We start from the raw sequence: 144,179 nt of genomic DNA, 5'->3' as shown, positions 1-144,179 counted from the left end.
TTTTTCGGTTTGTTTGTTCCATAATTTTTTTTTTAAAAACATTCACCTAAGCTAAAAGCATATTATTTTACAATTATATTTCTAAATCAAAATTAATTATTATTTCTTTTATACTAAAGTAATATTATATGTAATTTAAATTTTTGATAAATGTATTAATTTTTTTTATCTAAATAATTTTGATTTTTTATAAATCTATCAAAAATTTTTTATATCTTATTTAACTAAAAATAATAATTTTTTTGCTATTTATATTATTTAACAATTTTATGTTTAAACTAAAACTAATGAAATCAATTATTATTTCTTATAAGACTAAAATGATGTTATATATGAAATTAAATTTATAAATATTAAATAAGATTATTTTGTTTCTATTTTATTATGCAAATTGAACTTTTATTTATAAAGTTCATTTATTTTATTATTTGAAAAATAGGAAAAAAACTATAAAAATCGACAATCATAAATTATTAATAACCATTAAATATATAAAATTACATTTAAATCTTCACTCAATCCTTCGAAGCGTTGTTGTATTATGTTAAGAAAGTTTTGACTTGATATTACTATGCAGGTGACACTCTTATTTAAGATGCCTAAAGTATTCACAACAATTATTTGATTTAATTTAATTATTTTATTTACATAATTTGATAAAACTATTTTATCTTTTTATATTTAATTTAAATGAATTCAGAAACAGCACATTTCTTTGTTTAATTAAAATGAGCATTTATTGTTTGAAATTAAAATAATTTTTATTTGAGTGAATATATTTAATGTTTATGCTATCTTTTATTATTTTATCAATTCTATTATTTTCTAGATTATCTTTATAAATTATTCAACAAAGATGATTTTACTATTTTAATGTATTTTAGACATATATTGTATATTAATAATCTTGTAATAGTCTTCTTTTAAAGGAATTCAAAAACAACACATTTCTTTGTTTAATTAAAATGAGCATTTATTGTTTGAAATTAAAATAATTTTTATTTGAGTGAATTTATTTAATGTTTCTGCTATCTTTTATTATTTTATCAATTCTATTATTTTCCAAATTATCTTTATAAATTATTCAACAAAGAAGGTTTTACTAATTTAATGTATTTCAGACATATATTGTATAGTAATAATTTTGTAATAGTCTTCTTTTTCTTCACTCTTCACACTTCTTCTTGTTAAGTTTAAAAATTATATTAGAACTTAATTCTAATTCATCGAGAGAGACTAAAAATCAAAATTGTAACAATTATAGAAAATAAATCTAATTATAGAAATCCCGCTTATAAAAATTATAAAATAGATAGATATAAAATTATATAAATTAATTTTCTCTCTTTTTTAATATTTATATAAGTTAAAATTATAGAAATTATTTAATCTTATTTACAATGTATATATTAAAAATAAATTAATTAATTAAAAGAACATCTCACAAATTAAATAGAAGAATCCTCCACAATATTTTTTACCTTTTAAAAAAAAAAAGTTTATAATTATAATTATTTATACAAATAAGAGAAGAGAAAAAAAGTTTAAATAAATGTACTTCTATAAAAATTTGATTTTACTTGATAATTTTTTTAATGAGTATTGTATTTTCTATGTACAAATATTACTTTATAATGTTCTGTTTTTCTATTTTATTTTTGTTTCACATGATAGATGTTAATAAACTATGATGTTTTTCTCTGAAATTTAATGTTTTCTTCATTTCTTTAATGCAGAAATACCCTTTTTTCCAATTTCCTAAACAACATTCAGCACAATACAAGGTAACAGTATATGATAAATGATTCACAGGCCCTTTTACTTTTTATCTATAAAATAATGAAATCCAAAGTCTCAAAACATATATGTATATAATAATATTAACAATTTATATGAATTAGAAAACTTTCAACTAAAATTGTAGTCACAAAAATTCGAGTCGTAACACTTGGTAACAAGGAAAACTTTGAAATTTCTTTCACCTTTCACACTAGATGTAGAACTTCCATGTACCAAATTCAGACGAACAAAGGCGAATGAAAATTCAAATGAACAAAGACTTACCTATGAATGCAAGGAACCCAACAGCAAGCGAGAAAATGTACTTAGCGGCGAGAATGATAACCCCAAAACTCAGCAACAGGGAGACATATGACCCAAAAAATATGATATGAAAATGAATCTGGCTCCATTGATACAGAATCCACGAGAAAAATGGCGGGACAAGCATTTATGGGTTTGGTTGATATTAATTGCAAAAAGTTGGCGGGAAATATTGCTTGTTGGGCAAGCTAGATGACGGAGGGCAGCGCAGTCAGAATGAACAGACGTCTGTACTTGTGCCTGCTAACTGCATTTGTACTTGCATTGCAGAGTCAGGATGGAGTGGGAGGATGGAGGAGGGGCCCGGTCGGTGCAAATATGTTGCACCATAGGCATCCAGCATCCAGCCATGTCGAATGGTGATTTTATAATTAATTTAAAAATTGTGATACTATGTTTTTTCTTTCTTTTATTTAATTAAAAAAATTCTAATATAAGTAATTGAGTCGGCCAGTTAGCCACTAGCGGGCTGGATAGCCGGCGCCTAGCCTTGTCCCCTAGGTGTTGACTTGGCATAGAGGTGGAGAGAATTTAAAAAGTTGCAAGTTGGGACATTTAAACTTATACTATTCTTTTACTTGTGTTCTTTCCCAAAATAATGTGTGTACTTGGGCCCCCTTGTGGCTGGGAGCTATCTATCTAGCAGAGGATTTGCACCAGAAGTGACAGTTTTTCAAATTACTTAATTAATTTATAAATCACATAACAATTAGTTTTTCAAATTACTTAATTAATTTATAAATCACATAACAATTGTTATGTGATTTATAAATTAATTAAGTAATTTGAAAAACTGTCACTTCTGGTGCAAATCCTCTGTTGTTTATCCGCAGGCTTGTGGCTAACCAGATATACTGGTACGTCTCCCAAGTCAAACCGAACACTTCCTTTTTTGTGGATGATCATGTGTTATGCATTGGGTGGGTTGACACATTTAAGGGCCTTCTTTTTAAAAAAAATTCAAACTACTTTAGGAAAATCCACTATTAATTATTTGCCCTCCACCCATGTAAGCGTACCTTGAACACGATATTTTCTTGGGAACTCTTGCCAAGGGTTGGGTAGCATGTAGATGGTTTGGGTAGTGTGCCCCCACTTGGAGAACCACTCAAAGCCTTAGGAATTAGAAGGGGGTAAGGGGTAGGGTTAATGGGTATGTTAGGAAGGGCTTAGGGATAATAAAGTTACTTAGAAATATATTAGGATTCATGTTATTGTTAAGTTATCATAATTTAGTGAGTTAGACTTCAGTATTTATGAGTTAATAATCTGATTTAATCATGTGTAATAGAGGTAAGTTGTTAGGGTCTCTTTAGTATATTTTTTAGTTAGAAATTAGTAGGTGTATAAAGGTAGTTTAGGATTTATTAATTTATGTTTAGATTATTAATGTGAATGATTAGATAGTAATATGAGAAAATGAATTTGTACCTTATAATCGTAATTTTATGAAGGTTTTCTTTTAAGGTCATTGATTATGGTTTCTTCAGCTGTAGTGTTAGAATAGGATAGTAATAAATCATGTCAATGAGATTGCGGATTAAGCCTGTGTAGTGGTGAATTATAATTCAGTGACCTGATTTAAACATGCTCATAATTTTGGAGTGGCTTGTAATAAATATATAAATAAATTATGTAAGGCTTAAGTTAGTAACTTGATTCTTAGGGGTGTTATGGTTAGAGAGTGTTATAAATAAAAGTCGCTTAGATAAGTTGTTAAGATAAGACAAATTAAGTTAGATGATCAATAGTAAGTTGTACTCAAATTTATGATAAGTATTTAATGTCTTAAGTTATTCTAGTTAGTTATGTATAATCAAGATTAAGGGTTAATGTATTGCTAGGTCAATCTATAAATGTAGATTAGTATGCCTACGGGTTACAACTAGTAAAATGAATCAGTGCAATTGTATAAAATCAATCTAACCTAACTTATGATCACATCAAGATTTCTCTGACCATCACATTACTTCAAAATATGAAAGTATAATTTAATCAACTAATTTATTCAACCCGACCTAGGTGTTCATGTAGTACTAGAACCTAGGGTTTTGAACCCATGTAGTAGGATGGAATATCGACTATGTATCCTCATCTGATACAATCTGAAACTCAACTATGTACCTTCACCCTATAACTCAAAAAATAATTGTACCATGTTATCACCCTTCAATAATGTACTTAATGATGTTATACTTTTTGTGTCAAAATATGTGCTAACATAGTTGTTGGAACCTTTTTATTAAAAATTGTTGTTGTGTTTTTGCCCTAGTTTTGCGCATGATAGATGGCATCAAATTACAAAACTAAATAAATTTTTCCTCCATGAAAAATACAATAAATAAGTTCTTACAATGAAATTAGTCTTGAAGAAGTATAAATAAGATTGTTCCATTGGTTGGAAAAAGGATCAAAGTCCTCCCATGTTGGTGGAGTACTTTACCATTTGGACTTGACTGACTTTAGCATTTGTACTAAACACCCAACAAGTTTACGAAAGTGTCTATGTAACAACTTATTTGCACCTTAGTAAAAAAAACATATTGCTAATAAATGATAGTATGTTAGCATATATGTTGGTTAATTGTATTAATATTTGTTAGTAATTTGCAAACACTTGCAATTAGCTAACATATATGCTAACATATTATTGTTTGTTAGCAATATATTTTTTACCAAGGTGCAAATAAGTTGTTGTGTAGACAATGTCCAAGTTCACAAAATAAAAATCAGCCCCATTTTAAAGAAATAATTAGAATGATAACAAAAGAGGAAGTTTTAGTAGATATTAACCATCAAGTGTGTTTGTTAGTGAAGGTGAGGAAGTTTTAGTAGATATTAACCATCGAGTGTGTTTGTTAGTGAAGGTGCTTTAGGGAAAAGAAAAATAAGCATGTACAATTAATTTAGTTCTAGCATTATAGTCCAGTGCATTGGACTCAATCTATTATCGTTCAAAGGGTTGGTACGTGTGTTCCACCATAGTTGATGTAGAATTAATACATAGAGAAAGAACAAGAGAAAATCCTTTAAATATCTTCTAATCTTAAGATCGAGATAATTGGTTCTACTTAATGTTATGTTAAAAGTTTAGTTATATTGCACCAATATTCTGTCTGCTATTAGTAAGCTCTTGATTTAGCAGCTTGTTTATAAATTGTACTACTAGGATTCCTAATCAATATTTACCTTTATAATGGCCAAACCTTTTGATGAATACTGCATTATTTTCAATAATATAAAAGGCTAGTCTTGGAGAGAAAATGAGCCCAAAGAACAAAAAATACATATGGATAGAGCTCAAAGCCAAAAACATGGATAGAATCCAGAAAGGGTTTTAATAATTAAATTCACATTAATTTCTTTTGACTTAAGAGCTACCTTATTGTTGGTAGAAGAGATTACAGAACTGTTGTCACTAAACGAGTAGCTCATTGTCAGTTTTGTTTAAAATTGATGAACACATATTCAATATTCCTCGTTGAGCATTAGCTTGAAATAAATTGAATTAAAAACACTATCTTACATGAAGAATATATGATAATTTAGAATAATTTCTTTATGAGCTCCAAATTCAATTTTCATTGACTCCTTAAGATAAGCATTTGAGAAAAGAACTAAACTTGAAGCAAACAATAGTAATTTGTCTAGAAAAATGAACCCGAAAGAATTTGTTAGGATCAAAAGAAACTTTTTTTTCTTGGGTTCTTTTTGACAATGACATTTGCAATTTTTTCCCAAAGGTTATGTGACCATACATAGTTACAATATTATGGTGTGTAGTGACATAATTATGGTGCATAATGAGGATATTGTGGTGTGTAGGTAAAAAATCATGGTTTGTGGTAAGAGAATTAAGATTACAATTATGCTTTGTAGCAAGGAAATCATGGCTTGTAGTGGTTGTGAGGGTTGTATGTTATGTCACTTCTATCTGAATCCCAAGTTCAACCTTTTCAGTGTGAGCCCTTTGTCTAGCTTTACTTTCTCTTGCTTTTGTCTTTGGGTGATCTATCTCCTTTTCAATCCTATCATGCATATAACCCTTCTCAATTTGCAAAACACAACCATCATTAACCGAATTAAAATTAAAAAAAACTTTAGAATTTATCCAACAAAAAACAACATTAGATAAATTTTCTATATATCTAGAAATTTGGCATGAACACTTTTTAGTGAATTTCAATGGAGTATTCATGTTGAATTTGTTACTATAAGCTCATTTCATAAACCAACAAGGCTTTCATTGTATAACTGTTAGTCTCAGATTGGTTTTGACAATTGAGTGTCAACACACTTAACCAATTCTCAAGATGATGTTGAGTATAATACAGAAGCTGAGCTACAATGTGTGTCGAGCAAGAGAATTCAATAGGTGTCGAGTGAACTTTAGGTCTCGAGTGATCTTCAAGTGCTGAGCAAAGTTCAAGTGCTGAGTCACTATAGATGCCAAGTAGAGTATAGATGCCAAGTGATACAAAATTTCTATATGTGTCAAGCATTAGAAACTAGTAAGAATCGAGTAACACAAAATCAACATATGAGTTTGTGTCTTCACAAACTCAGATGTAAGCTATTTTTGAAGCTGACATGGGATGAATCTTGAAGGATCTTGAAGATAAGAATGAATCTTTTGCATTACCTATGTAATTAGCATGCAGTTAATAAGAAAAATGGAGAAGGCATGCAACCAATAGGAAAAGTGCAAGAAATGATCAGGAAATGAAGATTTAATATTGATTGTAGAATCATACCTAACCCTAAGTCTTTGAAATCTTTAAAAGGAGGACAAAGCTCCATTATACAAAAAAAAAAAAAGAGGATGCACGAGAGAGAAGTTATGGGTGAATTATAGCGAAGTGCAGAAGGGTGAAAAGACTTAGAGAAGAGCAGAGCGGCATTGCAGAATCTAATTGATCAAGAATAGAGTAGACTTAGTGAAGAACATAGTAGCATTGCAGAATCCAGTTGATCAGGAATAGAGCATCAGAACTTTAAAGAGTGACATATCAGATCAAGCAAGGATCAGAGAAAACAAAGCAAAATAAGGATCTGTAATTAGCAATAGAGGATTGCAAGTTATTAGGTCAAGACTTTCTAATACTTTCTAGCAGTTGTATTAAATATGGAAATCCTATGGACTTAGGTTGGCCTAGCAGCCATTTGTAAATCCTTTAATAGGGTGGCACTCCAAGTGAATGTACAAAAGTCCTTTAACTAGGCCTACTTTTAGTAGGGTAGTTAAATCCTTTAACCAGGTCACTTTTAACAGGGTGTAAAGTCTTTAATAGGACAGGCCTTTCACAGGGTAGACCATTGGAAGTGGTCAAACTTTGTAACCTTGAACAATTACATATTACTATGCAATGATACTTTTTGGGTGTTATCCCCACCCCAGTTTTACCTTCTCATTTTGGAGGGTTTTTGGGTTACCAAATTTGTGTGTTATCTATTTTCATGCATGTCTTTTACTTTTATGCTTATTAGATAAATTGGATGCATGTGAATGTTTTCAATTACAAGGTATTGAAAAAAGTTAAAGTTAAGTTACTTCTGATTCACACCCCCCCCCCCCCCCTCCCTCTCTCAGAAGTAAAACTATCCACTTGTAAATTCCAACAATTGGTATTAGAGCCTAGTTCTCACAATAAGGAGCCTTACAGCTTGGAGACAAGATCTTGAAATGGAAGTTTACAAACTTGGGAAGATTATAGAGAATCAAAAAATTGATATACAACTTACTTTACATGCTTTGGAAGAAGCTAGAGAAGAACTAAGAAAATCCTTAAAGAGGAGAAGAGAGATTGCCATAGCTAAGAATGATACATAGTACAAGGATATTGACACTTCAAATCTATTTTCAAATGGAGATTCCAAAGAGTTCGATGCAACAATAGCAGACCTGATGGAGAAGGATAAAGCTCAAGCAGAAGAAATCAAAACACTCAAGCTTGAACAAGAATTACAAGCCATGATGCTTTGTGAAGTGACTGAATAGAAGAAAAGAACCATTGAAGACAAGGCTATGTTACAAGAAGACAAGAGAAACCTTGCCAATAGACTAGAAGAAAAGTCAATTGAGCTTGCAAGAATCTCAAACATGCAGCTAGACACCCTATGTAATGATCCCATCTTTTAGCTCTCACATTCTCCAAAGTCTAAGTGGAGGATAAGAAAAATTAAAGTCATTCAATTAAAATTAAAAGGTGACTTTGTATTAATAGCTTCTAGGGTATGTATTAATTATTGGAAGGACGGAAGCTTCTTGTGATTTAATTAATTATTGCCAGGGAGGAATTTCTAGGGTATGCATTAATTATTGGAAGGAGGAAGCTTCTAGCTCTTGCAATTAATTAATGTTTAGTTCCTTCCAGAAGGATGAAGAAAAGGATAAATAGGGTTGAAAGTCTCATTGCTGATCATTGGATGATTATGACTTGCATTTGATAAGAGCTTGGATGTGTGAATCACACTCTTTTTTGGGAAATAGAGGACGTTCATTCTCTGTTGTAACATTCTAGACGTCATTCCCTTAGGGTTTGGCCTTTGGAATATATCTCTTTCTAATTGATTGCAACATTCTCAGCATTAATATAATTTCAGCCTTGGTTCAGTTTTTGGGCATTCCTAGGTGTCCATTACAGTGGTATCAGAGCTATTAGTCATGCCATCCTGTGGAGTTCTTATAGGGAATTTGGAAAAATGAGATAAAGGGAAAAGAGGTTGACAAAATGTATACCAGTCCATATCAAGAAAGTGTAATGTTTAGGATACTTAATACATTACAGGAGGGGCAGCGGATGGCGGATGCAACAAGAGCATAACAGGCGAATGGATATGATGTTGCAGCTTATGGCTAGATAGATGGGCATCAATATTGACAATCTGTATGTTGTTCCAGTGTAGAAAGAAGTTGTTTCCTTAGGTGGGATCGAGACACATATAGAGCCACCTAGCTATGTTTTTGGTGATATGGAGTCCATCGATGTGTGATTAGAAGAATGCAAGGATACTATCATATCAGCAGCCACTTCTGTGTCAGTTGAACCATCCAACGAGGAGTTTGGTAGTATGCATGCGGTTGTAGATGTGTGCTCTGATGATAGTACACTTTTTATTGCTGATGAGGTGAGCATTATAGTGACAGAGTCATATTATACTATCGATCAACAAAGTGTTAATGTTCACTCTTGGGATAGTACTATGTTCAACATGGATGCAACATTGTCTTATGACAATCTGATGTTTGAGGCTAATGTTAATCATTCACCTGAGTAGAGTTGGGCTCAGTTTTCACCATCTACAAAGATTCAGTTTTGTGTTGCGATAGTTGGGAGGAAGAGGTTTCATAGATCTTCTATGGAGCCGCCTTCTGGTGACATCCAGACTTATATTTCATCAACACAAGTTTTGGGAGCTAACTTGCAGGACATGTGGTTGGTCTTGATGATGTTCATTTGTAGTTTGTTTAATGTCCATATGGATATCACATATTACTTCAATTGGGATCCATGTGGAGGTTGAAGTTCATTATGTTATTTTATTGCTTGAGGACAAGCAATTTCAAGGAGGGTGGATTTGTAATGATCCCATCTTTTAGCTCTCACGTTCTCCAAAGTCTAAGTGGAGGATAAGAAAAATTAAAGTCATTCAATTAAAATTAAAAGGTGACTTTGTATTAATAGCTTCTAGGGTATGTATTAATTATTGGAAGGACGGAAGCTTCTCGTGATTTAATTAATTATTGCCAGGGAGGAATTTCTAGGGTATGCATTAATTATTGGAAGGAGGAAGCTTCTAGCTCTTGCAATTAATTAATGTTTAGTTCCTTCCAGAAGGATGAAGAAAAGGATAAATAGGGTTGAAAGTCTCATTGCTGATCATCGGATGATTATGACTTGCATTTGATAAGAGCTTGGATGTGTGAATCACACTCTTTTTTGGGCAATAGAGGACGTTCATTCTCTGTTGTAACATTCTAGACATCATTCCCTTAGGGTTTGGCCTTTGGAATATATCTCTTTCTAATTGATTGCAACATTCTCAACATTAATATAATTTCAGCCTTGGTTCAGTTTTTGGGCATTCATGGGTGTCCATTACACCCTAAGTCAGATGATGAATGCACATCATGAACTAAATGTCAAGGACATTGAGATCTCTACACTGAAGATGCAAAATGAACAACTGCAAAATGATTGAAAAGAGAAAAGAAGATTACAAAGAGCTTCAACAAACCCAATGAGGCCATCAAGTACTTTAAGCAGCTATTAAAATCACCAAGGACTAGCAATGATACTTTAGGACTAGGATACATCAGCACTGAACAAGGAGAGTCATCTAAGACTACAAAAGAAAGGAGTAACAAAGGTAAGAACACTAAACCTAGGGACATACTTCTAATGTGTGTAGGAGCAAGAATATCCATCAACATGACAAACCTAAGAATGCAAGTCACTGTCATAAGTGCAAAAAGCAAGGTCATCAAGAACACAACTGTAGGACTAGGACTATCAGAACAACAAAATTTGAAGGTCAATACTACAATTGCAAAAAGTATGGACATAGAGCTTTTGAGTGCAGATCAAAACCTATGTGGACACCAAACCAACCACCTAGAGGAAATAATGCACATCACTACAATTGGGACTACAACACTAGGTATAGTTGTCATTACTGTCAGGAATATGGACACATTCTTGAAAACTGCATAAGGACACATTTCAAAGGGAACTACAGCAGATGGTTGAGCCAAACCACATGTTTCAGTTGCTTAAAGACTGGTCATATCAGCAAAAATTGCCCAACAAAGTCAAAGGCACCCAACTCAAAGAATGACAAAGGTAAAGAGAAGGTAGATGTTGAACACATCAAAGGAGAAATGAATAAGACATGGAAGAAGAAAGATGGGTGTAGCACATCAAATGAAGGGATCACTTCACCTAATAGGTCAAGTGATCACACTTCATCAAACTAAGCAAGACAAGGCATGAGGGACTGATTTACAAAGTTTTATCATACATCAGTTCCTAGACAAGTAAGTACTAAAAAGAAGAGATCAGCATGAACAAAGATGCAAAGTTAAAATTTTAAGATTTTACAAGTGTTACCAAGTTGCCCTCAGAAGCCAAGTAAAAATCTAGTACAAGACAAGTTGATTGTCAAAAAAATAGAAGTAGAATGATTGATTGGAGTTGAGCCAATAGTAGAAGCCGAGTGAAGAAGAAATTTTCAGTTGAAGCCGAGTAAAGAGTACTCCTGTGGAAGCCAAGTGGTGAAAAGGCAATGGAAGCCGAGTAATGTAGAATCCTTCAGAAGTCAAGTGGACAGCTATAACCATACTAAGCATTAAATGTAATGAAAATAGGGTATATTATCACATTTTCAATCATTTCTCTTCATTGCGAACAAAGAGCAAAGATGAAAAAGAGTGCAAAATGAGTTCAAAGTAGAGAATTCAGTGATTAAGCAAATTTCAACAGCATTTCAACATGATTTCATCGATCTTGAGGTATTTACATCTGTGTCGAGCTACATAGTTTCGTATATTCTTTGCATACAAACTCTAGATTGCAAAAATGGCTTCTAGCTCTAGGAAAACTCAAGAGAAGGAACCTTTTGAAGTCCAACTAGTGTCAAATGAGGTCAAACAACCTAATTTCTGCTCAATCCCAGAGGTATCATATAAGAACGACCCAGTTGGAGCCCTATTCATCATGCCCCCTAAGGTTGTAATCGTTTAGGATGTAAGGAGATGCTATAATTGCAAGATTGGAGCCATAGGTGACATGGAAATGAGGGAAGCCTATGAAAAACTGTATGATAATGGAGTGTTGAAAGAAGAGTTTCAGATTGTCGAAAGGAAGGGTTTGATGCGAGCCTTAGAATTCCCCACAATTTTCAAAACTGAATGGATCATACTAGTGCTAAGCTGAATACATGATGGAAGCTTATGGTTGGAGGATGGCCCAATAAAAATTACGAAGAGAATTGTTCATAGAGTGATAGGATACCCAACCCTAGATCGGTCGAAGACCCTTAGGAGTGATTCTAAGGAAGCAATTGAGAAAAACACAAGTGCTAAGTGGAACAAGAGAGGGATGACAATTAATACCATTCAAGACCCTCTTGCTGATTTTGTTGTCAGATTCATTACACAAATGTTCTACCAATCCAACAGACTCAATAGTATGCCCTGCATTGCAATAGATGTTGGTTATAAATTGGTGAAAAAGGATCATACCTATGATCTTGTAGAACTGCAACTACAACAAATTAATGAGAATCTAGTAGCTATCACAAGAACCAAGGGATCCCAAAGCAAATTTGGTGCCATTTTGATTTGTATATTATTTTATGTGCAGAATGAATTTCCTTCATTTGGTAAAGTAGCCTGGAAGATTAATAGGTCAATAATAGCTCAAGTTAATGAATACATAGAATAGATGGGAGCTAATTTTGAGACCTTAATGATTAGTTATTTTGAAGACTTCAAGAAGTCAATAAAGCAAAGGCTAAGAATTGGAGTTTCCTTAGTGGAGAAGCATGTAAATGATGTGTGTTTTCTTGTAGATATAGATTATACATACATTCAAGCTAGCATACCAAGAGTGAGATGGTTAAGACCTCTTGGTTATGAAATAAACATAGATGAAGCATCAACAACAATAACTGCATTATTAGTAGAGGAAATAGACAAGGATGCACCACATTTTGGAAACTATGATGTGGTGAGATCAAAAGCGGATATTGAGTTAAAGATTGCCTCCACTTTGAAAAAGAAGGATAAACTTGTGAAGAAGTTAAAAGCCAAATTTGGGGAAGGCACTGCAGAAGCAGCAGAGGAAGAAGTTGAAGATATCGAGGATGATGAAGAGGAGCAAGGTCAAGGACCACTTGCTATAACCCAAGGTATGGGGGAGGATGTAGATGAGGAGGAAGGTGCTGAGTAGGAAGCACCCAAGATTGAGACAAAGAAAAGAAAAGCTCAAAAACAGCCAGTTGCACAGCCCAAGTGAAAGAAGAAGGCTATAAAGCCAAGTCCAGCCAAGCCAACTACAGAGGCCGATACCAGGGCTACAACTCAAGTGGAAAAAGTAAAAGAGAAATAAAAGGCAACAGAACAAGGAGGACCTATAGAGTAGAAGAAAAGAAGAAGGTATGTTGCACCTCCTAAATTTGATGAAGAAAGAACAAAGTCTGATGAAGAGCAATTTAGATTGGTAAGACATTCTAACACATCTAAATTGGAAAGCATTTGCAATAATATTAGAGACAATGCTGATTTAACTAGTCTAAAGACCATTAATTTTAATAGGTTGTCAAAGGAACAATAGAACATAGTGGAAGAGTCCATCTACACTATGATGGCTAAGTTCAAGACCACCACACTTGAACTAGATAATTCAATGCCTAAGGAGCTAAGCTCATTAGTTGAGAATAAATGGCATTACTGTCTCAAAATGCAAAAAGGAAATAAGGGAGTCAACATTGGCTCGAGTAATGTTAGACCTTACTAAAGACCAAATAACAAAGGCTAGCAAAAAGCATGGGAGCAAATTTGCACCCAAATATAGAGCCTTTAGAATTTTACAAAACCAAATCGAAGATGTTGTGAAAAAGTCCACAAAAATGTGGAAACTAATTTATGAATTGAAAATAGTAAAGGAAGGGCAGGAAGACCCATTTAAAGGAAGAAATGATGAAGAATAAGAAGAAGAAAATGGGAAAGATTAAGAAGGAGAGAAAGAAAAAGAAGAAGAAACAGTGGAGAAGACACATAGTGAAGAGGCAATAGCTGAAGAGCAGCAACCAAAACAAAGTGTCCAAGACACCCAACTGCCACCACCAAGTCCTCCACATACAACACCTATAGGGACAATAATTTTCAAGGATGTTCCTAACACTTCAACTCAGATTATCAACTGATTAACTGCAGAGGATCTCAAAAAGATCCTTCACCAAACTATACTGCAATCATAGCTATGTACAAATCCAATTTTGGTGAGTGTTGATGAATTTGCAAAAGGTTGTAGTAGAGATAACAAGGGAGAAGGAAAACACTCAAGAACCACCTACAAAACCTCCCACAGCTACAACAGATCAACCCAAAGAGCAAGAAACACAAGATAAAATTGCTAAGGTTAATAATACAGTTACAGTCACAACAACTGTTGAGGAGCCAACAAAGGAACAAACATGGAAAGATGTTCCTATTGCACAAAGACAAGGTGTACCTCCTTAGATCATCATTATTGATCAAGGCAGTAGAGAAGAGGAGAAAGAAGAGGAGAGAACCTCTAAAGAAAAGGAGAAGGAGGCAATACAAAAATTAGCAAACTTGCCTACCTCGGGGACTCCTAATAAGAAGTTGAGCATTGATGAAGTACCATTGCAAATTTCAGCACCAGGCTCGAGCACCATCAAGGTTGCAAGGGTACTTCACTATGAAGACCTTGCACTTGATGAAGAAATAGTCATACCCAGTTATGACTTAAGAACTATAAACCTACAATAGATAAATGAAGTGCAAGAGGCACTTGAGAGAAGAAAGAGACGAGATACTCAGAAATGAGTATAGATAAGCAAGCACTTGTAGAAATAAAAGACATATTTCTTCATGCATTCATCTTACAAGTATCTGATGAAATCCAGCCCATCATGGAGCAATTTTCCAATATTGTGGACCAGGTACAGAATGAAGACCTTGACACTAATGTTAAATTATTAGAATGGTCAGAAAAGAAGTTTTAGATGAAAGTGAATGAGAAAATATCAAGTGAAATAGTACTTTCACAAGTTGAATTGGCTAAGAAGGTTGAAAAGGAAAAAAAAATACTTGGGAATGTATTCTCAGTGTACTCCAAGTTGTGTGATTCATCATATTTCACACAGGAAACTAGCCAAAGGATACTGAGCTTGGAATGAAATCTAAAGATTTCCAACACATAGCTACCCAAAGATCCAGCTCAGAGTGAGAAGCATTTTGAAACTACACTTCACACACATAAAGAGTTAGTTGTATTGACAACAAAAGAGGCAAATATCAAGGCCAAATTGATGCAGATTCAATCTTCCATCAGCCCACATCTAGAAGTACTCCATAGGAAACAGGGCTATGCAGAAAATGTTCTAAAGATAGATCCTAATCTTTCTACTTTAGAAGGCCTTGTACATCTTGCAGTAGAGATGGCCATCTAGCACAAGTCATTGGAAATTGCTTTAGATAATTGGGATGCTTCTCTCAAGATGATTATGGAGGTAAATAAAACATTTTTGGTGAAGTATTCTATTCATTCTTAGGACTCTTTGACATAAGTATCAAAAGGGGGAGATAATTTATTGTTGCATCTAATAAGAATGGGGAGATATAATGTTTTGGGGGAGATCTGAATAAGAATGGTTACATAATACATTCTTTGATCAAAGTAATAAAGAATATCCAAAGGGGGAGATATTCAAATTCACATTTTGAGGATGTAATAAAGCCAAAAGGATACAAAATTGCAAGAGAATGTGAAAAAGGGGAATAGATACAGAGTATAGGAAGCAGAAACAGGGCACACAAATACAGAAACAAAGGTAGATAAGTCAAAGAGTATCAGATACATTAGTATGAGACACATTCAGCACAATAATTTTGGTTACAAGAATGGAAATGACACATCAACTCAAGGGGAGTTATAAGATTTTGAGGTATACACAATTAAGTTTTTGAAGTCTTGTACATATGCCGAACAAAATATGTAGTATACTTATAGGGATCAGATTCATAATGCTTAAGTAAAGTGTTTTTGCCACTCATGTCAAAGGGGAGATTGTTAGTCTCATATTGGTTTTGACAATTGAGTGTCAACACACTTGACCAATTCTCAAGATGATGCCAAGTATAATACAGAAGCTGAGCTATAGTGTGTGCTGAGCAAGAGAATTCAATAGGTGTTGAGTAAACTTCAGGTGCCATGTGATCTTCGGGTACTGAGTGAAGTTCAAGTGTCGAGTCACTATAGATGCCAAGCAGATTATAGATGTCAAGTGATATAGAATTTCTATACGTGCTGAGCATCAGCAACTAGTAAGTGCCAAGTAACACAGAACCAACATATGAGTTTGTCCCTTCACAAACTCAGCACAAACTCATATGTAAACCATTTTTGAAGCTAACATGCGATGAATCTCAAAGGATCTTGAAGATAAGAATGAATCTTTTGCATTACCTATGTAATCAACATGCAACCAATAAGAAAAATGGAGAAGACATGCAACCAATAGGAAAAGTGCAAGAAATGAGCGAGAAATGAAGATTTAATATTGATCGTAGATTCATACATAACCCTAAGTCTTTGAAATCTTTAAAAGGAGAAAAAAACCCCATTATGAAAAAGAAAAAAAGAGGATGTGTGAGAGAGAGGTGTATGGGTGAATTATAGCGAAGTGCAGAAGGGTGAAAAGACTTAGAGAAGAGCAGAGCAACATTGCAGAATCTAGTTGATCAAGAAAAGAGTAAACTTCATAAAGAATAGAGCAACATTGTAGAATTCAGTTGATCAAGAACAAAGCATTAGAACTTTGAAGAGTGACATATCAAATCAAGCAAGGATCAAAGCAGACAAAGCAGAACGAGGATCTGTAATCAATAATAGAGGATTGCAAGTTATTAGGTCAAGACTTTCTAATACTTTCTAGCAATTGTATTAGATATGGAAATCCTATGGACTTAGGTTGGCCTAGTAGCCATTTGTAAATCCTTTAATAGGGTGGCATTCCAAGTGAATGTACAAAAATCCTTTAACCAGGCCTACTTTTAGCAAGGTAGTTAAATCCTTTAACCATGTCACTTTTAACAGGGTGTAAAATCTTTAACAGGATAGGCCTTTCATAGGGCAGACCATTGGTAACCTTGAATAGTTACATATTGCTACAGTGATACTTTGTGCGTATCATCCCCACCCCAATTTTACCTTCACATTTTGGAGGGTTTTTGGGTTACCAAATTTGTGTGTTATCTATTTTCATGCACGTCTTTTACTTTTATGCTTATTAGATGAATCAGATGCATGTGAATTGAAAAGGTTAAAGTTAAGTTACTTCTAATTCACCCCCCCCCCCCCCCCCCCCCCCCCCCCTCTCAGAAGTAAATCTTCCCACTTGTAAATTCCAAAAATAACTCCCACCTCAAACCTCAAAGACATCCAATCAAGTAAAAATATTTACTTGCTATCAACACCAAACTTTGACAAAAGTGATGTGCTTTAACCTAAGCATCTAAGTTGAAATTTAAAGAATGATGAGGGTTAACGAAGTCTAAAATATTCTTGGAAAAATAGAGAATTTCCTCAAAGAAAATTGGAAAATTTTCCATGGAGTGAGTTTGGAGAGTTTACCTTGTTGGGACTAATCCACATTCAATTTTCAAAAGACATTGAATGTCCTAATCTATTACTATAGCATCTTCGATGATAAAGTAGAATTTGATCAAGGATTTTCTCCCAAGATATGTGATTGCATCCTTTACCTACCATTTATGTATCATAGTAGACAAAGAAAACCCAAATATACTATTCATGACAAAGACATGATGAAATTGTGAGATTGATGCTTTTTCATATTTGTGAAGCATCAACTTATCATGGGATATTAAACCCCATTCCAACATTTGAAACCAACCAAGTAGATAATCATGAGATTATTGTAGAATGTGGACTATGAGTGGAGATGCACAAAAATGATCCAAGTCATGATCATGGGAATCTCAGTAATTATCATAGATTCTATAGTACAAATTACTTTAAAGAAGGCAATTTTTTTATAAGTTTGTGATACCCAAAAAACTGTTGATGCACTTTAATCCTCACAACCCCTATTTGGCTAGAATATCTAACAAAAAATCAGAGCACGAAGTGAGGATTTCAACAAGTAGAAAATAGTTAGTTGCCCTCATGCACTCTTCTTTGATCACTCATTTGTAAAGTTTCTGCAAATTCTATTATAAAATCAGACTTTTCAAATTCCCTTGAGTTGTTATAGATAATCTTCTTTAACTTTTGAATATAGAAGTTATCAAAATATTGAATGTTGTTTTGAATTTAATTATCTCTGCAATAAATTTGCATGGGGTAGTATTGCTTGAAGGAGTAGACTTATGCTATTTTTGTGTGTCCTCAAACTACAATAACACCCACCCCTTATACCAAAACCAAAGGGCATGTCCCTTAAAGGGACATGACCCTCTCTAGGTTGGCCCATATAATACTTCTATAAATCGGTGCCTATGAAGGAGATAACAAGAAGTTTAACAAACATAAAAAACATGTTTATTCCAAGGATTTCCGCCCTATTTATTTGTCAAATATAGTATATATAAATGCCTTTATATGGTATAAGTGGAGAAGATTAAGGTGTGGTCTACACTTCTCAGACCAGTGTGAATATCAATGTTAAATATTTAACACTCCCTCTTAACTTGATAATCATACTGAGAGATAACATATCTAGCATCATCAATTACGATGAATAAGCATGGATTGATACTCTATATCTATCTAAATCTTCTGAGCAAATGGTATCATGGAACACATGATACCGAGTCATATAACCACCTTGTGATATGACTTATCACTTATACTAGTGGTATCAGTATTGCATGTAATGCAATATACATAGGATAAAATCTGAAGAATGATTAAATTCTTCATTTATGCAGGTTTTGACTCATAGGAACTGGCAATCCTATATCACAACTTGATCTTGAGTAAGATCTACTAGAACATAGGATAAAGTCTGAAGAATAAATTCTTCCTTTATCTAAGTTGTGATTCATAGACATGAAAATGCTTATGTCACAAATGATCTTGAACTCATCTAGATCTAATAATAGTTCTATATTGTTCAATACATTATTTGAGAAATCATCATTTCCCATAATGTCTTTTATACAAGTATTCATTGCTTTAGAGATCATCACCTCTTAAATAATGAATAGAAATGGTTGAGTCCATAATAGTCAATAGCCTGACAATAAAATTATTTTATTAATAATATAAAGAATACAAATGAATTACAATTCAACCATACCAAGTCTTTTCCTGAAGTGATCTAGCTTCACTCTAGAGAGAGGTTTGGTGAGAATATATGGTGTTTAATCTGTAGTGCAAATGTATTATAATTTTACAGTATTCCTATCTACCATATCTCTTACATAATGGTAAGGAATTTCAATATGCTTGGACCTGCCATGAAAAACTGGATTCACTAAAATCTTGATGGAGCTTCGATTATCACAATGAATAATCATAGGATTCATGGCTTACCCAAATAATACCATAAGTAACTTTCCAAGCCAAACTACTTCCCAAGAGGTTATCGCTACTGTAATGTATTTGACTTCTATGGAACTCTGTGCTACTGAAGACTATTTTTTGCATATCCAAGATATCATTGCTGATCCTAAACTGAAACAACATCCTGAAGTACTTTTTCTATCTTTAACACTTCTACCCCAATCCAAGTTAGTGAATCCATGTAAATCTAAATAAACTTTCTCATATTTGAGCCCAAGATTAAGAGTGCCTTGTAAGTATCTCATAATGTGTTTGACAACAACTAGGTGAATCTCCTTTGGCTCACACATAAATTGACTTAAGGAATTAATAAAATAGCTAATATTAGGTCTTGTATTTACCAAGTACATCAGGGACCCAATCATTGTTTGTAGAGAGTAGAATCCATGGAAGGTGATTCGGCTGTTGTTTCTTTAAGTCTATGTAGATTAGTTTCCATTGGAGAAGACATAGACTTGCAATTCCACATTCCAAATCTCTTCAAAATATTTAATGTATACTTCCCTTGATGAAGGATAATGCTATCAGAATTATGTCATACTTCCAGTCCTAGGAAGTAATGAAGGAGTCTGAAATCTTTCATCTTGAATTCTATAATTAGATCTTTCTTGCATTGATCTATAAGATTATCATCACCTGTTATTAGTAAATTACAACATAGAGTATCAAAATTACCATATCATCTTTATCCCTTTTATAATATAGATTTGGATCATATTCATTTTTGGAGAATCCTAGGCTGGTGAGATACTTATCAATTCTTTCATACCAAGCCCTTGGAGCCTATTTAAGCCCATAGAGAGATTTCTTGAGCTCGCAAACAAAATCATTAGGATTATTAGTTTCAAATCCTTTAGGTTGCTCCAAATATACTTCTTCTATGATCTTTCCATTTAGGAATGTTGTTTTTACATCCATCTGATGTACTTTCCATCCCTTTGATGATGTAATGGCTAGGACTGCTCTTACAGAGGTGTATCTGGCAACAGGAGCAAAAGTTTCTTCATAATCAATCCCCTCTTTCTAAGAGAATCCCCTGGCTACAAATTTGGCTTTATGTTTTTCAATGCTACTGTCTGTAGCATGCTTTAGTTTAAAAGTCCACTTGGAAGAAACAACTATTTTTCATTCAAGTCTTGGAACAATTTCCCAAACATCATTTTTCATAATAGATTGGTATTCTTCTATCATAAACATCTTTCCAGGTTATATGTTTAATAACCTTTGAAACATTGGTAGGTTCTAATTTAGACAAATCATTCATGTTTGGTGTGTAACTAGAAAATCTTTTAGGTCTTTACTTTCTTTGATTATTTTGAATCATGCAACAAAGTCTTGTGCTCCCTCTACTGTCTTAATGGCCCAAAGTGGTCTTTTCTTAGAATTTTGAGTTTCTTCAAGATTAAGATTTTGAATTTCATCTTCAATTTCTTGAATGTTCTCCCTCTGAGACTCAATTTCAGTATTTCTTTCAGAATTAGGTAAATGAGAGGGTTCTTTAGAACTTAGGGCATTTTTGAATGCTAAGTCTTCTTCAAAAATTATATTCCTACTAAGTTCAATATTTTTATGTCCACGTATGAAAATCCTATATGCTTTAGATGTTTCACTATACCCTACAAAAATACCTTTCCTCCCAAAGGGTTCCAACTTAGTTCTCTTTTCTTTTGGAACACAGATATATACAGGGCACCAAAAAATCCTAAGATAACATATATTGGATTTAACCTTAGTAAAGACTTCTTCAAGAGTTTTATCTCTATAGGAGTGATGGCTTCTATTTTGAATATAGACATTAGTACAAGAGGCTTATGCCCAAAGATAATATTCTAGATATTGATCAAATATCCTAGCTCTAATAGCTTCTGTAATTGTCTGATTCTTCCTTTCTACTACCCCATTTTGTTGTGGGTTACAAGGAACAATATACTCCCTCTTAATTCATGTTTCTTTACAAAACCTTTTAAACAAATCTTAGGTGTATTCCCCTCCTTTTTCAGTTCTAAGAGTTTTAATTTTATGTCCTAATAAGTTTTCAGTTAATGTTTTAAATTCTTTAAATCTCTTTAGGATTTCTTTTGATTCTTTGCATTTTAAGAAGTAAATCTAAGTTTTCCTAGAGAAGTCATCTATGAATAGAATATAGTACCATAATCCTCCAAGAGAAGGAACTAACTTAGGTCCACATAAATCTAAGTGGATTAATTCCAAAATATTGTTGGTTTTTCTAGTGCTATCATGAAATGGACTTTTGGTGTTCTTACCCAGAGCGCGCCCTTTGCATGTGCTTCGGTGGTCTTTATTTAGTTTAGGTAAACCGATAACCATCTTCTCCATAGTTGATAATATTTTGAAATTTAGATGTCCTAGCCTTTTGTGCCAAATTTCATTTATGTCCACAGCTTCATGAATTAAGGCTTGAATAGGTCGACTAGGTTCTGAATTTAATTCATATAAATACCCTTTTCTTTGGCTAATCAATGTTTCTTTCTTAATTAAGGAGTTCTTAGCCTAGGTTATTACTTTATTGTCCATGAATGAAACATTATGTTCACCATCTTCAAGTGTTGTAAATAAGATTAGATTTCTTTTTATTCTTGGTACATAGAGTACTCCATTGAGAAGAAGATAATTTCCTGATTTTAGTTTCAAGGTGCAATTTCCAATTCCTTTGACAGAATGTGCTGAATTATCACCAATGGTGACTTTGCAGTTAACTTTTTCTGATATAGAGTGTAGTGCTTCTTTGTATCCTATAACATGTCTAGATGATCCACTATTAATCACCCATGCTTTATTTGAGACTTCATTTGATAGTGACAAATACAATACATGATTCTCAGGATCATAGTTATCTTCATCCCTAGTAACGTTTGTACAATTCACTTGTTGTTTAGAATTCTCAGGGCAATTAAATCTATAGTGTCCAAACCTCTTGCATCTAAAGAATTTTATTTTGGATAGATCTTTCTTAGGTTTTTCATTCTTTTGATTACCCCTTTTCTTCTTGAAATGCTTCTTTTACCTTTATAGGAATTTGTATTAAGAACATGAAGTTCTTCATCTTCTGTTTTTAGCTTTCCTCCTTTCTTAAGTTTTCTAGATTCTTCTTGAAGGCAATCTTCTTTAAGTTTATTGAAGTTAGGAAGTTTGTCTCTAGCACTTACTCCTTGTGCGAATGTTTTCCATGAATCTGGTAATTTGTCTATAACCATTAGTGTTAATTTCGTGTCACTAATGATAGTTCTTATACTTGCAAGTTCATCTCTTAGACTGGCAACACTTAGGAAGAAAGAATTCATTGATTCTCCTTTCTTTATTTGTATGCGATTTAGTTGTCTTTTTAGTGCAAGAACTCTAGTTGCATTGTTGACCTCATATGCATTTAGTAATGCATTCATCATAGAAAATGTTGTTTGATGTTTTGTTAGCATAGGTACAATATCATTTTTCACTCCATCTAATATGATCTAAATGGCTTATCTATTTCCTTTAATCTAGATAGATTTATGAGGTTCAACTGTAGGTTGTTCGGATGCTGATTCAACAAATTATCTTACATCATTTTCTTCAAGAATCATCATGATTTTGAATTTCCAAGCATCAAAGTGTTCTTTCTCATCAAACCTATCTCGAGTCTAATTGTGTATGCCATTGAAGATAGTTGAATGATGCTAGATATATATAAGGTCTGATTACTTAATTTGCAAAGCCTAGGTTTGACTACTAGAGCTCTGATACCATTTAAAGTTTCTGCAAATTCTATTATAAAATAAGACTTTTCAAATACCCTTGAGTTGTTGTAGATAATCTTCTTTAACTTCTGAATATAGGAGTTATCAAAATATTGAATGTTGTTCTAAATTTAATTGTCTATACAATAAATTTGTATGGGGCAGTATTGCTTGAAGGAGCTGACTTATGTTATTTCTATGTGTCCTCAAACTACAATAACACCCACCCCTTACACCAAAACCAAAGGGCATGTCCCTTAAAGGACATGATCCTCTCTAGGTTGGCCCATATAACACTTCTATAAATCAGCACCTATGAAGGAGATAATAAGAAGTTTAACTAACATAACAATTAGTTATGGTTATTACAAAATACGTTTACTCCAAGGATCGCCGCCCTATTTATTTGTCAAGTATAGTATATATAAATGATTTTGTATGGTATAAGTGGAGAAGACTAAGGTGTGGTCTACACTTCTCAAACCAATATGAATATCACTATTAAATATTTAACATCATTCTCCAAATATGTGTGAGAAATTCCACTCCAAGGAAGCACCTCCTTGTTGGCCCAGAGATAACATAGTGGAGATTAGCTTCAACGAAAATACCTAGTTAGATGATTCATTGTGAATATAAATTATTATCTACAATTTCATTAGAAGAAACATAGCCCTAAAAAGGGTCAATAATGCACTCCTCTTGGTTTCTCCAACAAACATATGACTCAAAAATGTGAAACATAACTTTTCTACAAAGTTGGGTAGTTTGAACTGTTGTGATCAATTGTATTTGCAAAACTGCTTGACTAGCTGCCATTGTTCATGCTCTTCCCTTGGCACTGAATGAACTCAAAAATACATGCCAAAAGACTATTATATAGATCATAAAAATAAATGCAAAATAGCTCACAATAGCTAAGGCATGTGGGCTTACAGCATGCCACGTATTCAAACCATCTGTCAGTGTTCTCAATTTTCATTAATTTTTCAATGGGAAAGAGGAAAGGACCACTAGCAAAAATGGGCCCAACCAATGAAAATAGAGCAATAAAAAATAAAAAACTTATTTTATTAAGAAAATACAAAAGAAGTTAGATTAAACTATTTTTGCACAATTTTCACAATTTGGACTAATAGGATTATTGTAGTTGAAAGCATAAGTCTCTGACCTTAAGGACAATAAAAGGGTCAAAGGACTCCAAGAGGGCGATGTCTATAAAGACATAAAATAGTCTATGATAAGAAAATTTTGTTTATTCTTAATAATAATTATAAAAAAATTAATAATATAATAGTGTTTTGAAATTCAATTTAACTATTAAATTTAAACAAATTGTCTTGTCACATGCTTTTTGATATCTGTATATCATTTCACTCCAAGAGCTAGCAAGTACTTGATAGAAAATTAAACTATGTAAAAATAAATAAATTTTTAGAAAAATAATTATATAAATTAATAAGTACTATGTATTGACATTCATGCCCTTTTAATAAGTAATATTTCAAAGTAAATAGTGATGATGTAAGAAGGTATAAGGAATACATTTGGACGACCAATTTTCTATTAATATTTAATTCATTTTAAATTTTAAATTTAAATCAATTCTTAAAACTCTACAATCTTTATTAGAATATAATAAATTAATATTTTTTACTTTTATTAGTCCATGTCGTAAGGCAGGAGACTAAAGTTTTGAAGTGCTTATTTCTATTAGCTTTGTTTTTGAACACTATGTATAATATGTTATATCTTATAGTTTGGACAATATATTTATTAAAATGAAGTTTTCCTTATTTAATTCTTCATTTTTCATTGGCTAAGAGGATTTTTGTTGGTAGTCTTTTTTATTTTGGGTAGGAGAAATTATCATAATTTCTAGACATAAGCTTTGATGTGTCCACTGCATATACAAGAAACACCAAAAGAGGACAGAAGTCTGCATTGAGGACAGATGTCTGCACTACTTTGTCATTTCTTACTTGGTGGCATTATTATCTACATAGATGGCATCCATTTCTCTTGGCATCCATTTCCCTTTGTAGATTTCAGAGTCTTTTCTACTTCTCACATATTATTTTTCAACTCCTAAAGTTGTATCTACTACAGATTTGTGTAGAATGTGATTTGGTAAGGTCTCAATTTGCTCTGTCTCTATTGTTGAACTAGTTTGTTGAATTATTTTTTAAAAATTAAGTTCAGGCTGATTACATAATAGCAATAGAAACTATTAGGATAAGGAAGGTTTTAAAGGAATGAAAAGGAGAATTACAAATATTTCATCCAAAAAATTGATGAAAAATCTTATTTTTCATAGAAGAAGTGCAAGCTATTATGTTATAAATAAAAAATTGATTGGGAATGATGAAATCTAAATAGAGTTTTCTAATCTGAGCGACAACACAAAAATATTTGTTACTAAGCCATTGAAGAAAGATAACTTTCAATGCTTAAAAAAATTGGGAATATGAAAAATGATTTCCAAAATCCACCATTATTTTTTAAAAATTTGATTGTTGTAAGCCTCCATCATCTGTCACCTGCTTGTCAGGAGTAGCATTCTAAAGATGTACATTAAGATTTCATCTCTCCCAATTGACCTTGATGTGTAGTTGCAATTCCCAGTAAATTTAATGCTTGTATAAGGATAATAGTTTTGAATTTGTGAAAAGGAATATTTGAACAATCTTGAACAAACAAAATGCACATAATTATAAGTAATTTTTGTGCAACAACATAATTTTTTTAATGAAACTCCCAATTTTCATATGTTTTTTTAATTGCAAAGCAATTGAAGCAACTGATGCATGCTAACAGGTTTAGGTTCGTCACCTCATTCCCAACATAAATACTCAACAATAATATTCTAGCAGGGTTTGAATTTTGGTGTCAAACACTACACACAACTATATGTTAAAATTGTTGCATCATCTATGTCTTAATCATTTGTTTATTCTTTGTAAACTGTATAGTAAATTTTTAGCATTAGTCCTAGATCTTACTTCTCTACTTTTGATTTTCTAATTTTTGATGTCATAGGTTTTTGCTTTAAGTGCATACGATAAAATAAAAATGGCTACATTGTTCATGTTTCAACAATTTCATTATTTTAGGTCCCAATATTTAGTGAATGTTAGAATTGAGCAATACATTTCTTATTTCTCTTTCTATGGTGTGTAGTGAACTTTTAGTATCAATGATATGTCATAGGTTTCTGTCTTTAACAGATGCTAAAATTTTGTATTTTATTTTAACATTTTGACTATTCATTATTTTTTATGTGCAGTCTAATGCAAAAGCTCTAGAGACACGTGAAGAGAAAGGTTACTACAAAAGGCCGCTTAAAGCTACACTTATTGACTTAAACTAGAGGAGGTAGAGGTCATAGGACAACTATCAAATTAAGAGATATTTATGTATCTATCAACTTCTTCCACTTTCAGAGAGGGTTTGAATTGGTTATTTTTCCAACACATCAATGGCTTCTTTGTCGTCAATAAGATGCCCTCGATTAGGATGGTTTCTACTACAATTGAGTTCAAATGCCTCACACAAAAAAATCCGTCCACCATTTTTGCTAATGCCTTTGAATGTGTCATCATCTTGTCCTCTTGAGGTAAGAACTATTCCATTTCTTTATTTGTGTTGAATGAAGAATTGTTTTGTATCTCATTCTTTATTTGTTTAGCTTTGATAGCACAATACAAGTTTCAATTGTCGTCAATTCATTTTGATAAATTTTAATGCTGGAAACAAGGATAGATGTTTTTTTTTTGAAGTTTTGGTTGTTTTATTTCTTTTTTGATTGACATATCCTTAGGGATATTTTTGGGTTGCCTAGATCATGGTGTGGGCTACGCTCTTATTAAATTTTAAAGATATATATAGTCTCATTGCATCTAGTTCTCATAATGTTCCTCATTATCTTCATGCCACTAGCTTACTTGTTGGTTGCACGAGGGTTACTACTTTTCTTGTTAGTCCATCTTGGTTCTATATGTATTTTGAGTAGATCCATGTTGGTTATATATGTCTTTTGAGTAGTTAGACATATGAAGAGGGAGCTAAAATTATTCGCTAGTTTCTATTGCTTTTAAAAATCTTTTCACTAAAAATTATATATTCTCATTCCATTTTTTTGTAATTTCTAGTACTAGATTTTATCTATAGTTTTTTATTCTATATTTATAGGGGCAATGTCAAATGAGTTGTAATATGCAGCCTAAGAGAAAATATAGGGAACCAATTTTATGGGGCCTTGGCATTGTAGAACATTCATATTTGTGCACAAAGGTAATATTTAGATTACTTAAATTTATTTTAACTATATGGGTTTCTTGGCCTAGTACACACATTAATTCATTCTTTTTATAATTAGAAAGGAGAGTAGGTTGCTTGTAGAAATATGAAGAAGAGGTTTGTGAAAGCATTTTTTATTTTTTTTATGGCTAAGGTTATCTATATGCGGCATTGGTTCTAACTGGGCTTGATCAAGGAATGGAATCAATAATATGCACTGGCATCTCTACTTCTATATTTTACTATGCCATTCTGTACAATCCCCTTCTATCCAGCATGGTTGTATTGGAATAATGATGGTCTTGTCCTTAGGCAGTGGAGGTTTTTTATGTGGCACTAGTTCTGTTCTTTCACCTATAATAAAATCTTGAGACTTGTATAGGCTAGGTGGTGGTATTGGAACCTTTGGGGACTTGCTTTCAGGAGGTAAAATATAACTTTTTCAATGACAATCAAATCCCATCAAAGATTTGAATTTGTACTTGAAATTGCACAAAGTGCCCTTGTGACTAGGTCTTAGTATTTGTGTGAGTGTGTGAATACAACTAGGGAGATACACTAATGAAGTTATAAGTAAATTTTAGGCTTAAGACTCCTAATGTGTTGTTGTCTATATTTTTCTTTTGTCTATTATGAATGCATACTTGTCTAGTTAAAAAAAGAGTTATTTTTTATAGTGTGGATGCACAAGGGAAAAGATAAGGATAAAAGCTATTTAAGCAAACTCTGAGAATGTAAATAAAAAATTTCAAAGTTTCATGGATACATTTGTGTACACTAGTACTCTAGACGTGCAAATGAGTGAGGTGAAATTTATAGTACAACCATGCATTAAAGCAATGAGCTCTTTATGTCGTCCTGATTTATGTCATCCTAACATGTATTACATTTGACTATACCTCAGACATCTTCACCATATGAAACTACAAAAATGTGGTAATTAATGTAGCCCGTTTACAATGGAAAGCATTTCTTTGGACATTTGGATGAAGGATTTGGCCCAATAGCACTTGGGATGCCTTTCAAAATTGCATTTGCTCAATCTCGTGATGGATTACACTACTTTTCACTTTCCAATATTAGTATTTATAATATCTGAAGTGCATTGGTATTATCAAATTCACTTTATTGGTTTCACATTTGAAAAAACTTCCATTTAGTTCTCATTTTTTCCTTTATCAAATTCAATCTTGTGTAAGAGAGCTTGCTGCACAACATTTTGTAATCCCTAAGGTAGCTCATTTTCAATGATTACATGCCTCTTAGTAGTCATGACTCATTACGACTTAGTTATTCTTGAAATAATATCGACCAAAGGTGTCTAATTTTAACTCAAAAAGCAAACTGTCAAGAACATACATTTGACTCATGGGATATTTTGAATAGCACATGATCTATCAAGGGTATAGGTCTAGAGAGAAGTCACATTCAGTACCAAATTTTGCCTCATTAACTCAATTGGTTTTTGAAGAATTTTGTCAAGGAGTTGTTAGCAAGGACTATCCTATAAGTTCTGATATTTCAAATGCTAAATTGCTTCATTAAACACAAATATTTGCATAAAAATTCCAAAAAACAAATATTTATGGAAACTAATAAATTTGAGATAGTGTTCATGAAACTTTGAAGCTTATTCTTCATCATTCTTCTTTGTCTTAGCTTGATCTTAATGTGCTTGATTTTGGCCCTCCTACCATAGCTAGGAAGATTATTGCAGGATGGGTTCATGCTAGAACAATTTGAGATTATTATCATGGATGCTTTGAATCCAACAAATGATGAACTTATAGTGGAATATTATTTGACAAATAAGGTTTAAAATAATAGTTTCACTGCTAGAACAAGTGTTAAGGTTGATTTTAGCAAACAAAAATTAGACCAAGTGCTAAAGTTGATTTTAGTAAGGGCGAGACTTAGAATATTATGTGCAAAAAATAGATTCACTTCACTACTGTTAATTCAACCCCATTTCTTTGATGCATCCCTTGTACTTCACAACTTCAATTAGATGGGTTTCCCCCAACTTTTTCACTACATTTGGACATTCAAATTATCAACATTTTTTTTATTGTGAAATTCGTGCCAAGTGTTGGCAGTACATTTCCATTCAAATTATCAAGATTTTTTTATTGTGAATTTTTGCAAGTCCTAGTAGTAGGTAGTACTTTTGTTATGTTTTCCTTTGTAAAATTTAATTTGCTTTCATCGTGGATACTTAGACAACATAGGATCCTAATTTATTTCCATAAAATCTTGATTTTGTAGACAAAATAAATATTTTAAGAAAAGAAAAATCATATGACATTCAATAACTATACTAATTCAACTTTGTAATAGTTTCATACATATTTGTAGTTATATGACATAAACATACAAACAATCAACAATGTTGCGCTTGCACAAAGAAAAAATCAAATTAGAAAGTGTACGCACAATAGTACTTTTAGCCTATTATAGACTCCTTTAATAAGTAGATTTTCATTTTGCTTGAGATGACTTCAAATAGCTATACAATATTGCAGTGCTTGACCAATCTCATAAATAAAATTTATCATTTGATTTTCTCTATTACACTCAATTTAGCAGCAAAATTTACTTATGCCCAGATGTCTATTTTACTTTTGCTTATATGTTCTCAAGCCATCTATACTTCGAAGTGATTTTGAAACCACTAGACCCAGATCAGTCATTTGTAACTACACCAAAGCTTGATATGTTCCACAAGGCAGATACACCAGTAGTTGAATTTAGATTCCACAATCTTCTTAAGTTAGACACTTCACGCTTCCACATTTCTTTCCCTCTCCTTGTTGTAGGCAAGGACTAGAGTTGCTCATGCAACCCTTGTTATTTATTCAATTGAAGTTTTCTAAATATAAATAATATATTTTAAAAAAATATTAATTTAATTTTTAAATTTACTTAATTTGACATTAAGACATCTACTTTCATAAGATGAGGTTTTTAAAAAAAATTTAAAAAATCATTATTATTATTAGTAGAAGATAAGTTAGGTTTTGGTTATTATTATTACTATTACTATGTTACAATGATCCTCTGTTTATGCAATAAATAAAAAAATCAATATAAAGTTATTGTAATTTTTACGCTAGTACTATTGCATTCACTTTGAATTAATTTATAATCTATTGAATAATCATAATGAATTATTTTTTATTAATCAAATATTTGTAAAGTTTGTATATTAATTTATTAATCTAATTTATTATTGAATCTAATATCATTTGATTTTTAGAGCTCTCCATATTGATTTATTTTTGGCTGTATTTTAGATTATTATGTTTTATTAATATTTAATGTTGCTATGTTTTTAATGAAGTTATTATAAATTTACTTGTAATATTTTTAATCTTTTACTATTGAAATAATTGTTTATTTTATATATATATATATATATATATATATATATATATATATATATATATATATATATATATATTTTCTTTAATATTTTATTATATTGCATTTACTTTTAACAATCGATGAATTAATTTATAAATCATTGACCAATTATAATGATTTTTTTATTAATCACAATATTTTAATATAAATAATACATAGTAAAAAATAAAAATATTTAGTTTACAAAATACACATTTATTAGTATTTAATATTTCTATGTTTCTAATGAAGTGATTACTTCTAATTACTTTTATCTTTTACTATTAAAATTTATATTTTAATTAACTCTTAATACATATAATATTAAATGTTTTACTATAAATAATGTAAGGTAAAAAAAAATATTTATTTCACAAAATACATATCAAACTAATATATTTCTAAGTTATATTATATTATTTTATAAAATGTTTTATAATACTTAGATTATATAATACATAAAAAATATTATACATCTATTTTTATAGCTATTTCTATCACAATATATTTTACCACAAGTACATGGCACTATGTGACACTATGTGTACATATTTATTATTGCTAATTAATTATTTTATGGCAATAGTAGTATTTTATTAATATTAAAGGTATAGTTTTTTAATTATAATTAATAATTATTTATCAATACATTATTTTTAAAATTTAAAATTATAAATAATTCTTTCGAATAATATTACATATATATTAATAATACATGGTTAAAAATGATCCTATATTTTATGATTGTATTATATTTTATTATTTTTCTTCTTCTAGTTATTCATTTTACTATGAAGTAGGCAATTTTTATTTTATTTTCTATTACAAATTTTTATTGTTAAAAAAATTGATGGGTTGAAAATATTATTATCAATTCATAAGAACCCTCTCTCACCATAAGGTCTTCCATATTTGCTTCAATTCAAGTACATTCAACCAAAATAACTTTCCTACCAACAAACTTGCTTCTCTTTATAGGAAATTGTACAATTCTATGATACTTCATAAATATTTTTATTATTATTGTTGTTCAAATTATAATAATTGTATAAAACAACAAGGGCTTTGCAGAGCTCGAGTCCTTGCCTTGTGCAAGGAAGGAGAGTAATAAATATTGAAAGAGGACATGCAAACATGTTTATTTAATGAGAACAAAATTTGATAAAAACAACAGTCCACGAAATATTATTACATGTGATGATTACAAAATTAAATAAATATTTCATAATATCTTAGTTTGTCATGAATAAGCCTTTAGACATTATCTATGAGGAGTATACTAAATCTAAGTATTTTTAGCTGGCCAAATGTAACCTCTGTATATAACATAATTTAATTATTAGTCTTGTTAATTAGTCACATGTAACCTTCATATATAACATAATAGTAAATCTAAGTGTTTTTAGATACTTGTTAGAGAGAGTGGCCAAATGCCTCCATATATAACACAATTTAAATATTAGTCTTGTCAATTGGTCAAATGTAACATCCATATACAACATAGTTTAAATATTAGTCTTGTCCATTAAATGAGAAATGAAATATATGGACAAGAAAACAAGTTATAGAACACCCACTTAAATTAAAGATCATGAAATCAACCTTTAAACCCAATGTCAGTTAAATGAGGTATTTTTGGCGAATTCATATATTTCCTACAACTTGAAACTCAACACAAATATGTAGCTAATGAATCGACAAAATAACTCTAATAAAACAACAATATAACCATCCACTACAAATTATATTTGACATTGACAAGGAAGGGATAATTTAATTTTAAGGTAGAATAAGTATCCAACTTCAAAAATGATATCAAGATTAACACTTGTTTATTTATTTAGAAGACATTCAACTCTTCCATAAGCCACTAGTATTTGTGAGTAGGGTTGTTCATATGAGGTACACATTTTAGTTTCGACAAGGGATACCATACAAAAATTTCGCTACCTATATAAGAAAGAGCACAAGTCTATACACTAAAATAATTATATATCAAAGGATCACATTGCCTGTAGATATTCTACTTAATATCTTATACATCCTTTCTACATGTCCACATTTTGCATACATTGAAGATATGCTAGATGTGTTGGAGAGTTGGATGTTCTTAAACAATTTTTTAATTTTTCTTCTCTATGCTTTGTAACCACTGCTATTTATACAGTGAAGAAATGTGTTTTAGCATTTTTTTTTCTTGTTTTACTATAGTTTGAAAACAATATTTTTGCTATTTTTTAGCTTATAAAGATTTTCTTTATTAGTTTTATTTTGGGAATCAAATCTTGATATATTGGAGACTCTGTAATTATTCTTTAAAAAGTGTTTCTATCAAGATTGTAGTTTTGAAGTCTTCTTGCAATTTTATGTTTTTCATTATATAATATTTCATTTGGTATTAGAGCAAGTTGCAAGATATTTTTTTGATTGTGGAGACAACAATTGTCTATAGATGGCTAATGGAAATGATTTAGCATTCCATTATTTAATGGAGAAAACTATGATTACTGGAGTATCAAAATGAAGACCCTACTTTTATCCCAAGATCTTTGGGAATTTGTAGGAGGATGTATATAGAACCTACATATCAGAATGTATTCAATACATGGACACCACAACAGAGTTGAAAGAAGATAGAAAGAAGGATCACAAAACTCTTTTCACCATTCAATCTACCTGGGATGTTTCATTTTTTCCCCTAATTGTTAGTTTAACAAAATCAAAAGATAAATTGGAGACTCTACAAACTGCATACCACAGAACAAACAAAGTCAAATCTTGGAGATCTAAATCTCCTCTAGAGCCAAATCTGCTCCAGAGCCAAGTCTTCTCTAGAGCTTATGCATTCTCACATTTGTGGTGACATGGAAGAGTCATGATTAGGTAAGAAGCTTTATTTTTTGACCTTCATTGATGATTACTCACGCTGCACATGGGTTTATTTTTTGATGCAAAAATCTGAAGCCTTTGCATGCTTCAAGAATTTTATGGCAATGACAGGAAAACAAGCGGGTACTCTATCAAGATACTCATAGCTGATAGAGGGGGAGAGTTTACTTCTATTGAGTTTTATTTTTTTGTCTTCAATGTGGCATACAAAGACAACTCACTATTGCATATACACCTCACCAAAATGGTATTTTTGAAAGAAAGAATCGTACCATTATGGAAATGGCCCAAAGCATGTTGGAGACCAAAAATATTCCAAATAGATTTTGGGTATCTAAGTAGTTGCTAATACAATATGGTCTAGGTCGGTCACAACTACAAACAAAAATTAAACTATCCTTAACTCTTTTATGTACAAGGCTCATGTTTTGGTACAAGGCTCTTAAAACATTGGAAAATTTGGTTTTATGCCTACTAATTTCGTTTGCCTAAAATTTAATAAAGCCCTATGCTTAAATTTTATTTTTTGGAATATTTGACTCCAAAAAAATTTCAACAAATTCTTTTTTCATAATACACAAAACAATGAATAAATATTGATTTTGAGCCAAAGGTCCATGTTCAAAAGGAATGCAATCTCATCTCAATAGAGCTAATTGCATTAATTATATGCATGTCCCATAAGTTGCTTTTAATTATTTTGTCATATATTTATTTTACCTACATGAAAGCTTCTGGCAACTTTAGTTCAATCGGGTTTCAATGAATTAATAATAATAATTATATTTGTGGATGTTGAGTTATATATGTATACCTCGCTTGAGATTGGATTTTTCTAAATTAGAAAAAAGTAAATATAATGTTTTTTTATCTTAGTTAACAAATTAAATCTAAACATATTGAAGTACACAAAAATATTATAAATGTCAAATAAATTTTCTCTTATTAAAAACAATCAATCTGATCTAAAATCGATGTGAAAAATATTTTATGAATTAATTCAATTATTTTTTAAATGTTTCATTTTCATTAGTAAATTTAAAATTTAACCTCAAATAGAACTAAGAAATAATATTATTAATTTTTTTAATAAAATCTCACATTTATAAAACATAAATTATAATAAATAAATAATATTAACTGTTTAAGATGTTAATTTTAATTCCTAGATTCTAATGCATCAAAGGTGCTTGCAAATCAAGTCCTTTCCATTCTTGAACAGTTCTTTACTACATTTTAATCTACCCTAAGCTTTGAATATTTAGAAATGGCAAAGTTTGAAAGCAAATTTAAAACTAAAATCTTTAAACTATTCTATTCTCGTCACTCTATCTTTTACACCGTCCTTGGGCAATTAGGACACTTGTATTCATGACATTCTATTATCTAGTTATTAACATCTCTCAGACCTAGAAATCACATTTTAATTGAATGTTGAAACCTTCCATATACTAGTTGCAGGTAGATGTATTTCTTTACAAGTTCCTCAAATAAACTCGTATTGACATCAAGGCTTAAGCTTATTTCACTTTTTATCATTTGTAAAACACTGAGTAAAATCTTCCACACAAGCAATTAAAACACCTTCTTTGGAAAGATTATCTCTCTATTTGCCCAAATTATCCTTCCACAATTTCAACATAATTTCTTCTCCCTCCAATTCCCTCAACCTCAACAAATTATTCTCTCTTTTAGGCGGCAACAATATGCTCACATCAAATTCATTAAAAAAAACAATCAACCAAAAAAACTTCATTTCCAAAGCTCACATGTAATTCATTAAAAAAAGTCAACCAAAATAACTACATTTCCAAAGCTATGTTAAGAGAAAGTCTTACACTCAATATATAACGTATATATCTATATCGGTCGCAACAACCAAATAACATCTAGCTTAAATAATCTTTGTTTTCACCACCCTTGTATATTGTTGTGGAACGAGTCTTGAGATCTCGACTTGACTTTCCTATTATCTATTAACTCCTCCATTACACCCAATAACACTTGTAGTATACCATGAATCTCTCAAAATATTGAATTACAAAAAGATGGAGAAAATATCTTACCAATTCAATACAACAAGTTCTGTGTCCGTAAATTTGTTCTAAATAAGAAAATTGGTCTAGAATCTTTATTCCAGGCTCTGAAGTAATACACAAATATTAAAAATCTCTCTGCTCTAAGAGAAGTGGCTAACTGTAATATTAACAAATGGAAAAGATCTAGAAACCCTAAATTTGAAGAGATTACATATAAAAAAGAAAATATGCAATAGGATGATCTTGAATATAATTTCTAATTGTATTTTTCTTCTGCATTGCCACATTCGAAATCTATGCAACATGTGGAAGGATAGCAAAGACAAGTGGACTGCAAAGGACTGCTACATTATGTAGTGGAATATTTGTAGACTGCCAATTGTCAATATTTGCAACAATTCTTTTTTTTTTTTCCTATTTTTTCTCACTTAAAAAGAATAAGACCACCGAAAAAAAAGCCTACAACCAAAGGAAAAAAAAGAAACAAAAAAAAGAAATCTAGTTTAATAGGAAAATCTATAGGATATGTATTGTTGTTGTGATTCCCTAGAACTGGATTAATATGAAAAAGACATAGGAAAACTATAGTCTCCTGCCTTAAAGGCAGGGACTAATAATGCACAATGCATAGAGTATTTATGTAAATCCCTATTTTATATTATGATGACAAACATTTTTCAACATTTATTTATTAAAACTATATCATATACATTCACCTTCAATTTTCCTTCCTTTACATCCTTAGCCCTTTACCTTTAATTTTCCTTTATTCCCCCTTCACTTGTCTACCTATAGGGTTCCTTTTTCATCCTCCTATATTAAGAAATAGCTTGCTATAGGGCCAAATGCCAACAAAAACATCAAATGCTAATTATAAACATTTAAAAAAAAAATTCTCCCCAAAAAAATATTTCATAAAAATATAATAATCTTTTAAAATTTAAATATTTAATATTTAAAAAAAATTATATTATTTTATAAAATAAAATAATATAAAATTTTAGAAAACAATTATAAATGAATAATAAATGTGAACTTAAAGAAAATTTCTAATTTATATTTCGCGTACAAATTTTCAACCGCATACAAATTTTCAACGCTTGCCCACAAATATTTGTCCGTGGTTATACAGCCACGAAAATGCACTTCCTTTACATTGCTTTTTCTAACTTTTTAAAAAATTAAGTCCTCTCCTTCGTATGGAAGTGCATTTTCGTGGCTGTATAGACGTTGCCCAATTATTTCAACCACTCGTAAAAAAGCATAACATCCCAACGCAGGAAACAAGTAAAAAAGCAGAACTCTGAAACGCAACAAACGGGAAAAAAATACAAAATATCTCTACACAGAAAAGGACAAGACGAGAGAGAGCAGAATCATTCAAGGAGCAATAGCAACGACGAATTTTTACACACATTCCTCTCTCTTTAGTAACTTACAGTAGGTGGAAAATCTGTTGTCATTTTATTCAACTAGGGTTGCTAATGAATTTTTTCCAGCAATTTTTCGTTCCTGCCTCTCCTGTTTTGATATCAATGAGCTTAAATTGTTTATGAAGATGCAGAAACTGTTTGCTCTGTTCATATACTTCTCCCGTCATTTGATTTGGGGTTTCTGCATCATTGCAATCTGAGTTGTACCCCTTTACAATACTTAAGACACAAATTTGATCTTTCCAATTCTTTTAAAACGAATAAGCCAGTTTACCATCCAAGTCCATTATTTGCCAAACTGCGAAATATATATCCAGGTTTTTCACCCAAATCATTGCTCATAAGCTGGTTCCAGGTTAGGTTCTCTACGAGTTATAATCTGGGAAAATAGAGCAATTGTTCATTTTCCCAATATATTCCTGAGTTAAATATTTTTATATGCTTTATCTAATCGAATTTTATGATTTCTCCCACAATGTGCCTGCTCATTGTTGGGATTTAAGGGTCTGAGGGAAGTTTTGGCGAGAAGAATCAGTGAAGACGAAAGAAAATAATTTATTAATCATTTTCTGATATTACCTGCGGTATAGCACAATTTATCTAAATTTTAAATTATATTTGTGTGTAATTTGTTTTTCTGTAGAGACTCGATGCAGGGCTAGTCGTAAATTGTTTTAAGCTTTAATTTATGTAATATTGATTAATTTAAGTTTTACAGAGAGATTTTATTATGAAATTCGAATAGGGTAGCGCAGTTGTTTTTGAAGTGATTATATAAATATTTTCATATTGTTTTTGCACGTACACATAGAGATTTCTATATTTCTGAAATAAATCCTGGCTATGTACATACGCGTATGATGAAATAATATTTATAATTTTTGCAGGTTCTCTATTCATCTGTAATTATTTAGAAGGGTTGTCCTGGTTGGAATAAAGCTGCATTCTGTCTTAAGGTATATTATTTTGATATATGGATTTATGTTCTTGTTTGTTCTGAAATGATGTAATTTCTTAGGAATGGTGTGTTGGCATTTGTTAATTCGTTTTCTTATCTTGTTATTCTTTGTGTTCGCAGCTACAACAGGTAGAATTGTTTTCATTGCCCGCTTGCAGAAAAGGGTCTTGTGATCAGGTAACTACAGTATTAGGATACTTTTTCATGTGTGGATAAATATCAATTTACCAATAATATGATCAACCTGCCTGCGTGACAAATTCGTGTAGGATTACTGATCTACAATATGCAATATCATTTCTTTCTTGAATGTTATCATCTAAATTATGATGCAGAAGTGAGTCGTCGAGTATAGTGTTGCCTACTAATCAATCTGCCTGTTACATGAAACTCATATGCAATATCTACACAAGTTTGCAAGATTCTGAATCAGGGGATCTCATATACCGATTCAGCAACGGATATCAGGGGTTTTTCATCCTCCACTTCGAGAACTAGAGGAGTTTCATTCACGGAAGTTCCATGCTTTATAAGGAGTAGAAGTCAGAGAATAAATACTTTTCAATGATCTCCCCTTTTCCTTGCTTGATCTCTTTTGAATAGATTATTTCTCCAAAGAGTTGTAACTCCTCAAATGCCTCTTGATTAATATCTGAAATAAATTTAATTATAATCTCATTTAACATATTACTTTTCTATTATGGAAGAGGTTTTGAGTCCTTTAACTTCTGTGATTTCATTCACTTTTCAATATCTTTTTTGTCCTCTTGCACTTTAGATAAAAGGCTGCAACTACCTTTTTATTTTTGACTGTCTTGTTCGGACCCTCTCAACTTATCAGCACCTCTTATCCTGTTTAGCAGCTGTTCGAGTCGGCAGCATCTAAAGTATAAGGTTTCCGTTGTCCTGTTGCTGCATCCTTTTCAAACCGTCTTTATAAAATATTCAATATTCTGAATAAACTCAAACTAAATTCAACGAAACGCACTTGTAACCTCCGAACAGGATTACCAAATGATGTGGAGGGTTTAGTCAGTGCTATTTTTTAAAGAGGGACGTTACAGTTGTAGTAGTATGAAAATAAACAGAGTTTTTTTTCTTATTGCTGCTATGGCATTGGAGCCAAAGCATATAAGATAGAGGAATCACTTTTCTGGGGCATATGCTATTAAGAAGATATATCTTTGTTTTGGGTTTCCCTTTAAATCTGTAAGAGCAAGTATTTGCAGTATACTCTACAAGAGGGCTGGCCACATGTACAAATCTCCAAAGACAGATCAAACAAGTTCGATAATCTATTTTGGATTTGTATGTACAGTAATTTTTTATTTTCTGAAGTTTTATTAAGGGCAGCAACAAAGACATTCAAAAGCAGTGCAGAGTAAGTTCAGTTTAATTGATGAAACTGAATGTGCAAGGGCTAGCATACTTTAAAAGTTCACTGTAGAAGAGTTTAGTTTTCAAGCATATTTTGTGTGTGTATGCGATGCTAGGTATGGTGAGTATTTTTAGATTATTCATTCTATTTTCAATGGAAATGATTTTGTCTACTGGAGTTCTAGAATGCATTTATTTTTTTTGATGGTAACTTGTATATTTTATTAACAATATAATATGATTTTACATAGTATCAATAGTTTTTGAAATTCAGCCATCCCAGTCTGCCATGAAACCTGCAACAAAAATCTTACAACTTCCGAAAACTGCTATAGTCCCTGCTTCCCCATTCTAGAAACAATCTAATAGCTGATCACGAACAACAGAAAATTGACAGAGTGTTGGTTGACATTTTGTCCCTCTTATGGTTTGGCTTATACCTTGACTCTTGAGTGCCCAATGTGGTGGAGGAACAGGCTGTAATCAACAGATGGGTCAGTGTGTAGGTGATATCACTGCCCCCTGAATTGAAAGGTACAATTCCCTTACAAGTGCAAGATATGCAATGAATAATGTTTGGAAGTGATCTTCCTAGTACTACTACTACTTTGGGTATGCTCTTAACCAGAGAGCAGAAGAGGAAACAACCAAGTTACCCATAGCCACAAGCAACCCAGACAAAAAGAAAGATTTGGACAGCCCACAACACCCACAGCTATGGCTATTATAAGCTGTCTTTCAGCTCTTCTATACTAACTCAACTCTAAGTACTCCTACGGCTACAATTACTGAATGAGAAGATGGCGCACTTGAGGATGAACATTCATGGGCCCAAATGGCTCTCTGACCAGACAAGATCACCCAACAGTAATCTCCCAGCTCGCTTATATCTAAATTCCAAAATACACCAATGCAAGCCTACACTAAAAGATGCAACCAGTAACAAGAAATAGAGGTACATTCAAGGAAAATAACACTCAGATTACCCTGCCAAACCACAATAACACTCAGATCACTATAGCTTGATCAGTTTACCATTAAACATATCCCACTTCTCATTACCGAAATGAACATGCAAGCTACTTTAACTATACATTGAAACAGTGGAAGTGAACCAAAACTGAATATGAAAAGCAATACTTAGATTGTTTATACTGCTAACATACAACACTAACACTTTGATCAGTGTGATATTAACAACTTCAAATTCAATTGTCTTTTACTTCCATGCAAATCTAAACTATGAATAACAAACATTCAAAGTAAACCCAGTTTCTCATTCAGTAGTCTCAGCTACACGGGTGAATTACACTAACACTTTGATCAATGTGACATTAACAACTTCAAATTTAATTGTCTTTTATTTCCATGCAAATCTAAACCATGAACAACGAACATTCAAAGTAAACCCAAATTCTCATTCAGTAGTCTCAGCTACACGGGTGAATTCACCAAGAAGTTTGCTTATCTGGTATTCATCTTTCAAAATTACATTTATAGGCCCTCTTTTGAGTTTGTCCAGTTACATTCATCATTATATTTCAGAGCAGTTGCAGAGGCATAGCCAAAACTAGGTAGGACAACACTCATCAGTTACAAAAGTATGTATGTGAGAAGAATTGCCAAAAATGTCTACAGTAGAGAGAGAGAGATAAAGGGAGTGACACTTGTCAAACTTCAGACTTTAGAATTATCATGGGAAGGCTTCATAATGCTTATGGTTCTGTGAGTCAATTCTTCTTCTTAGGAGTTATAGACTTGGCCTTGTGCGCCTTCATAGCATCAACAACTATCCTCAGCTCCTTGACACATGGGATGAACACATTGTCAGTTGTGACTACCCAATAGTCGTGGTCTTCTGTTAATCCTTCTACCATGGAGACCTTGGATTGGAGCTTGTCTGATGCTTTTTTCAGAGTACCATTGATTATTGACAGCTCCAGAATCCTTGAATCTTGGAAGTTGGCGGGACTGGTTGTTTCCTCAATGAATTCTAGGAACTTTGATTTCATCCGCTCAATGTCTATGAGCTGTTTGTTAGGAGCCACATTTGATTCTGTGTGCAGATCTTTGAGGTACACGTAGACCTTTTCGATCACCTTCTTCACTGATTCATACGCACACCTCAATTCTTGTTCGGACTTGACCAAGCTTTCCTTCTTTAACTCTATCGATTGCTTTTAATGAAGCAATGATTCTTTGCTAGTTCTGAGAATTCCATGACTAATGGCAACATCAGTCTTCATGTCTGTAATATTTTGTAACAAGGACAAATCCTTTGTTAGCTTCTCAGCCTCTGATTGCATAGAGACTTGGTGAGTAGCCACCGTCTCTCTCAATTTTGCCCCATCCAACATCAAATTGCCGAGATTCTCAATTAAGGGAGGGCCTTGGGTCTTCAAATTTGCTATCCATCCACGACCTATTTGCCCAAAGTGTCTTTCCTGCTGTAGCTTCACCAACAAATTCTTATTCTCCTTTGCCAAAGGTCAAACCTACTCAGGGTAGCACTATCTGCTAGAACAATGGCGAGGGGCCTGACCATAGCTCTGATATAATTTGTCAATCCTTTGTTAGAGGCCTTCAATGTCGCCTTAGTCAGCATCAACTCATCCAGCCTATCCTCGATTTTAACATTGTTGTATTTCCACACATTCAACATAGTATCATGCATTGGAGGATCCATATCATATGTCTTTATTTGGAAATTACCTAGGGCTAGATCTTTGATTCGCCCTTCCTTTTGTGGCTCTGCTATCTCCATGACCATATGCCTTGTATTCATATCTGTAGCAAGGGCTGCCAAAGTTCTCAGCTTCTTCACCTTCTGTGATGATGGTTGTTGCGGTTGCATTGCGTGGGCAATCGAGTTCTTTGGAGGTGCACGCTCCTTTGTCTTTCTTTTCCTCTCAATTGTATCCTCCAACCAAGAGTTGGTTGTGAGGACATTTAGTGCGGATTGTAGTGCTAAGGGGTCAAACAACTTCCTCACAACTAGAGGAGTCTCCTTTTTCCTGCTAGTGAAAGGAAAGGTTACAGTCTTAGTAATTGAATGTGTAGGAGGATTACCTTGATCAGTGCCTCCTTGTTGTTGTTGTAGAGGAGTCACTTGTGCTTGTCCATCTCCATCGGAGTCGCCATCTAGTGGGTTGTCCTCTGGTTGATTGCTATCTCCATCAAGATTTATCACTGACACGAAGAGGAACCTTCTCTTTCTAGCTGCTTGCTCCTTCTCTTTCTCTTTTTCCTTCTCCGCCTCTGTGTCACCTACATTTCTAGTGTCAGGCAGAGAGCCTCCTCCACAAGTAGGAGTTATTTGAACATTTTTCTGTGGAGGCTGATCTCCTCCAATTGATTGGGATGGATCCATGGAAGTGGATGTGGTTGCTGCAGTAGTGGAAGTGGCCGTAAATGTTGTCTGAGGTCCTTTAGATACGCCTTCAGATGAACTAGTAGCACTCGTTCTCTTTCTTCTAGCTCTCATCCACCCTACCCACTTGTCAGTCCTCTTGATGATGCTATCCATCAGAATCTCCATTTCATCAATTGTAGGATCCCTCGGTGGAGTAGACACAATGGGTGTGTCTTTGATCTCTTTTTCATATGTTGAGGACCTCATATAGTATCAATCGTCTTCAATATCCTCAACATTGATATTTACTTTGTATAATTTGACTTGCTCAACAGTGAGCCTGGACAAAAATTTTCTCAGGTCTGAACTTCAGTGTACAATCTGCCTAGTAGTCCTCTATATTTGGCACATGCTTGTAACTGGAACCAAGTTGAAGATTGTCTTTTACATAATCAACAGGATCAAACTGAGGCCTTATCACTTCATAGTCCTTCAATTTATAGTTGCCCTCAAAGGCCTTGATCGTGTTCTTTGCATTTGACCTAGATGCATGTTGTCTTGCATTTTGTCACCACAAAATGTAGGTAACAATACGAAACTTTTTCAAATTAGTTTCGCATTTCTTTGAGTTTATTTCATTATTTAATTGGTTAGTATTGATCAACCAATTGGCACCAATTGATACAATGAATCTTTTTATTGAAGGCCTTCGTCAAGTTGTTTTATTTTGCTTTCTGTCGAGCCTTTGCTTGATTTTTGAAGCCTTCAAAGTCCGTTTTTTGCTTTTGAGTTTGCGTTTGTTTGTTTTTAGTGCTTTGGTTTTGCTCATGTCATGCCTTTCATTTTCCCCTTCGATTCGGTCTAACCTAGAGGTCAATCGGAGTTGTCAGTCAAGAGATATGGTCATTTTAGTGCCTCAAAAGTGGACATTTTAGGTGCAACAACACGAATTAAAAATATGATGTTATATTTTTATTTTGACATCCACTTTTTGAAAATATAACATTTTACTCAGTTTTTGTTATGTTTTGAAATTACTTTTTATTTAAATTTATAACTTAAAGTGACTATAGTGCACTTTATGTTATAATTTTAGGTTGTACTTTTTAATTTTTCACTTAAAGTGACTATAGAACTATATAGTTACTTTTTAAATTTTTGATTTTTAAATCAATTACTTATATAAATGTCACTTTAATATAATGTTTATGTATTATATTGATTAATATGATGCATAAATGTTATTTTTGACCCATATTGATGACATTTTTATAAAATTAAGTGAAATACATAATTTAAATGCCTCAAAGTGGACTTTTTATGTGCAAATGCATATAAAAATGTATAAAAAGTGGAAACTTTTCATGCTATTGCACCTAAAAATTCACTTTGAGGATACTTTTCATGCCGTTATATCAAAAACTTGTAAAAGTGGACCTTTTTGATGCAATGAGATGAAAATTTGAGTTTTTATGCTTGTGCATCAAAAAGGTGAGACATTTTAAAATATGTAAGTGACTCCAAAAAGTGAGCTTTTAGAGTCTTACACATTTTAAAATATGCAATGAGTCTCAAAAAGTGAGATTTTGGAGTCTTACACATTTTAAAATATGCAATGAGTCTCAAAAAGTGAGATTATGTCTCAAAACATATTTTAAAACATGTAATGGACTCTAAAAGGTCCTCTTTTGCCTTCCAACATGTTTTAAAATATGTAATGAACATAAAAATGTCCTATTATGTGAAGAAAACATGTTCTTGCTCCAAAAACCTCCTATTTTGATCATAACTTTTAATTTTCTCCATGGATTTGGATGAAATCAGTTGCATTCAAAACGTTTTGGAGAGGTGATCATTTTGCCCTCATCAAAAATCAGTTTATTGCACCCAAAAATGTGTTCAAAACTCCCAAGCTAGGGCACAATTTTGCAAAAAACTCCATAAATCTTTAAATTTGGAACATGTTTTTGTTTGGAATCAAATCGTTTTGACCTTATTTGCTGATTCCATTACATTGTGATCATTATTTTGGTGTTAAAACACCAAATCGTATTTGCTTGGAGAAACACGTTTTTGCTTAGAATGCCCGAAAAATTGGGGTTTTAATCCACTTTTATGTGTTCTAAAGCAATTTTTTTGCATTTGGATCCATGCATATCCATTTGGGGAAGTCGTTTTTGCATTCACAAGTCAAAAATGACTTAAAAACATGCAGTTTTTGGCCACGTTTTTGCAAAAATGGCCTAGATTTTTTAATAAAAAAGTCATGTTTTTGTTCAAAAAACTCAAAAAATTGCATTTTCAACCCATACATTTGATCAAAAGGGATTGTTTTTGAGTTTTAAATGCATGATATTGTTTTTGGAGACCATTTATTTGGCACTTTCATGTCAAATCCGACCATTAAATGCTCATTGCATGCAAGTGTGGAAAAAGTCAAAAAATTGTTTGAAAATCCGGATTTAAGGGAGAATTTGTCTTAAGTCTATAAAACTTGCTATTTTGGCTCTTTCTCCTTCATTTTTGGCACTTAATCTTTGTGTAAGTGGACCTCTTCTTTCATGCATTTTAATTCATGCTTATCTTTGCTGATTTTATGCATGAAATCATTGAATAGATGCCATTTGTAAGAATCTTTGCCTTAGAATGTGCATTTTTCCTTTAAATATAGATTTCTCCTTCATTTTGATGTTTTTGGTTCTAACTCAAGTTCCAAATTCGAATTTCATCTTTGGATTGCATTGCATCTTGGCATGTTTTGAGTTTTTTTCAAAGGTATGTTGTTTTTCTTTTGTTTTGGTTTTGTGTGTTTGTTTGCCAGTTTTTCTCCATTTGGAGAAGTTGAAAGTTTTTTCCCAATAACTTGTTTTTTCCTTCATTACATGCGAAAGCGTTATCATTTTTCACATTCCATTTTCATGTCATTACGTCTCACATTTCATTCGACAAATGCGATTACATGTTTATCATCTCATTCGCCATCCGCACATGCATGTAATCCCATTTTTCATTTCCGTTTTCATCCATCTCATTTTTCGATTTCATTCGCATGACACGATTACATGAAATGTCGTAAGTGTAATTGCATCTAAAAGGTTCAGTTTTGACTAAAAGTCACTTTTTGAAAAGTAAAAAAGATGTCATTTTCTCCTCTCCATGTGCATTCACACTTCCATGAGCAAATACATGTTTCCGTATCTTTCCATGCTTTCCATCTTAGCCTTCATCCGCATATGCATGTAAAGCGTATCTTTCACTCACACTTGCATCTCATTTCACCCTCCACCTTCCGTTACATGTTGCATTTACATGTAATCCATTTTCCGTGCAGTGACATCTTGAAAGCCCAAGTCACTTTTTGAAAATCGACAATCTCCATTTACACGCATTCCCATGCGCCGAGCACTTTACTTCAAAAAAAAAAAAAAAAAAGGGAGTTAAAGGTGCTGATGGAAAGTTGTTTCGAGTGTACATTCGAACATCGTCAAGAAGGTTTTCAAAGTGTCAAAGACTCCAGTTTGTGCTAATCTACAAAGGAGAATTCACGACAACTTGAGCAAGAAAAGATGGATCACATCAAGTTTCCACATGATAATGGACAATTCATCAAAGAGAGCTAGAGGTTATCAAAAGACGCAACACTATGGTTATCAACGTGAATGCAGCAGTACAAGGTACAGGAACTCCCAATCCTGTTATCATCTGGGATTGCATCGTCAAGTACAAGGCCTTTCAGAATTGTTCTTTTCTCTTCGTCTTCTTTCTTCTTCTTTCATGTTTGTAGTTGGAGAAGATGCATTACATGAAAAAGTGTAATTACATGTAATGCGAGTTACATGTGTATGTAAAAGATGTAATGCGAGTTGCATGTAACCTTTTAGTTTCTGTAGTTAGACTTGGTCAAAGTTGGTTGAGTTGCTCCCACTTTTTCCTCCCCCTTTTTCTCAACTTCTTTGCTTATATAAAGGAGTGCGCCCTCATTGTAAAAGGATCATTATCTTTATGCAATAGAGCCTCGGAGAAATTGTGCCAGCAGAACTTTGTTTGTGTAGCACTATTTTGAGAGAAAGTGAATACAAAGGAGCATTGGAGACTTAACTTCGATTAAGTGAGATTGTTATTTGTGTGAATTGTAAGCTTTGTCTATAATTCATTCAAGTTACCTTTGATTCGTACTATCTTTTGTCATTGATATTGTATCTTGTGATTGATAGAAAAGAGTTAAGAAACAATTGAAGCCCGAGCTTTGACCAAGAGCAATTGTGAAAATCCATAGCTAGAAGCTTTGTCTGTAGCTTGTATTTTCATCTTGATTCGCAAAATAGTTAGATTGTTCTTATTTTTAGGAGTCTTTGTGCCCTAATTGTAGAGATTTTACTATGTAGAAGTACAACAGGACTTAGAGCCAAACTGGTACGTTTTGGCTAGCCTTTGAGTTAGTTCAAATTTATTGGTATCACTGTTTCCAGCTCATGATAGAAGTGTAATTAGAGATTCACCTTGCCCATTATTCGCCTTACAAATAAGTGGATCCTTTCTTGAAAGTTAAGAAGAAAGGATAATAGTAACACCCTCTTTATAAAACTCTCAATTTCTTGCTTACCTTGAGCTGATCCAAGGAACAGTGAGAAGGGGGAGCCTTCCCTTTAAGGTAGGAGAGACTCTGTTTCACATGCTGTGGCTGGTCATCCTATTTTGCGATTGAATTTTTACCCAAAACTGTTGGTTGCAAAATATCCACCCAACAATGCACATGATTATTGTAACATCCGGTTTTCCAGGGACTCGAGGAATACAATTACTTCTTCGTTTCAAAAGAAGGCAGTTACATCATTCAAGTTCATGTGAAGAAGACTTTACCGTTAAAATTAGTTAACAAAATTTCTTAACTAAATACTTGAAATTTCATTAAATGAAATTACTTTTGAAATTGAAAATCACATACCTCGGAAAAACTGAGACTGAAAATCAATAAAGGATGCTTTTGCAACCACCCGGATTAGGCCACAAATACACTATAACAATTTCACAAGTCGGCTATCATCTAAAAACTGCTAACTCAAAATCATTTGATGATTACAACTAAATACCACTATAATTTAAATTAGGTCATCACATATCATTTTACCAATTAGGGCATCAATTACCATCGATTCATTTAGGGCTTTTGATACCACTTTACCACTTAGGGCTTTCGTCACCACGGATTCAGCTAGGGCTTTCGGTACCATGGATTCAATTAGGGCTTCCAATATTCCAATACCACTGTATCATTTAGGGTTACAATTGTCACACAATCAATTAGGGCTTTGGATTTCTTTTCCTTTCGATTGCTTATCTGTGACAGTTTCTCAAGATTAGATAAATACTTATATTCAATATTCATTTATATGAAAGTAAAATGATGGTAACAATGAAATACTTCAATTTAATCTTACCTTCTCATAAACAAAAATGATAATACCTGTTTCTGATAAACAATTGAATGCATGGCTTATCTCTATCTGATGCATATCCGACTTCTTGAGAGAGGTGAAACATTGTCAGGGGCTTAACCACCCAACCTCGGACCACAATATATATCCCCACACGATCTCTAACGAGAAAGGCCCTCTCTACTCGAAATTGACAGGGAACATCTTACCATCCACTGGACTTCAAGATAAAAACATGCCATACGACTTGGCAACAGGAGATCACCATAACAGAATTATGCTTGAGTTATTAATTTGTTTAAATGGTAAATATTGTATTGTCATAACTGATATTAATTCATACTATTGAGGATTCATCACCCGTCTTCTTGGCTTCACAGCCAGGTGAGTCCCAGGTATTCGGGATTCTCAGAGTAGACGGCTCCTTCATTTATTCATCCATCATTTCATATTCTATGGTTATGTTCTTAAGAGTTCTCAAGATGTCAACATTCTTGTAATTCTTTTTAATAGGTTCATCTACACCTTCTCACCATAATTAGGCCATCAGGCCGATGACTCCTTGGTGCCTGAACAATTATCCATACTGTTATGTCTTGTACCTTATTCACCTTATTCTGGCTCTCAGCCTGGTGAATTTCCTTGGTACTCCATTTTCGATATTCAGTTCAGATTTAAACAATATTCCACACTGTATTATAACTTTTATCATAGAAAAAGGTCATTCAAAGACTTACTGATTATTACATAATTATTTTCTCTAAAGGTCTCTAAATTGAATGACTAATTAGTTAACTCCACCATATTGCCCTATGAGTTCCATGGTGTTAGGATTTACGATAACATTTTCCGTTTTGTAAGGTTTGACTAAATGTATAACATTCTAAGCCAAATTTAATTGCTCTCAGCTTTCATTGCATTTCTATCTCTTATATGCACGATTGATACTCTTATGAATAAAGAATCATCTATGGTTTAAGGATAGTTTCCGAGAATTAGAGATCTATTACCGCCCATCATGATTCAGTCTGTGGTTATATTAGTACCAGAACATTGGATTGCTTTACATTTCTTCACCTTATCATGCATCATTGCTGATGAAATAGTGTTCGGATTTTTCAAGATCTTTATTGCAAATATATAACTGGATGTACTTGGTTCTAAACTGAGATGGTTAATTTTTACATATATCATGAATTACATCAAGCTACAAAATGAATCGATTACTATCCCATGTATGAAAACACATATATCATGATATGGGTTCATTATCTCAATTTCAGTTTCTCAATTTATAATAGAATACATTTGATTTTACTAGAGAAGATAGCATTCTTAAAAAAAAGAAAAACAAATAATTATACCCTCGAACAATATAGGAGAATGTCTGAATTATCATCTGTTAATGGTAATGATAATAAAGTAAATAGACGGCAGGCTGGGAAACATAAGCTTACTTCAAGACAAAGATATATGGAGAATGTTTCACTGGTATAAAAATGCAGTGATTTATATTCTGTACGGGCTAGACTGCTGACCCAATTTAGCAAACGTGATAACAAGGAAAGTATAATTAAAGAAAACGATTGTAAGAAATGGGTAATTTTACTCAACTCTCTCTCAATTCCAAACCTGGAAAGAGTCTGCACTTGTTTCAACCCGTCAGAGGCTTGCGAAACTGATATTGATTTGTCTCAAGGCGGATATATGATCAGAACTAGATTCAGTCTTTCCACACAGCTACAAAGAAACTCGGATTGATGACACACACTGTTCTGCAGTGAATAATGCTTCCTCTTAATTCGAATGGTCTCCTACTGGTTTTTCCACGGAATTGCACTTGTTTTTGGGATGCAAGAATAAATATAGTCGGGGCTATTGACATTGTAGCCGGGCAGGGAAGTATTCGAAAAGAAATTGTAAAGAAAAGAAGCTGGAAACTAGCATGGTTGCTGGTATACGACAAGACTAACATATATATTTCTGAGTCGACCTTACGGCTTCCCTGCCGTTACAAGATTCATACTCAATTTCTTTTATTCAGTCGGTTTGAAAAGAAGAATAAAGAAAAGAGGGAAAAATAAAATGAAAAGGAAAGATGAAGAGTTTATTTATTAATATTACTTTATATCATCTTATCCTCTTGGTTAAGTTTATAAATACGAACGTTTTTAAATATTAATTAAAATATTATGATAAAAGATATATTAAAATCCTTAGAGGTATGTTTATATATTTTAACCCAATTATTAAATTATTTATTTAAATAACTCATGCAGTTCCACATATGAATCCTGTTTCAAATTGCTAGGTCCTTTATCCGTCTGCTAGTGATGGTGATGCCCTGCCTAATTCTTTTCTGACAATGCTTCCACCCCTTCGACAAGCTCCTGCAAGGAATTTCTCTGTAATTATCATATCAGTTAACCTTTCATCTTAATTCCATGAATTCGCGATTAACGAAAAACTAACATGCCATCTTCACTTGAAATCATAATGACTAACTATCTTACCATTTCACCAGATTATATCAAATTAAACTGCCAACTGACTTCATGTAAAACCTCAACGTCCATATTTCAAGCTAGGTCAAAAATTGGGATGTAACAAGCATGCTCCTATAACAACTAGGAAGGGGATTCCCGTTTTCTTAATAGCTGTGCACAAGGTATTCACTTATAGAATTTGTCTACACAGTTTAATTAAGATAATTTTATCCTTTGGATACCTTGGCAATCTCCATGGGAAGCCGTTGAATCCGCCAATTCTAATTTTGGAGAAGGTCGAGAATTGAATAAAAAAACACCCAAATAGAGTGACCATAGAAATTGCCTCTGGTGAGAATCTCCTCTCAAGATATCCTTGTAGCTTTCTGCATAATCTCATAGTAAAGGCATCGTTCACCTTTACGAGCTCCTCATGACTCCTTTCCAGTTGTAGGCATGGATACGTCATAGACTTTTGTTGTTTCATCATAATCTTCCATGCACGACAGGCTTGATCACTAGTGGTGGGTCGCCAAAGCATATATAAGATAGGAAGTCATATAAAACTGCTTGAATTCCTTGGCCTGATTCATCCAATTGGTAAGCCCATCACATAGAATTTGAGCCTGGTCAATACATTGTCCACCAACAGAAACTACGTGCACCAAAAAGAAATGGTGCTCAATAAAATTGAGGACTTCCTTATATCCTTTTAGTCTCAACAGTAGGGCCAGAATGTCCACGATTTTTCTCTTTAGAATAGTTCCAAATAGAGGCTTAGGAAGTTTACTCTTGTTGCTCTTAGGCAGCTGGAACTAGGTCGCCAATATATCTCCTCGCCTCAAGGTCTTTATCTCGTTGAACATCGAGGTGCATGACCCAAAATCAATATCACATTACTCGTCTCTGTCTAGGATCTCGAAAGCACTTTGCATTAGGCCTCTGGTGAATGTGAGGAAGACAGAGTCATCAGGCATCTTAATTTGCTTAGCCCTTGCATCATATCTTGCAATACATTCTCCAACCAGTTTTGGAGCTTGGACGGCCATTGGGAATCCAACAGCTTCAACTAACCCACTCTCCTTGAGTTTCTAAGTGATGGGATGAATAGGCTGGGTATTCAATCCTTTATCCAAGTCTCTAAGATTGTAGGATCTAAAAGATGTATCTATATAATTATTTCACTCACTCTCAAGACTAGGCAAACAACCACTACTACCAAGTCCCCCCTGCCATTAGCTATATATAATTACACAGAGTAAGAGAAATCACACTAAGCATGAAATTGTGTCCATTGCAAGATGAAGAACTGAAACAAGCAAGAATCCGTTCTTAATAAATTTTAATCCGATCGTTGGGCTTCAAATTTCCCGTGTCACACAAGTGAAGAGTGGAGGTTTAAGTCGGACATGACCTTTAGGGGAATAACGATCATATTTGCATTAAATTCGGTGAGTTAATGGCTCTATTAGACATCATTTGTATCAAAACTGACTTTAATAGGAGGTCATACAATAGATTTATAAGATTTGCCCCTTAAGCACTGGAGTAGTGGAGAAGGCACTTATCCGATTCTCCATTATGCATAAGCCTTCGGAGGGGAAGCTCTCAGTAGGAGAAACTGACTCACGAAAAGATACGCTTTATTTGGCTAAGTCAGGGAGAAGCCCTACCTCCCTCTTTTCGGAAAACACTCTTTTTTTCTATTTGAGGAAGCAACTCTTTTGTTGCTTTCTCGACAAGCTTAAAACCTAACATTTTTCCTTTATTGGGATCACAATAGTTGGGCTTCTACTCTAGCAATGGAGTGCTTTATTTTCCTCTTTCCTGAAATCCTTCATACTTAGACTTTTTACTCTATCTCGGGCAGCTTGGTAAGCAAAATGTTGGCATCTCCGCACAAATATTCCATTTCATAACAGAGCCGCTACCAAAAATTGCACTTTAACATGGCTTGTTAGAGAAATGGCCCACGAGGTGCTCTTCCGAATTTGAAGAAGTCGATTTCCTGCTTTTTCAAACCTCTTCATAATTGGTTACTTTTCAATTCGAGATGCATCAAACAAGTATCTCCAAAGAATATTTGCTTCTTATAATTAACCACTACCCAAATGTATGCTTCAACTTTGCTTTTTAGAAAATAGGCACTTGGGGTGCGCTTCTTTGGAGTAGTCACCGTGGTGAAAACCTGATAAGAGTGATACTTTCATAAAATTTGCTTATCTGAATGACCTTTCGGCATAGGACTTTGCTAAATATCCTCAAAAAACGAAATCTTCCTATATATACCTCAAGCACTAGATTGAATCCATTGTTTTGGAAAACTGGGGTAGCAGGTACTCCAAGAGCCGCGACGCACTAGATTTGGCCTTTTTCTGACACGGCCACACTTGCCTTCGAGACACTCCAAAGATGGTTCCTTATTGCTCAACATTCCTTTAAACATTCTTAGAATGCACAATTTCATATGCATACTTCATAAATAAGTCATGTCTGTACTTTCGAAAAAGTGCCTGCCGGGGTGCTCCATTGGTAGGAGTCGCACTTGCAGAGGTGGATCACAAAGAAAGACTTTGTCATTTTTAGCTTCAAGGTACTTTACAAATGGTTCGTTTTGGTTCAAGATCCCTCTAAGCACCTTCAGAATGTGAATTCAGACCATTTGCTTCATAGGCTAGGCCCAACTCCGTATTTTCAGAAAATGGTGGATCGGCTTCGCAACGCACCTAAAGTAGCTTGTGCCCGACGACTTCATCTACTTAGTATCTCTTTACTTAGGAACTCTTTCTCTAAGTATGTTCTTTATTCACATCACCAAAATGGAGTAACATTTCCTCTGTCGGAAAGATGGGTTCCAAGCTACTCCTCTTGCGGGGGCGTAGTCACAGAGGTGGATTTCCAACTTAGTGTAAGAACTCAGTCCTTTATTATTGGGCAATGTTAGGGATCTCTTTGCTTCATAATTACGCTCTTCTAATATTGCTTCATAATCTCTTTATGTTTTGGAAACTCACTTAAAGAGCTTCACTTCCAGCAGAGGAGCAACTGAATAGGTGATTTTTTGGTTTGAGCATACTTGGGTACAATTGAATGATCCAACTGATTTTTAGCTTTCTTCTTATCATGGAAAGGCACTCTACAACGATCCCTCCGAACCGATGACTATTAAAGGTGAATGGGCACTTGATTTTGATGAATTTCGCATGAAGGTTTGGGAGAGAGGGCGGAGTAGGGAATTCCCAAAATCCCGCACAAGGCAAGCTTAAGGCAATTGATGAGAAGAGAGCTACCTAGGGGGCAACCGAGCCTTGGACTTAAGACATTTGTGTTAATTTGACTCCAAGCTAGAAGCTTAAATAAGGGGGACTGAAAGTTTGGCACCACAGAGTTTGGTGATACCTGTGATGCCCCCCTTCAGAAATAGAATTTAATAATTTCTAATAATAGTAATAGTAAGAAGAATAATTTTATAAATAATAATATTAAAATGATAAAATAATAAATATACATTCAAGGATAATCAAATATAATTACAATGAAACCGACTGGGAAGACAGTCCTGATGTAATTCAGAAGATTAATATAATCAATATTATAATTATACTAATCAATGTTAATAGAACTGTTAATAAATGATAATATAAAATGTAATTGGTATTCTTTGTAAACTAATAGTATTGGAGGAGTGTCTTATCAATTATCAATGGATGCCATCTATTCAATTTCGGAGATATAAAAATAAGATCTTTTCCACCCCCATTTAGCACGATTGGACATTTCTATTAAGATATTATCTCCTTAGTTAAATACTTTCTATAATGGTCAACTACTTGTTTGTAGTCCATCTTTCAGTCTAGATAGGAATGTTTCCTATCCTGTCTTCAGTTTTGTTTCTAATTTCATCTTCAGTCTACGTTACGTCCTTGTAATTCTTTATAAGGAACACATTTGTTCCTCTATTAATCAATCAATCATCCGGAAATCCGTTAATCTGCCAATTCTTGAATCTTGTAACAATTTCTTCTTATTCACATATCCAGTATTGCATCTGCTCTTTTGAGCACGCTGCCTCTTGACAGATCAATGGCATATGTTTCTCAGTTTGTAATCAAACACAGCCAAAATATTGCACATCCTTTAGGACTAGATCAGACACAACAATACTCTTGCTATAACCAATAGTTGAAGACATTGCAGGCACATAAAGTATTAATCAAATATAGCAGTAAGAAAGAAATATAAAAGGAAGATGATCTGATAGCTTCAGACTATCAATTTGGAAATGGTAAAATATATTTGTTACTCTTCATAAGGAAGAGATAAAGTAAGAAATAAATCATTTGGAATTCTGACAAGCATTGTGTGACAGCAAACTATTTGTAACTTATCTATTAGATTATTACTGATTTACAGACGGATATATCTAAATCCTAGTAATGATAATGAACCTTATAGGATCTAATATATATCTCATATATGTATCTATTAATAAAAAGAATATCAAAATTATATCAGTTATATACTCAAGACCCATTTACTATTTGGCTTAGGCAGGGAAGGTTATAATGTTTTTAAGGAGGCGCTTGTATAAATCCAAGCAATGGCTATCTGTCCCAAGATAGGGTAGGGATCAACAACCCCAAACGCCTTGCGTGCATAGTCCCAAGAAAGGCTAAAGGGCTTGGATTTGTAAACTTAGAGGGAGCCCATTGCAGTTGGTATCTTGGCAAATTGGATAGCACCTACTCCTGCTGTCTTTGAGCTGGAATAATAATGAGGTTGGCTATGAGTGTTAACCAATATACAGATAATTTAATTTTATTAAATAAATGAATAATTCTTAACTTCAAATGTCTGATATCCCTTAGCGCTGGGCAAAAATATCAAATCAGACTAAAGCCAATTAGGGGACATTACGATATCACCAATATCCAACTACTACCCTATTCATCGACAAGTTTCAAAGTTCAAACCCTATCGAAACTAGGGTGTTTATAAACAACAATTAATAGCTTCAGAACAAAATTTTAACATGACAGTAATGTGAAGCAATCACACTCGGGAAGTATTCATGTCCACATCAACTTGGACAACACATTGTGATCCACCACGACTTCACCTGCATCTAGCATTATTGCTCCTTTGGTGCCGTGCTTTGCTTCCACCACTTTATCCCCCACTCGTGGTGTGACACCTAGCTCTGCTCTCGCCACCTCATCCACCACTCACTGTATATCACCGTCCTCTACCTTGTCCTTGTTCTCAAGCACTTCTTCTTTGAACCTTCTGGCCAATATTGTGGCTGCCATCACCACCACTTTTTTCACCTTCAGCCAACTTGAATTTGAGGCTTTGAGCACACAAGTGTCAAATTCATTGTTGTTTTGCCCTGATTGAATGATTTTTCCGAGTCAATGGTGTAATCATGTATCACCATCCACATCTTCATAGGATCAAACTTGCTCACTTCTCTTTTGACACCAGTCCACCAAAGAAGAAAGGGAGTAAGTGTGGAGTGTACCCATGGACATGTACTTAATTTCCTCTCTTAGTATTGAAATCTCTGCTTGGTTCCACATGTTGAAGGAAGGCATCGAGACCTTGCCTTCACTCCTCTCTCACACCTGGTAAACACCCTCCTCACTTTGTCAATGCTACCAAACTCCAACCCTCACTCACTAAACATGGATGATATGCCCATGTTGGTGAGAGATTTGTAATTGGTGATTGGATAGTCAATGCCCAGCAATCCCTTCACCATGATGAGAAAGAAAGGATTATGTATGGTGAATACATTCTTCAAGTGTTCACTCAAAATTTTGTCTTAAAAGGCCATTTATTGCTTTGTTTCCATGTGACTGAAGTTGGCTTCTATTTGTTGAGAGCACTTTCCAAACACTGCCACAGAAACAACTGAAAAAATGACATTCCTTCCAACCTTTTCTATAAATGTCCGCGGGGAGATTGAGCATTTACAAACTGTAATCTAGGTCTTGGCAAATCCCCAATCATTCCTTCATTAATTACATTTCCTCTTGTAGCCTTTGCTGTCATCCTTGGATGACATACACCACCTTGAGAGCCACCAAATTGCATTGTCCTCTCATCACCCTCCACTCAGTTCCCTTCGAATGCCATCTTGGAGGAAGTTACAAGTAGCCTGTCAAGGTGCAAAGTCAGCACCACCTCATCATTGCGGTGGGGTCACATCTGCTGTTATGCCAAGTTGTTGAGTCAGCACCACTTCGTCAAAATTATGGGTTCTTTCTACTGCCACTTTGGATAGTGAAACAGATAGCATGTTGTGTTCCCTATAAATGTGTGAAATTTTGAAGTTACAAAAACTTGTCAATTTCTTTCATATGATTAAAAATTTAAAATAATTTTGTCAATTTTCCAGACATGAGTTCTTCCATTAACAATTGCATGTGCTATTATTTGTGAATCTACCTCTAGGTATAGCTGTTCCACCAGTATCTTTTTTGCCATTTCAACTACCAGAAGGGCTGCTTGAGCCTCTACTTCATTATTAGTGCCATCCTCCAACTTTTTGGGCTCAATGGTCGGAATGTTGCTAGAAGGGTTTCTTGCAACACATCTTGCACCTGATGGCCCTGAATTTACTTTCGAGGCTCCATCAAAATTTATTTTGACCCACCCTTCTTTAGGCTTTTCCCACTTCATCTCATCTCTTCTTTGTCGAAAAGGATCAACCCAATAAAGCTCATTAATAGGCCAAGCACACAAACATTATCAACATTTAAGGATTGTTGGACATTGTTCATATAGGGTGTGAAGAACCAAGTGATATCAATGCATTGAACAATCAATAGAAAAGAAACTTAGAGGTGAATGAACAACAGGACAATGAAGCATTATGTTATATTCAAGGTGTCTTAAGTTAAAAGTAAAACAAATTGTCCTAGGACTAGTCATCTTCATATATTCAAAGTAGAGAATATACTTGTAAATGCATATTAAGGTGCTCACACAACAATAACTTGGGCCTGATGATTCTTAATTTTAAGGGAATCTTAATGGTATTATCCATAGTTACACCGCCCTAGGAGACGGGGGGACGGGGGGACAAGTTTCCGAGACGGTGGGACAGAGGGACCTTGATTTGGGGACGGCGAGGGGATGGCGGCGGGGGACGGGGGGGTGGCGAAGGGAGCAGGGGTGTATGTACTATACATATGATACTTAAAATGCTAGTTATGAAAAGATGTACTACAATTATACAATATAAGATACATAGATGTAAAAAACATTGAACATTGCACTGAAGTTTTCAACTAGAACGTCATGATTCATGATCAAATAAGTTATAACAAACAAACAATGAACATTGAACATTGAACATCAGAAAATATTCGAAATAATAAATATTAGTCTATATATCAGTCTTCAGATCAATAGTATGAGTATCTAGATTCCACTATCTAATAGTAATCAATGATCATATGAGTCATGACTCATGACATAAAGATGATTACAATTAAGTATCATGTACCATGAACCATGATATCAAAATAAGTATATAATGCAAACAAAAACTACAAGTCTCCAAGAGTCCATCTAAATCAAAATGCCAAATCAATGATCAATGATCAATGATCATCCCCTGGAGGTTGAAACTCATCACCACTGGAACTATCAGTCTCTCCAAGATCAAGAGCTGAAAAGGGAACACCAACTAGCCCTGTGGTTGGATCTAAAGCATCCTCCTCATCAATCTGCGATGGCTCCTCAGGCTCTACATCCCATCGTGATGCTGGGCTTTCCTTGTACACACTTGTGGTGCGGTCATTGATACGCAACACACTGTGTACAACCACTAGCTTCTCTGCTCTTTGAGAGGTAAGTCTATTCCTCTTAAGAGAGTGGATGAAGCTATATGTAGACCAATTCCTCTCAGAAGCTGAGGAACTAGAAACCTGAGATGAAAAATAATTGGCTAATGTAAGACTCGGGAATCAGATGTTGAACAATGATCATTGAACAATAAACAATGAAAAGTTAAAAGTTGAGGAACTAAGTACCTGGGACAGCAAACGAATAGCTAGTGTGGTGGTTGTAGATTTCGGTCCATAAGCTGACCACCACAAAATGGGATCCTCTTGTGCCATAGTCTTGATATCCGCCTTTGCCGCTTGTTTGTAACCCCTAAGAGTAGCAAATTTGGTCCACTCAATGCGAACCTTAGCTGCTGTCTCAGGGTCATACATCCTGTCTATGCACTTGAAGAACCCTTCCTTCACCTGAAAAAATTTAAAAAGTACAAATTATTAGCAAATAGAAGAATCAAGATACTAGTAATGTGAATGATTTTAATTCATAAAATGATAAGAATCTAAGTCTTAAAGTGTTATATAATAATAATAATATAAATCACCTCATCATCGTGAAGTGGTGTAACTCTACCAGGCCTAGTCATGTACCACCTCGGATTCAATGCATATGTAGCCATGTGTAAGGGTGTGTTAAGTTTGTCCCATCTACGCTGAATAATAGGCCGAATGTGATCATTGTAGAAGGCTAATGTGGGGTCCTTCTCTCGCACAACTACCCTCATCTGCCCAAGCATAGAATCAATGCACTCATACACCTCTCCAAGTGTGGGTGCATCCCCATCTCCATACCTGATCACCTCAAAGACTGGCCTAATAATAGAAACAATGTATTTTGCATCGCTCCAAAATACATCACTCTTAACTATATCCTTCACCCTTATCCCCTGCTCTGACCTGGAACCATCCCACCTATTCCATTCATTTGTCATAACCATTAGTTGCAGTGGCTCCTGCAAATCAAGCATTCTCTCCAAGAGAATGAAATAGGATGCATATCGTGTCTCAACTGGCTTCAAGAACTCCTTGTTGGCGAAGCTCCTAAATAGTGCATGTGAGGTGTGGTGGTTGCAGATATACATCTGCACATCTCTAGCATCACTCACCACTCCCTTTATCCAACTAATCTTCCCCATGTCCTTTAGAGCATTGTTCATAGCATGCACACAACAAGGAGTCCACCAAATATGCCGATATGTGGCCTCAATAAGCCTCCCTGCAGCTCTGCACACATGAGCTGCATCTGTCACTACTTGGACCACATTTTGTGGCCCAATCTCCTCAATGGCTTCCCGAAGAATCTGAAACTGAAAATCAGCATCTTTTCGATGCCCCGAACAATCAACCGCCCTAAGAAAGAATGGGCCCTCTGTACATGTGACTATGACATTGATGAGTGGACGGTGTCTAATGTCCGTCCACCCATCCATGACAACGCTACACCCCGATTCCTCCCAAACAGCCCTCATGGTCTCCATGGACTCACCAATCTTGGCATACTCATCATCCAAGATTTTAGTCCTCAATTTGTGCTCACCTGGTGGCACATATGATGGTAATCCCGCCTTTGCTACTTTCTGAAATGCCTCCTTAAAATAAGGAGACCGAGCAATGTGAAGTGGAACGCCATTGGCAAATAACATTCTCCCAATGTATGCATCTAACTTCTCTCTCGTCTGGGCTGCAAACAATTCTGCTATAGGGTTGTTGTCACTAGACTGTGCCCTGCGTTTCCCCTTGCTCGTCTCAGCTGCTGCTACACCTATAGAGCTATAAGTAGAGGAAGGTACGGAGGCTGCCCCTGGCAATGAAGTAGATGAAGCTCTATGCTGTGGTCTAGAAGAAGACATGCGTCGGTGTTGTTGCCCCTATATTTGTTGCTCATGCACCTCCTGTATAGTCTGAATCTGTTGCCTACCAACCAAAGTAGTAGGCACTGGAAGGCCCAAGTCCTTTGGAACTCCCCAAAGCTTGTTGAATTCAATTCTAATCTTCAAGTTTGTGGATTCACCCAAAAACTTACATGGTTGGACACCTTTACCTGTCCAAAAGAGGAAATGTGCATTCACTCTAGTGATGCTACCATACCAATCTTCGCCACAAATATTGCATCTCCACTTTCTTGTGCCACCTGTTCCTTGTCCGCTTGTTATTCTAGTGGCAAATTGTTTTAAAGGAGATTTTGGATCAAACTTACCCCTAGCCCACTGTGCCAAAGCTGGGGAGGGGCAATCAGTAGATGGAGTACCAGATAGTATAAAACCAGTACCCATGGAAGTGGAACTAGTTTGGGCCCCTTGCTGATTTGGCCCAACCGAAATCGCAATGTCACTCTCATGGTCACCCCTCTCAACAGTGTTATCATCATCCTCAACCCCAACCTCAGGCTTAGGCTCATATTCTGATTCACTGCCACTATTTGAATGAAATTCCATCTCATCATCACTATGAGTATTCATTGTGACACTGCATTTCACAAAATGAAAAAACAAAAATTAATAAAGCTAAATTATTGAAATTTATAATTTATAAATGATAATCATAACCGACGACTTCCACTCTCTTAGAACTATATTGGAAAAAATTTATTAAAAAAAAATTTAAAAAAAAAAAAGCAAAAATTTAAAATGAAAATTGACTTCCAATGGTTCCGTAGGATTTGGGCTTTTCTGAGCCGATTTCAGTATGTAAGAATTAACAAAAAAAGTTAAAATTTTTTAACTTTTTTTGTTAATTCTTACATACTGAAATCGGCTCAGAAAAGCCCAAATCCTACGGAACCATTGGAAGTCAATTTTCATTTTATACTTTTTTTTTAATTTCGTTTTCTAGTCTTGTAATATAGTTCGAACAGAGAGGAAGTCATCAGTTTAAACAATCGGAAATAGATATTTCAAAAAGTTCAATGACAACAGAGGTCGTCTAAACAAACAAAAACATTCATAAACATGCATTTCAAAATCATACAAATTCGTTAGAAAGTTAGAAACCCTACCTTTTGCTTTAAAAACTTCAACAAGATTCGGTGAACCGGAACCTAGAACCACCCTCCTCTTCTTCTTCTTGCTCCTAAGCTCTCCTTTTTCACTTGCAAACACTCTCTTCACTCTTGCACAAACCCTTATCTCAGCTCTTCACTCTTCTTCTTCTTGCTGTTGCAAACAATGAGAAATGCAAATGTGACTCAAAATGAAGAATAGAAGGGTTTTAAACAAAGGAGGAGGAATGGATGGGCCCCACAATCCAATACAATAAATAAAAAACATTAAAACATTTTAAAAATGCGTTGTTTTTTTATGTCTTTTTTGCTTGCCGCGGGAGACGTCCAGGCGTCCCCCCGCACCCGTCTCGGAGACGTCTCGCCGTCTCCGGCGGCGGTGGCGCTTTGAGTGGCGCCGCCCGAAACGCCGAGACGCCGTCCCCCCGTCCCGGGGACGTCCCCGTCTCCGAGACGGCCCAGATTTGGGGGGGGGACGCGTCCCCGTGTTACACTGGTATTATCATAATCAAAATATAATCATTTTTAATACTTCAAATAATAAAAAAATAAAAAAATATTTTTATATATCTGAAAGGGAATGTAGGACCCAAGGGCCCAATTCAAAAAGGTAAATCAAGGAGGCATCTATCTTCATTGGAGAAGCATTCAATTTAGCCTTTTGCATTCAATTTCAAATTGAAGCAGTTTGTTCAATTTAGAGCATCTAAGGACAAAATCCCCAAGAGCTCAAGTTCAATTTGGTCACTACCTGCTTAATATCTCTTCAGATCTGAACACCTGGGTTGCAGACATTTTTTTCCACGAGCTGTTTCAAATCAGAGTTCCTGAGAACTGAAGTTTAACCTGGTTACTACATGCCTAATATTGCATTATTAGCAGCAAGTAATTCTGTTTCTTTATAAATCTGACTCCTGATTAATTCTGAAACAGTTTTGCCTACATTTTTCTTGCAAATAGAAGTGGGATTTGATGTTATTGTTTCCTTTAATGAAACTGGGACAAAAAATAAATACTCATTGATTTCCCTCAGTAGGAGTGTTCAGTTTAATATCCTGATTGCATATTTATAGACCTAACCAACTGGTCTCTATCCTATCAGACCTGATTGCAATAATTTAGTAAATCCCTAGGGTATTTACATCCGTACTTTATTGATGTTGTTACAAACCTTGTGAATTGCTAGGACTACCTATACTAATGCCCTACATCTACTATTCATAGTTGGGACAGTTTGTATAAAGTCAGTGCAGCAAGAGGTGGTTGTATAGGTTGCAAATTTGTTAGAATACAGTGCATTCTGTTGACTCAACACTTTCATGCAGTTTGTGAGTAGGCCTGGCCATGTAAAAATTCTGCTTTTGTATTCTTTTTAATCAGACTATATGCATTTTCATTTAGTAAATTGTCGGTTGAAGTTTCACGAGTTGGTGTTCTTACTAAATGTGTCTGTCATAAACAACCAGCAACAATGTACCATTAAGTTTTTACTCTGAATTTGATAGATTGCCAATATATAAGGGTTTTGTGATTGCAATTTGTGATCAGCATTGCAGTTAATATACAGTTCATTGTAAGGCTAAGGAGAGCGTGGTCGGCTAGGGGGCAACAAGAAGAGGTGAAGCAACTGATGGAGGGGATGAGGGAAGCATAGAAAAGAGCATAATCCACAACACTCACGCTGCCACAATGAGGCAGTAGGTGAAAAGAACGGAACCGGGAAAGCAGGGAAGCCTATTCAAGATCACCAGGTCAAAGGATTCACATAACTGTAGAAGATGACACCCGTATCCGGTGAGGGGTCCCTGACTGTCTTCAGAAGGGCATTGTAAACCTAGGGAGCCTAGATCTAATTTGGTCGTACATACTGAATCAAATCCGCGGTCATGTAGAGTAGTCTACAGGTCTCTGGCCCTCTCATTAAAGTCACCCAAAATAATGATGTCACCCCCAAACATGTTGATATGCTCTTGGAGGTCAACATATGGGTCACCACTCTCCGAGCAGTGAATCACAAAAGAAGAGGAGGCCGGTGGAAAGTAACAAGCTGGAATGAAGATGCTTCTAAGGCAAGGTGCAGAGCGACCGATATGGATCCACAAAGTCCTACTTGAGTTGTTGGCATGAACCGCTGGTGTTATGCTGAAAAGGCAGTCCTTGACTAAGCAAACAACCACCTCGAAATCCCTAACCCCACCAGAAGACCTGACCTCATCTCTAAAGATTGATAACCATTGACAACCAGAGAAGTCAGGAAGAGGATGGACCAGGCTCTCATGAGTCTTTGTAGCCACAAGAATATTCACATAACTAATAGCATCTTGGATTAGACCACACAAGGACCATAAAGTGTTGTTGTTGTTACAATAGTTGATAAGAAGGGAGCCATTGAGAGACTCCTCCCTATCAAATTGGTGCTAGGACCGTCGTTTGGCCTTGGAGGCCGACCTTGGTTCTGAACTTGGAGGGGGGGAATCCCAAATAACTGCTCTGAGGTGCCTGATCATGGCCCACTTCTTGTTGCACCTAGCCTTCGCAATGAGCCACCTAGAATGTTTCAGCTTTGACACCTGAAATTTCGTGAGATCCTCATCAAGGTAGATCTTCCAAAGAAGAGGGAAAAGTTTCCTCCTTGCCTTTAGAACCTAGGGTTAGTCATCTAAAGTAAGGAATTTGAGGAAGAGAGTACCATCATGGCCAATCCAAGTTGTATCAAGTGTGATACCAAATAAACCTAGCCGGTCACAAAGGAAGGAGTGTCCAACAAAAATAGGGTCTATGGAAGAAAGAGAGAGGCTGCAAACACGCAAATTTGAGTTCACGAGCTTGTCTAACACGTTCATTAACCAATCTATCTTGTACAAGTTTATCCACACTGGCCAGAGGTGCAAAATTGGTGTTGTTGCAAAGCAAAGCTCAAAATTAATCGTTGTTCAGTTTTAGTCATAAGTAAGGTTTGTTTGCAATCTAATTCATCCTGTTTATCTTTAATGGTGCAAAGATCTTGGATCTTCTCACTGTTAGAGTCAATTTGTTTTTCTTAAATTTGTTGTGATTGCATTCAAAGTTGCAGACAAACTCGTAAATTGCAAAGAATAATTAACCAGTTGTTGCTTAAGTTCAACAATCATCAAAGAGAGAATTAACCTGTTCATGTAGGGAGAGATTGTCAATCTTAAATCTAGCCACCCTATCAACCAACTGTTAATAGGTGATGGGTGGTGGTTGAGAAGAAGAGACCATAGTCTCCATTAAAACAATAGCCAATAGGTTCGGACAAGAAAAGAGAACAAGAGAACACAGAGTTTGCGGATGCAACACCATGTAAGGGGAACCGTTGCTAGAGAACAAACAAATAGACAAACCAACTAGAGCTGAGCACTAGAGCACAGCAATACGCATAGGGATTGAAGACCAATAGATACAAAATATGCCAAAGACACAGGCAAAGAAGGGCACGAAAAAGTGCAGAGACCAAGAGGGCCCAACACTAGCAGCAATAGGTTGACAACCCACAAACGGAAAGAGCACGGGTACCCATAGAAAGCAAGCCAAGAAAGTGCAAAACACACAATCTCCTTCAAACCAATTGCAAAACATGAAAGCAAATTGCAAATATGCCACCCAATACAATGAGAAAAATACATCATAGAAAGAAACCACAATCCACATACAAAAAGAGCAGAACGAATAACCCGTAGATGGAGCACAAGCAATTGGGAGCAACAAACAGCCGTGGGGCAACCAAACCCGAGACACCAAGAACAAGCAAAAGCCCCTCGAGCACAAACTCGTGGAAAACAACACTATCAAACGTCGGGTAGAAAGAATGAACACAAATGGGGAAACAAAAAACGAACGAGCAACAACAACCTCTAGGTAGAATAAACGTGCTCAAACAAAAGTAACCACAAAAAAACGACCTAATGTATGGGAATTTAGAGAGACCCACAGGTTGACACGAAAGCAAACTAGAAGCAAGGCCTCCATCATGCAACTTGGTCACTTAGCTCACACAAGATGAGATAAGATAAGATAAGATAATAATATTAATGTCCAACGAAAGACCACCAAAAGGTCTATGGGACTAAAAGATTACAACAAGAAAGCTAACAACAACAGGAACACCAAATGGTGTCAGAGAAGAAAACATATTTTTTCTTGAGGACAAGCAAATTTTCCGCCTTCTCATTAGAACACTTTGCAACATGAGCTTGCTGTTAGGACCCTCCCTAAATTTGCAAATTATTTGGAAATGACCAAGATAACCGAAAACCTTCCAACATGATGTTGGGAAACAGGGTTATCACTCCATGTAGTCAGAGACATATATGAAACCAAAACCACGATTTCAAGGGAAAATCAGAAAACCTTTGTAAATAGTGTTACCCTAGCAACTCTATGTGCGATCAACTGCAAGAAACGACAGTTTCTATGAAAAAATCGATGAAACCCTCCAATTACTTTTTTTGGAAAAAAAAAAAATCCCAAGACCAACAACACCAATCATGACTTCAAGAAATGATTTTTGAGGATAAAATCGAATAAACCAATCAGAATTTTTAAGGAGAAAAATTGATCAAAGCTCAAGACACAAAATTCGAGACACAAATTAAAATACAAAACTTTGTTTTTGAGGAAAAACGATAAAACCCTTTTACAAAACAATTTTAAAGATAAAAAATCGCACTAAAGTACAAAGTTTCACATGCAGAGCCTCTTGCAAGTATCTCACAATCTTTATGGTTAATACATCATTGTAAATCTTGAGGTTGTTGTGATTGTGGAGATGTAGCTATGGGTAGCATTCATGTACTAAGTATTCCCCGTGAGTAATTCTACACCTTCCTGCATGTAGACAAGGTAGGATGTCATGTAGAATGTCTTGGTGTTCTTCATTATTCTTAGTTGGAGGTCAAGGTTCTCATTGATAATCTTTGCCCACTAAATCATCACCTCTCCTAAAGACATCTTGTCTATAAAGTAGAATATCCAAGGCTAACAATTTCTACCTTTAGGTTCTCTCATCACCATTTTTAGCATCACAATGAGATCACCAATAACTTCCCTGAAATCTCATATGGTCAGCTTGCTCAACTTCAAAATCTTGGAATAGTGGTTCCATATTTCAGCTATCCACTCCTCATTTATCCTCTGGTCACTTGCATCTACCTGATCATTATAGTATTTTAAAGCTTACTCTGTTGTGATATAGGCTCCCTCTTAGTATGTTGAAGGCATCCCCGATAGCCTTCTTTGATAGCACAATCATAATCTTCTTGTCTTTCCCATATTTAATTGTCTTCTTTTGAGGGTTGTAATGCTTTGCATGCTCAAGGACAAGCTCAGTGCACTGCATGGTAGGAGGGAAAGCAGTTGCTTGAACTTTTCCATTTTTCATCATTATCTTAGCCATCCTAGAAGTAGCACCTCTAGACATTCTCTCCTTTACTTGAATCATGCTGATTGGCCCAAGTTTGGTATCCTCAATCTTCTTTTCTTCATGGTGAAACTAGATTTTGGGATCATATCTTTGGTATCCTTCTGCACTTGCGCTTGCCTCTCTTTCTTTGAGGACCCAGCCTTAGCTCCTGACATGCTTGCCCTTGGCATTGCAGTTTTTCAATTAGTCCTTAATTTTATTTGATTGGCACATTGAGCATTTTAGATTTGAACTCAAATTAGCAATTTAAGACTTTATTAAACTTCTGACATGCTTCATTTGAATGCCACAATGATTCTTATCTCATTTAACCTTGTAGTTTTCTTCTTAGGATATTCTAATTATTTTCAAAAGCAACCTTAGATTTGAAATGGAATCTATAATCTGGAATAGTGATCGAATTGATTAATCCAGCCCTCTTGCAAACATTGCTTTATTGGATAAGGACAAGAGTTCAAATCAAATTTCATCTTATTTCCATCAATTTAGATTAGATCCTCATGAACTAAAGCTCACTCAATACAATTCTGATTTTCTTTCTCTTAAAACGTTGAGCATCCTATCATGAAAAATCAGAAACTCAATCACATGTAATTCTGGTTTCGGCATTATGAATGAAAATAAATCAAAATCTGGGTCAATAATTTTTTTTTTAAAACTATAAAATGTTTGGTTTTTGCCTTTTCTTACCCCTCCCTATCTCAGATTTTGAGAATAAATATGCCTTGATTTGCCCAGACTATTGTTCCTTAAGAGAGTTTATATCTTTTTTAGATTGATCTGCTGCTCCTTATGAAACAATTTGCCGCCCTTATGAGGATTGTGCAATCTCAAAACATGAAGAAAATCGTTGCCTTTTAAGGATGCAATTCACTACTATTAGCTGAGAGGAAATTGTTTTCAATTTGGTGTGAAATGAATTTGTTTTACCTCCCTTATATCAGCGATTAAAATTTGAAGAAGCACAATCCTCCATGTAGGCCTACTTGTTCCTTCATGAACATAATTCACCTGCCATATTTTTGTGAAGATTCAAAGCCTGTAGATAAGGGTTTGTAAGTTGTAAGAGTTTTTGGACTGCTGGCTTGGGTTCATGGAAACTAGCTAGGAAACCTCAAGTTTGCAATGGGTTTTTTCTGGAATTATTTTGAGCAGAATTTTATTTAGAAATCTAGGAGTTTACGAGAAAATATTTTTTCAATGACATCAGCTAGCTCTACGATTGAGGACATTTTACATGGTGTATGAAAATTTCTATCTTAGAATGCCAGGTGACTGTTATAAGAGGAAAATGAATAAATTCACAATTCCCTCCCTATGAGTTGGAAAACTAGAAAAATGCAAAACAAATTTCAAAAGCAAATGTAAGATGAATAAATTACTTATAATGTAGTCGATTTGATATGTCTCATAAATGTTTACCATCTTTTAAAAGATATTCATTTGTTGGTTCAGATAATTTTAGGTTGTTTCCTTCAATTGAACTGCACAATCAACTAATTGCAAGCAATGTTCATAATTTTTGGCTTCTTTTGTAATTTGCTGTCTTGTTTTTTAGGCCAATTGAATTGTTTCTTTGTTGTTCTCTATATTCTTTACTGTTTTTTCGAGGACAATCAAATTGCCTGATCAGAGCCTTTACATAATGGTATTCTATTTCAATATACAAGGCAGACATGAATGAAACAATGTGGTATGAATCAAACAATAAATGAACATTTGTATCTACATGTAACAGTCATCAGAAAAATAATCTGAATTCAAACATCTGGAAAATAGAATGTCTTTTTTGATATTTATCAGTATAATTAGGATGTACCTGTTCAATTCAGTCCTAGCTTCAGCCAGGAGACATATATACTGCTTTTTCTATTGAAACAAAATGAATCACGAAAGACTATTCTAATAATGTATCACCATTCTAGGTAGGTTTATGGCCGAGGACAAGCAAATTCACAATGCTGAAAATGTTCTAGATGAAACTACTGTTGCCTTCTTCAAATCAGCTCCACCTCTTCAAGATCGTGATATTATCACTAGAAAGGTGGAACAATTTGTTGAACAACATTGTGCCCACTCAGGTAAGTGCCACCTTTCATTAGATGACATTTGTGTTAAGCTAAACTAATTTAAAAAGACATGGCTTTAAAAATTGAAGTTTTATTACAAATGGATGGATGAGTTCATTGTCACTAGCCAAGTTTATGCTTCTCAAGTGGTTGATAGTGTGTTCTGGTTTGGGAATTGAAATTTGTAGAAACTCAGAATCAAGTCAAGATTGTATGTGTGACCTCTGGAGGCACCACCATCCCTCTTGAGCGGCGCTGTGTTAGATATATTGATAATTTCAGCTCAGGACACCGGGGAGCTGCCTCGACAGAGTATGCAGAGTCTATCTCATTCCTTTTGCATACAAAGTCAGTTATGTTCTTTAGTTATGTTGCACTCATCTGCAGCTTTTTGGATCTTTGATTTATTCTTCAGGTATTTTATAAAAGCTGGATATAATGTCATATTTCTCCACAGGCGGTGAGGCAGTGTACTTTTTTTTAACACATGAGCTCATATTATAGTTGAAAATAATAAATTCTCAGTTACGGTGTACACTGTATATTTGGCTTAACTGTTATTTACCTGTTATGTGAATTTTATCAATAGGGGAAGTGCCGAACCTTTTTGTAGATTTCTTCCTGAAAATCCTCTTCTTGAGTGCTTTGAACCTTCAAATGAACATGGAATTCAAGGTTTATATCTTCTCAATGATTCCTTTTCATTCATCCTTATTTATAACGTTTTTGTAAAGAATACAAGAGATAGGGTATAAATTAAAAACCAATTCGATGGATAATTGGATTTGTTAAAGAAATAAAGTTGTATGTTGTCATAATTCACTTTCACTCAAAATGTTCATATGTTGTATACAGTGGGATGAAAATTTATATTATATTCTTTTGTTTTGCTTCATTTTATTAATTGGAGTGTTTGCAAGAGAATTTCTAATGAGCAATATACTTTGGAGTGAGAATACTATGTGATCAGACACCATTGTGTAGTTTTGATGAATGCTAAGATAGAATTGATTCCAAATTAATTATGAACACACACCATGCAACTTAGAAAGACATGAGAAGTGGCAAAACTAAGCCAAATCAAACCATCTTGTCAACTGGATCAGCTGTCACTTTGTGGAAGTAATAGTCTTAAGGATGTAATGCAGATTTCTTCAGGGTTATGTCAAGGATCATTTGGATCATTTGGCATTCCTGTTTTTTATTCAGTGATAATCATTATATCCTATCATCTCGATAAATTCTTTAAAATCCAGTTTTTTGTAATTTGTCTCCTGATATATGCTACCTTAGGCTCCTATATAGGTACTCTTTGTTTTTTAATTTATTATCATCATTAGAAGCCGTTCCTTGTTAATGGTAAATTGCATCTATTCCATTTAGTGTGGGACTGTGGAGATATTGGCATATGTTGTAATTTATACTTTCTATATACATGGGGACAGTGATTTTGTGGGGGCTTTACAATGTACTACAACAACAGATGATTGGGGGACTTTTTATATATGTACTTGATTAGTATTTTATCAATACTAATGCATCATAGGCTTAATTCTTTATTAATAATCATAATGATTGGGGGATTTATGGTTTAAATATGTTGTTAATTCATTAATAATTTATTTTCTGTTAGTATTGTTTTCTTCTGCAAATTCATGATAGCATCCTCAATAGTAAGCTATTCCAAGTTTAGACCTTGTCATATACAGTTACCGAGGTAGTTCATCTCAGGTGCCACCTTAGGAATTGAAAGTCGAGAATAAAGTTTATGCATGTGGGGTTATACACCCTGCTCTCTATTCCACAATCTTGAAGTTTTGACGTGTGCAATAGTGTGTGCATGAGCATTTGGTATGCACATCACATAGAATTTCTAATAAATATTTAAGAGTCTCATTACATCAAGCTACGTCAAAAAAAGCTTCTGTAGCAATACAGTATCTATGAAAGATATATTATGTGTCTATGCTAGTGCTGTCATCAGATAAATATATACACGTCTGAATCTCAGTTAGATTATACAAAAGGAAAGACCATTTTGAAGCACATATCATCTATTTTCATCAAAGGCAAATCCTTGAATTTCTTTAAGCCAGGCTCAGGCTTCCCACAGGAGTGGGACACACCACATACATGAAGACTGAAACTATCACTTTTGTAAAGCCGAAGTTAAATATAATATGGGGTTAGTTCCAATGCATAATCAGTATGTTTAATATTTTTAGTTCATGATCAAGGCAATTGGTTATCATATATCCCTTTGGCATATGTACAAGTTTCAACTAGCACGAGAGAAGCTATTCTCACATCATGATTTGAAAAATGGTGATAGCTAGATGTGTTCTGTTTCTTTTGTATATTTGTATTGTCCTGTCTTTCCTCTATGCCCAGTCAAAAAAGAAGTGACACAAAACTATGAAAAAGGAAAGGGTGGTGGTTGTTAGAGCCATACAATGCTTAGCATTCCCTGATTCCATTCTGCAGTGTTGGCTTCTAGGAGATATAGTGTTGTCCATGTCGTATTCCAAATTATCACCAAACAATTAATTAGAAATGAAAAAATTAAGTGTGTGGCTATGATTCATTGTTCTTCTAGTGGACATAATGCAAACGACAATTGAATTATTAGCCTATATCAAAACTTTTGTTAAATATTTAATTTCTTCTTTTTGTAAGGGAGAAATGCAGACAACATACCCATGCTAAGAGCAGTATAAAGCAAAGTTGGACCAAAAATTATAGTCCAGATTCCTCGAACTTTGTTCTGATCTCTGTACATTAGCCAAACTATTGCTTAGTTTATCTGCATTTTAAAACAACATATTCCCGTTCCAACATTGACATTTCTTCTCTTTGATTGGTTGGTACCATATATATACATTTATTATTTTACCTTTAAACCCAAATCATTTGTTTAAATTCACCTCCATCCTATGTCAAACCATTTGGGTAGTCATTATTGTGCCTTCTTTTAGATCATTCTGTTATATTTGTTAACCTGTCATCATTATTAGCCTTCTTAAAATTTCTAGCTCATCTTTGTTTCTATGGTTATTGGCATAGTAACACGGGGACGCGTCCCCCCTCTTTTTACCCCACATCACGGAGACTTGGATGCACTGGGGACTTGGGGCCCCTAGATTCCGGCACCTCCATTGAGGATGGGGGACGTCTCGGTGTTGACTATTTGCTGATTTGACTATTTATGTTCAATGTTCGATGTTCCAATTCAATGCAATTTTCAAGTATTTACTCTTTTACATCTTTATATCTTATATTGCAATACATCTTTTCAAAACTAGCATTTTAACACATGTATAGTATACACAATCACCTCCCAGTCCCCCACCGCCGTTCCCCTGTCGTCCCCCAACTGTCCCCAAATTAAGGCTCCTCTGTCCCCCCGTCCCAAAAACTTGTCCCCCCTGTTCCACTAGTTATTGGTCAATCATCAATTAGACAAACCCTCTTATGTCTACTTATATATATATATATTGTCAAATTAATGATTGATTAATTTATTACCATAGAGACATGTCTCTTATATGAATATTTATATAACCTTCAAATCTTAATTTGGAACACAGAAATAAATGAGAGTGCTTGGTACATTTGCAGAGATCCTTTCACTTAACATGGTATCAGAGCCATGCTGCAAATGCCAAAAAAGAAAAAGATGATTAAAGGCATGGAAGAAAGATTCATTTCACAAATCTGCAAGGAAACTCCAATACGTAATCAGAGAAGACCATGCTGTGTAATCTTTTGTGGCTTGTTTGTCATCCTCACAAACAAACAAAGAAACAAAAACCAAGACATGTTGTTTCTATTGCAGGAAGGAACTGAATGAAAGAGTGGAAACCAATACAATGGAGTATATAAAGAGGGAAAGATTCCACTCAAAATGAAGTGATAAGACATGATCTACTTCCAAGAAATCATTCCAACTTGATCTCGCTGTCGATTCACTCGGGCTGTCTAATATTTATTGCTCACCTCGAACAATTTAAGTATGCCCAAACACTACATCAATGTATAGACTACTTAAATGCCAGAACTTATGGGTTGCCTGTTCTTGTTTGTCACAAAGATCAGATGAGGCTTGCAAAGGAATGCCGCACAATGGGACAGATAGACATTGTTTGTTTTCAGATTGAGACTGTACGTCCCATTGGATACAGGCTGAGCGAGTTCCAATGACGAAGTACTTGGGGTTTGAGGTTTTGATGTCTTCTTTCTGACCCAGATGGACACAGACTCAATGCAATGTAAGAGTAGTTCTTGAATGTGTGTTCGGCGGTGATGAGAAAATCAATCCTCCTGCTCAAGTCCAAATCAGATTGGTCGGGTCAAGGCTACTTGATACCAGATTGAGCTTTGTTGGATTCATTGATAGAGTATGAATGTCATTAAAATAATGATCCACCAAGCCATGTGGAAACTTAGAAAAACTCAGACCTCTCGTGTATCATTTTCATGACCTTGGGATTTGACGTTCTAATCTAGGGATTAGATTGATGTCGCTAGGGACTAGAAAAACCATTGATAACTCAAACATGAAAAGATGGGTTTCCAAATGAATCAAACATTATGCATTTATTAAATAAAATGCTCAAGACTTCCTTAATCTCAAACACCAAGACTCAATTAGTTTAAACAAGATTTTGGCATTGACTCAATGCTGATATACAGAGATATTATTGAACAAGGAAAGCTCAGAGAATAGTTCAAGGCAACTAAGAATGACACCAGTAGGTGTGAGCTCAATGGGGCAAGTAGTCAAGTCTGGCCAGTATGCTATTCTTCCAGCGGTGGTTTTGACGTTCAATCATCAACTCGTGCAAAAATACTTTGAATGTATCGACCTACTGTATACTTCAGCACAGTTGGTCTTGTTCCTGATACCTATTAGCTCTTATTCCAACCACCTTCACACAACCTGCATTTTGAATGGGAGATCGTAACCTCGCTGGAGTTGGTTCCTTCAGTAATTGATATCACTGTAACTGCTACTCAACTTGTTAATGGTATTAGATACATTTGTGCCCAAACTCACAATGCTGTCATTTGAACTGCACAACTTCTGGACTCTGTGTATTAACTCAATGACCTCGGACTAGTTGAGAATATGACCTATAGGCTGTGAGTGCTCTCATTCATGCAATATTGTCACAGCTGGGTGGAAGCTATGTCCCATACACCATTGACTTTTCCTTATATGAATCTGTTCGACCAGGTTCGGAATTTCATCCTAACTCTCAAAGCTAGAGATTTCCCTCTCTACATTAACTTGCACATGGGTTGCTAGAAAATGTGTTGAAATGAAAAGAGGTGGATGCATAATGACTGCATGGAGAAGTCTCTATTCTTTGTCCCTTGTGGAAAGTACTCTCCTTTGGCACTTTTTGGTGCTTGTGCAAAAATAAAAAACCTTGAAATGGAGGATAAATTGTTAAATGTTGAGGTTTTTCATCCAAATGTACAAATTCTTGATGATACAGAGCTATATAGAATCTTTAGAGGGCCAAGATATGGAAGGGGACTTCAATGAAGCAATGCGCATGGATGGCAACCTACAACTACATTGAAGATTGAGAGGGGCTAAGAAAAGAACTATAATGATGCGGTTTATACCTCAGATAGATAAAGTGTTGGACATCTATCATAGATGGGTAACTGTTGTGTAGAAACTCATCAATAATATCAAGATCGGCTACATATACACTATAGATGCAAGTAAGCATCATAAAAAGGATATTATTAAATCAATAATCATTGTTCTATTGGAGAAATGCATTAGTAATGAAAGGTTATAAGACCTATCCCTTCATAATGTAATTTTTCATTTCCATTCCTACTAATATGAAGACTGTGATATTGCTATCACGATTTAACTGTGGAATTTTTGAGTCAAACTGATTGACCCATATTTTATGAGTACTGATTCAACATGAATCCATCTCTCATGATAATAAATGGAACACTTGGCACTCATTGGATGTAGGTGATGCTCATAGAGGTGAAGCATCGAGACTTCTCGGGAGGTCACCCATCTCAGTACTACTCCAGCTTGAGAGTGCTTAACTACGGAGTTTCCTCCATGGTTAAAACCCACTCTGCTTGCAACCCCATTTGCAAAACGTTCACCAAGTGTTGTGCCTTATGAACCATTCATTAGAAAGCCCCTTAAGCTCATCAATTGATAAGTAGGAGAAAATTTCCATAGCAAGTCAAATTGTGATATTGCTATCAAGATTTAACTGTGTAGTTTTTGAGTCAAACTCATTGACCCATATTTCATGAGTAGTGATTCAACATGAATCCATCTCTCATGATAGTGAATGGAACACTTAACAATCATTGGATCTAAGTGATGCTCACAGAGATGAAGCACCGAGACTTCTCGGGAGGTCACCCATCCCTAGTACTACTTCAGCTTGAGTGTGCTTAACTACAGAGTTTCCTTCATGGTTAAACCCACTCTGCTTGCAACCCCATTTGCAAAACCTTCACCAAGTGTTGTGCCTTATGAAACATTCATTAGAAAGCCCCTTAAGCTCAAATTGATAAGTAGGAGATAATTTCCATAGCAAGTCAAATTGTGATATTGCTATTAGGATTTAACTGTGTAGTTTTTGAGTCAAACTCATTGCTCCATAGTTCATGAGTAGTCATTCACCATGAATCCATCTCTCATGATAATAAATGGAACACTTAGCACTCATTAGATCTAGGTGATGCTCACAGAGGTGAAGCACCAAGACTTCTCGGGAGGTCACCCATCCTAGTACTACTCCAGCTTGAGCGCGCTTAACTATGGTGTTTCCTCCATGGTTAAACCCACTCTACTAGCAACCCCATTTGCAAAACCTTCACCAAGTGTTGTGCCTTATGAACCATTCATTTGAAAGCCCCTTAAGCTCATCAATTGATAAGTAGGAGATAATTTCCACAGCAACTCAAATTGATATATTGCTATCAGGATTTAAGTGTTTAGTTTTTGAGTCAAACTCATTGACCCATATTTCATGAGTAGTGATTCAACATGAATCCATCTCTCATGATAATAAATGGAACACTTAGCACTCACTAGATCTAGGTGATGCTCATAGAGGTGAAGCACCGAGACTTCTCAGGAGGTCAACCATTTTAGTAGTTCTCCTGCTTGAGAACACTTAACTACGGAGTTTCCTCCATGGTTAAACCCACTCTACTTGCAACCCCATTTGCAAAACCTTCACCAAGTGTTGTGCCTTATGAACCATTCATTAGAAAGCCCCTTAAGCTCATCAATTGATAAGTAGGAGATAATTTCCGCAGCAAGGCATTCAATTCAATCACTCAAGGGATGTGAAGTATTAATTTTGATGAGAACATACAAGGAAATGGAGTAATAAATTTATAATATATGTTACTCACTATGAGGAAAAGAGAAGGAAAATAAATTAATTCTCAAATGATTGACAAGCATGGCATCAAAGTGAATTATAATGAACTCATATCTAATGTAACAAATAGTACAAGTTGGTATATGTTGATCATTGCACAATAAAGTTGGAAGCAGGAGAAATGTTACTTAAGAGGAGTTGTCCTCTTTGACAAGATATAATATATGCTTTCCTTTAAAAAATAAAAAATAAAAGAAGGAGAAGAGTGAGAAATGACCTTTTAGAAGGCTTCAGCTTGGAAAGAGGAAATTCAAACTACTTAAAGAACCTTTGTAAACTATGAAGACTTCCTACTAGTTTCTATATCCACTTGGATGAAAAAGTCCGAGTCGATAACCGTTTCAAACATAACTAAGAAGTCATCGTCATATTCCAAATGGAAGGAAGTAGATGGTAGAATGTGCAACAAGACAATGGAATTTGGAATAGGCTAATTGGATGCGTTATGTATTGCTGAGAGAAAATAATTTATATCTACATATACTTTGGACTGATTGGGCATTTGAGGCACCTGATGGTCACTTTAGACATAGAGGTTGATGACTAATAGAGTTAGACGTTGATATTATTCATGGATAATTATCACTTATTGGACTTGTTAGTGATTGAAAACCCTATAAAATGGAATGAATGGGAATTTCACATTGTGGGGGGGATAATAATAAGCAATGTTCCATTCCCCCTTTGAACCATTTTTAAAGGAAACATGTCAGAGAAGGGACATCATTAGAGTTCCAAATTGAACTATTATTTTATTTGATGCATATGGACCTTCATTGGAGTAACTTGTATAGATAAGCATTTATTACCCTTAAATATTTCATTTAAGTACTCACTATAGTCTCTCTTATTTCTATATGGGCTATAAGAGCCATTTCCCTCGATCTTTTCCTTTTCTTTGGGAATGTTCTTGCAAGAAAAGAAGAGGGAGTAGACCATGTCAAGATGGATTCTCCAGTGATCAAAATACTTATTGATTAGGGAAGCATGACAACACTTACTGCTAGGAGATTAGAAGGATGATATGAGATTCAGAGGGAGTTTGATACTTCATTAGAGACAACCTTGTGCAAGGAGGTTAGAAGGTTGATATCAGTTTCAGAGGGAATCTGACATTCTGTTAGAAGCAACCTTGATCGAAAAGTCTCAACAGATTGAGAGGGAGAAGTTCAAGGAGTAGTTCCTTGTAATACATTATTCATGAAATAGAAGCTTGAGGTGAAAGCCTTGTTCCACCCTTTAGGAGCAGCTATGGTGGATCTACCCTCTGACTTGGTTCATGGTGAATATCATGAGAGTTACTATTTTGCATATGTAGATTATGTCATGAAAGGTGACGATCTTTCATTGATGTATTTGAGAGGTCGCTATTGGAAGGTGACGATCTTAACAATGGCTTGGCCTATTACCATAATTGACTACATTAAGTTGTTGTCCCAGAGTGCCAGATATCATGATAGCCTACATTAAGTTGCTGTCCCAGAGTGCCGGAGATCATGATACTTGTCATGATGGATATCATGACATTTTGCTTACTTGTTATCTAATAGATTACATTCAGTTGTTGTCCCGAAGTGCTGGAGATCAAATAACCCATATCTTTCGAAGGTATATCATATTCTGTTGGTAGGCATCACAGAATTGATGCCGGTGCACATACCAAAATAATGTAAGTATGATGAATATCATATGATTGATATTTCTTGTTGAATCATACTTTGGATGATATTGAAAGATAACATCTAAGTTGATGGATATATGTTGATATCCTTAAATACGCCATTTTAAGAATATCATATTGAGATGATATCTCTCTATATGCTTGAGAGTGTAACGTGTTCTATAACAATCCTCCCTAGTAAGAGGGAGTGTTAATATTGTAGCTTCAATCGGATTGAATTGACATAGAGACAATCCTTCTATGGTTATTGGTTAATCATCAATTAGACAAACCCTCTTATGTCTACTTATATATTTATTATATATTATTATATGTATAATATATATCTTACATATATAAATATGTTATATATTAATATTAATATTAATATTGTCAATTAAATGATTGATTAATTTATTACCATAGAGACATGTCTCTTCTATGAATATTTATATAACCTTCAAATCTGCATTTGGAACACAGAAATAAACGGCAATGCTTAGTACATTTGCAGAGATCCTTTCAGTTAATAGTTTCAGCAACTTTACTGTTCAATATTCTGTGGTTGCATTTAGGTTTCTTCATAAAATTTTGACCATCTATCTTGCAAGTTTCATATGATCCTTGCTGTTTGCTCTTTCAGGTTGTAATTTACTATTTACTGTTTAGAGACAATATGTGTCGATAGCAAGAAACCATGAACCAAATGAAGGAAGCCTCATGATAACTATTATTAAAATGGTTGATTTCTTGCCAATCAAATTGTAAAATTTTTTTTTTTTGGTAAAATAGTTACGAAATTATTCATCTGTAACATGTTAAGGAATGGGGAGAGCTGTTTTATGTGTGAAGTTAGTAACTACCCAGAAGATATTGGAAACATCATTATTAGTGCCTATGAGCCAAAGAATTCAATCCAATAAATAAGAGAAAAAAGTGAAAAGAGTCTGGCATAATGGAAAGACAGGAATGTTTTGACTGGGAAGACTACTAATGCATTAAAAAAAAGACCAATGAAAAAGAGGTGGAAGAGTGAAAGGGATTTAATCAGAACAATATTTTGAAACTTTGTTTCAAGTAATTCCTTAACAGTTCTGCTGTTCTGCAACCAAAATTGGAACCCTTCTAATGTACGGACATACAGAAAGGTTTTGTGGACAAACAATAAGGAAGATTTCTGAAACATTGCAGAATGATTGATAGATCTTTGATGACCTTAGGTTGGTTACAACAGAGTTGGGTATTAGATACATCAGATTTTATCACTATCCTATTTAGTTTAGATCTAAAATGACTGCCTGTTGGATAAGTGAACAGTCAAGTTTGAAATGATGTAGCCAAAAGAACCAAAGTTATATAAGCTGATAAACAAATGATGCGACAATTGGCCCCCACTTTGTAGGGTTAAAACGTACAAATTCCCATATTAGCTAGAATTTGTTAACAGCTGCTTGATGTACTGCATTCCTACAGATCTTCACTAAATCGAATGGTTGTACTTCAATCAAACCTGCAATGCAGTGCTATAACCCGGATAGATAAACTTCGTAAAGTACAAAACTAGTAAATAAAACTGAAGTGAAAAATAAGCACTTGCTACCTGAATAGTTTATCATTCCGAGTTTTGATGCCCACAGTTTTTAGACAAAGTAATGAACACACAAGGTCATAAATAGGTTCCAACTTGGAGGTCAAAAAATAAAAACTGATGTCTTATTTTTATGTCTTTATCTTGAAGAAAACTAAAAACATGTCTACTGTCTGCCCTCTATAAAGAAGAAACTAAAATATAAGTGTGTGATGTGCCCAGTAAAAGCATAAAACTGCAAATAAATGACTGTTGTCTGCCCAGAATAAGCAGCAATGCGTAAGAATAGTCTAAAATCAGAACATTGAAAAATCTAATAGAAGTGCTTAAACTTAGAACAAAACTATGTGCCTAGAACAGCAGTTACAAAACTAAAATACTCGGATTTATAATCACTGAAGTTAGGGTTCAATATATCCCTATGTTGCTGATTCGTAGGGTTTTTCGGGTAATTCCAGCTGTGAAACATACTGGAATCAGATTCTGTGAGGAATCTTCTGCGGGTGCATGCATGATTTGTGTTTGGAGATGCCTAAATGTCTAGTGATTCTAATTTGATCTTTTTAAATATTCTTAGGAACTTATCCATCATGAGTTTCTGGATTGATCTTTTTGATATTAGAACCTGAATTTAAATTAGAATGTAATGCTTCAAATTTTGAAATTTGTAATCGTTGGTTTTGTTTATAATATGTATTGGTTTATGACATTCTAAACTAACTTCTATTTTTTGAGCTACTAACATAATACATACATATTTTGTATATATTATTTTAATTTTTGTATGAATGAAAGATTTGAACCAAATCTGATCTAATTTTGATTTTGATTTGTTTATGGATGCAGCTTGGGGTTTGTGTTTGTTTGCAATTTTTTTGGTTTGGGTTTTTGATGCTAATGATAGTAAAAGGATTAGCCACAAATTATATGCAATAAAAGAATGCTTTTGAATCCAATTGGCAAATATTTAGAGAAGTTGATGTGTAATTCTGAGATCCGATGTAATACTAACAGCAACATACAGTTTCAATTTAAGATTCGAAACACCATTTTGCAAGAATTGCATCTCAAGAAATCAATACTTCTCCTTTGGACAATTTTATTAATGAAACCAAAAGAGATTACATTGAAACTAGTGTCCAATCTGATATAGAATAATGAATATGGAAATATACCAGTTCTCTTATTACAAATGCCAAATATGCTTTAGCTGCAGAGATGCATTACCTGCTTCAGTTGGGTGGATTTATTTGAGAAAGAATTTGTAAGTTAACAGATATCGAAACCTTAGATCTGAGCCTGCAAGATAGATTCTGATCTGTTTTCAAAAACATTATTGAAACTTTACCAAGGCAATGCCAAACCTGTTCAAATTGTGGCACCAAGAAAAGACAAACAAATCTGATTTTATTCAATTACCAAACACTGCATGCTAAACAAGAGCATGCAGAAAAAGACACAATCTTCTAACGACATTTGGGTCACCCAATCAATGAATGAATTTATGAATTCCTGTAATCCTCTTCGCCATGAACCCTTGGCACACTATGTCTTTGATTGATCTCATCTATAAAAATCAACTAATGAAGTGCAGATGGAAACCTTGTATAGATTCTCTCAATGGTAAATTGGGTCTTTGTCCAATTCCCTATTGTCAAAAGTCAAAAGGTTCTTGTCCTCAGAAAATACCTGGCATGAGCTGCAAGATGCAAGAATTCTAGAAATAATATGCCAATAAAAGAAATGATTTTTTTTATGAAATTCCTCACTTTGGTACCCATCGCTTCAATTACCTTTAATTAATTTTATTTTCCCAGTGAAAGGTGGTGTTCTTTACTTGGAAAATAAAAAAATAACTGCACTTTATTTGTTTTATTTCCCTTAATTTTGCACATAACTTTATAATTCAATCTCTTAGTCACTTTATGAATGATATCCGTACAGACCTGCACTAATTGGAATGGATATACTTTAATCAAATCTCCCATTCAGTGCTATAACCTGAATAGACAAATTTCTATGACAGTACAAAAAACCGGTAAAAGAACTGAACTGAAAAAAGCACTTGCTAACTGAATTGTTTATTATTCCGAGTTTGGATGCCTTATGTTCTTAGACGAAGTAATGAACTCACAAGGTCATGAATAGGGTACAACTTGTAGATCAAAATATAAAGACTGATGTCTTATTTTAATGTCTTTATCTTAAAGAAAACTAAAGACATGTCAATGTCTGCCCTCAATAAAGTAGAAAACTAAAATATAAGTGTGTTGTGTGCCCAGAAAAAGCAAGAAACTACAAATAACTGTTGTCTTCCCAGAATAAGTAGCAATACCTAAGACTGGTCTAAAATTGGAAAATTGGAAAATCCAAAAATATTAAAAATTGAAGAACAACAGTTACAAAACTAAAAATACTCAGATTTACAATCACTAAAGTTGGGGTACAATAAATCCCTAAGTTGCTGAAGCGTAGGATTTTTTGGGTGATTCCAGGTATGAAATGTACCAATGAGATTCTGAGATGAATCTTCTGTGGTTGCATGCAGGATTTTTGTTTTGAGATGCCTAAATGTTTAGTGATGATCTTTTTTATATTCTTAGGACCTCAACTGCTGATTAGCAAACTCTGAACCAATCGATCATGAGATTCTGGATTGATCTTTTTGATATTAGAACCTGAATTTAAATTAGAATGTTATGCTTCAAAATCTGAAATTGTAGTGATTGGTTTTGTTTAGCATATGTATTGGTATATGACATTCTAAACTTAATTCTATTTTTAGAGCTGCCTATATATATTATAATATTATTTTATTTTTGTATGAATGAAAAATTCCAACCAAATCCGATCCAATTTTTTGGTTTGTGTTTGTTTGCAAAATATTTTTGTTTTTGTTTTTGATGCTAATGATAGTAAGAGTATTAACTACAAAGTATATGCAATAGCATAATGCTTTTGAACCAAATTGGCAAATATTTAGTGAACTTGATGTAGAATTCTGTGATCTAATATAATTATAACAGCATCATACAGTTTCAATGTAATTTTTGAATCACCATATTGCATCCCTGGAAATCAGCACTCCTCCTTTTGACAATTTTATTTATGAAACCAAAAGAGTTTACAATGAAAATAGTGTCCAATCTGATATAGAGTTCTGAATATGGAAATATACCAATTTTGCTTATTGCAAATGCCAAATATGCCCTAGATCCAGAAACCCAATAGCTGATCCAGCTGAGTCGATTAATTTGAGGAAGAATTTGCAAATTTAAAAACATGGAATTTTTCAGATCTGATCCTGCAAGATGGATTCTGATCTGTATTTAAAACCCTTACTGAAACTTTGCCAAGGTGATGCCCAGCTGGCACCCAGTAAAGACAACTAAGTTTGATTTTATTCAATCACCAAACCCTATGCCCTCAGCAAGAATATGCAGAAAAAACACCATCTTCTAACAACGCTAAGGTCACCCAATGAATGAGTGAATTTATGAATTCCCGTAATCGTACTCACCGGAAACCCAACGTACCATGTCTCTGAATGTTCTCATTAGTCAAAATCAACCTGTAAAGTGATCCAATGAAGTGCAAATGGGATCTCTTTATAGATTATCCTCAATGGTGAACTGGGCCTTAGTCCAATTTGCTATTTTTGAAGGTTTTTTTGTTCTCAGAGAATATACATGACGTGAGCTGCAAGATGCGAGAATTCTGAAAATAATCATCCGTAATATGCCAATAAGAAATGAGGCTCTTTATAAAATTGCTTTTGCTTTGAACCCAACGCCCCAATTAGCTTCAATTAATTTTACTTTCACATACAAGGTTGGTGTCCAACTTGGAAAAACAATAATCACACTTTATTTGTTATATTTTGCCTTAACTTAATTTTGCCGAAACATACCCAATCCCCCCAAAAATTTCCATCATACTGGCATTTTGTATCCTCGTTCCCATACCCGTTCCCGATTCGGCAACTTAGATCCTAATTGCTATGCTACTAGGACACTATCTGAGTGATCTGTAAAAATGCCAACTCTCCTTCTTCACGAGGAAGATGTTTTTCATTAACTCCAACTTCTTTTTCTGTAATTCAAACTTCCCTTGATTGGGGCTTTGTCAACATGTATGCAACCTGTTTAGCTGAAGCAAAAGTCTCAACAAAATAAACTCACTCTTTTTCAAATAATCCTTTTACAATAAATTTCTTATGGTTCTTGTCCATAATCTTGCTCATTGCAGGAAACAAGTGTTTTGTAAAGGTCATCAATTGGAATTCCTCTGGCCAAGACTTGACCAGATTTAGGGCTTTATTCTCTTATGATCAGTCGCTGACCATCTAAATCAGCAGTACACTGTAGATCAATTACGCAAGAAAATGGAAGAAGAGTCATTATCAAACCAGGAACATTCAAAGATGTCATGATACTATCTAGCTTAATAACGTCAAACATAAGAAAATTGTTTTTGGACATGAAATCATGGAGAAAGCAGTCTCAAGCCTAGATGCTAACTCCTGCTGTTGCTGCTTGGTTTTTTTCCTCAAGCCATTGAGATGTATGGTGACCTATCTTAGGTCACTTGAAACACTTGACATTGCTCATCTTCCCCTGGTCCAAGGAATTGGAGTCTTGTAACACTTATTAGGTCTCCTTTCTTGCCACATCTCACTATTTTAGATATGAGGGCTATGTTTTACTCTCTTTTTCTTTTGTTGAAATAGTCTCTCCTTTGGTTTTCTCTTGGATGAAATCATATGAAGGCTTTTCAAGAGTGGTAAGTTTCTTATGAGCACAAACACCAGAACAATCAATTCCTTGAGTGGAGAGAATCTGTTTGAAGCTATGGGTATCAACATATCTTCCTCCACCTTAATCCCAATTGTGACAAGTTGATCTTCAGGTAGGCAAATTTTGAGTTTGTATTACTCATGTACATGACAATGAGTTTGTTCTTTAGTGACATCTCTCAAGAGACTTAACACTATGATAAAGATTGGCCAAGGCATCCATAATCTCAATTGTGACAAGTTGATCATCAAGTAGGTGAATTTTGAGTTTCTATTACTCATGTACATGGCAACGAGTTTGTTCTTTAGTGACATCTTTCAAGAAACTTCACAGTCTGATAAAGATTGGTCAAGGCATCAAATATTTCTTTTGCTGATTTCTTATTAGTAAATGAGGAAACAAATGACCCTTTATATAATCCAATATGATATGCTTTTCCTTAGCTAGCGTCGATCAACACTAAGTAGTAGTTGAGGTCATTAACATGGTTTCCACAAAGACCCAAAGATCTACTTCTTTCAACATCTGTAATCTACACAACCAAGGAACAAATTTGAAGCTCCCTCTCCACGCTCATCGTTGAAAGTGATATATTTTTAGTTGTTAGAACAAGCTGAAACTGTTTTGAAATTAAATCAAATCAACCATGTATCATAGGTGTAGGTCAATACTCTAGTTATTGGACCAATTAGGGCATCACACTCTACAACCGTTTGTAGATCTACATCTAAGTCACCAGTCCTAGTAGTAGTTTGTGTTCTGGTTTGTCCTTGTTGGTTAAAATATTGGGAGTTGAGCTCATCCATACAAAATATAAAAAAAAGAAAAGTTATATACATATTGTTGGTAAACAGATTGTTCGCTTTTATTAACCCTTTGAATACCCAAAACTTCTGAACAATGACTGATTACAACAGTCGGGAAATTATAATTAAATGACTGATTTCCCTCTGAATTTTATAGGTACAGCTCCCTTATGGTTATGATTTGCAGTGAATCTGTTTATTCCTAATCCTATAGAGCGTTTGTTCTTGACCCAAGAACAAAAGAGGTAAACCAAGTTAGGTCTAAACAGGAACTAACTCAGGCAAGGATTTAGGTGTTAATACTAATCAAATCTGTGGACTCATACATCTTACGAACCCGCAGAATTTGAGGATACAGTAATGAATTCCATCTATGATTTATCTATTTAACAAAATGCTTTTGACTCTAACATGTAAGGGACTAACTTAAAGAATTATGCAAGACAAAATCCCTTTTAACCTTCAATAACACTATTGTTATCCTCAGTTTGCTGCATTGAACAGGGGAACAAAGCTCTGTTTATTCCTTAACTCAATTCAACTGAAAAAGATATCTTAAACTATCACAAACAATGGAACAGTAAATAATTGATATAAAACAGATTCAACTTGTCTCTGCAATATGAAGTATTTCACACCAAAATTTAGCCAACCTTTCATTAATCTTTCAATTAGGTACATATAGGATTCCGAGATGACCATTATTAGAAGGAACTCAACCAGTTCATCTCCTCAAAAATGACAAATGGCAAGGAGCCAATTATCAATTACAATTGTTCATCAAAATACAGAAGGGCGGGAGAGACGCCACTTTGCCTTCTTCCCCTTTTCCAACTTCACCTTATAGGACTTGGCGGTGACAATGATCGGAATAAGATCTTCGTGTTGATGAACAAGGACGTTGGTGTATCTCAGGAGCCATTTGGAGTGTTCTCGGGCCAGATCTTTGATAGCACTTAGTTGTTCTTGTGATTCCTCCATTGCCACATGTATGCATCCGCTGAGCCGCTGGAGATTTGACACTCTATCTTGATGATTAGTAGATTTCTCTGTTAGATTATCCGGATAACTAGAGAAATTCTTTTGCATGACATCAACTCGTACTATCCCCTTTCCTTGTCCACTGGTCTGGGATAGTCCTTTTAGCAATTTATAATTTTTGTCCTGTTCTTCCCTAACTTTGCTCTCTATTTCTTTTAGTCCTTCTACTAAAATCATTTCAGCCTTGAATTGCATACTCGGTAGCCATTCAAATAAGGCCTCATCTCTCTTTGGCAGAATCTTTGCCTCAACTGCTTCCTTACCTTTCATTTGGATGGCCATCTTCAATAATGAGATGCACTCCTCACTCTTGGCCTTTTCCATTGATAGGGTAGTCCAGTTAGCCAAGATGTTATCTTTTTCCATTTCAAGCCTTAGCACTGCGTTTCCTAGTAATTCTACAACTGCAGGTTCTTCAGACTTGAATTTTACACTCCAATCCCTAGCAATCTGCTCGTAGTACTTATCTTCTTGTAGCTGGGAGATGATAGCTTGAATATTTGTGGCTGTAGGGTTGTTGGTGGTTGACACTCTTGAAATATGTACCAGTGCGGTAACTAGTTGCCTGATGAAGCAATTAAGCTCGTGAATCTCTGCCTTAATTCTAACTTTTGCCAATTTGAGACTTTCGAGTTTTCCTATCACTTCATTTGTTGATTTCCACAGGTCCACTTTGGAGTCGTGTCTAACTTCTCCGAGGTCTACAGACTACAATGCAAAGTCCTTTGTAGTCAGGTCTTCAATTCTTCCATCCTTGGTGGGCTTAGCAATCTCCTTAGTTAAGTGTCTTGTATTAGGGTCTTAGCCGAGAATCGATAGAGTCTTTTGCTTCTTGACTTTACTCAATGCTAATCCAGAACGGATACCTAGAGATAAAGTCTCTTTGTTTGGGACTCCCTCTTCTTTCCTTTTCCTCTTTGTCTAAGGTATCTTTGAGCCATGATTTTGTGCCAATTACCTTAGATGTTGTTCCTAATGTATCCACACTGAACATTTTCCTCTTAACAGGAGTTAATGTCTTTGAAACTGAAGAGAAAGGATTCTTTGGAGCCAGAGAAATGAGTTTTGTAATTTCAGGCACTCTACCTACTTCAGATGCTTTCTTTGCTCCAGATGCTTCTTTCGCTACTTCATCTGACTCTGTAGATTCGCTTTCACTACTCCCTCCATCTCCAAGATCAACCACTTGTACTTGGGGGCTACTTGGAAGGAGTAATGCGGCGCTTATGGATGGAATTGAACTACTGCGGGGTGAGAGAGCTACCATGACTGCAGTATTCTTCAAGTCTTTCGCCTTCTTGTTAGACTCTGTTTCTGTTCCAATCACAGGCATTGAACCGTCCTAACAAGTTTTATCAAGTGGTATGCTCTTGTTAGGAGGTTGATCACCTCCTCTGGCTGGTTGAGCGGGTCCTTGAGTGAGAGGTAAGATTGTGCCTGAAGTACCACTTTGAGAAGATGAAGGTGCTTTAAGATTGTGCCTGGAAGCCCACTTTGTTGTCGTGTCTAACTTCTCTGAGGTCTACAAACTGTAATGCGAAATCCTCTGTAGTCAGGTCTTCAATTCTTCCATCCTTGGTGGGCTTAGCAATCTCCATAGTTAAGTGTCCTATATCAGGGTCTTGGTCGAGAATCGATAGTCTTTTGCTTCTTGACTTTACTCAATGCTGACTTAGAATGGATAGCTAGAGATAAATTCTCTTTGTTTGGGACACCCTCTTCTTTCCTTTTCCTCTTTTTGTCTAAGGTATCTTCGAGCCATGATTTTGTGCCAATTACCTTAGATGTTGTTCCTAATGTATCCACACTGAACATTTTCCTCTTAACAGGAGTTAATGTCTTTGAAATTGAAGAGAAAGGATTCTTTGGAGCCGGAGAAATGAGTTTTGTAACTTTAGGCACTCTCCCTACTTCGGATGCTTTCTCTGCTCCAGATGCTTCTTTTGTTGCTTCATTTGACTCTGTAGATTCGCTTTCACTACTCCCTCCATCTCCAAGATCTTCCACTTGTACTTGGGGGCTACTTGGAAGGAGTAATGTGGCACTTATGGATGGAATTGGACTGCTACGGGGTGAGAGAGCTACCATGTCTGCAGTATTCTTCAAGTCTTCTGCCTTCTTCTCAGACTTTGTTTTTGTTCCAATTACAGTCACTAAACTGTCCTAACAAGTTTTATCAAGTGGTATGCTCTTGTTAGTAGGAGGTTGATCACCTCCTCTGGCTAGTTGAGCGGGTCCTTGAGTGAGAGGTAAGATTGTGCCTGAAGTACCACTTTGAGAAGATGAAGGTGCAGGCACACTTGGGGAGGACTGGGTGGGCATGCCTTTGCTCCTACTTTGTTGTGCCGTGGTCCACTCGACCCACTTCCTAGTTCTCTTGTAGATTTTGGCCATCATCATATCTAGATCCTCCACAGCTTCTTCATAAGGTTTCAAACTTATGGGAGTGTTCCTCAACTTGGTCAAATAAGTATTGCTATACATATTTTGACCATCGTCTTCAATTCCATTTACATCAATGTTTACCTTATACATTTTTACTTGGTCGACTATCAACCTTGGAAAGGCTCGATCACAACTCTTGAGCTCATCTTTGCAATCGGCCTAGTAATCCTCAATGGTAGTGATGTGTTTTATCACGCTCCCAATCTGTAGAACATCTCTGGCATACCCATTCGGGTCGAACATAGGCCTCAAGACTTCATACATGTCCAACTTATATTTCCTTTCGAACACCTTCATCATGTTCTTGGCATCAGATTGGGTATCACAGCTGAAGGCTCCAACTTTCATGGGGAATTTGTAGCCTTTCTTCTTCAGGCTTTCGCTTAGTATGTTCACTTGCAAGGCTTTCCATATCATCTCGATCATCACAATCATGTCACTTGGATACCTTGGTAGCTTCAAGGGAAATCCATCAAATGCTGCAAGACACAAATAAGAAAATGATGAGAATTGAATAAAGTAACATCCAAATTGACTGATGGCGACCATGGCTTCTGGGATGAATCTCCTTTTCAGGCATCCCTGTAGTTCCCCGCAAATCCTCATGGTAAACGCATCATTAACTTTGACAAAATCTGTATAACTATTTTGTAATTGAAGACATGGGTAAAACTTGTAAGTCTTAACACCATCAGGGAAATCCTCTAATCTCGAAAGGCTTGGCCATAATTGCAGTGAAGCCAGCATGTAAATCAAGAAAGAAGACATATAGAATGTATTGTAGAACTTGGTCGCTTGGAGAGCATTGAACAGAGTCTCACTTACCTCTTGCGCCCAATCAATGTACTGGGTGTTCAAGCATATAACTTGAACTAAAAAGAAGTATTGCTCAATGAAATTTAAAGCTTCTACCTCACCTCTCAACCTATGCAAGAGGACCAAAATGTCAGTTATTTTTGGCTTAAGGTTGGTTACAAACAAAGTTTTAGGAACTTTGCTCTTATCACTCTGCAGCTTTTGGAACCAGTTCTCATGATCTCCTTCCTCTAGATCATTTTCATTGTTGCAAATTTTGAGGCGGCCCCACCAACAGTCAAGTCAGAGAACTCTTCTCGCTCAGGCACACGCAGATAGTTTACCACTATTTGCCTATCAATTGAAATTAATACCATATCATCAGGTAGAACAATTTATCGGGTTTTTAGGTTGTAGTGACGAATGCATTCATAAATAAGTTCCGAGGCTTGGACTGCAATCGGAAAACCAGCAGCCTCGACTAAACTGCATCCTCGGAGTTTTTCAGTAATGGGGTGAACTCATTTAGATTTCACTCTCCTTTGGAAATCTTCCATGTCATAGAAGCGGAGGGATGTGTCCGTGAAATTCTGCAATTGGGATTTAATCCCAGTCAAACCATTGAAACCCACAAACTTGATTGCCATGAGTTTGTGAAAAATATTTTGAATTGAAAGATTGAATGAGACAACAAATGCAACAGTTACAGTCTTCTCAAAGGCTATGCGTATTGATAGAATGAGGAAGCAAAGAACAGAAGTATCTCATTCAACTGCTTGTGCATCTTAATATGAGAGTCGATTCATCCGTTACTCTTTAGAATTCGCACCACATGGATGAAATTTAAGGAAATGCCCATTGGATAGTAAATGCAAAAGATCAATAGACATCTAGGGGTCTTTTCACTGTTCCGTTGAGCTCAACGGTAACTTTCTATAAGCCCATTACTTACTTTTCTGTTTTCCATTAAGTTTGGGAAAGTTGCCATTGGAGTACTCCATTGATAAAAATCCACCGCATGAGATTCTGGCAATATCCTCTTTCTATAATGGTTCTATTCACTCTAATATAATTCTGACAAGCTCCAAATCCAATGCGGGGAACAAATTCGCCTGTTAGCTCAATCTTTCTTGAATAATCAGAAAACTGTCTCCATGGGTTGGAAACCCGTTGAGGAGAAGACAATTTCCGTTTTTCCATCAATGCTTCTTTCTAGGTCGAATCTTTGACAATTGCATTTCTTAGTAGTTGGGAATGCTTAGTTAAGGCGTGAGGGCCCGTTTGAGAGACATTCAACCTCTTGTTTTCCACTTCAAACTGCTTTGCGGAGAATTGTCTTCATGGGTTGCAAACCTGCTGAGGAGAAGACAGTTCTCGGTTTTCCGCCAAGGTTGAATAATGGAGTAATAATGAATCTAAATAATGTTTCTGAGTCTTATCTTGGATTCAAACATCAATTTCTTTGAAATTTTGCATCTTTGGGGACTTCTTGAGTTATATGTGTCTCGAAATAATCTTTTGCGGGAAATTGCCTCCATGGTTTGAAACCTACCGAGGAGAAGACAATTTCTGATTTTTTGCAAATGCTCGTTTTATCGATAGATGATATGCTACGAATAAATAGAGCACATATATGATCTGCAATGAGTAAGGTTGATCTCCATCGGACTAGGTACTAACTTACCTGGCCAAACTGCATGGTAAAAACAAACACTTGCCCGACTATAAAGAGAGAGAAGGAAAAAGGGGAAATCCGATAAAAATCACCTAGCCTTTAGGGGTCTAGACCTAAACTCAAACAAAATGAGGACTAGACTCACTTCATCTATAACACATACACAACTCACTTTTGCTGATAGACTGGAAAACAAAAGTGGGGCAACACATATTTGCAGCAACAATTAAGTTCAAAATACCACACAACATCATATATTGTACAATAAATAAAATTACCCTAAAATGAAAAGTATTACTATGTCAATTAGCAATGTGACACAGGGACGCGTCCCCCCCCAACAAAAAAAATTCCAACATCTCGGAGACGAGGACACACTAGGGATGGGAGGACACCGTTTTGGTGTCTTCGCCGCCAATTAGTCGTCGTTCTTGTAGAGACGAGGGGACATCCCGACATTCCCTGAGGAGATGGGGAGACGGGAATAAGTCCCCTTACCCCTCCAAGGGATGGCTAGGTGTCCCCTATCCAACCCAAAAAAAAAGTTTGTTTAAAAAAAAAATCATTTTAAAATATTCTATTGGGCGTATTAAATATCATATCATGTTGCTCAATGTAACTATCTTTATGATGAGATACTTATACTTTTGATATCTATGACTACTATTATATAATATTTATATAATAGAAGTTAGAACTCTTCCATGTGATCATTCAAGTATTTAAAATTTTGATATTTATTGTTCAGTGTTCAATGCAATGTAAAAGTATTTAAATTTTTGTAAATTAGTATTTTACATCTTTATGTCCTATATTGTTATACATATTTTCATAACTAGCATTTTATGTATCACATGTATAGTACATAGCATATACACACCCCTCTCCTGTCCCCCACCGTCGTCCCCCTGCTGTCCCCAAATTGAGGCCCCTCTATCCCTCTTGCCCAGAAACTTGTTCCCCATCTTGTTGCCCCCCATCCCCTAGGGAGGTGTAACTATGTCAATTAGTCAAACTCAAAATGTCATGATATATAATATATATGAAAATAAAAAAATAACAATGTCAAGCTTCAACAATCAGCCATCACTGATCAAATATCATATGGATCTACAAAATATCATCATCACAATCTATATTAGATGATGTAGGTACTGAGAAATTAGAAGAATCACAAATAATGCTACTAGCGCTAGGACTAGCACTGTCATATGCACTAGCTGGACTGTCTTCAACATCAAGTGTAGAAAGGTGGGAGTGGAAGCATCCAAATCAATATGCTCTGGCTGAATATCCTACTTTCTTGTGTCCCCTTCTTTGTAGCCACTTTGTTGGTGTAAAAGGAGTGGCAAATTTTAATGCACATACACTAAAACCTCTATCTTTTTGGAGTTCATTTGATTACACTTCTTTGAGTTAGAGAGTTAAAAGAGTAATAAAATTTAAAGTTTTAAAATAGAAATGAAATTTTAAAAGATAAAAAGTGATAAATTTGACTGCAAGTGGTTGTGGGTTGTGTGAATATTGTCAGCTAAGTCACAGAGTTTGGTGAACACTAAACATAGTTTGAAATCCATTGAATTTCATGTTTGTGAATAAATTTGCATTTGGTTTTCCTTACAAATTGATGTGCAGCTCAAGAAAACACAATATCAATCTCGCCAAACTCATGGTTGGCTGAGTATAGGAGCAAGCATGATGGTTTTATCCACAAACCTGACTCTAAATTGAGGATGGTTATCTAGGCAAATAGAGGGTGAACAAGCTTTCAACAACAATGCCCTACAAATCCAGCACGACATAGAAAGTCCGCCTAGCCGCAACTACTGTGCGATGCTATTTAGTCTGTGACTTTTGGGCAAATAAATATCAACTGTTTTTAGTCTTTTAAGGTTTTTTTCCTATGGTTTTGTATTGATATTCTATTAAAGAAAACCTTTTTCTTTAGTTTTTAAAATATTTGTTTTTCTTTTTAACTGTATAAAAATTTATAAAATACATTTAAAAGTTTTGTATGACTTAAACATCAATATAAAGTTTAATTATTAATTTCTCTGTATTAATTTTTTTAAAAAATAATATTAATTATTAGGGGATCATCCCTTCCCCTTTTGAATTATTATTCCTTCCCTTCCAATGTAAAGGACATTCGTTCAAAAAATCTTGTCCTTTTGCATTGTGAGATTCGGTTGAGTTATTCTATCCAGAATAATTAGTCCACCCACCATAACTTGGGGGCCCTCCACCCAACAATTGCTTCCCACCCACCTACTACCACAATTGCTCCCACCTCTCACCAAAGATAGGTCTAGGGTGAGAGGGTCCTTACAATTCTATGGCCATAAAATAATCTACCTAATAAATTAAATTTGAGATCTTTCCTCTTTCGAAAATAATAGTTGAACCAATTTGATATTTTATCAAATATATAACTTATATTTAAAAAAATATAAGTTTATATAAAGCAAATTTAATGTTGATCTGTTTTACAAATTTTACCCTTGCCATATTTCATCAGAATTTTGTTCTTGCCAATCTTGAACTCTAATTTGAACCTTGTGACTTAGGTTGTCAACAAGGACCGGCTACTCCCAAATGTTTTCCTTGCTACACTAAAGGGAAAATTTCAAAATTGGTATGTTGCACGGGTACTCATATCCATACCCTTGGAGATATACTAGGTATTGGTACACATATCCAAGTATCAGGTACTCAGTGGATAATCAGTGGAGAGCATCATAGCTAAGGACCTTGATTAAGATTTCTGATGTTTGTTTATCAAGCTTAATCCAATATTTGAAACTTTGATACAATATTGATTGACAATAAGCTTTATCAATGTTCGAGTCAAAAGTTTATCATTTGCAATATGCCATTGTACATGATTTATGATCTTGTTCGTCTGTAAAGTTTGTCTTTTCTGTCATGCATCTAAACATTTAGTATATATTATTATTACAGACTTATTGTAAATCTGAGACTGAAAACAATACGTTACATCTGCGAACTTTATCACTGTTCTTATTTGAAAACTCATTTTCATGACTTATATTTTCATATCTTCCATAAAATATTTAATTATATTAAAAAATTGACTTAACCAAGTACCCCCGCCCCCTATTTTGAAAAATAGCCGTACCTGTATCTGAATTACCCAAGTACCTCAGTCCCCGTGCAACCTTGGAAAATTGTGATACCAAAATCTTGTAGGTGCCTTACCTGTTTTTTGTGTATTTCCTTATTCTACCCATAGCTTCCAATGAAGATTGGTCTCCTTGCATGGTTTAAGCACAAGAAATCCCTGTGATTGAACTGCAGTTGAGTGGATGTGCAATTAATTAGAGCCCACATTGCCTAGTGTATGTACTTTGGAATTTATTGGAAAATTAAGAGCAGTCGCTGCTTGTGTCTTGGCCCTCTCCAATTTCTTTTCATTTACTGATGCAAGAAGATCACCATCACTTGTGTCACCTCTTCTGGGGCTAATGGATATGGCTTGGAATCACAAATCTAGATGGCATTGTGATTGTATATTAACCTGCACTACTGATAAAACAAAAAGTATATTGTTTGGAAAAAACCATCGCAATTTAGATATGAATTTTAAAGAAAAAATCATGTAAAATTTAAACGTAATAAGGTGTTTGAATTAACAAACTTTACAAAAATAGCATCTCTCAACCTTAAAACATAAACCCAATATTATAAAAAATGAAAATTCGAAAATAATTGTTTCAAATTAGCTTAAATCTATTAAATATTTATCAACAAATTTTTTAATGTAAATTGAATCAATTCAATACAATGAATATGCAAATTTTATATCCTTAAAATATTAGAAATGATTTGCAAATCTATATGCTTGAAGAGAAAGAAGGAAAAGAAATGAACTAACCTGATGCAATCTGAAATTCCAGAAAATTATTATTCAAATTACCTAAAACACTTTTGAAATTCAGTCTAGAATGCTTCAGTATTGTTGTGTCTGTTGAGCAAAGGCAAATGGGGATGTTAAGGACAAAAATTCACATTTTTTCTACTTATTTACTGCAATTTTACTGTGTTCATCCTCGCAGGGGTGAGTTCTTAGCATGAACTGGCCAAATTTTTTGATTTACAAGTGAACTTTTACGGTGATTATTCTGGGGACAATTCTTTGCAGTTCACAATTTATGATTGAAACAATGATAAGAAACGGGCAGCGCTGGAAAGTAGAGAGTAAACAAGTTTGACACTCAGAAGAGATCTCATTCCCTCATTGCTATAGATAATGGGACCACTGTATGGATCTCTTTACTAATGTTGGAATTTAGATCAATTCCCATCAATGACATTCCATGGGGATAGGATTGAAGGATGACAATCCTTTTATCTGTTGATAATTGAGGAAAGCATATAAGGTGGTTTGTGCCTTTCGTTACTGATTTTCCCTAAGGAATTAGATTGAACAGTGTCTCCAATGTCAAGTGTAGCAGGTCGATATGTAGAAACAAAAGGAGCGAAGTTTGTTGATTGCTTGTCTTGAAACGATGTTAATAATTTTTTTCAAGAAATGGGTCCTGGAAAAGCTAGAATTTGTATTTTGCTTTTTGTTGGTGTTTTTTTATCAGTTGATAGTTAGTGATAGGTTTTGGGTAGTCACATAGGCTTGCTGTTTGTTCCAGGGTGCTGCAGGTGGAAATTTGAGTAGGCTATTTTGAGATGGTGGCTTTATGTTAAGGATGTATGTGCATTCTTTTTGTTGGTTTTATGGTACAGTCTGTAAGCTACTAGATGGAAGTGAATTGCCCTCCATTTTGATTGTAAGAGGAGGCATATTATTTAGATTGATGATAAATATAATAGTACTCTCCAAATTCTACAGCCGAAATCTGCAATTTTTGCACATATGAAAATCAATCTCTTTTTTGGGACCATATCTGATCTTCTCAATCATTAGGTGATCTGGTGCATTTGCTAAGTTTCCAACTGAAAAAATAAACTATAATTGTATCAAGAGCAATGACATAAATGATTACATCTTCCTCCACCAAACTCAAGATAAAGGTTCTCCAAAAATATCCTTTGCAGCTACTAGAGTTAATTCTCAGCCAACAAGTTTAATGTCAAAAAATATATCAAATGCATTAATATGACAATCCTTTTAGACCTGGTGTATCTACCTCTCACTGCCATCTCTGTAGCTTGATGACAAACTTTATTTATCATCATAAATAGGGATTCCAAATGACATTGGCAATGGCAGCAGAGCCCCTTGATCAGGAAAATATTAGAATGGCACTCAAAAAATGTATAGACTACACAAACCAATACCTTGTGCATTCATTTCAACACTGAAGCATTGATGTCAAATTTGGTTAAGAGTGGTTTGCTTCCTTGCACATCTTTATGAGTACTCTTTCACCATAAGTTATTATTAGTTTTAAAGCTTTGCTTGGGAAGATTATAATTGCTGAATTACTGGTTCTGCCTCTCCTATGGTATTGAAATTGTCTCAACTATACGATGTTATGCCAGAAAATCATACTCCAATTGCAATTGTAAGACAAGAGATGGCAATGACTAATTAATCAAAAAATGCTCAGCAAAAAGCACAGATACAAATAGTATATGGTATTTAGATTTAGCCAGCATCAAAATCAAGACAGTAGTATGAATGGGTGATTTTAATAGTTAATTGAGTTCAACACTTTGGCTTACTTCACTAAAAGAACGCTGCTATATAATGTAAATGATAAGTTAATGAACATAACACCCTGTAGGTGTAAGTGGATTGGAAAAGTTAGTTTAAATCCCAACCATGGTCATGAGGTTGAACCCCAAGGGTTACAATGTTTGAGCTGTAACAATATCCAAGGGGTTCTTGCAAAAATATGATGCCAGTTCATATCTCCCTATCACAATAAGGCGGCCCTCAACTCCAGTGCAGATGTGGTGGGGTTCTGGTGTAATGATTTTGGAATATATTTGAAGTTTTAACCCAGGGCTGGGGTGGATGGGTGGCCCCTTTCCTATTTTGTTGAATTGGGTGGGAACTTAGTGTTAATGTGTAGCTTCAGTCGTATTGAATTAATGTAGAAACAATTCTTTTATGATTAATGATCAATCATTAATTAGACAAACCCTCTTATGTCTACTCATATATATATATATATATATATATATATATATATATAAATATATAATAATATTGTCTAATTAATGATTTATTAGTTTATTACCAAAGAGACATGTCTCTTTTATGGATATTTATATATCCTTCAAATCTGCATTTGGAACACACACAAATAAACAGTAGCACTCAGTAAATTTGCAGAGATTTTTTCACTTAACATGGTATCTGAGCTAGACTGCAAATGTAAGAAAGATTCATACCAAGGAAGCAGGTCAGTAACTACCTTACACACCAAAGAGGAGTCACAGAGCAATTACAAAATAAATTAAACAATAAGGAATGGGAATAATATTCAAAGTTAACACAGAACAAGGCTCTCTTAAGGAAAACATTATCATAATAAATACGTAGTCATTGGAAAGACGTAGTGAATTCCAGCAGCGACAGGAGGATATGAAAGATGATGGTCTGAGATAGTTTAGCAGCAACGCTGTGTTGGTCTTTGTATCTTTGATGGCAAAATGAAATAACATACAGCCCAAATAACTCATATCTAATCATAATACATTGATGGAAAAGATCTTAAAGAATGAGAATATTGTTTACCTTGAATTGACATCTATATTATTTGTACAATTCTGATGTTGGAACTTTGTAATATTTTTTGGTATGTGCCTAAGGCATCACAAATGGAAGAATACTGTTTCATCAGAGTTTGGAAACTATCAAATAAGCATCTTAAGACATGGATTCATTCATATCCAAAGTCGAGCACAACGAAAAATTCTGAAGGAAACAGTAGTGAATAAAGACAACTGTAGTATAGAATACAACAGGCGGAGGAGAGTGAAAGACTTGGAAAGGAAATAACATATTCAATGAAATATTTTATATTGGCAAGGTTTGGCATATATTAAATATTTCAATATTTGGATTATTGGGTACGACATGAAGAAATGAATATTTGATGGCATACTCTTATATTATCGGGCTAAGCATAATTCATTGTCCATTGGCCATTGGGCTTGATAAGTTGTAGATTATAGAAGTTCGGAGAAAGCATAAGATGTTAGCAGCACCTTTGATAATTATTAATATCATTAGGTTATCAATGTAGATCAAACACTCTTGTTATTGCTTGTTATTAGGCACGATTATTCTTACGATGGGCTTATCTGTTGCTGTGTAGACTAACTGAAAAGGCCAAGTTTCATGTCAAGGTCTATTCATCCTACTGGCCATGGGGCTTTCAACTTCCTTGGGGAAAGCATTCCAAGAAAGGCTTGCACAAGGTTGAGTTAACTAGCATGGAATATGTAGACTACGGCTTCTTCTTCTTTATCTGTAAGAGTGTCAAAATATGATTATAATCACAAAGAACTTGGCAAGATGTATTAACCTATATAGGGAAGTTGATGCATCTTCAATTTTTGTGAGATACATTGATATCAAGGTGATGGGAGTTCTTGCTTGTTACATTGATAACTAGGTCCAGTTGATACAATCCAGTCAACTCAGAAAAGGAGGAAACCCGCATTGGGAAATGATGTCTAGTCAAAGCTGAAATTGTCAAGGAAGACTCTCTACCTTCAAATCTTTAGGATGGCTGGCCCAATTTCAACTTAAAGCTCTGTCGCTCAAAGGGGCTCAAGTATTGTCTAGAGGGTGTTATTCTTTGACTACAAGAGATAGACTAAGGTTCTGAGATCTTTTAAGAATGATGGTTGATAAAAAATTGTTCAACAATATAAGAATGACTGGAAATTTTACATTGTGGGGGGAATAATAGTCAATGTTCCATTCCCACTCGAACCATCTTTAGAGGGGAGATGTTCCATTCGCTAATAATCTAAGAAGACGATTTCTGAACCTTCATGCGCAGATAAATATTCTTATCTTTTACATTTATCTACACATTGTAGTCTCTCTCCTATTTGTATTTCTATACATACTATAAGAGTTTTTGCCTTGATCTTTTCCTGTATGTTTGAAGATGTTCTTACAGGAAAAGAAGGTTGGTAATTTACACATGCTACCAAATATTATGCAAAACTCAATCTTATGATAAAGAAGTTGTGATTAGAATTCATCAATCATCTGATGATCAGGCTGGATAAAGTGAGGCTCTTGAAGAAAATATCCTTGATGATTGAGATTATGAGTATTCTTCCATTAAGCAGGAGTCTACACTTCTTCAAGGCAACTCAAGAGCTTAGAAGATTGGTTCTCAGAAGGAGTCTAGAAATACACTTGTGTGACTGCATGATTTTGATGGGCCTACTCCTGTGTACATAATGAGAAAGTAATGACTTATCACTAGAAAGTCGTAAGATCAATATCAGATTCAGAGGGAGTCTGACAGACATCCTTGGGCGAAGAGAGCCTCCAAGGGAGTAACTACAGGACTTGACTTCTCAGGATCATTGTTTAGAGGGAGAATTTTAAGGTGCAATCCCTTATGAATGATATCTTCTCTATGAGGGAGATAAGTGAAATTCCTTGTAATGCATTCTTCTTTGTGAGAGAGAAGTTATGAAAGCCCTTGTTCCACCCTCTGACTTGGTTCATGGTGGTTACTATTTTGCACATGCGGATTATGTCATGAAAGGTGACGATCTTCCATTGAAATATATATATATATATTTGGAGGGTTGCTATTGTAAGGTGACGATCTTATCAATAGCTTCACGTGTTGTCATGACAAACTACATCAAGTTGCTTTCCCGAAGTGCTGGTAGTCATGATAACAAACGTATCATCATCAAACTACATTAACTTGCTGTCCCACAGTGTCGGAGATTATGACAGGTTGATTACTAGTTATCTAATTGACTTCATTAAGTTGTTGTCACTTGTCCCAGAGTGCCGGAAATTAGATAACTCATATCCTACAAGGATATAACATATTCTTTTGGTAGGCATCAAGGATTTTTTTGATGCTAGTGCAGATACCAAAAGAATATAAGTATGATCAATATCATATGATTGATATTTCTTGTTGAATCATACTTCATATTATATTGAAAGATAATGGATATATGTTGATATCCTTAAATATGCCATTCCAGGGACATCATACTGAAATGATCTCTTCAAATGCTTGAGAACGTGATGTGTTTTATAACAATCCTCCCTAGCTAAGAGGGAGTGTTTGTGTGTAGCTTTAGTAGGATTGAATTAACGTAGAGACAATTCTTTAATGGTTAATGGTCAATCATCAATTAGACAAACCCTCTTATGTCTACTTATATATTTATTATATATGTTTTATATATATATATATTATATAATATATTAATAATAATATTGTCTAATTAATGATTGATTAGTTTATTACCAAAGAGACATGTCTCTTCATGAGATATGTCTCTTCAATGGATATTTACATATCCTTCAAATCTGCATTTGGAACACATGGAAATAAACAGTAGTGCTTAGTACATTTGCAGAGATCCTTTTACTTAGGAGTCATGATTACAGATCTTAGGAATGTAGTGTAAGCATTCCTCATACTAGAGTAAAGGCAGCAAATAACCTCATCTGGTGTTTACCAAGCCAAAAAACTATAATGGATGCAATCATGCAACCACATTGATATTTTTATTTCTTCTAATCTATATAAATTAAGAACAGTTGTATTGCAAGATACCAATATTGCAATAGTGACATACAAGTTCTCACTGTAGCTTGCCTTCTCACTAAATCACACAATTTTGAAGATCTGATGTGATAAAAAGTACGATCCACAGTTTCGGCAGATTTGATCTGGAAAGAGTTCACAGTCCAAGATTCAGAAGGCGTTACCAAATTAAGTCAGCTTGTTCATTATTCCATTGTACTACATTATTGTTTGATACCCCTAAAATCTCCTCAAATACTTTTCTGAGATTATCAATTTATGATCAGTCTTAGTATTTGTTTAGTATCCAGTACTAAATAGTTTCTGGATTAATTTTATTTGTAGTTTGTATATGCCCATAGGTTGGCATTACCTATTTTGTCTTCTCGCCATTTTCAACAGTGGATGATGTAATTATCATCATTTCTTAAGGTTCTATTTGTATACGATTAGGAGCGTCTTATACTAATATTTTCATGTACTTGTAAAAATGACATCCTGTTAGTAGATATTTTATCTGCTGGGAGTTGGATCCTATTTGATAGTGCTAAGCTGAAAGATTTGCCATTTTTGGGTTCAATTCCACACGGCTACATTTTCTAACTAATTGTTTGTGTGTTACAGTGTGCTCATCACATGCTGAATTGGTGATGCATGCAATTCGGGATTATAAATCTGTACAACCCTTTGCAACCCTTTGGGAACAAAACCGAAATTTTGCGTTGAATTATAATTGTTAAAGTTTTTCTTTTTGTATTTTATTCTGTACATGCATAAGCAAATTTGGATTTTTTTGCTGCACAGGCAGTAGGGAATGGCTGTCTATTGGCGCTAACGTTTTCTACACTCTTTGAGTATGCTCAAGTAAGTATTCAAGGGACACAAGGGGATAATCGCTTTTGTTCATGCTTATTACATGTTTTTAATTCGTCTTACATGATCAATGATTGCACATATAAAGAAACATGATTTCCTAAAAACAATTGTGTTCATTATATTTTCTCATCTTCACATAACTAGCAGGTTTATTGTCATTTGTGGGCTTCAATTCTTTTTTCTTTTGGTTAAAACCATGAGTCTTATGTTGCATTATCAGAAAGACAAAAAGAATTGCATGGAAATATCATGTGATGAAAATTCTAGGGAGCTAGCATTTCCTCTTTGGCATCTGCTTGCAAATGGTTGAGTCTTTTCCTGGACAGAGTTATTGTAGACATATGTGCTGACTGAAACCATATTTATTTTATCTTTGTTTCAAGTAAAAGAAGATTTATTCTGAGGGATTGTGATGTAAATAGAGTCATTAAGAGAGTCACTCAGAGATTAAAACTTCACATCACAATAAGTCTTTTCGCAATTGTTTAACATGTGTGTGTAATAGCATGTCCAGGACTGTGGCCTGTTCGTTCCTAGTGTTTCTCTTTGTTACACTTGACATGAAATTAAAAAACAGAAAGATAATTTGTACAACTGGCCTCCAGTTTTCTTTTCCTTGATTCTTGGTCATTTTGATATCTGCTAACAATACTCATTTCCATCATAATAGGGGCTACCAAAGGCAAACCATACTCAACATGGATAGAATTCAATTACTTTCTTGCAAGTTTGCACTGCTGGAACATACTGATCACACTATCTAATTTTTGGCTTGAGAAACAGTTAAACCTTATGAAGCACGATTTGTTCAACTTGCCTTGAGTTCAGGACCCTACTAAAGAATTTTAGCTGAAGAATCTCTCCTTAGGATAGTTCTGATATGCCCTTAGTTTAGCAGTTGATGGGCTTATGTTTGCTTCACATCATTAAGGCCTTTAATATAGTCTTCAACTTTTACCTTAGTGAGTATTAGAATAATATTGTTATATATTTTATTTGATGGTCACTAATGAACTAAAATTTATTTCTCTTTGTGACTTCATTCTATGATTGATTCATATAGAAACATTGTCTTTGTACTTCCTTTGAATGGAGCTTTCCATCTCCATTGTTAATGCTACACATTACCATTTAAAGGTATTAGAGCTGCTGAAATTTTTTTGGTGATTGTTTTTACCTGAAAATTCATGGGAAATCCTGAACAGTCTATTAAAAAAAATTATTGATTTTTTACAGAAAAAATCAATAGTTTTCTAAAGGCAAATTCAGAGGGTTTTTAAGCCCACGTGTTATTTGCTTGGTTGATTTGCAGATGTTTCTACAATTTTCACTGGCATCTTTTCTTGAAAATTGTAGATTTTCTTGAAGAACTGAGGAGTTGTTGGAGTTGGAAATCTTTCGAATCCTGAAATTCATTATTGCATTTTCAGACCTGAGTGTAGTTTCTTTTCTCTTGTCTGCATGCAGTTTTTTGTGACTCTTTAGGCCCGTGCAACCACAAATCTCTTCCTTTTGAGCTGCGATTGTATGTTTTGCACACGGCAACTCTAATTTTTGTTTGAGTAGTCTGCGAAATCTCTTTTATAGGTGCCGTTTATTCTACCAAATCCCAATGCCTTTATGTGATTATTTTTTGCTGTCGATGGGGGTTTCTCTTTCTTGGCTTTCTAAAGGTTGTGATGGCTTTGTCAAGCTTTACTGTATTTTTTTTTTTGTGGTTTGTTGGCATTTTTAGACTTATTCAAAGGCAAAAGGGATGCCTGAATGGGAAAAGGCTATGGAAGCTGAGTATTATAGCTTTCTAAAGAACAGCACTCGGGTTTTGTCAGATCTTCTCCCAAGGGAGAAACCTGTTGGCTGCAAATGGGTCTATAAAGTGAAGTGCAATAGTTGATGGAATCTTGATAAGTACAAAGTTTGGCTAGTGGCCAAAGGTTTGTTGTAGAAACAAGGCTTTGACTATGAGGGAACTTTTACTTTATATATGCAAAGAAATGTGTAACATACCATTTTTACTAAGTGATGCAGAGCCACACCTTGGAAAACTCAGGAGGAATCAGTCACTCAACTGAGTTGCTTCAAGGGGCATCTACAACCTTAAGGATCACACACAAAAATCAGATTCAATAAACAAAACTTTGAAAATAAAATCCCCCAAAATATCTTCTTGCTGCTTTCGGATAGACCCGCACTTAGACATGAATAACTTTTGAACCAGAAAAGATTTACTCAATCCAACTATTGATATTTGGCGTAACTAGGTTTCAAACAACATATAAAAATTTGAGAGAAATCCAACGGTTCAAACCTGAGATATTGACCCCACATCAGAGTACATTTTTCTGCAATTGTTATTCCCTAAACTGATTGCCATGAGAAATATATGAAGCATAATAGTAGAACCATAATCTTGAAAAAAAAACACAGGAGACCAAAAGAGACATAAAACTTCACATTCCTCCCCAAGTTTGAATTATTTTTTACATAAAATATTGGCTTTTTAATAACCAAAGTCTGACTGGCCTTGTTGTCCAGTAGTAATAAAAACGTTTTCTTTTCCATCTAAGAATAGGAATCTGAAAGATGCTTTACTATCAATACCATGCAACAATGATGGATATTCTTGTAACTGCTAAGAATAGGAATCTGAAAGATGCTTTACCATCAATACCATGCAGCAATCATGGATATTCTTGTAACTGCTAAGAATAGGAATCTGAAAGATGCTTTACCATCAATACCATGCAGCAATCATGGATATTCTTCTTACGTATCAGACTGGCTTTTTAAAGAAAACCGACTTTCCTCCAAATAGAAGGAATATGAAATGGTTTCTTTTATTCCATAGCCATTTTTTCGTCATTATGAACACTCCTAAAATTGCCACCAACTTTCTGATGAGATTCTTTTAATTATTGACCACATGGCATTTCTATTACTAATTTTATCCTTTCTAAAACCGACACTAACATCATTAACCCTCTCCTCTAACTCTCTAACATATCCGACTATAAACTATAACATTTATTTAATAAAACACCTAATTCTATCCACTAAGACATAATCCTAAATTATTAAAATTGACCATTTAAAATATATGGAGAATCTTGGACCTTTGAAATGATTTAGTAATGAGATGCGCCTGAATCATACTCCCAGGGACAGAAAAATTCAAGTCCCATTGAATTGCTGCAATCTTTTTTCGGAGTTTCCAATTGTATGTAAGCAATAATGTCACCATAAGAATGATGGAATTGATGCCGCTTGCCAGAACATTCTGATTCCAAACTGTAGAATGAATACCTTCCATGGTACCTGTGTCGAATCTTGGAACAAATATATTTAATAGCCTCGTATCACCTGCATAAAAATACCAAATTATCATACCAACATCTGCTTCTCGTTTGTATATCTCTAGAGCATCATAATGATCAACAAATACTTCATTCTTGTCATCAATAGTCTTCTCTTCAGCATCTGATCTTTGCACTACATCTTTTCCTTTCTGATCATTTGTGTCAACATCTCCATCATCTGGGCAAATATTGTCTGCAACCACACCTGTCACCAACTCTTCTTCATCTGCAAGAACCTTTTCCTCACAAGGTTCAACAACAACCTCTTGTTGTTCACTCTTAGTCTCTACACCAACATTCACCTGCTGTCTATGCCCTTCTAATGGATTGTTTTCCTCTTCTTGATCTAACTCTTCATCCTCTACCTGTGTGCTTTGAATCACTTCTTCCTTCTTATCCTCAGCCTCCAAAATCTTTTTCATAGGAGTACCTTCCAGCATTGTACTCTTCTCTATTTTCAAAGGACATGTTACTATTCCAACCACAGATTGTTTGCATTCAAATCCAATAGGGCTTGTCTTGTTACTGCTCTCGTCAAAAGATACTTGCTGCACTTCTTGTGGCTGCACTTTGTATTCTTGTTGCACTTCTTTCAACTTAGCTTTATTCTCTTTCAACTTAGCGTCATTCTCCTCAAGTCTCCTTCTCAAATTGTTTATCTCCTCTTCTATCTTGCTTAGCTCTTCTCTTTGTTTTCTCCTTTCTTCTTTCTCTCTTTTCTTCTTTTCCTCTATCTCCTTCTGTTTAGAATCCTTTCTCTGCTGATACCTTCTAAAAAGATACAATAAAGCTGCTTCTTCTTGTCCCATCATTCTTTAGCTAGGTTATTTTCTTCTTATCTAGTCTCCTGGACTTCTTCTCAGACTATTTCTCTCAATCTTTCACAATCACACAAACATATACACAACTACTTTTTCCCAAACCTTTTGCTGGGCTCTGATACCAAAAATGATGCAGAGCCACACCTTGGAAAACTCAGGAGGAATCAGTCACTCAACTGAGTTGCTTCAAGGGGCATCTACAACCTTAAGGATCACACACAAAAATCAGATTCAATAAACAAAACTTTGAAAATAAAATCCCCCAAAATATCTTCTTGCTGCCTTCGGATAGACCCGCACTCAGACATGAATAACTTTTGAACCAGAAAAGATTTACACAATCCAACTATTGATATTTGGCGTAACTAGGTTTCAAACAACATAAAAATTTGAGAGAAATCCAATGGTTCAAACCCGAGATATTGACCCCGCATCAGAGTACATTTTTCTGCAATTGTTATTCCCTAAACTGATTGCCATGAGAAATATATGAAGCATAACAGTAGAACCATAATCTTGAACAAAAAACACAGGAGACCAAAAGAGACATAAAACTTCACATTCCTCCCCAAGTTTGAATTATTTTTTACATAAAAGATTGGCTTTTTAATAACCAAAGTCTGACTGGCCTTGTTGTCCAGTAGTAATAAAAACGTTTTCTTTTCCATCTAAGCATAGGAATCTGAAAGATGCTTTACCATCAATACCATGCAGCAATCATGGATATTCTTGTAACTGCTAAGAATAGGAATCTGAAAGATGCTTTACCATCAATACCATGCAGCAATCATGGATATTCTTGTAACTGCTAAGAATAGGAATCTGAAAGATGCTTTACCATCAATACCATGCAGCAATCATGGATATTCTTCTTACGTATCAGACTGGCTTTTTAAAGAAAATCGACTTTCCTCCAAATAGAAGGAATATGAAACGGTTTCTTTTATTCCATAGCCATTTTTTCGTCATTATGAACACTCCTAAAATTGCCACCAACTTTCTGATGAGATTCTTTTAATTATTGACCACATGACATTTCTATTACTAATTTTATCCTTTCTAAAACCGACACTAACATCATTAACCCTCTCCTCTAACTCTCTAACATATCTGACTATAAACTATAACATTTATTTAATAAAACACCTAATTCTATCCACTAAGACATAATCCTAAATTATTAAAATTGACCATTTAAAATATATGGAGAATCTTGGACCTTTGAAATGATTTAGTAATGAGATGTGCCTGCATCACTAAGCTGGAAATAAGTACACATTCTAGGATTATAACTGTATATCATAACGGAATGACATGAAGCAGTTGAGAAACAATACTCGTAACTATAATCCAAAATTAAACAACGATTATATCCATTTCATATGAAAGATAACTAAAGTAAGTTTCTTAATTGATTTCTACGATTTCAATTTAAAAGATACAAATCATTTCAACCACATATATGACTATACATTGCAAGTAATGTAAAGGTACATGCAAGTAAAAGATTTAGGATACATACTGAGCTAATTGAATTAAATCTGGGTGTGTTGTACAAGCCTCGACATCTGACAAAGAGGAGAGGCATTGGCATAGACTTAACCTCCCAACCACAGACCTTAACATATCCCCACACAATCTCTTACGAGAAAGACCTTCCCTACCCCGAGATAGACTGGGGCACCATAGTCCTGCCATCCTAAGCATACCGGTGTTATAGTGTAAATGGGTCTATAAAGTGAAGTGCAATAGTTGGTGGAACTCTTGATAAGTACAAAGTTGGGCTAGTGGCCAAAGGTTTGTTGTAGAAATAAGGCTTTGACTATGAGGGAGCTTTTACTTTATATATGCAAAGAAATGTGCAACATACTATTTTTACTAAGCTGGAAATAAGTACACATTCTAAGATTGTAATTGTATATCATAATGGAATGACATGAAGCAATTGAGAAACAATACGTTTTAACTATAATCCAAAATTAAACAACGATTATATCCATTTCATATGAAAGATAACTAAAGTAAGTTTCTTAACTGATTTCTACGATTTCAATTTAAAAGATACAAATCATTTCAACCACATCTATGACTATACATTGCAAGTAATATAAAGGTACATGCAAGTAAAAGATTTAGGATACATACTGAGCTAACTGAATTAACTGACAGTGTGTTGTACAAGCCTCGACATTTGACAAAGAGAAGCATTGACATAGGCTTAACCTCCCGACCGCAGACCTTAACATATCCCCACACAATCTCTTACGAGAAAGACCCTCCCTACTTCGAGATAGACTGGGGTACCATAGTCCTGCCATCCTAAGCATACCGGTGTTATAGTGTCACCTAAGCAGCAAACAAGGCTGAGGGATACCTCTGTCAGCTAGCACACTCAACCTCTAGTGATCATTATGGCAATCATGCCTCTATACTACCTTGGCCAAGGATTTAGGTGGGTATTAGACAACCGGATCACCACTGCTTGACTTCACAACCGATTACATCTTGGACAAACATGAGCTCATTTGGACTTATGCAATTCTCTTTCTTAAATTGATAAAATATTTAAGACACTGATTCATAATTTTATTTTCCTTTCTCTTGCAGGATTCCTCTCCTCTTCACCCATTTATACTTGGCTCTATTCGGCCTTGGGTGCGTCCTAGGAGACTGTTGATAGTCATAAGATTCCATTAAATCGGAAGATTGTTGGTCGAACTATGTCGAAATCATACACAATTGATACATATCAAGTAGTAAAAAAAAATAGAGATTATTGCTAGGCAGATTTTTGCACATCATAGAGCATTGTATAAGTTCATCGGTTGGGCATTCATTTCCCAAATTTATAGCAGTTGATGCTTATGTAAACAATTGATCAAAATAAGAGTGCGGAATAGGGAGCAGGCTATAGCCTCTCAAATGCTAATCGTGCTCATTGCTCAATCCTAGCACTGCATTTGAACATAAAATGAAGCTTTCTTGAATAAAAAATGCATTAAATGTGAATAACATGATGGAAAATACGTGACCAATCGAAAATGCATTACTCACAATGTGAATGACATGAGGGAAAATACGTGACTCAATATAGAAGAAGATATAAGACCAGGTGTTGGTGTAGAACAACCACTATGAAATCGGTGTAGAACAACCACTATGAAATCTACAGCTCCACACGATCGACTCAGTATTGAATTTATGTGATATGCTGTGAAGTAAACATAGCACAAGAAGAGCTTAAGAGAATCGTGTGAATGGAGAGAAAGAACGTGTGAGGGAGAGAGAGAGCTCTCCCTACCACGGGGATGGAAATATAGTCTCCCTACTGCGGTTACAAGAAAAGTGCTCGACTTGCTGTTACAAGAATATTTGAATTCAAATTTTAAAAAGAATATGCTGCTAAGGGTGGTGTTGGTTCCCAAAACTGCAGATTGGAAATCCAAGAGCCTGCCACTCCTCTGATAGGACTTCTCAATCAGTTCTGGCCAACGAATGAGAATACTTCTCGATTCCCCTGCACTTCAGGCTTCGCTACACCTAGGTAGGTAGACCTTCTCCTCGAACTAGATTACTTGGTTCAAAGCTTTTCTAAAGCGAATTTAAGCTTTGGAGTTCTTCAGTTGGCAAGGTCCTGGAATTCAATTAAAATAAAACTAGATGCTGAATGTTTGAATTAAATGAATATTTTGTTTAAGGTTTGTTAATAATGAATTTGATGCTTGTAGAAGGAATATATAGATTTTCTAACTTCAATAATAGAAAGACCAGTGCCTCTGCTCATCTGGGCAATAGAGTCAACTTCAGTGAATTTGCACGTACAACTTTATAAAGTTCTTTGCACTTATACTGCTAACAATTTAATAATCAAGATGCAATGGACCAAATATTACGCAATCTTAAATTAGTCCAGATTGAACTTTAACTCCTTTGGTAGGGAGACAAACTAGACACAAATACGGAAACAATTTAATATTTCACTATATCTATGATGATCGAATTTAAAATGCTAAATGACCGTGTCCACTTATCTAACATTTAAATTGTATACAAAATTCAAAAAAATAATTACAAAGGACGATTCATCTGCAGTTTAAATCTCCACGCCTTTAATAATAAACAAAGAACATTTTATTTTATTGTTAAAATAAAATAATATAATTTATATTAGGAGAGCCATATTAAGCTCCTTATCCCTCCATACAAAATAATATAAAATACTTCTTGTAGAATATGAATGTTTTTCCGAATATGTCAATTGTGTCTTTTTTGAATTGACTTGCCTTTCATTTTATATCTTGAATATTGTAAGACATGACTTATCAAATAAAAAGTCACGAATCTTCAGATTATATCTTCTCAAACACAATTCTTAATAATATTAATTCTTTATGGAAGCACCCTTTGAGAATAATCATCGGGTCTTTTAATTATTTAGGACATCTTCACAAACTATGGTTGAATATTAGTCTGTTGTTAATCATCAAATTGTGATATTGCTATCAGGATTTTAACTGTGTGATATTTGAGTCAAACTCATTGACCCATATTTCATGAGTAGTGATTCAACATGAATCCATCTCTCCTGAGAATAAATGGAACACTTAGCACTCATTGGATCTAGGTGAGGCTCGTAGGGGTGAAGCACCGGGACTTCCTGGGAGGTGACCCATCCCAGTACTACTCTAGCCTGAGCGCGCTTAACTATGGAGTTTCCTCTATGGTTAAACCCAAAGCTTGCAACCCCAAAGCTTTGGGTTTAACCATGGAGGAAACTCCAAAGTTAAGTGCGCTCAGGCTGGAGTAGTACTGGGATGGGTGACCTCTCAGGAAGTCCCAGTGCTTCACGCCTGTGAGCATCACCTAGATCTAATGAGTGCTAAGTGTTCCATTTATTCTCATGAGAGATGGATTCATGTTGAATCACTACTCATGAAATATGGGTCAATGAGTTTGACTCAAAAATCACACAGTTAAAATCCTAATAGCAATATCACAATTTGACTCACTGTGGAAATTATCTCCTACTTATCAATTGATGAGCTTAAGGGGCTTTCTAATGAATGGTTCGTAAGGCACAACACTTGGTGAAGGTTTTGTAAATGGGGTTGCAAGCTTTGGGTTTAACCATGGAGGAAACTCCATAGTTAAGCGCGCTCAAGCTGGAGTAGTACTGGGATGGGTGACCTCCCAGGAAGTCCCGGTGCTTCACCCCTATGAGCATCACCTAGATCCAATGAGTGCTAAGTGTTCCATTTATTCTCATGAGAGATGGATTCATGTTGAATCACTACTCATGAAATATGGGTCAATGAGTTTGACTCAAAAATCACACAGTTAAAATCCTAATAGCAATATCACAATTTGACTTGCTGTGGAAATTATCTCCTACTTATCAATTGATGAGCTTAAGGGGCTTTCTAATGAATGGTTCGTAAGGCACAACACTTGGTGAAGGTTTTGTAAATGGGGTTGCAAGCTTTGGGTTTAACCATGGAGGAAACTCCATAGTTAAGCGCGCTCAGGCTGGAGTAGTACTGGGATGGGTGACCTCCCAGGAAGTCCCGGGGCTTCACCCCTATGAGCATCACCTAGATCCAATGAGTGCTAAGTGTTCCATTTATTCTCATGAGAGATGGATTCATGTTGAATCACTACTCATGAAATATGGGTCAATGAGTTTGACTCAAAAATCACACAGTTAAAATCCTGATAGCAATATCACAATTTGACTCGCTGTGGAAATTATCTCCTACTCATCAAGATAAATGTTTCCAAAATTATGTAGATTGTGAAATTATTAAACATCCAGGATGCCCAGGCTGATGCATCAGTTGTGATGCGAGATATTAGAGATACAATTGATGATCCTGAGAGAGATTCTGACAGGTGCACTGCTGATTCCAAACAAATACAGCAACTGGCAACAGAGAAATAAATTTTACAAGCCTTCAATTTCCATCTCACAAAATTCACAGCAATGTGGTCGTTTCCATCAGTGCTGTACTTCATATTGTATGCATGGGCCTCAGATGGGTTAATTATTGTTGTTCAAGAAATTTTGTGCAGCTGAGATATGTGGAATCCTTCATACATGTTATGTTATTAAACTGAAACAGAAAGAAATGACTTGAAGATGGGAACCTCTGAAATAGTTGTAAAGCAAATGACACGTGGCTGAAATAAATATACAATGAAACAGATGACAAAGTATTGCATATTCTGTAATAAGAAAGTATATTTTCGTTGAAATAAATCCTAAAATGAAGCTATTTCTTAGAAGAAATGTTTGTTTTATATGCTGATTTGCAAATTATATTTTGTGCTTATGATTACCGAGCCATATTTTAAAATAATAGGAGAATTCTAACAAACAAAACTATTTGAAATGCATAGTGAGAAATTATATATTTTGGGGGGATCTTTGAACTACTAAGAAAATTCTAACAAGAAAAGACTAGGCAACAATTTAGAGGAGTAATCGGTAATTACTAATTTTTCATTTAGAAATTTAATTACATTTGCCCAGTTAAAAAACTTCTATATTTGCTCCTTGATGATTTTCTTATATATTGCCATTCAGCGTGGTAAGATATTGAGACATTATTATTTATTACATTTCCAACTTTTTCAAGGCTTGAGTTATGGTAACTTGTTCTAATTAATTATGGCATTAGTGTGATGCAGATGCTACAGATTATTGCTTTGGCTCTCAACCCTTTGGGAGCATATGGAATGCTCTATCTTGCAGCAGCTGTCTCTGATTTTTATGTACCTTGGGATTCTATGGTAGGAATATTTACATGCTAAGAGGGGTGCAACTGTAACCAAAAATAAAATATTTCTCTGCTTAAGAAATCGTATAGTAGATTTGCTATAACCTACCAATTTTTTTAAATTCCTCACGAATGCCACTGATTTATATGGTATTTATTTTGTTTCCTGATAGATGGAGCATAAGATTCAGTCAGAATCTGGAAAGTTAGCCATGCAGCTTGTTACAGTACCAAAAATGCTGACACTTTTGAGGAAATTCTGGGCTTCAACAGCATTTGCTGTCTCGTTTAAGGTTTTTTCTCCTCAAAATCTAACCAATACTTCAGTAGAATGGGTGGTGAAAAAGCTAATGAAAAGTTTTGAGTTTTATAAAAATGAAGCAATATAAGATTTTTCATCTAATATAGAAAGCATTGTGATAAGTAATTGGGATTTTGACAACAGCTTGAGACAGACATTGAGATTTTGTTGAAGAAAGCAAAGTCGGCGCAGAAGAAATACGGGGTGCATGTTGTAGTTGCAAATGAGCTTTTGACCCGAAAAGAAAAGGTTATAATTGTGACAGATAAAGGTGAGACTGTTGTTGAGAAAGAAGGGCCAGGTCTAGATGTTGAGAAACCACTTATTGAATTTTTGGTTAAAGAACATGCTGCATATATTCAGAGAGAAGCAGTTGGCACGAGCAGCTCTTGGGATCCAGTTCAACATGCTAAAACATTAGCATCTAATTAACAATCTTAAGAATTTTAGCTAGAGATATGCTTCTAGCCATTTATCTGAGATTTTGACTTATGTCTGGAGGATATTGTATGAATATCAGTAATTTTGGCGTCATTTTTCACCCGGTTCAATCTTGTTAAAGAAAAATCTTTTAAAAGTTTGCTTGTATAAAACGAACTAAATTTGGACTTGCTTAAGTAATTCTAATAATGTATAATTCCCAAGTTGATATCCATACCAATATTATTTAGGAAAAAGTAGCACAACACTCAGAATTCTTTTTGTTTAAACTTCAATATGATCAGTAAAGAGTGCCGAAGAAAGTTCTTTTGATTAAATGGTTTTACTTAATGAATAAATCTTGATTGTCACTTTTTCAGCTGTAGTTGTACAATTCTATATTTCTTTCTGTATGAAAACGCATTATGCCATTCATTGTTGTTGACTGCACATATGGAGCAAGCATTATGGAATCATGGAAATTGTGAAAAGACTTCCCAAACTCACCTTCAGTCGCTCAAATCTCTATGAGACATGAGTCGGGTTACCCTGGGCAAGTCCCAGGAGCTCAGACTCGAACTTGGCTGAGTCTGGGCCAAAATTCATTGCTCACCCACTCTGTGACTCGGGGTGATCTGATGAGTCCCAATGATGGGACTTGGCCAGAATTGCCATACGTATTCGCAAAAAAGAGCAAAAATTCAAAAAAAAAATTGTGCTATTTGTTGATCGCAAACCTAATCGGCCTCCATTTCATTGTATTAGCAAGAAAAGAGAAGTGCAAGTTGAGGGGAAAAATACAGAGTTCATAAAAGTGCAGCAGCAAGGAGGAAGAGTTCTTTTTTCTTAAATAATCAAATTGGGACAGTGTAGTACTTGCATGCGGAGCATAGAAGAATCCGTATCAGCAATTGCAAAAAGCTCTCATCTCATTTTTTTTTTTTGGAAGAGGCAAGAGTGAAATATTATAGATTTTTTCAGCTATAACAATCTTCATTCTTTATTTTTTATTGTTTTAATTCTTTTTCCCTTTCTTTTAATTAATTTATTTTTGTAACTGTTCAATTCTTGAAGTTGAATTTTTCTGTTTGGAACTCAAATTTTAAACTTCAATGAAAAACAATAGTCAACATTACATCTTTTTTAGAAAAAAATGTAAAATATGTATTTACAATTTTTTTCTTTTAAATGTAGAACTTCTTGATTTTTCTTTCTTCAAACTTTGAAGTTTGACTTTGAATTTGAAAGTAAATAAATCAATATTCAAGAATTGGATTTTTTTTAAAACTTTTTTTGACAAACCCTTTTTCATGTATATAATCTACTGTAAAAATAATATTTTTTATTGAAGTGGTCTTGATGTTTTGAATCATTTTCTCGATATCTTCTTCTACTCCACGTAAACCTAAGGTTGAGAAACTAGATTGAAAGGATAAGGATTGTATTTGCATACTGTATTGTTTGGATACTTGGCCATGATGTACAACTATGTAAAGAAGCACCTTTTAGGGTTTCTTGTACATGCAATGTGGCACTAGAAACATATGAACAATTAAAGTAAAGAAAAAAAAGGTAAAGGGAAAAGTTGGCAAGTATTTTTTCTTGTTTGATTGCATCCTTAAGTTGTGTTAGAAAGGGGTCTTCCATGCCTTTGATTTGTCTTAGTGCTTGTACTAGTGTTAGTCCTTTTACTTCTACTCCTAGTGGCATTGTTAACTTTGAGCCTAGAGTTTAGAAATCTAGGTTGGACAATTTGCTACGCATTGTTCTTGGTTCACAGCTCTTGTTTGAGAACATGCTTTGTAACAAGGTGGTCCATGATGATGTGAACAAACAATTTGCAAGTTTTGGTACTTTCACAACATTCCATTTGTTCCAGCTAGATAATTCTTTTTAATTTGATTGTTTTAAACTTAAAATTTATAGTTTGGTCAATGACCTTGGTCTGTTGGTGAAGTTGAATGGTTTTGATAGAGCCCATCAGGGATCAAGTCTTGTCGATTGCATGACTTTGACACCATAAGGATGAGGTTGAGTCATGCGGCAAAAAGGATACCCCTTAGTCCTTGGCAAAAAGGATATAAACAATACAAATTTATAGTTTGTTGTCTATTTAAAAAAATAAAAAAATAATTACATGTAGTGGTGAAGGGTGCTACCATTAATACTGCAAACACATAATAGAAATAGAAAAACAACAACAATTTGAAATAACAAAAAGTGGACTTTGTATTATCTCCAAAGTATGAAATTGCATATCTCAAAAATACAATACATGAAGCCACATGGGCATTTTTTTTACAATATTTTGCAAGATAAAGCTACAATCCATCACCTAGAACTGCCCTAAACAACCTTATGAGCCTTCCTTATATAGGCAATTCTCCACCCCCTAGGAAGGTTATAGAAATTTAGCCCTAATCATTGAGGTCAACTAATCCCAAATTATATAATTTTTCACATTTCATTACATTAGAGTCAACTCAAAACAATTACAAATTATAATTTTAGGTAGCCCAACTCTCGAAGGCCATAAGTTTAAACCATAGTTCTAATTGTTATTATAACCACTTATCGAAAATGGTAGCCTCTGATCTACAATGCCCTAATGGCGTAAGCATTCGTTTATTAGTGGTAGACTTCGTTTGAGAGCCTTTAAAGCCTTCAAATTTGGGCTCAAAATTGTTATACCAAAATTTATATAAAAAATGCATATCATATGATAATGAAGCTCAACTAACAGGTTGATATATCTAAGATGAACCTTCACCTGCGAAATCATAACATTCTAAGCTTGTATGACCAACTTACTAAAAATAGCGAGTTTCCACAAATAGCAAGTCTGCTTTGAAACAACCCTTATTAAAAAGACATAAAGATAAATATTTTTGGGTGATGCAAGATTGCCTTTACACCTAGGATGCTCTTGCATCACATACTTATCTTATTTAACCTATTTGTGACAAGTCTCTTTACTAGAAAAACATGATAGATGTCATAACCATTTGTGGGATGGGGTTTAAAGCTTCTAGTGATGTTGAGTTCACTGACCCACTTTTATTAGAAATGGTTGATGGAATAAAAGTGGAATTAGAGGACTAAGTGTGTTGGAGCAAAAATGGTTGAAGCATCATGACATATGGGTAGATCAATAAGAGAATTAGTACACCTACATTTTTTTTAAAAAAAATCTGTGAAGGTGACTAACCATTCTACATTTTAGAATGTACTAAATAATTTGAATTTGATTTAATGATTAATATTTGAGTCTTATAGACTATGACTTTTTTTGTTTTATTTTCAAGATCACATGGATTTTTTTTTAATAAATTATACAATATGTTTTAGTATTTATTTTTAATTTATATGCATACTTTTCTTTTGTTTGTAACTTTGCAATTTTGTTTATTTTGATTCACACTTAATTGTTACTTTTTTACAATATTTGTAGGTTTGTGAGCCCTTGGTTCTCTGAGTTGTTAACAAGGCAAGCCTGCAATGGGCTACATATATGAGAGAATGGCTAGGGCCAACAAGACCATTAGATTTGTATATGGAGGAGATGTGAGTAAATATAGCCCCATTTGGTTGATAATTGATAGGTGATGACACCTCTAGTTTCATAGGCCCACCACACAACCTCTTACTACCACAATTTGACCTCAGCATTTTCACGTTGATTCTAAGGCGAATGAGGAAGTTCTTGTTGGGCCTTTTTTAGTGTTAGATTAGATGTCTACTAGTGATATTGATATCAAAATTACACTCTACAAGATAGAGGCATTGAATAATGTACAAGAGGAGTTGTTCAGTAATCAAATGTGCAAAGTTGCTCGCACATAATTATAGCCAAGTAGAAGTATATGTGAAGTGTATAATTGATTTTATAATTTAGTTTTAAGGTTTGAAATGAGATTGATATTTTCTTCTTATCTTTGATAAATGTTGGCAGATGGTTGAGCCTACAACACTGAACCTTTAGAGAATTGTCATGTGCAAATTTGGCTAGTGGTGTAGTGCTTTGGTTTATGAGCACAATTGCAGCATTTTCAAGCACATCCACCTGAAAAGGCACAATACATTGTCCACATAAAGGTTAAACGGTCTAGTATTTGTTCATTAAAAGCTCACCTTATAGTAAAATAAATTATAGACAATGACTCCAACCCGATCACGCTAGAGGTCTATCCCAAATCTGAGTGGATCAAAAAGTTTATCGATCCTATCTTTACTGATGAGGTCCCTAAGTGGATTGACCAAGAAAATAGAGAGTAAGGTTGTGGGTATGGCAAAGGAGGATAGAACATGACCAAACACATGCATGGGCACAACTGATGTTGGTCAAAGTGGCATCTCATAGGCACTATGGTTATTTATTCATTCAGAACCTACTTTAGATGCCTTTGTAGAAAGAACACATGCTCTTCCAAGGTAGAGGCAGAATCATAAACTTAATTTTGTTGTGATATATGGTTGGAACATTTTGTTGAGTTGTCGTTTTGCATGATGCTTAACGATAGGAATTCTTTCAAACTCCTCTCTTGAAAAGCTTATCTGGAATCAACTCCAAGGGTCTGGGCGATCTTGCCACCTACTGGAATCCGCTCAATTTAAGATAAATGTGTATGTTCACGAGAAGGCCTTTGTTCATTCCAACCAATTTTGGATAAGATGTTTGATCTGCTGTTTTGAAATGTGATCACAAAATAGATATATTTTTGGTATTTTTTGTTTTATGATGAATGTAATTTATCAATGTAATTATATGAATTCCTATTTTAACCAAGTGTTAGGAAAAGCAAATAACAAAGATATGGTAATAAGAGATTAAAGAAAATAACTTGAAAGGGAAATTCCTAACGGACATGGTAACAACACATTTGCGAGTTAAATTGTTGAAAAGATTGGGTAGGAAACCAGTGATGGGAACATAATAATAACTGAAAGATGTTTCACTTCTCATCGAATTGCAAGGCCACAGAAAGTGTGCTCATAAGAGACAAGAAGCTATGTAGGAACAATAGGTGATCTTTTCTCCAACTCGGTACGTCAGCGAAATTTGTTAACATGAGGCAAACACCAGAACTAAAAGGTCACACAATCATAACAACACAATAAAACCATTGGCTTCATTATTATTCAGAAACACACATTCAGAAAAATAACACACTCCGAAAAGAATAACTACACTCAAAATGAAAGCACCAATAGCATATATTATTGTACCAAAATAACGGCCTGGAGTACATATTACATCCATGTATTTATAAGAAACCATCTTCTTTTTTTGTGTTGAGAGTGAGAGCTCTTAAAATACAAACATATGCTAAAAACTAATAAAACAAATCTAATTATATACAAAATGACTCTCTAAAATGGTGCTAAGTAGGTCTCCATCCTCATTTATATCAATTAATAGGTGCATGAGCCTTTACATGACTTAAAGCAATAAAAGAATAAGTAGATAAGAAGAAAGAAGTTGCAAGAGGATCTCAGAGTCATTAGAAGCTCTAAAATGGAAGCTTGACCTTCTCTGGGTGCTTCTAGGAGTCTATCTGTCGTCAAAATGTGTGTCCAGTGCAAGGAATGCTCTAAATTAGGAAATGCCAATTAATTGTCCATGCACTATCACTTCTCCAAAATTGTCTGCACACCTCTGTGAATAGCACACTTGCACACTTTGATGGCAAGTTCCAAAAATCCAAATATTTCTCAAGTGTCAAAATTGAATTTCCAGCATCTAGGTTTTTTCCTTTATCCAAAGTGATGTCTAGATGTTTTCTCTTGAATTTATCTATGACCTTTGCTACTTGGGTAGCTTCTGACAAATCTAAAGTTGCATATTCATCCGTAATTGTCTGTCAGTAGCTAATAACCTCCATACATATTTCCGCAAAATCCTCAAGTTTAGTGTCCAATTCGAACAATACCTCTTCAGTCTTAAATTCTTGCCTGATATCTTCATCAGATGAAGCATCCTCGAAAGTTCTTTTGAATTGTTGGACTACTGATTGCATTGAATTAACCTTGGCTTTTGACTCATCTTCAAAAATGTCAAGGCAAACATCATTGCAATACTTCTCTACCTCCAAAATCTACTCTTGATTCAGGTCTCTTAACCTTTGAATATCCTCATGCAGTCCTTCCATGACCTTATTGCCAACAACTATCTTCTCAATCCAATCCTCGAGCTTATCAAGCTCTTCAACTATATATACCTCCATGAGTGTATGATACCTTTGACCTTTTATTAATGTCAAAATTTGTAGGTCTTTCACCCAGGTATGTACCTCATCTATTAACCCAAAATCCTAGTTCACTATGGACATCAGTTTATCTACACTTGACTATGTAAAGCAATAGGTTCAAATTTTTCTGTATTATCTGTACACCTTTCTCCTCAAAATTGCCACACCATTGCTGACATGCCCCCAAAAATGAATCCATTTGTATTGTCCCATTCTCATTTCTCTCTAGTGTCATAGCAAGCATGATCTCTAGATGATCCAGGTCTATTGGGTCCACTATTCCATGGAGATAGCTTCTCATAAGCTCATTTTGTTTCCACAGCATCAACAGTTCTGACTCATTTCTATCTATATGCTTGAACACTTCTTTTATGCCTATAGCAATCAGTACTTTGGTGGTGTCTACCATGGGCCTTCCTAATAGGACCTCCTTGATTTGATAATCACTAGGAGTCAAATCCTTAGTGTCAGTATGTAGAGGAGGGATGGCTAGTGGTTGTGCATCACCTGTAGGTGGCTCAAGCTTCTTGATGGCTTTTACTAGATTATCCATTCCCTCCTCAAAAATTACATTCAACTACCTCTTTTGTTGAACCATGACCTCCCTCTTCAACCAAGCAAGTGTAGTGCCCGTGGGAGACATATATTTGACTGAAGAGAGGGTTTGCACTATAGGTCCCTTTCTCTTATCAGTGCTCTCTAGAGTCTTTTCTCGTTGAGTGAGATTACCAGTTTGAGTCTCTATTTTTTCTTGGGCTAAGGTCCCAGCCTCAGTATCATGAGGAATTTGTTGAGGTTCCTCATGTATTTGCCCCTATTGAGATAATGGGTGTAACACACATTGCATAATATTGTTATGTTGTATTATTTTATTTTATTATGTAATGTTGCACCTAGATGGACTTGCAACATGTAAAGATTCCCATGGGATATACTTGATGAGTTGTATTGTAACATTGTGATAATATTGCATGTAATTATTTAATATTAGAGAAAAGAATTAAATTTTTAATATTAAATGTGGGATCAATGGGTTAGGTAGCACATGGTTTATGTAATACCACTTGGTGGTTTTGTGAGACTTGCTACTATATAAGCAGTCACAAGGATAGTTATACAGATAAGTGAAACGATAGAAGGACAAAAGGGAAAGATTCGAGCGGGACAAGGTTTGATAGGTTAGCCAAGGGAGCATTTGTGAAAGTTGGAAGCATGACATGAGATGTGTGGATTCATGCTTGTTCACATAGATTGCATGGTTGTGACTATAGCTTTGGAGGCTTCCATGGTTATATTGCAATGGTATTTTTGTTGAATAATACATGGTGATAGATATTTTTGGAGGCTAGGTTTTTCCTTCAATGAGGGTTTCTCATGGTATATCTTGTGTCACATTTTTTTGGTATGTTGTCTATTCTCTTGCATGTGAATTTCAATTGCATGTTTATTTCAGATCTATCATGGGTTATGTTGAAACGGTTATATTCTTTGGTGCAAGTTTCCTTACAAGTGGTATCAAAGCTATGGTTTTATTATTGTAACTCTAGATTGAATCCATGAGAATGCATGAGAGGACAAAAGAAAGGGCAGATATATGAGTTGTTTATTGCATATTTGAGGGTTTTGGGTTTGTTGTTATGATGGGATATTGGTAGATTTTGAGCATGTGAAATTGTTGGACATAAGGGTTTTTTGGATGTTTCATTTAAATGAGGTTTTTAGGGGATGAATTGTGGTAATGACCTCCTGGGTAAAAAATAGACATCACCATTGGATCTAGGTCGATGTTTCTATAAATTTTCATATATAATATGCCCTAGTTTGGCCATGTTCAAGGGAAATGAAAGAATTTTTTAGTTTTAGCCCATGATGGCCATCAAATTCAATCTTGTCGGCATTTTCATCACAAATTTTTTTATTTAGTGAAAATGGTAAAAAGGTTGTCTTAGTAAAATGACCAAAACTTTCTCCCAAGATATCGAATTTCAACTTCTTACAAGCGTTAGAAAGCTAGTTCAGAGGACTACAGCTTGGTGTAGGTTTGGTTATGTGATTTTGACATTTCGTCAGGTTTTAAGAGCCTAAAAGTTAGATGTTGTTTATTTTGAGCAGAGATTAGGGCATAATTTGGGCATATAGCATTAGATTTTAGACTTCGAGTAGTCAAAAAAAAGCTCTTGGAGAGCTCTACACATTGTTTTAGATTTGGTGTATGTTTGACATGATCTATTTGGTGATATATTAATCTGAACATTTTTTGATATATATTGACTATGGTAGCATTGTGAGTTTATGACATTGTATGTTTGGAGATTTGGATTTGAAGTCATTGTATACTTAATTCATATTTCAAATTGGTCTCATGATGATATAGTTTTCAATGTTTGGTTTGGATATGTATGATGGGTTGTTGGGTCTATAAGTTGTGCAGTATTGTAAGCGGTCTATACTTATAGGTTGCATTTATAGCTTGGTTATGGGTTGTCTTTGACCATTGATCTTTCATTATTGGTGCATATTCAAATTGATGGCTTAGATTTGGGTTGTCTATGCATCACATGATTTGCTGATTTTTGTTCATGTAGAAGGGATGAGATGTTGTTACCAGGTACAGTCATGACAGAGGATTGTGGTTGACTATTTTATGCTAATAGGTTGGACATATTGAGAGTCAAATTCTCGATTCATGGATGTGATCATGGTGCCATAGAATTTTGCATGACATGATTGGATATACAGGTACATCCTTGATCGTCATTGGTTTGGATTCCTTATTTGGTTATGGTGGTATATCTTCTTCGTTGAGGATCATGATTATTTGGTTTCTTTTGAGGAGCTCATGATGTGCACTTTGAGTTCTTTAATGGTTTGATGCCTTGGTTGATTGTCATCGTTAGAGGATGGTTTTTTCATCATGATGTCATGGATAGCTTGGATACGCGATTTAGTGGGAGCTTATGACAATGATGAAGTCACAATGCAGAATTAGTTCCTGGTTTGGTTTGTATCTTCTTGGTTTGGAGATCTTGGTTTCATTTGGCATTGACACTTTGGTTGTATGAGTGTAGACCTGGAGGATTTTCATGTAGGAGATGGATTTTATGATACCATAGGTGACTTGGTACTATAGTTGAGTGGGATTTGTTGGCATTGATATATTTATTGAGTGTTTGCAGACGTTGGAGGTTTGTCTTAGATCCTATTGCTAAAGAAGTGCCTTTGACATTTGCATGGTGCACTTTTTATCTCCATGGTATGTGAAGATGGTTAAATCTTGAGGACTCATGGGGTTCTTGGTTATCTTCATAGTGTGTGGAGATGGTTCTTCATGGTATGTGGAGATGGTTTTCTTCATGGTATGTGGAGATGGTTGCATCTTGAGGACTAATGGGGTTCTTGGTAAAGGTGTGTTTTATGCTTTCATTGGACATGTTATCCTTGGTGTTAGGATGGTTTCATTTTTATGTCATGGTATACTCTTGATATGCATTTAGAGTTTTGACATGTTATAGTATGTTCATATGGAGCATCTTATCTCTTTGGTTGAGATGGTAAGATCATGTTGTCATGTTTATGTTCCTGAGGCCATGGTTGGAACTTTGACATTGATCTTGGTTTAATTTCTTGGTATTGAGTACATTGATCATAAGCCGGATACTTCATGATATTGCTATGTTTCATTTGGAGTTGGCATGGATTGATTGGTTATAGGTGCTCCTAGATACTTAGAGATGGTGGTGATGTTGATTTCTCTTGGATTAGAAATGTGTTTGTTGGGACAGTTGATGGTTTCAACAAGAATTCTGAGTGGCATTCACCTGATATGGACTTGAGAGGAGATTTTTCTTAGATGAGTCTTGGTTGGAGACTTGGATATCTTGATGAGCATTCTCATTCCCCACTCTTGGTCTACTTGTCAGTTTTCTACTTGAGAGGTATAGCCCATTGTTTCTCTCAGGTGCATTATATTTATGCTTGTCTTTCATGGATGTGGATCTTGAACTATTATACATGAGTTAGTTCTAGAGGGTTCATTTGAGAGATGATTTAGCATTGGTTATCTCCATTTGCATATGTTGGTTGAGTTTGGGAGATGGTTTTATATTGGGCATATTCCTTGGTTTAGGAATGGTTTATGAGTTTGATCTTCTTGTGAGAGGCTTACATCCATGATTAATTATATGGTATGGTTTGGGTTTTGTTGAGGCTTCTTGGTTTGGGGTTTTATGAAGGAGATCATACTTGCATAGTTTACATCTAGAGATGTGCATAGAAGGACATAATATAGGTTATGATTTGCATGGTTTCTCTTTGGTCTTGGTTATTAGTTTATGTGTTGTGGATGTCCTTGAGACCACATGGACTCACTTCTTTGAGATGTTGTGACTGAATTGGTTATAGATTTGGCATTATCTTTTGCATTAAGAGCTTCTTGGTATATATGTGGAAGGTATTTCCTGGAGGCTTGTGATTGCATGTTATAGATATGATATGTTGATGATGTGAGATTCACTTGGTATACCTTTGGAGGTATATGGATAGTTGGATGGGTTTGGTACTTGTTGTGGGTGCTATTTCAGCTATGGATATTTTGACAACTATAGATACATGTGATTACCTTTGGATCAGGTTTTTTGTGCTTGGCATTTCAGTTCGTACAGGATTTTATGATCTTTTAATGCAACAGGTTGGATGGCTTTCTCTTTGGATGACTTCTATGTATGTTCAGTGGCAATGGCATAATAAGAGGTGAGATAATTCATGTTTGAGATGTTGGATACTTTGATTTTGTTGTGTGTACCAATATGGAGCACTTTGTGTACTTTGACCCATGATGGTGGATGTGTTGGAAAGGATTGTTCCCTTTTTCATTTATGTGGCTATAGATTGACCCTATGCAATGTATACAACAAGTGGGAGATTGTTGAGATAATGGGTGTTGCACAAATTTCATAATATTGTTATATTGTATTATTTTATTTTATCATGTAATGTTGCACCTAGATGGACATGCAACATGTAAATATTTCCATGGGATATACTTGATGAGTTGTATTGTAACATTGTGATAATATTTCACATAATTATTTAATATTGGGAAAAAAAATTAAATTTTCAATATTAAAAGTGGGGTCAATAGGTTAGGTAGCACATGGTTTATGTAATACCACTTGGTGATTTTGTGGGACTTGCTACTATATAAGCAACCATAAGGGTAGTTGTATGGATAAGTGAAAAGACAGATGGGCAAAAGGGAAAGAGTCGAGTGAGATAAGGCTTGACAGGTTAGCCAAGGGAGTATTTGTGAAGGGTGGAAGCATGGCATGGGATGTGTGGATTCATGATTGTTCACATAGATTGATTGGTTGTGGCTATGGCTTTGAAGGCTTCCATGGTTTTATTACAATGGTATTTTTGTTGAATAATACATGGTGATGAATGCTTTTGGAAGCTGGGCTTTTCCCTCAATGAGGGTTTCCTAGAGTATATCTTGTGTCACATTTTTGTTGGTATTTTGTCTATTCTCTTGCATGTGGACTTCAATTGCATGTTTATTTCAGATCTATTATGGGTTATGTGGAGATAGTTATATAATTTGTTGCAAGTTTCCTTACAACCCCTCCTCTAATACTTCATCAGCTTGCATTTGCTGGGGATCTTCTTCCTCCACTGCTTGTTCTTCAGAGTTTGTTACAGGAGGAAGTGGCATTCCCGAGCCTTTTCTTAGGAGTGAAAAATCCTAAGATGGTAGTGGTGGTAGGCCCAGAGGTCCTTGAGGAAGAGGTGGTAATTGGTTTCAAGCCTCTCTTAGGGATTGACTCGTTGGAGTATCCCTTATCTTCTCCCCCACCATCTTAGTGCCCATAGGCATGAAATCAAAATCTGAGAGGTCAAAGGCATCTGTCTCTTGACCCTCCATGTCTATAATCCACTGTTGTTGCTTATCCTCTGAAGTAGTAACTTGAATAGGTTCTTGCAGAATGGACGGTGACATCATAATGGAGCTTCTTCTTCTTTCCTCTTCCATGGCCTTCACCAAGTGAGCCCTTTGACTCAAGGGGATATAATCAATTTGCTCCCCTTCTTCTTCTTCCACTTCAACTTTAGGAATAGTTTCTGGCACCTGTGGAGGAGTATCATTTTTCTTCAATTTTCTCCTACGTGACCCTCCCACAAAGGACTCAACCCTTGCCTTCTTGGGAATTGAGGGGGATACTTCTTCCTCTTGACCTACTAGTGTCACCCTCTATTCTTCCTCTTCTTGCTTTGGCTCATGTTCTTGTTCTGGTGGAGGCACTTTCTTAGTCTCTTGGACTTGAGTCATTCTTTTCCTTTTCACTCCTCTATTTGCTTCAAAATACTCAATTTCCCACTCATGCCTATGAACTATTTTTGGCCTCATTGGTGATTGAGTCAAGAATTTTGGTACTATGACCTTCACACCTTTTCCTTGATAAGTTGTGATGTGGCTTGTAGAGGAGCAACCCATGGAATTGGATCAAATTTGAAGGGCTTCTTGATCCATTCCCTTGTTAGGTTGACTATATGGCAGGCTCTGTTATTGATGTCCGGATTCTCATCCCTACTAATCTCTGCATTCTTGATTGGCCTATCATAGATTTTGTCCCTATTATATAATGGATCAAGGATATCTTTAGTTTATTCCACAATAGCCTTGAGTGGGATCTTTAGTTTCAAGGCCTTTTATGCTAGATATAGAGTCATTCTACAATAATCCCTTATTTGGACATCATAGTCGTCTATTGCATTCATCTAGTGATCCTCCAATACATCCTCATGTATGAATTGCTTCCCTGCTAGATGTTGCACCATCCCAATATTATAAAAGTATGGGCAAGGGGAGTTGTACTCTTCTAAGCGATATTGATCCCATTTAGAATTGAAGGTCATGATATCTTGTTTCTGCTTGACCTTAAAAGCACCTATGGTGATTGGCCACACCCATGTCTTCTTGTGTTGTTTCCTCACTTTGTCATATGCAGATGTGGCTTGTCTAGCAATCTCTAACAAGATAAGCCTATCTGAAGGATTTCTTGGGAGCTTGATTGGGTTCAGTTGTGTTTTGGCTATCCTGAGGTATGTGAATGTTTTGAATTGAATATAGTAGGCAATGATCTCTATGATTCTGGTTGTTGCCTCTACTGAAATTTGTTTGACATAATCACCCTCTATGAATCCGATGATTGTGACTTAAAAAATTTCATTCACTATCCTATATTCTTTTCTCTGATTTGAAAGCTTCTTCTTTACCAGCTAAGGATATACCACATAAGGTCATGCATTAGTATCTGACATGCTACCTCTTTTGTAAAGTCCTGGGTAGTAAATTATTTTGGCCACTAATAAATACACTAAATATGATGTCATGTAGAATTTGGGGTCAGTCTTAATAGCTATCATCTGTTCATCTAGCTTATCGCTCAACATCGTGACCCAATCAATTGGCATCTTGGCCGTTCAAATGGTTTCTATGAAATGAACAATCTAAATATTGAGATGTCTAGCTACTAGTAGACCCATGGCTCTACTCAAAAGCATGATGTTGTATCCCATGTCATCCTTCATATATCCCCAGGTAATGTCCACCTCATCAATTTTGTGGCCCACTAGTGTTCAATCAATAAAAAATGATGATTGGATTATCTCTTTACTTCCTTCTCATGTTCCCGATACCATATTTTTTCCCCTTCATAGGATATATGCACATATTGATTGGCTCTTATCAAGTGGAAGACTTTCTAAATGTTGTGAGGTTGGATGTCTAGGACTATCTCACTAGTGACAATCTTGACAACCTTCTCTTCAGTTACATACTTTTTTGCAAGAGCCATGTTAAGTTCTGAAGACTGCATGGAAGTAGGATGTGACTCTACATTGACTAAACCTGATCGGATAAGTGTTGACACCATTGCAAATTTGTCTTTAGGCTTATTGCAAATGGTGATGAACACATTCTAGTCAATGTGACCAAGTTCGATGTCTTTGATTTCAGAGTGTTCATCTTGAAAGTGGGACTTCTTTGGTATTTGAACACTATAGGTTTGGGAGCCATCTTTTTTGCAAGCAAAGATGATGAAGATGCCATTATATATGCACAACTATGCACATGCATGTGCCAAGTGTAGGGGAGACTTAAGTCCTTCATGGTTGTGCTTTGGAGTGCACAAAGGGTGCACACATGTGCACCTTGATGGGGTGCACATGTGTGCACCCTTGTGTTTGTCTTAAGGTTTGGAAAGCACTAAAAAGGTGTGCATGTGCACATCTTGGGGAGGTGTACACATGTACACCTTTCCTTAGGCTTTTTTCGCTTAGTCTTAGGTTGCAAAAAGAAAAGGTGTGCATGTGCACACCTTTTCTAGTCTTCATGCCTTAGGTTTTTGTTTTAAGTATTAGGTTTTAGGTGTTGTCTTTGAACAAAGGTGCATACATGCACACCTTGAGGAGGTGCGCATGTGTGCACCTTTGGTGTCATCTAACACTTGGTGTTTTTTGTTTCTTATGTAGGTTTGAGCGCACCTTAGGAGGTGTGGTTGAACTAGGAGCGTTGAGAGAAATTAAGGGGGAGGGGTCTCGAGCTTATATAGGCCCAGGCCGAGTGTACGCACCCTTTGGAGGTGCGCACATGTGCATGTGCACATTTCCAAAGGGAAAAGAGTATGCACTTGCGTATTTAGTGCACCTATGCACCTATGATAAGTGTGCATGTGTGCTAAGTGTGCTAGTGTGCTTATTTGCACAAACTCACTTATTCTTCCAAATTTTCATAGTTCTGATACTATGGGGCTTCTCAGTTAGAGACGAAGGCTAGACCTAGACTTCAAGGGGAGTTCCAAAATAACCTAGGCCCTAGACTAGGGATTTGGAAGACAAAAAAATTACCAGGGGGTCCCCATTTCTAGGAGAAATAGGGTATGCATTGTCAAACCACACAAAATAGCCCCAAAAAAAGGGAAGAAATGACAAAGGAATTTATTCACTAGCAAGCATTCTTTTGACATGTGTCAAATAGAAACTAAATCCTAAATACTTCAAACAACTTTCAACTTCCTTGATAGTCAAAACTTTAGCATCTCGAATCCTCAAGCTCAATGTGTGCACAGTATATTTATTTCCATTTGACATTACAAGGTGCAATCTATCATGCATCTATAGCAACTTGGAAACAATCTTCCATCCCACCGGTCCATTTATAATGAATCCTCATAGATCATGTGTATCAATCACTATCTAACCAAATGAAAGAATCCATTCAAAGGGGGCTCTTGACGAGTTATCATATTTGTATTGTAGGTCTTGAGTAATCTTTTGGATCCTACTTCACAGAGCTCACATGTTTCCATTTGATTCTTCCATGAAGTGATGTGTATAGATACTAGATAGCGATTTTAGACAGTATATCCCTATTGTCAGATTACCTTTCTTAGACCTTTTGGAATCTTTCATTCTTAACACCATCTTTGTTTGTTTGTTTTTTTTTTTTTTTGTACCTTGACCATGCTTAGACTGTATGGCCAAGGCATTGGTGTTGTTTCTCAAATTCTTTCCTTAGTTTGATAACCTTTGCGTTCCTTTTTTTAGAACTTTTGAAAACTTTAATGCCAAAAAATGACCTTAGCAATTCTTTGAAAAGTCCTTTTTTCTGAACCAGTAAGTTTCAGACTATCCTTTGCTATCGTCAACCTTGATTTAAAAACACCAAGATAGTTAGTCTTTTAAATTTGAAAAGTGTTTAGAGCTATTGAACTCTAATTCTAATTTGAAAACTAAAAGTCCTTTATGACTAAAAGTAATATCCGTCCTTTTAGTTGGTATAAGAAAAAAAATCATCTGAATGCTTTCACAAAGAAATACCTCTTCCTAAAAGTCGAAATGAAAAAGAGTAATTTATGAAATGTATCAAGACAAAGTCTTGATTGCACCTAACCCCCAGACTAACATGACTTCGAAAGAAAACACACAACTGAAAGAAAACACACTTGTAGAAAATAAACACACTTGCTGAAAATAAACACACTTGCAGGAAGGGGATGTAAAAAAAAAAATTAATTTTTTAAAAATGTTTTTTGCTTTTAAGCCTCAGAGTAATGTTTCAAGAATTGGCCATGGACAGGCAATAGGACCAATTCCACTTGTAAGAAACTTAGCCTAAAAGTATTTTCTCCCAAATCTCCACAATTTGACAAGGGCCAATCCACAATTGTTGAAACTTAGTGTGACTGCCCGACTTTTCTTTTGCCTTATTCTATAGGAGAAAAAGGTTAGATATTCTAAAAGATTTTATTGTGGTCCACTTGTTAAACCGTTGTTTGATGACAACCTGATGTTTCACCATATGCTCCAAGGTTTTCATTCTTTTCTCATCTAATTCCAAGAAATTCATTAATCTAATTTGAACTCTATTTGTGTCCTCAATATACCCCTTCATAAATTTCAATACCACAATCTTGAGATTAAGTGGGAACACTTGTTCTTGTCCATAGATGAATAAATAGGAAGATGTTCCCAAAGCATTTTTTATCCTGACTCTATCCGTCCATAATGCATACTTCAGCTGAGTGTGCCAATCTTTTGGATTTTCTTGTAGTAATTTCTTTATCACTGTAATCAAGTTCTTATTGGTGGACTCAACCACAACATTCCCTTAGGGGTAGTAATTAGAAGAGAACTTGATTATGACCCAATTTTCTAGTGCCCATTGAGTAAAGAAGATCGATGCAAATGATGATCCATTATCACATACTAGGAAGAATGGCATACCAAACCTTGTGACAATGTGTTCTTCCAAGAAATTTGTAACCACCTTTGTCATGCAATTTTGAAAAGTTTCAGCTTTTGTCTAGCGCGTGTAATAGTCTGTAGCTATGAGGACGAACATATGTCTTGTAGATGATGGTGGGTTTACTGGACCAATAAAGTCTAGCCCTCACTTAGCAAAAGGGCATACCTTGAATACTGGTTGTAATGGCATAGCAAGATGCCTTTCTCTAATTGCACTTGTTTGACAAATATGAAAAGAATGTACATGTTCAAATGTATCCTTAAAGATGGTAGGCCAAAAATAACCTGATCTTGAAATCATATGTGTTGTAGCTTCTACCGGTCCATGTCTTGTGCCATATCTATCATGAAACTGTTCCAAAACTTCTTTGTATCCCAAGCATTTCAAATAAATTCACTCGTAGTTCCTTTTGTAAAGTTTTCTATCTTATAGCGTGTATGATTCACATTTCATCTTGATTCCTCTACACTGGGAACTATTCATCCTGTTGGGGTATTGATTTTGCAAAATATAGTAAACAATATCTTGATATGAAAAATCAGTGATTATTCCTTGATCAGTATCTACTCGAGACACCATGATCTTTTGTTGATTACCAGTGCTAATTTTGTCATCAAATCTAATTTTGTTATCATTACCGATCTCATTATCAACTATTATCTTGATTAATCCTTGTCCTCTTACCAACTTCATTGGTTGAATCTCCAAATCAAACTCTTGCAATATAGCCATCCATTTTTCTTGTCTCTCACCTAGTTAATTATGCATCAACAATGTCTTAACTGTAGGATCAAGCATAATTTCATATATCTTGCTCTTGGGTATATAATGATGAAACTTCTTAAATGATTTTATCAATGTGAAAGACTATTTATCAAGATTAGAATAGTTCAACTCAACATTCTTTAGTGGGCAACTCATGAATGCAATAGGTCTCTCATCCTCTTTATCTTTCTTTTGAGTAAGAATCCTAGCACATGAATGTTCCAAAGAAAATGAATAGATTTTGAATGGTAACTCATAATTTGGACTTACAAGTACCGAGCCGTAGAGATTTCTTCATTGATGTCTTCAAAATATTTGTTTATTATAGGAACCCATTTAGTATTTTCTCCTTTCTTGAGCAGGTCAGTAATAGGACGTAATATCTTAGCAAATCCACTAATGAACTTATGTACAAAATTGATTTTTCCAAAGAAAGATTTCAGCTCTTTACGAATATGAGGTGACAGATTAAGAATGGCCTCTATCCTTTCAAGATCACTAGATATCCCAACTTTAGAAATAATATGACCAAGAAGCTTTCCTTTGGTGACCCCGAATGAACACTTTTTGGATTCAATGATATACAATACCTTCGACATCAGTTGAACACTTGTTTCAAGTTTGTAATATGTGTACTCCTATGTTTAGAAAAGACAGTAAGGTCATCCATGTAGATGACTATGTACTTGTTTATCATCCCTTTGAATGCTTCATCCATCACTCTTTGGAATGTAGCTCCTACATTGATCAGTCCAAAAGGAATCTTCTGGTATGCAAAGATTCCCCATTTTTTTGTAAATATAGTCTTGAACCTGTCTTCTTCATCTACCATTACTTGATTGTATCCAGAATATCCATCTAGAAAAGACATCATTTTAGGCCCATTCACAATTTGTAACACTAGAAATGGGTAATTATCCTTTTGGGAAGCTGTTGGGCATTCGTTTTGCACGAGGTCAATGGCAGGAATCCATAGTGTAATTCCTCTCTTGAAAAGAAAATCTTTTTAAGGATCCACTCCAAGGTTCAGTGTTTGTCTTGCGACGTACCAAAATTTGCTCAGTAGAAGATAAATGTGAATGTTCACAAGGAGGCCTTTGCTGGTTCCAAAAACTCTTTTACCTTGGAATCAAGTAAAATTTGTTTGTTGTCTCAAAATATCACACCAAAAAAAAAAAAAAATTTGTATTTTCTATTTTTCAATGAATGCAACTCTAACAATGCAGCTACTATGAGGTCCTATTCTAACAGGAGGTTAGCAAAGAAAATAAAAAAACTAAAAGAAAATAACATAAAATCAAATAACTTGAAATTGAAATTTCTAAATGGGCATAAGCTACAGAACACAACACGCTGCGAGTTAAACCTTCGAAGAAATTGGTAGGAAACCAATGAAAATAGGAGCAGTGCTTCCTAGAATCCACTGATGCAATTGTCGATGAGAATCTTTAACAAATCAAATGATGTTTCACTCTTCATCAAATCACAAGGCCACAGAAAGTGTGCTCATGCGAGACAAAAAGCTATGTAGACACAATCGGGTGATCTCTTCTCAAGCTCGTTACGTCAACAGAATTCATATATCTGTAGCAAACACCAGAACTAAAGATCGCACAACCAAAAACAACACAATAAGCTTTTGGCTCAATCAAAATCTCATGAATAAAATCCACAAAACAATGACACATTCAAGAAAGAATAACTACACTCCAAATGCTAGCACCAAAAGCATAACTTTATTGCATAATAACGGTGGCCCTTTTAACATTTTAAAATGGGGTATTTATAAGAAATTGTCTCCTCAAGTTGTGTTGAGAGTGAGAGATATCTTGATGCAATAAAATGCTTTTAAAACATATAAACAAACTAAATATATCCAAACTAACAATCTAACTGGTGGTTAGAGGGACTCCATCCATATTTTATTCATTAATTGGATGCATGAACCCTTTACATGTCAAAAACAATGAAAGCATGAGAGAGAAAGCAGGAGGGAGCCATCAGTTGAAGTAGAAGTGCATGGAGACACCAAAAATAGAAGCTAGCCCTTCACTAGGCATGTGTCGGAGTTAACTTGCCATTAGAATGTGCTCTCAATGCATGGAAAGTGATATTTTTGGAACTGGCAGTCAACTATCGGTGCACCTCTGAATTGTGGAGCTACATGAAAATGCGAAGCTGTGGACTTGCGAACCTGCATAGCTGCGGACTTGTGGAGCTACGTACCTACGGAGTTGCAGACCTGCGGAGCTCAATTCACCAAAAAATCAAATTTCTCAATTTTAAAAAAATAATTTTTGGGTTTTTCTTAAATGAGGTTTTAGATCACTTTTTGTATAAACCCCATGCCCCTTTTTGATGATTTACACCCTCTTTATAGCCAATTACTGTCATAAACTTGCACTCCCTCTGCTTCTTCAATCAAAAAATCTCAAGGCACCTCCGTTGAATCTTGTCCCCAATAGCTGCATAAGATAAGGAACTTGATTTGCTTTATGTGTCCAACCTCTATATCTTTGACCTTTGTCTTTTCTCCACCTATCCAATCCTTCTCGGCAAGAAACCAAGTGATCCAGATTATCCAAGATGATCAAATGTTTCCAACTTTTTCATATTTTTTTCACAAATTTTCTAGGCATTTTTAAATGACCTTTTTGTAGGTCTTTTGCTCAAAATTTCAAGTCGAAACCTTCATCGGTCCCTAAAATTTGGCAACCGAAGGCTCACTATTTTAGGGACTAAAATTAGATCTTCAGTTCTTCTTTCCAACAGTGTAAGCGGTTCTGAATTTTGAGGTCCGAGTTAAAAGTTATAATCTCGACAAGTTGAGGATGCAATTTTTACCTACAAAAGAAGCAAACATTAGTCTGTAGAGTTAACAATGCATAGAAAAAACACTAGCTACTCCAAAAAAATTGGAGGTGAATCTTGAAATTTGGCTAAGTCTGAAATCCTGAAGCCTTGAAATTTGGCTAAGTCTGGATTCCTGAAGCCCTGAAATTTGGCTAAGTTTTGATTTCTAAAGCCCTAAAATTTTCTAGAATCTTTACCTTATGGCTATTTAGAAAAAATTGGAGGTGAAAGGGCAGCTTGGCAAGGGCACATGGTGCTTTGGGAGTGCGCAATGTGAATTCGCATGAGGCGCCTTGATTGTGCATGCATGTAATCACACGAACCGTGGCGGTGTGAGCGCACAGCGGTGCACGCGGCAGAGTGAGCATCGACATGTGTGACAGCATGCTTTGCCACGACTGTCATAGCGTGTACTTGCAGCAGTGAGTGCGCTGCTGTGCGCTCACGGCGGCTCACGTGGAGGAGTGCACTGCAGCACACTCAAGGTGGAGCGTGCAGCGCTACGAGATTTTTTTTAATTTTTGATTTTTTTGTATTTTTTCAATTTTTTGATTTTTTTTGTGATTTTTGGACTCAACTTTCTAACTTATTTAACCGAATTTTCTTCTCCTGACTCCTGAACTATGAGTGCAAGAGTCAAAAAAATTAGGGGGTCCCCATTCCTAGTAAGGAATGGAGCGTGTGTTGTGGAGACCACAACAAATAGCCCCAAAAAAAGGAAGAAATGACCAAGGCATTTCTTCATCAACAAACATTCTTCCACTGTGTGACAAACACCAACCAAGCTTTGAACATCCCAAACGTCTTTTGGATGACTTCTTAGTCAAAATCTCAAAACTCGAAACCTTCCATCTCAATGTGTGCATTTTGTATTCATTCCTTTTGATGTGTCAAGCTGCAGTTAATCAAAGTTTTCTGACAACTCAAAACAATTTTCCCCTCCTCCCAGCTCATTCATTCAGAATCTCCACAAAGGCTCTTTATCAATCAATTGCTTGACCAGATGAGAAAATTAGTTCGAGGGCTCTTGGCGGGATGCCACGTTCTTTAAATTTTTGGCCTTTTGTATAATTGCTCCATATCATTCAAAATGTTACTTTTGATGAAGCAATAGTTTGAATTGAAGATACTTTGTTTTAGGAACGTATCTTTTTCCATTTTAGATCTTGGAATCCTTCAGTTTTAACACTATCTTCTTTTCTTTCTTTCCTTTTTTTTTTTTTGAATTCTGTATCCTGACTATGCTTAGACTATGTAGTCAGAACATCAGTGTCATTTCTTGGATTCGATCTCTTATGAACATCCCTTGCGTTCCTCTTTTAGAACTTTTAGGAAACTCTCACGCCAAACAATGATCTTAGTAACCTTTCGAGGGGACCCCTCCTACTTGAACTAGTTGAAGTTTGGATCATCCCTCATCATCTTTGACTTTAATTCAACAACACCCAAAATGATCAAATCTTAAAATTTTCAAATTGTTGAGAGCTTGTTGGTCTAGGCTTCTGATTTCCAGACTAAAAGTCCCCTAATTCCACAAGGAATGTCTATTTCTTGGTTGGTATAAAACACACAATCGTCCAAATGTTTTGACAAAGAAATACCTCCTCCTGAAATCGGGACCAAAGAGTGGTTAGTAAAGTCTTGAGAAAAATCCCAAGTACACCTTACCCCCTAGGACTAACATAACTTTAAAAAAAAAAAAAAGTGAACACACAACTGAAAGCAAACATGCAACACCTAACCAGAAAGATTAAAAAGATTAAGAAAAACAAAAACTTATTTATAGAAAAACTCGAATAATAAGAATGTGGGGTAGTTATTAGTAGATTTCTCATTATGTACAATAGTAATGAACCACCCCATATAGTTCTCAAAAATGCTGACTTGTCTTTGTACTCAAAAAAATAAAGTGTGGACAATCTTGGTTCAAATTTGGGGCACAAATCACACAAAATTAGAAGTTGTGGTAACTCTTTATGGCCATGATTAATCCACAAACAAGTTCCCTTATCTTTAGCATCATATTCAAATTGAAAATCATCAAACTGAGAGGGATAATGGAAAGATATCACCTGATCCATCAAGTCCCCCACCATAGGGGTACACTCACAAATTGTAATTTCTCCTTTTGGTGGTCTCATCTCATGGTACACCACTTCATGCGCACATGGAAACACTTTAGGTTTTTCTTTAGGCTCCCTTAGACTAGGAAACTCAATTACCAGCCTCTCTTTCAAATTACAGGATTCATTACTATCATCGACCAAGATGTTTTCTGCCTCGTATCCCAAAGAAGCTTGTTCAAAATCATACTTTCCCTCCATTGCAATCTCTCAAGATAACAAGAAATTGGGGCAACTTTCTTCTGAATGAAACCCAAATGGATGGATTCTACATGACTCAATTATTGCATGGTTTGATATATGTGTAGAATACCCACAAATAGACATTTCCTCAGTCAAGCTTGAGACCAAATTGAACACTCTATCCATCTCTTCTAATGACATATCTTTCTTTGAGGGAGGTATCTTATCTTTATCCAATATGGAATCAATATCATAGTAGGAAGAATTGGTATCTTCTTCTTGATGACTTTCTCATTCAAAAATCTCACCAACCTTGAGATCTTTTGCGTTTCCATCACCTTTTGCAACTTCATGGAGTTTTGGAACTTCAAAATTTCTCGTGTCCTCAAGATTTCTTGGCATATCCACACTTATTGCAACATCAATACTTGGTAGAATTTCTTCATTGAATGGGAATGAAAACTCCTCTTGACCATCTTCATCATTTAGTCCTCCTGTAGATTCATCATATGATTCAAACATCATTGCACTAAACTGCAAAGGTTGCTTTTCCATGTTCATACCCATTTTTACTTGGACTCATTCCTGTAATATGATTATTCTCATTGTTGACATTATTGTAAAGGCCAAAATTTCCACTCTGATTTTGAGAATAATTTTTTTGGGTAGAAAGTTGTCTTGGATGATTGACTTGGTTTCTTGAAGAATTCAAATTTATTCTCACAAGTTCATTGGATAAAAGAGACATCGTCTCCTTCATGGCCTTAAGCTCTCTAGCCATGTTATTTTTTACTTCAACGAATTCAATTGTCTTTTGCTCAAAGAAAGTGGTCTTTTGAGACTCATATCTGGAATATGTAATTGTTGGCATTGTAGTAGCAGTAACTTGACTTGTGAATGTAACAGCCTCTTTGAAAACCTTTTCAATGGTATCAATGTCTCTAGGTGGGAACCTTCTTAGAAAAATAGAGATTACTACTACCCCTTTTTCTTTTTTCAACTCAAGTCAAAGACAAGTTGATTCATTTTTCAAGTCTAGATAATTCTTCAACCCCTTTTTCTTTCTTCAACATTCCTTTTACTACGTGTTGATTCATCACAATCCAAGATACATTCAAACTCTACCATCCCATTAGGAATAGTATTAGTCTTCAAATTTATAATTCCATCTCCATCCTTGAAAAGGCCATTTCACATGATAAACTCAAGAATATGTTGGTCATCTTAGAAGACTTGGAAGTTCGTAATATTATCTAGAATAGATAGGGCAGTAACCAATTCAATTAAAAATCTCTTTAGCTTTGTCCTTTCAATGGGTTGCAATGCACTTGCTAAAATGGAAAGGGCATTGGATACCATATTCTTCTTCCTTGGGATAGACCTTATGTTCAAGGCCTCAAAATCTTCCAACAAGTCCCAAACTCTTTTATAGTACACAAATAGTCTCCTATCATTGCATGAGTAGAATTATTTCACCTATCTGATGACTAACTAAGAGTCTCCTTCAATTATGAGAGCTTTGACATCCATTTCCAACTCAGAGAGGAGTTCATGAATCAAGGCTTCATACTATACAACATTGTTAGTACATCTAAATTGTAAATGATATGTTGCATAAAATGACCTACCTTTGAGATTAATTAGCTCAATACTTGTGTCAACTCCTAATTTTCATTTAGAGCCATCAAACCTGAGTGTCCAGATTGGTTGTTCTTTGGACTTTCTGATCTTTTTTTTTTTGTACGTAGCTTTTCCTTCACGTGGGTTTTAAAAGATTATTTCTTTGGGACCCATTGCAATCTTTCATGTGGTGGACTAGGTGAGTTGCTACAGTTTATCTTTGATACAGGAGCCATTTTTTTCTCTTGTTGACTTTGAATATCCCCAATTAATTCAATGATCTTATCAATCTATGGTTTTGGATGAACAACTACTGAGGTCCAAACTTGGCCTTTTACAAAACATTTTCTCCTCTGGACTTTGATCATTCCAGGTGGAGGATTGGATAGACCCCCACCATTTGAAGAAGTGTCACTATAAGACACATTGGAATCTTCTTTTTCATCTTCATAAATCTCAACCAATTCAGATTTGCTTGTAGAACTTGAACTTTCCTTTTGTACCTCATTTGATATTTGGTCATTTTTCAATTGCATTATCTAACTGAGTACCCTAGTGACTGCTTCCTGACAATGCGAGCATCCAAATTCCAAATGATTGACTTTGTGTAACCTATAGAATCTTAGAAGAAGAAAAATATTTGGGTATGCTTCCTCTCCTAATAATTGTAAGTTTACAACCATATTGTTTACAAACTGAGAAATGAGTTCTTCTTTTGAAGTAGGGATCATAGATTCTTTATTCAGATGGTCGAGTTTCTTGGTTGCATTTATGTCAAGAGACATCACTTTGTAGGAGCCTAGCTCAGCTTGAAAAAAATGCTACATCATTTGGTGCATTATATTTTGTAATAATTGTATTTAGCTTTGGCTTAGCATCAATCTTGATGTGATTATTCAATCCCTTCCAAGGTAGCCATAATTGAGTAAAATCAATTGAAAACCATCCTCTTAAGAACTTTGTCCATTCTCTACTTAGCAATAATTCCATTCTCTACTTAGTAATAATCCTAAGTTTTAGGGATTTCAACCACATGTATGTCTATAATGTCCTGAATTTGGGGGTCTACAATCAACTATATTCTAACATCTTTCAATATGTTGATAACTTTTACTTCTGTCTTGTCAAGTTGTATCACTATCTGATTTGAGGGTTGAGGAATGACTCCCAACCTTTGAGCTATCAAAAGTGGCATAATGTTGCAAGAAGCTCCTAATTCTATAAGAGAATTGTGTAGATTCTTTCTCAAAATTCTGAGACTAAGTAAGAAAGGAGGCACTTTAGCCTTGTCTTTATACATGGTAGACATTACCTCAGAAGTATTGACTTGTTGTGATGCTATCTTTTGAGGGACTGTGTTCACATTTGGCATTGCCTTTGCATGATCAAGAGTCCTCAACATTGCTTCCCTTTGATTAAGACAATTTTGTAGCATATCAAACATGGACATATTAGGTTCTCTTTAGATCATCCACTACATTGTACTTTTCAGCTTCCCATATAGGATTCTTCAGGATCATAGGATTTTGATTTGTTTGCCCAACATAGGGTGTTTTGGTAGGTACTAGATTGTTATTAGCTCTTGGATCAGGTGGTGTTGGATGTAAGGCAGGAGGAATCCCATTGGTCATAGGTTCCCTTCGATTATGCAAATTGTAAGTATTTTGATTATCATTTTGAAAAGCTAGCATCTCTTCTAGTTGTGAAACCAATTCTTGACTAAACTAGAAAAGTGAATTCTTCACTAGTTGGTTACTCTAGTTGAGGATTTTGTGGAGAATCATAAGATTCTAACACCATAGCATTGTTCTGCATAGAAGACTTGCCATTATTGCCTTGTGAATTCTAGCTCATCTATTGATTTCCATTGAAATATGAGCCACTATCATTAGGTACATTTTGGTTATTATCATATTGATTGATGTCCACATATTGAGCATTGTTGTTATTATCAGTAGGGATTCTTTAGGATGAGTATTCCATTGTCGATTCTTACTTTTGAAGCCATTGTTGTGATCTGGAGATTGTAATTATTCCCTGCATTGTTATTTCCATTGAAATTTTTGTTGAGATTCTGACCATAGTTGTTGTTGTAAGGGGTTGCATTTGTTCTCTGAATTTTTTGGTTCTACCCTTGCAAAAACCTACATCGAGTTAATTCATTGGTAATTTGAGACATTATTTTCTTCATTTGACCAATCTCAGAGTTGATGTTATTTTCTAGTTCAGCAAAAGTTGTTTCCTTTTGCTCAAACAAAGCAGCTTTTGGAGGTTGATATCTTGGATAGGTTATGGCTAGAATCGGTATGGCTAGTGCATGTTTAGTAGGAATGGATTCATTGGAATGAATTGACTAGGCATTAGTGGTGTTCCAACAAGATATGTTGGTATCATTGTAGTTGCTTGGTATGGAACCATCAATCCTCCTCCATTAGGATTGGCTTTCTTGGTAAAAGTAATTGCTTTGTCAAAGACCTTTTCTAATGTGCCAATGTTTGTAGCAGGGAGTCTTCATAGAAAGATGGTTGTGACATGGTCCATAACGTAAGTTAAATCTGAATTGCAGCTTCAACTAGTATAGTATAGGGTGTTTCCAACTTGCAAAAAGCCATATGGAAATGATGATTTAAATGTGAAATAGTCTCCGTTGGATCTCTTTTGATTGATATGAAATGATGATGTATCATAGTTGGGTTGACAATTTTTTTGAATTGTTCGAGGAATACTTTCTCAAAGGTGGCCCAATTCTGGATACCTAGTGGCAAATTCACATACCAATTAAATGCAACTTCTCCCAATGAGTATAGGAATAAACAAAGGACCACATTCTCTTGTTGAACTTGCTTTTGATTGTGTATGTCTTTAAAGACTTTGATATGGTCCTCAATAGTCAATGTTTCTCCATGGATGAAACTTGGGTAAAATTTATTAGGATTCTTGGGAAGGTCATTAAATGCACCTTGCAAGTTAATTGGTGAATCTATCACGTTCACAAAGAAGGCCATCAGTGGAGGTTGGTTTGGAGGTGAAACTAAAGATGATGAAATTCAAAATGGAAGTGGTAGAATTCTCGAAAATCATTTGTCACTATGAGGCTTATAAAAATGATTGACTTCTAAGAACTTTGGCTTACTATCTGAAGATCTTAAACCTCATTGAAATGGAGGTGATGGATCAAGATCCTCTAGCTTACATCAATTCTAGAAAAAGTGCACCTCTACAGAAGCACACTTTCTCAAAACAACACACCTTGTACACCTTCTGACAATTTCAGACAGAAAATTTTCTAAACTTTCAAAAACTTCAAAGTTTCAAAACAACGAGTTGGTTTTCTATTTTGAATGGTATGAGGCCCTCCTTCTAGTATCACTTCTATTGAGTTGTTATTTTGCACAATGCTTAATGGAAGGAATCCTTTTGGAATCCTCTCTTGAAAAGATAATCTAGGATCAACTCCAAGGTTTTGGGTGATATTGCGACCTATTGGAATCTGCTGAATTGAAGATAAATGTGTATGTTCATAAAGAGGCCTTTGTTGGTTCCAACAAATTTTAGATAATATGTTTGATTTTCTATTTTGAAAAGTAACCACAAAAGAGATATATTTTTGGTATTTTATGTTTTATGATGAATGAAATTTATCAATGCAACTATATGAATTCATATTTTAACCAAGTGTTAGCAAAAGAAAATAACAAAGATAACATAACAAGAGATTAAAGAAAATCACTTGAAAGGCAAATTCCTAACAGACATAAACCATGGTAACAACATGTATGCAAGTTAAATCATTAAAAAGATCGAGTAGGAAACTGATGAAAATAGGAACGACACTTCCTCAATTACACTGATGCAATCATTGATGGGAACTCAATAATAACTAAAAGATGTTTCACTTCTCATCAAATCAAAAATCCATAGAAAGTGCGCTCATGCAAGCCAAGAAGCTATGTAGGAACAATAGGTGATATTTTCTCCAACTTGGTACGTCAATAGAATTCATTAACATGAGGCAAAAACTAGAAATAAAAGATCGCACAATCATAACAATGCAATAAAACCATTGGCTCCATTATTATTCATGAACATGCATTCACAAAAATAACACACTTCGGCAAGAATAACTACACTCAAAATGAGAGCACCAATAGCATATATTATTGCATCAAAATAATGGTTTGGAGTACATACTACATCCATGTATTTATAAGAAATCATCTCCTCTTTTTGTGTTGAGAGTGAGAGCTCTTAAAATGCAAACACATGCTAAAAACTAATAAAACAAATCTAATTATATACAAACTGACTCTCTAAAATGGTGCTAACTAGGTCTCCACCCTCATTTATATCAATTAATGGGTGCATGAGCCTTTACATGAGTTAAAGCAATAAAAGAAGAAGTAGATAAGAAGAAGAAAGTTGTAAGAGGATCTGAGAGTCACTTGAAGCTCTAAAAATGGAAGCTTGACCTTCTCTGGGTGTTTCTAGGAGTTGAACTACTGTCAAAATGTATTTTTGGTGCATGGAATGCTCTAAATCAAGAACTGGTAGTTACTTGTCAGCACACTGTTACTTCTTCAAAAAAATTGGTGCATCTCTTTGAATGGTGCATCTATGCACCTTGATGGCAAGTTCCAAAAATCCAAAATTTTCCCCAAGTGTCAAAGTTAAATTTCCATCATCTAGGTTTTTTCCTTCTGTATCCCAAAGTGATGTTTGGATGTTTGTTATTGAATTTCTCTATGATCTCTACTACTTGGGTAGCTTCTAAAAAATCCAAAGCTGCATATTTATCCTTAACTTTCTGACAATAGTTACTAACCTCTATACGGGTTTCCGCAAAATCCTCAAATTTAGTGTGCAATTCCAATAATACCTCTTCAATCTTAAATACTTGCCTGATATCTTCATCAAATGAAGAATCCTCAAAAGTTCTTTAGAATTGTTGGACTACTGATTGTACTAAATTGAGCTTGGCTTTCGACTCATCTTCAAAAATGTCAAGGCAGGTAGCATTGTAATACTTCTCTACTTCCAAAACTTGCTCTTGAGTTAGGTCTCTTAACCTTTGAATATCCTCATGTAGTCCTTCCATGACCTTATTGTCAGTAGCTATCTTATGAATCCAATCCTTGAGCTTATCAAGCTCTTTAGCTATATATACCTCCATGAGTGTACAATACCTCCATGAGTGTCCTAGGTTGTGAAAAGAAAAGGTGTGCACATGTGCACCTTGAATAGGTGTGCATGTGTGTACCTTTTCTAGTCTTCATGCCTTATATTTTTGCTTCGATTGTTAGGTTTTAAGTGTTGTGTATGAACAAAGGTGCACACATGCACACCTTGAGGAGGTGCGCATGTGCACACCTTTGGTGTCATGTAATACTTTGTGTTTTGTGTTTCTTATGTAGGGTCAAGTGCACCTTAGGAGGTGTAGAGGTGTGGTTGAACTAGGAGCACGAAGAGAGATGAGGCAAGGGGGAGGGGTCCTGGGCTTTTATAGGCTCGGGCCCAACGTGGATACCCTTTAGAGGTGCACACATGTGCATTTGTGCACATGCACATCTCCAAAGGGAAAAGAGTGTGCACCTGCACATTTAGCACACCTACACACCTATGATAGTGCACATGTGCACAACTCCAAAGTAAAATAGTGTGCATTTGCACATTTAGCACACCTACACATCTATGATAGGTGTGCATGTGTTAGGTGAACTAGTGTGCTTATTTGCATAAACTCCCTTATTCTTCCAAAATTTCCCAATTTTGACACCACGAGGCTTCTCATCTAGAGACAATGGCTAGACCCAGAGTCTAGGGGGAGTTCCAAAATAACCCA

General features: G+C 35.0%; 3 protein-coding genes across 11 annotated transcripts; 1 reads left to right on the top strand and 2 right to left on the bottom strand.

Annotated features, from left to right (window-relative positions):
* Positions 1-37,078: 37,078 nt before the first annotated feature.
* On the top strand, positions 37,079-113,979 carry LOC149555652 (phosphopantothenate--cysteine ligase 2-like). Of its 9 annotated transcripts, none has more exons than XM_089829777.1 (14): positions 37,079-37,245; positions 37,742-37,822; positions 38,126-38,194; positions 38,317-38,373; positions 69,063-69,218; positions 69,395-69,518; positions 69,622-69,666; positions 69,796-69,881; positions 94,028-94,141; positions 101,819-101,871; positions 101,999-102,058; positions 112,935-113,036; positions 113,197-113,316; positions 113,469-113,979. In XM_089829777.1, exons 5-14 carry the CDS (start codon positions 69,071-69,073, stop codon positions 113,754-113,756), a joined length of 1,140 nt encoding a protein of 379 aa, XP_089685903.1. In that variant the 5' UTR covers positions 37,079-37,245; positions 37,742-37,822; positions 38,126-38,194; positions 38,317-38,373; positions 69,063-69,070; the 3' UTR covers positions 113,757-113,979. The 9 variants fall into 9 exon arrangements, with proteins under 9 accessions (XP_089685903.1, XP_089685904.1, XP_089685905.1 ...); XM_089829778.1 differs by having other exon boundaries at positions 37,079-37,593; XM_089829779.1 differs by lacking the exon at positions 37,742-37,822 and having other exon boundaries at positions 69,067-69,218.
* LOC149555654 (uncharacterized) lies at positions 58,434-59,074 on the bottom strand. Its single transcript, XM_089829773.1, has 2 exons — positions 58,889-59,074; positions 58,434-58,783 (listed from the first exon to the last, which is right to left on the bottom strand). The coding sequence occupies exons 1-2, from the start codon at positions 59,072-59,074 to the stop codon at positions 58,457-58,459; spliced, it is 513 nt and encodes a 170-aa protein (XP_089685899.1). The 3' UTR covers positions 58,434-58,456.
* LOC149555653 (uncharacterized) lies at positions 59,215-60,546 on the bottom strand. The gene is made up of 2 exons (XM_089829467.1): positions 59,551-60,546; positions 59,215-59,421 (listed from the first exon to the last, which is right to left on the bottom strand). The coding sequence occupies exons 1-2, from the start codon at positions 60,544-60,546 to the stop codon at positions 59,215-59,217; spliced, it is 1,203 nt and encodes a 400-aa protein (XP_089685593.1).
* Positions 113,980-144,179: the final 30,200 nt, after the last annotated feature.

The sequence above is a fragment of the Cupressus sempervirens genome, chromosome 5 (assembly GCF_028749045.1).
Source record: "Cupressus sempervirens isolate cs-2001-9-10 chromosome 5, ASM2874904v1, whole genome shotgun sequence".
NCBI classification, from domain to species: Eukaryota; Viridiplantae; Streptophyta; class Pinopsida; order Cupressales; family Cupressaceae; genus Cupressus; species Cupressus sempervirens.
This window is presented reverse-complemented; position numbering and strand designations above follow the sequence as displayed.

What these genes read in the sequence shown, in the direction of transcription:
- LOC149555652 (XM_089829779.1), top strand. Translation starts at nt 69,071, where the DNA reads ATGGCCGAGGACAAGCAAATTCACAATGCTGAAAATGTTCTAGATGAA. An exon ending in GTCATATTTCTCCACAGGCG is followed by an intron (nt 69,667 to 69,795) that starts GTGAGGCAGTGT and finishes TTTTATCAATAG; the next exon opens with GGGAAGTGCCGAACCTTTTT. An exon ending in ATGTACCTTGGGATTCTATG is followed by an intron (nt 113,037 to 113,196) that starts GTAGGAATATTT and finishes GTTTCCTGATAG; the next exon opens with ATGGAGCATAAGATTCAGTC.
- LOC149555654 (XM_089829773.1), bottom strand. Translation starts at nt 59,074, where the DNA reads ATGTATGACCCTGAGACAGCAGCTAAGGTTCGCATTGAGTGGACCAAA. An exon ending in CTATTCGTTTGCTGTCCCAG is followed by an intron (nt 58,784 to 58,888) that starts GTACTTAGTTCC and finishes TTTTCATCTCAG; the next exon opens with GTTTCTAGTTCCTCAGCTTC.
- LOC149555653 (XM_089829467.1), bottom strand. Translation starts at nt 60,546, where the DNA reads ATGTCTTCTTCTAGACCACAGCATAGAGCTTCATCTACTTCATTGCCA. An exon ending in AGGATATAGTTAAGAGTGAT is followed by an intron (nt 59,422 to 59,550) that starts GTATTTTGGAGC and finishes ATGCTTGGGCAG; the next exon opens with ATGAGGGTAGTTGTGCGAGA.